General features: G+C 38.1%; 2 protein-coding genes across 4 annotated transcripts in view; both read left to right on the plus strand.

The window, feature by feature from the left end:
* Nucleotides 1–3,980, plus strand: part of LOC149800058 (uncharacterized) — a 107,751-nt gene extending 103,771 nt beyond the window's left edge. The window contains exons 8-9 of the mRNA XM_089957180.1: nt 2,160–2,286; nt 2,514–3,980. Of these exons, the coding sequence (XP_089813306.1) occupies nt 2,160–2,286; nt 2,514–2,730 (344 nt within the window). The 3' untranslated portion in view covers nt 2,731–3,980. The remainder of the gene's footprint in view (nt 1–2,159; nt 2,287–2,513) is intronic.
* Nucleotides 3,981–31,545: 27,565 nt separating this feature from the next.
* On the plus strand, nt 31,546–120,631 carry LOC149800059 (uncharacterized). Of its 3 annotated transcripts, XM_089957181.1 has the most exons (9): nt 31,546–31,670; nt 42,430–42,604; nt 84,407–84,549; nt 88,270–88,381; nt 103,131–103,246; nt 115,207–115,330; nt 115,850–115,992; nt 116,628–116,754; nt 117,542–120,631. In XM_089957181.1, the coding sequence occupies exons 1-9, from the start codon at nt 31,628–31,630 to the stop codon at nt 117,756–117,758; spliced, it is 1,200 nt and encodes a 399-aa protein (XP_089813307.1). In that variant the 5' UTR covers nt 31,546–31,627; the 3' UTR covers nt 117,759–120,631. The 3 variants fall into 3 exon arrangements, with proteins under 3 accessions (XP_089813307.1, XP_089813309.1, XP_089813308.1); XM_089957183.1 differs by lacking the exon at nt 42,430–42,604 and having other exon boundaries at nt 31,551–31,670; XM_089957182.1 differs by lacking the exons at nt 42,430–42,604; nt 84,407–84,549 and having other exon boundaries at nt 31,566–31,670.
* The last annotated feature ends 17,953 nt before the right edge of the window (nt 120,632–138,584 follow it).

Genomic DNA, 138,584 nt, shown 5'->3' on the forward strand with positions numbered 1-138,584 from the left:
TAACCTAGCATCGCTTACATAGACCACCAAAGACAATCTATTAACCTAGTATCACTTATATAGACACCCAAGGAAAATCCATTAAACAACTATCACTTATATAGACACTCAAGGACAATCCATTAACTTAGTATCACTTATATAGACCCCCAAGGACAATCCATTAAACAAGTATCACTTATATAGACAACCAAGGACAATCTATTAGTCTAATATCACATATAGAAACACAATGACAATCCATTAACTTAGTATCACTTATATAGTCACCCAAGGACAATCCATTAAACAAGTATCACTTATATAGACACCCAAGGACAATCCATTAACTTAGTATCACTTTATAGACACCCAAGGAAAATCCATTAAACAACTATCACTTATATAGACACCCAAGGACAATCCATTAACTTAGTATCACTTATATAGTCACCCAAGGACAATCGATTAACCTAGTATCACTTATATATACACACAATGACAATCCATTAACTTTGTATCACTTATATAGACACCCAAGGACAATTCATTAAACAGGTATCACTTATATAGGCACCCAATGACAATCCATTAAACAAATGACACTATTTAAACACACAATGCCAATCAATTAACCTAGTATCACTTATATAGACAACCAAGGACAATTTACTAACCTGGTATCACTTATATAGACACACAATGCCAATCCATTAACCTAGTATCACTTATATAGACACATAATGACAATCTATTAAACAAGTATCACTTATATAGACATCCAAGGACATTCCATTAACCTGGTATCACTTATATAGACACCCAAGGACAATATATTAACCTGGTATCACTATATAGACACCCAAGGACAATCCATTAACCAAGCATCACTGATATAGAGAACCAAAGACAATCCATTAACCAAGTATCACTTATATAGGTAACCAAGGACAATCTTCTAACCTAGTATCACTTATATAGACACACAATGCCAATCCATTAACCTAGTATCAATTATATAGACACCCAAGGACAATACATTGACCTAGTATCACTTATATAGACACACAATGCCAATTTATTAACCTAGTATCACTTATATAGACACCCAAGGACAATCCATTAACCAAGCATCACTGATATAGAGAACCAAAGAAAATCCATTAACCAAGTATCACTTATATAGGTAACCAAGGACAATCTTCTAACCTAGTATCACTTATATAGACACACAATGCCAATCCATTAACCTAGTATCAATTATATAGATACCCAAGGACAATACATTGACCTAGTATCACTTATATAGACAACCAAGGACAATCCATTAACATAATATCACTTATATAGATATCCAAGGACAATCTATTAATCTACTATCACTTATATAGACAACCAAGGACAATATATTAACCTAGTCTCACTTATATAGACACACAAGGCCAATCCATTAGCCTAGTAGCACTTATATAGACACCCAAGGACAATCCATTAAACAAGTATCTCTTATATAGACACCCAAGGACAATCCATTAACCAAGTATCACTTATATAGACAACCAAGGACAATATATTAACCTAGTATCACTTGTATAGACACACAAGGCCAATCCATTAACCTATAATCAATTATATAGACCCCCAAGGACAATCCATTAACTTAGTATCACTCTATAGACACCAAAGCACAATCCATTAACCTAGTATCACTGATATAGACACCCAAGGACAATCCATTAATCTAGTATCACTTATATAGACACCCAAGGACAATCCATTAACCTGGTATCACTTATATAGGCACACAATGACAAACTATTAACCTAGTATCACTTATTAAAATTCTTGACAATTTGCGGATTAGCTTAACCATAATTCTCCTCTTGTCTTTGCCTGCATGGACATTTCATCTCGCGCTATGGCATAATGAACACACAACTGCTGCGTTGTTAGTGTAAATGTTATGGATTATCGCTATGCAAGCTCAACATTTCTAGGTTATCCTTGATTGTTAAAACGTAAAAGGATTCGCCTTTGACGATGGAGAATATATATATTGTGTGTGTATATTTATATATATATATATATATATAGAGAGAGAGAGAGAGAGAGAGAGAGCAATCGATTCTGATTGATTAATTTTGCATGCATATATATATAATGCCTTTTCTCTGCTGCAGCTCTGACTTCAAACAGTTCATGTCTGATTCAACAGTTTCGAACAATTGCCTTCAGGCAATGTTATTTGCAGATGTTATATAGTGTGGGATCAGTTCCTGAGAAGCCATATGAAATCGTGTCATGCGAGTGAGTTTGCCTGTCTGTTACTTTTATTCTATTGTAGTATATTCAGTCTTTGTCACATGAAATTACAGTATAAACTTTATATGATCGCATCATTTATTCTCTTAAAGCCAGCTTGACTCATATGTCTTCAGAAACATATGTTCCTTTCAATTTCTTTATTAACTACATAAAATGATTTCCTGTACAAAATACAGCCGGTTAAATATTATTGTCTGTTCTCATTACAGAATTTTCAAAGGGACTGCTGACTGCATAAATAGCCTCATCCCTATACACTGCGGACAGGAAATCGCTGACTACTTCATCAAATGGTCGCCAGCCGTGTTCCGCTTGGCCGAGGGCTGTGGCTCTTGGAAAGTCTCCTCAGCAAGTTCCATGGAGAAGATCACAACTCTGATGTTGATTCAACTTTCTGTTGCCATGAAATTCCTCCTGAAGAACTGAATATAATGTCTACAGCTTTTTCATGCTTGCCCAACCTTAAAATTTCCTTCGTTTGTTTTACACTGTTAACTAACGTTTGACCTCATTCTTAATTGATGCTCTCTATTTTTATTCTACTCACACAATCACAACCAAACCCATCCTAAATTTCAAGACTACTTTGCTAAATGATGGCTTATGCATTTCTCTGTATTTACTAATCATTTTTCCATTGAATAATTTACTAATTATGGCACTGTACAAGAACCATTTCCTACATTTATCGTTGCAATATTTTAGACATTACTATGTTTTCCCGTTCATTTTCTGATAGGTCTGGTTTAAATTTAAACAAGTATCATAGCATGTAAAACAGGATACTGCAGGTCAAATCCAACTTTCAAACGTTTCCGTAGAAGTTTTCCACTATGCCAACTTGAATTCCTGTGAAGTATTGCTGATTGATGAGGTGGATCAATTCAGCTACCAGAATTTTCACATAGATTAAAGCAAAGAGACTTTTATTTTGAATGAATCAAATAAAAGAACTCTGCCTGAAATTTATAACAATTTTGAAATGTAGCATGAGATTTAGTGTCATCAAATTCAAATTTCAATTTCTCATAGATGGACACAAACTCAAATCTCGACTTCTGTCTCTTGATTCCTGATTTCACAGTTATCTTAGATCTGAGACCGGATTTTCCTGATTTTATACACTGTCCTAAGAACAATTAACTTTGTCTTCAGGGAATTACTTCTGAGAAATAATCCATAACTTGCATCCAATTGTGAACAACATAGATTTAGATTGCAGTGACCTAATCATCTGTTGTATGCTCTAAATCATAAGTAGAACGAAATTCACTGACCGTGATCTTCATGCCCATGATGTGACGGCAGATTTGGGTCAATCATGATATGATCCGAGTGCGTGTTATATGCACTTAGAACCTCTACAAAATGGTTTTGTCCAATTTTGCAGTCTCCATTGTGGTGTTTAAGTATAGGGTAATTTTCTTTTGCGCTGTTCTGTTTTGGTGTTGGTTGGTTTCTTTATTTCTTTCGATCTAGTTTTTTTTTTCTTGTTTGTTGGTGTGCTGTTTTTGGTTTTTCCAGTTGTTTTGTCTCTTTCTCATAATTGTAAGCAGTTTCATGTTTCCTTTCGAAGCGATACCATTTTGAAAAAGTATGTCTACTGTTGATTACAAATTGAATGTCGATGACTTTGTATATATTTTTGACATAGAATAAAATAACAGTTCGATTAACTTGATAGTTGTTTTCCTTTTCCAAAAGCAGTAATGACGAAATTAATACTTTTTATGCTGATTTATACCTTGCTATGTTTTTTAGTAATCCAGCAGTACAGTCTGACTAAAATCTGACCTCCACAGACTGACATCAAGTTAGTTACTTATTTCTTATATACTGAAGTCAATAGAGAGGATCCCTACATAGCCCCAATCGAAACAACAACAGATATTGAGGCACTAAAGGCATTGGCAAAATTTCCCACTTATGCAGATGTCACTAAGGGAGCTATCCTAAGAAAACAAAAATGAAAACTACAGAAAATCCCCAACAATCAAACCCAAGTACCCTCAAAAGCAGCTCAGCTGAACCATATATCAATGGAAGAAATATTGGGTCTCATTGAAGAAGTGTGTCTCAGTTTACTTTTACCAGAGAGAAGATCGGATCGACAGATACCGAATCCTTACCCCACCCCCCCACCCCCCAAGAAATTGAAGGGAAAGGAAAGCAACCACTCAAAGAGAAGAATAAAACCAAAAACACAACAAAGCCATTAGGGAGGAATAATGAAGTAACACCGAACCACAGAGGGAACAAAGGGAACAAAAGCCAGAAAAAGGCTCGAGTCTCAAACAAAACATTAACTCATGGAAAACACCATTTAACAATAACTTTGAGGAAACACAGAAACTAATACCACAGGTAGGAATCCGCCATTTTAATCATAAGTGGAAATCCACGTATTCAGAGTATTAGTGCCACCAGCATAATGTCAGCTCTGACGAAGATACAAGGTATCGAACTAAAAATTATCAGACCCAAATCAAGCTACATCATTAGCTGGTGTAGTACGAGTCGACAAATTAAAACATATATGGAGATAGAATTGAGCCAGTCTCAGTTACAGTAAGCAGACATAACGTAACCACAGAAAGGCGCATTACCACAGACCATAAGAATCAGACGAAAGAAAAATGAGTCATTCAATAATGCAAACCAAACAGGCAAAGTTGACACAAATGCGGACATTCAAGAAAATCCTTAACTTAAAAGGTGTCTACCGGATGATGGACAGCAACCAACTCCAGCAAGATCTTGTTCGCAACGGGGTAAACGCAGCCAAATCTACCGACTACGTAATAATAACATCCAGGAATCAAATGTAGCAATAGTGAAATTTAAAACTATTTCACCTCTACTAGTAAGACTAAGTCCATATGGTTAATCCCATCCCCTGGAAGAGTACAAAGGAATCCCATGCTCTGCAGCGAATGTAAGGGATGGGGATATTTCACAACAAAGGCGGCTTCAAACCAAAATGAAACATATGTGGAGTAAAACATCCAGGAAAATGCAATTATACTGGATAAAATGTTTGTTGAGGCCAACACTATCCAAAGTCTTGGGAATATCCTATAACACGTAGGGAAATGAAAATCGTTTATCTAATGATCACAAATCACATAACGTATAAACAACAAAGGAAACAAAGAAGACGTTACTGCCCAAGGAGGATAAAATCAATTTAGCAAGTATTATTAAGGATCACACAATACCCAATACCCGACCACTTTCAAAATAATAGTTTTAAAGGGTCTACAGGAACGCACAACCGGAGGAAAACAATTCTCTGGAAAGTGTATCCCAATGGATACAACACAAGGAATGAAACCAATAAGAACTCCGTACAAACAGGAGCAACATATATGATACAAGGATGAATCCCAAAAGCGGTAACAACAGAAAAGCTAATTATATAGACGAAAGCAATAGTAACAGGACAAAAAGCAACAGCAAATAGTAACAATACAGGGAGATAGCCTACTTAAGAACAACAATGCAGATCCACAGAGATTATGGGAAACAAAACAGACAAGAAACGGAACCAATCCTGTCCATCATTGGATGCGAAATTGGAAAGTTTCTTCCCGCTAATCAACTTTGCCCTAGACGGTTTAGCAAAGATGATAACAGAAGACAACGTTCCCATCCAACAGACCTGCCGACCATTAAGTCACCAGTTCGATAAGTATATTGTACCGACAAACTAGCGATGTTTGCCCCACCCCACCCCATTTCATTTAAACCCATGTTTAGGAATTTATATGGAACATCGCAAGAAATTTCACATTTGCAGTGAAACTTTTGGGGGCTTGTAACAAATAACCCAGAATTAATCATAACATTTTATAAGAAAATTGAAAAACCCAATATTGTATGCTTACAGGAAACCCATATAACCTCTAACACAAAATTTTTAGCAAAATTCCTAGGTTTTTCAACATTTATCAACAAATACCAGCCCAACTGGGAATGGAAGGGGGAATAGCAATATTCGTTAATGACTTATTGTTTAACGTAGTCGAAGGGAATATCCAATCAGGGATTGATAATCTAGAGAACATGGAATACCAATCATTCAAGGTCATTTTAGGAAATATGGAGATAGAAATTGTTAATGTCTATCACCCAAGTAGTAACAATATCACAACTATGAGCACATATCAATCATTAATTAACAACATAGGATCCAACTTTATTATTTGCGGGGATTGTAATGCACATAGTTACAATTGGAGCGGGACAATCACTGATAAAAAAAATGAAAGATCATTAAAATAATGTGTATTTGAGAACAACTTGGTTATCCTAAATAATGGAGAAATAACAAGACTAAGTCCAGAAAACGAAGCATTATCAGGATTCAGCAACTGACCTTACGATATACGCCCCCAAAATATCAGAAAAGACAAATTAGAAGGTAGATCAGTCCAGCACCTTAGAAAGCTACCATTACTCGATTATTACAACTATAAACTCCAATGGGGCCCCGAGTGGCCGAGTGGTCTAAAGCGCTCACCGTTATGGATCAGTGCCATCTCACCTCTGTCTGCGTGAGTTTGAGTCTCAGGCTCGGCTAATGTGGGTACGTGAGAAAACCTGTCAGTAGCTTCTCGTGGGTTGGTGGTTCTTCCCGGGGTTTTCCAGGGTTCTTCCTCCATTATACTGGCCGCCATGTATAGCCTATCTTGTGCTGAAAAATCGCGTTATACCCTACAACAACAACAACATCAACTCATATAGCCATGATAACATTCAAACCAAATCATCAAAATGGAGATATGATAAAGCCGATTGACAAACCATCTGTAATGAGCTCAGAAAATGACATATGATGAACGAAAACATATATATCTTTAACGATAACATTACTGAAGCCCTGCTCATGGCAGCAACGCATATCATACCGAAAATTGTGGGAAACTACCCAAGCAGCAGTGCGATGGTGGAACGATGTATGTAAGTAAGCAATTATAGGCAAGAAAAAAGCCCTCAATAAGTTTAAACACAGTAAGCTTGCCACGGATTTAACAATCTATTAAAAGAAAAAAGCACACCAAAAAGACCACCTTTGAAGCAAAGATTAAAAATTCAGACTTTTGCTCATTCTTAAACAACAAAAGTAATGCAAAATAGATATGGGAAAAATTAAAACAACTAAAGGAATGCCAATCAACAATATCCAAAATTTCCATGAGGCAAAAACGACCCAAGAAAAAGACAATAAACTAAGAATACACTTTGTAGGAATGAGCTGTAAAAATGACCGTACTACGAAATTTCAGCAACACCGAATAAACATTTAAACTAATTTCACTCACCTATTTATAGACAAATTGGTTCAATTAAATTACCTTAACGATGACTTTATTATCTACGAATGGCATGAAGCCATTAAACCCAAGAAATCAACCGCGCCATGGGACGACTCATTGGGGTACGACATGCACAAAAATATCCCTCCATATACTGAACTGTTGATATTAAAATTTGTCAATGAATATGAAAAAAAAAAGATGAAATCCTTAGCAATTGGAAAAAAGCAATTTTTTATCCCAATATTAAAAACAAGTAAAGATCCAGCAAATCTGAATTATTATAGACCCATATCATTAAGAAACAAGTTATGTAAAGTAAAAGAGATTGTGATTTAGAACAGATTAAAACACCATTTGAATAAAAAAAATCACCTAATATATCCTATTCAAAGTGGCTTTAGCCTCAAAAGATCCACCGTTGATCAACTTATAAGACTAGAATCTCATAAAATTGGCGTTTAATGCAAAACATATATGTGATAAACATCTCTTAGCCGTCTACCCCGACGTCTAATTGCAAAATTAAACCACTATGTAATACATGGTTGCATAAACAAGTGGATAACCAACTCCCTAACCAAACGCAAAATCAAAATCAGAATTGGCAATGATTACTCAGAAATGTATACACTAGAAAACTGAACACCTCAAGGAATTGTAATAAGCGAAAAACTCTTTAATATTATGATAGATGATCTATAACCATCATTTCCCGGAATCAAATTGATCTATCACAGTTTGCAGATGATAGCGGTGCTACCCCTCCAGCGAAACCCTTATCAGCAAATTACAAAAGGGTTAAACACTATAGGTCAGTGGTCTGATAACTGGGGATTCAAGATATTAACTAAAAAAAACATTAGGGGTTCTTTTCTCCCCAAGGCAAAAATTAGAAGACGACCCCCCCCCCCCTTTACCTCAATAACATACCCATACGTTTTGAACGGGTGGCTAAATATCTGGGTATGTTCTTTGATGAGCATCTTACATGCAAACAACACAGAAGACGAATAATTAAACAATACAACTGAGACATAACACTCCTAAATAACATCAAGGATACAAACTGGCGAGCTGACCAGGACACCTTACTTATGCTATACAGATATCTTGTCAGATCCAAACTGGACAACGGCTGTCAGGTCTATGCGTGAGCATGCACAAGCCTCTTAAGGAAACTAGATAGCTTGCAATTTAAGGCGCTAAAAGTCTGTACTAGGACACTGAAAACACATCCTTAGAAGAACTGCAAATCCTAGCAGGCGAGCCACCTCTGCAACTACGTAGAGAGGAGCTGCAATTAAAATACGCGACAGGAATATCCACGCAAGGAATATCGCACCCAACAAGGAAGATCATTGAAAGATGCAAAATTCCTTTCAGTTGGCGTCTAGTGTCTCAATTAATTGGATGAAAAAGGATCCATGACATGATAAAATATTTATATTTGGACAATAGCCAAACAGAAGAAATAGTTTATCATGAACCATGTCAATCCAAAACACACTCAAAAAATGTTAGAGCAACTACATGGGGAGAAAAATCAGAAAAGCCACAGATTTCAAAAATGGAATCATGAAAAAATAGAAGATAAATACTACTGATTTGCAAAAATACTCACAGATGGAGAAAAACCAAAAGAATCCAATAGAACAACGGGAGCAATCTTTATCCAGGAAAAGGACGTAGTAAAGGAAACAGACTACCAAACGACTGCTCAATCTATACTGCTGAATTTTGGGCGAGTATGGAAGCCCTTAAATGAATAGTCGATAAAAGACCAGAAATATCAGTCATACTTAGTGACTTGCTAAGCGTTCTAAAATCACACTGAATCAATTGACTCGCATATCAGAAATAATTTGTATTTGAACTAAACCTGATACTTAGAAAACTTGACAATAATCAGCAAGTAGTATAATTCATGTGGATGCCATCCCATATCGACATTCTAGAAAGAGCAGACCAGGAGGCCAAATTCAAGTTACATGAAATAACACCAACCGATATAAAATACAGTATACATGAAATGTACAGTCATATTAGGAGACAAATATATGCTAAATGGCATTCAGTCGGAAAACCAGCAGAAACGGGAGAACCGTGTACATGATTCAAAATCATGTGACTCATAATATATTTAAATCCGATCTCCTAAACAGTCAGAACATGAGAATCGTCAACCGTTTAAGACAGGAAAGACACTTCAGGAAGGCAGTTTCGGCAGGATTCCTGAAATAAATGCCATGCGGGGAAACGACTGTCCCCACATTTCAAAATTAGAAGACCTAAACCATAAACCGCTCTGGTGGCCTAGTGGTTAGAGCGTCCACCTCGGATGCGGGAGGTCGTGGGTTCGATCCCCAGCCGAGTCATACCAAAGACTTACAAAAATGGTACTAACAGCTGCTTCGCTTGGCGCTCAGCATTAAGAGGTTAGTGTTAGGACTGGTCGGCCCGGTGTCAGGATAATGTAACTGGGTGGGACATCATGCTACATGTCTGCGGCATGATGCCCCAGTGCTAGACATCACTATAAACTGCCACATTGCAGACATCGTAGCGATATGACTGGAAAATTGTTAAAGCTACGTTAAAAATCCAAATCACACACATCACATCACCTAAACCATATCTTCAATGAATGTCTGCACTACGCAACACAAAGGAAAAAGATCTGGGAAAAAACAGACCAAACTAGATGCCGCAAGTACATAATTTTTTTTGTTTCCACCTAAGAAAACCCCAACGTAATCTGATCATAACGTCAAATGTTAACTCTCAGATAAACAAAAGAAGAAAAAAAAATTGAATTTCACCTCCCATTAGTATTTTCCAGTTATAGCGTCCATTGAAGGTAAGTATTCACTCCCCGCCACCTATTAATAAAAAGCATGCGATCATTGGTTGGTCTATCAATAATATTAAGCAATGAAGTAGAAAATAATATACTAGGATAGAACATTATACATCAAATTATGAATGCAGCGCAGGGGCCAGGGGGCAGGACAAATGACTCAAGATTTCTAGGAAAAGCTGGATACCAACAGCATAGGGTGTGGAATAATGCCAGTGCATAAACGGTGGACCCTATACCGATAAAGACAGATGGGCCTGCCCCCTGCGCCACGCTTGGAATACAAGCACTCGACCGAGCAATGTCAATGGTAATAGGCCCCATATCAAATCAGTACCAGTAAATAAGGCAGTAACACACCCACCAACTCAAGCAATGCACTTAGTAACAAACTAGGAGATAGCACATATCCATAAATAATAATATTAATAATATTATGTAATACGGTAGAATAAAAAATAATAGGATAGAACAATACACACCAAGTTCCCAAGAACCTCTGATAGGTATTATAAACATTTAGAAAAAATAAAACTATCCGGAATTGGTATACCGTCTACAACAAGATGGGTTAATCATAAGCACTGTAAATTAACAAATCCCCAACTAAGCAATATAAATCAGTCTCAGCCTAAGTCTGACATGGCCTGCCACACAAGGCGATACCTTAAAATAGCGACAGTAATTACAAAGGGACCCAATTAATAATTATGAGGTGGTCAATTGCCCAAATCATCAGTTCCCCTGGCACAATACGGATTAAACAGGATAGGATAATATCACTTAAGCATGGCAGGATTGCTAAAGCATTAGTAAAACTGATAAAATAAATTAAGAGATAAAAGGCGGTTTAAAACACTAAACCATCAGGCCCTGTAACAACAAATGAATCAAGTTAAAACATCAGCCATGTAAATAACTATGTTCTAGTAAAACCCACTGATGGATCTCACTGTTTGATTCACACAATAATAATGTGCATTGGCACAGAGTCTATATTCAAAATTTCGTCAGGACGACAAACTTTATATTTTGGAATAGTGGATGCAAAATTTAGAATCAATAGATAAACAAGCACCATGTGTGACGCCCATGTATTTCGCCCAAGCACTAGCCTCCCTTTCTAAGCCTGGATGTGGTGGTTGACTTTATTAAAATAAGTATGTGTGCTACGATTCCCATTCATCTAATGTCCCGTGGGGTTTTTATAGCCCCGGAGTGGGACAAAACTAAAAAGCATACGGTGTATGCTTTAAAGCGAACGGGAGTGTGGCACTAATTCCCTCCCGTACGAGAACAATAAATAGCCAGCGGTGCTGGAACTAACTACACGAACGTGTTCGAATGGGCGAAAGCGTCTTTTATTGAATTGAACGAACGAACAAACATTCTGCGTTCAGTCGCATTTAGTGAAGCAGCAAAGCAAACGTCTAAGAGATGAAAGTTCGCAAAATAGAAAACCAAAGTGAGGCGCCATTCATGCTGCCAGCCGTTGACATTATGCCGACTCCAGAACTGCGAGCCATAAGAACTCTAGGAAAAGTATTGGCTATCAGGTGAAGCTTGAGAGCTAGAGTCAAACGCAAAACACCCATATTAGTGTGGAATAAAACTAGTACACAGCAATACAAAACGATACTTCTGGGCGTTGGATGCAGACCAAGTGTAGGAAAAACAAAAAGCAGAGAGGAGGAAGGCAAACCTTACACACTCATCAAGTCACTTTACGACTGCATATGTAATTCCCATACAGGCACCAACTCCGATAGCCCGTTGCCAGCCCGTTGAGAAGATGAGAAACAGTACCCCTAATAAAGTACGGATGGAAACAATACCCACAACGGCAAGTAAAGAAGCCCAGACAATAATTAGTGCTGTACATTTTTTGAGTACTACCGTTACCAATGAAGATAAACATGACGAAACTAATGACGGTCAAGAAGAGGATGCAGAGGTGGGTCAAGAAGAGGTAAAGGAAGAAGAGGAAGGGTACCAAGATAGACGGAGGTTCGGTAACCTTGGACTTCAAGAGACTATAGAAGACCCCAACAAAGCTGGCAACTTATTTAGCGCTGTCAAATAATTGGCGTGGAGGTCTCTTAGGACAAGACAAAGGCCACAACAATGGATATACAGGAGACACGTCGTCTATAATTACTACTATGAGGCATATGAGCAACAACCGATGTAGACCCTGGTGGAAGCTATTGAGTTCTTTAAAAAAAATTACATGAATTTGAGGTATTCCCTACTCAGCGATACGAAGAAACTCGGGCGGCTACATGTTGTGTGAAGAAGAGAACAACCGCAACACATTTAACCTGCCGACTTATAAAGCCGTTTAGGGCAACTATAACGAATTGCTCTAACCAAAGATTTCAACTAGTCATGAAATCTCAATTCGAGAAAAGCTTATCAACGAAATATGACCTTTTCGTCGCCGTTGAAAATGCATAACCTATTACCCTAATATGGTTGTACAACTTTTATCTAAGACCAACATTTTTTTTTAAATTCTGTCACAGAATAAAGCAAGAAATAACTTGGTTTTTGCTTTGAACGATTTGATCATTTTCGTCATATATGCGTACAACGTTACCTAGGGTGGATCATTTTTTTTCTGGGAAAGCGACTGAACTAGCATGTATCTCCTAGATCGCTCGAGGCGAGAGACACTAAAAACACGGTATGCAATGGTATTTTACCCTTACTAATACTCTTTCTCCTATAGATTAAGGGCAAGTTTCTTCTCTAATTGACACGTTGACCTTTTAGATGTTGTCAAGGGGTGTACTTTCTCCATTTTTGATCTACATCCAGATGGGTAAGAGTTACGTTTGCATTTTATTTTATATGTGAAGCATATTCAGTTTTTAATGTCGTAGCGTGAAATGTGTCCTTTACCACTACGCGGATTTGAAATGTTGTGAACTTTTGAATTGTTACACTTTGCTATTAGGAGTTTAATTTAGTAGCATGTATCTATAGATTTTAATTCCGTACCTGTTATTATAACCAGTTTAAATTTATTGTAGCTGTCTGTGCGTATGCATGTGCGGGTATATCAGGCTGTCGGTCTGGCCGTCTCCATGTCTGTATGGGGATGGAAGCTGGTGTGATCATCAAGGCCATACAAAGACGGAACCGCTGATTTGTAAACTTGAGTACATGGTGGATCAGTGAATGGTGTCTGTGGTCAATACAAGTGTGGGCCAATCAAAGGATTAAGGAGAGCTGTGTGGTTTGACAATGGACACGTAAATCAGGTCGAAATGTTTCAATTTGCCAGTATTTACAAGTATTTTTGAGTCATACTTGTTTGTGAATCATACGCACTGTATGAAATGTTGCCTTTACAAATATTTAAGTTCTACTTAAATACACGTAAAGATGTCAAATGTATCAGTATACCTTTACAATATCTTTACATAGGAAAAAGATGAAAGTACATCTTTAGTCGCTGTAAAGACTAACACAGCAGTTGATTTTTCTTTACAAAAATAAAAGACATTGAAAGTGTGGCTTTACAGATATTAAATCCAAACTAAACTGCAAGCTTTTTGCCACATGCTTACAGACTTCAAATAGTTTGTCCACTTTGCTTCATTTAACTTATGGACAGATGGTATAGTTAGGTCTACCAAAGAGATTTGTTTAATGGGACTTTTCCAGTAAAGCTACACTAAATCCAGATAAAAGTGAAAAATGATAACAATAGTAAATGGTCAAGAGTATAAAAATTGTATTGCAATCATTACATCAAAAAGTACAGTTAGCATCAGGATCACAGTATCTTAATCGATATATCTTTATACATGATAATGACCCATATTTCTAAAAGAACAACAAAGGGGTTAAATAGTTACTAAAGAAAAGCAATCATCATTTCGGAAATACATTTCATCAATTCTGATATTTCCAAAAATATCTAACAACTAGTCAATGACACATTAATCAATTCCATCTCTTGAAATCAATGAATTGTGCTCTGTAAGTTCTGAATGAGTCACTTGCTTTGTGAAAACTTCATTGAGAGAATATTTCTGTGATTCTTGGACTTATATTCCAACATAAGCACTGCCTTATCATAACCATTGTGGAATACAAATTATATGAACTTGTATATCTAATAATCTCTTATATAGCTCCATTGTTTAAATATCAATAATGGTCCTTTACTTCTACATCATTTATGCAAATTATACATAAACAGTCGTATTACGTTTTGTGTTTTATCATGTGCATAGTTTCACAAAAGTTTTTTGTTTACCAGCTTCATGTAAGTTATACATGTGCATGGTTTGTACCAGCTTCGTGTAAGTTATACACGTGTATGATTTCACACAAGCTTTGTGTGTACCAGTGTCATTAGTGATGGGAATCGGTGTGAATTTCATAGGTAATCATCAGTTTCACACAAATAATAATCGATTAAATTCAGTTGCCGAGAGCACATTTTCATTTTTGTTCTGTTATACAGCTATTTTTGTTCTCTCTATGTCAAAATATTACTAAATAAACATGAATAATCTCTTTTATCGATATACATACGATTAACCAAATAAAAATGTTACTTATTTATTGCTTTATGTTATTTGTGTTCAACAACTTTGTTTAATGAAAGTAAAAGTATATGGCTGATTGGCTTTATGAAATTGAAATACTGTTGCAACCGCAGAATTAAACAGATTCATTCATTCATTCATTCATTCATTCATTCATTCATTCATTCATATGTGGTTTGTCCATCGCTGAAAGTATATAAGAACATGCTTTGCTTGTTTAGTCAGTTTTTACTAACATTTCACTTGGAATGAAACAAAAAAAAGTTCATTAACTCAACAACAGCAACATGATAAATGCCTGATTTTAGGTTAAGTATCTGATGAAAGATAATGACATGACAATGACAGTTAGAAGAAAAAAATTTGAACTACGGCGACATACATAAAAACATATTCTTTTATTTACTGTTACATAAGATACGTCAGCAAACTAAACACATGATTTCATGAATATTAAACTTAGGATTTAAAGCTCTAGATATTGGAATTTCAAGAAACAATTGTATTATCCGAAACAACAATCACCATCTGAATGCAGTTCTACTATAGTCAGCTTCCAATCTGTACATAATATAATAAAAAAAAGATTAAAAAAAGATTTTAAAAAATACCTCTACTCAGTGTGCATGACATTTAAGATTGAAAGAATTTAGTCAATGTGGTCTTATCTCCCTTTATTTTAATTGCGTTCATATATATATATATATATATATATATATATATATATATATATATATATATATATATATATATATATATATATATATATATAAGTTGTAAGTGATTAATTAATTCTAGACTTGTGGCAGGTAAATATTTTTGGACATAGATGGCCGGGCATGATTCATAATAAACTGGAAACTGACAATAGCACTGGTTTTTTTTTTTTTCTAACCTTTCCACGTGTACTCTTTGTAGCACAATTTACACACAGCTTTAGACAAGTGCAAGTTTTCCTTGGATTCTAGACCACCTTTCACTATTTTCCTGAGCCCAAAATAGGTTCAAAATGCATGACAGGTCATTTTACTAGGATAGGAATGCAGTCGTTTTTCACCTGACCTTTTTTGGCTAGTCAGGCGGACGGAAATTTATTCATATATGCTTTCAAGACAATACATCCTGTCCAAAACAAATTCTTTCAAAAAATTTCTTAAACAAACGAAAGTATATTATCAAAAATCATTGCTTGACATAATACAAATCTACAACTCTTCAGAAAATGTTATCTTATCATAAATGGCGAATGAAGTGAATAACTGGTTTCTATAAAAACTATTTTCTGATTCTTTTTTCATTCTTGTTTCCGATTAACTGAACATTTAGTTTTGAGTTCGAGTGTTTAGTTTGTTAACGTCTTAACCACACCACAACATTTAATTTCGACCACACATCGTTTGAACTAGTCCAAACCGCACTCACACTGGAGCAAAGGTCAGTCCATATTTTCTGCCTATACCGCCCTCCTCCTAGTAGAATAAAACAAGCTGGCTGACTCTCTCTTTTTGGAGCAGTTTCCGAATCTCCTGGACTATGGAAATTGGATAGGTGGCAACCTGATTATTCTTGGAGATTTCAACTTTCACTTTGACTGTCACGGGAACCCAAATACATAAAAGCTCATAGATTCCATTAATGTTTTCAACCTCAAACAGTCAGTTAAATACCCACCCATAAGCATGGTCACATTTTAGACTGGATTCTTCATAGACCTGATGATAACATTCTACGGTCCTCCCTGGTATCCCATGACCTTGCATCAGATCACCTCTGCATTATATGAAATCTTGACGTATCAGTCCCTAACCCTCCTCCTTTATCTGCTACTAGAAGAAACCTCCGTATGATAAATAGAACCAAACTAATGCACGACATCCAAGCTAACCTAACAACTTGCTTACCTCCTACCGCAGAACAACTCGATAACTGCCTTGCGTTCATTGCTTGACAAACATGCCCCAGCTACCATATGCAAAGTATCGATTCAAAAGTGTTCTCTATGGTATATCAGTGTTAGAAACCAGTTTCACACTGCTAAATGAGACCGCCGTAAAGCTGAGAGGCTTTGGCTTTCCACCAGGCTCACAATTCATAAGCAAATCTATGAAGTCGCTAAGAAGAATGTCACAGATATAGTCCATGCAGCGAAATCAGCTCACTATACTACTAAGATCATGGAAAGTTCCAGCTGCAAAGAGCCCTTCGAGATTACTAACAAGCTAATGTCAATGAACAAATATACACCACTTCCAACTACCTTCTCTCCAGTCGTTCTTCCGGACATGTTTGCAAATTTCTTCCGTGACAAAGTACAAACCATTAGAGATAAGCTTGACACTACAATTTCAATTGACTGGTCGTCACCATACAGTTGGGATACAGAATTTGAGCGGCGACCATTAACAGCATTTGAACCTGTCTCTATGGATTTCGTACGTACAATCCTGATGAAGAGTGCACCAAAGTCATGTGAACTTGATCCAATTCCAACATCACTGCTGCTTGAGAGCTTAGATCCAGTATTGCCTTCACAAACTGATGTTATTAATACCTCTCTCTCATCTGGGGAATTCCCATCATTTTTCAAAACTGCCATTGTAAAGCCTCTGCTGAAGAAACCAACACTAGACCATAACGATTTAAAGAGCTACCGCCCAGTTTCTAATATCCCATTCATATCACAAATCTTAGAAAAGGTTGTTCTATCCCAGCATGTATCTCATCTAAATTCAAACAGTCTTTTTAGCAATGTACAATCTGCATATCGCCCTTGTCACAGTACTGAAACTACTCTTCTAAAAGTAGTTAATGACATTCTCTCTGCGTTGGATAGCGGAAAGATTACAATCCTCACTCTCCTTGATTTATCTGAAGTATTTAACACAATAGACCATGATATATTACTTCACCGTCTCCAGCATGTATTTGGCATTCATGATACAGCCTTACTGTGGTTCAAGTCCTACTTGGTCAACAGGACACAAATTGTATCTGCAAATGGAACACACTCCAGCCCAGTTGATCTATGTTGTGGTGTTCCACTGGGGTCTGTTCTTAGACCTGTTCTCTTCATTCTGTACACTCAGTCGCTCTCAAGTGTCCTAGATTATCATCCAGTGTCTAACCAGTTGTACGCTGATGACACCCAAATATACAAATCTAGCCACCCAACTGAAGTGCATTTCTGATGTGAAATCATGGATGACATGTAACAATCTGCAGATGAATGATGATAAAAATGAGGCCATTCTGATCACAACACAAAGAATTTTTCATTCACATCCTTTACCTCAGACAATAAATATCAGCAATGCCAACATTAAATTCACACAATCAGTACGAAACCTAGGTGTTACACTGGACAGTACTCTCACATTGCACCAACACGTCATGAACATATGCAAGGCTGCATATCTTGAGCTGAGACGCATCAGCTCAATTCGCAAATATCTTTCAGTTGACAGTTGATGCCACTAAAACACTTGTGAGTTCATTCGTACTTTCAAGACTGGACTATTGTAATTCAATTCTGTCTGGTTCATCTCAATATCTGCTCCAGAAACTTCAAAAAGTTCTAAAGACAGCTGCTCGAATCATACTTAAGAGTACCACGATCAGAGCACACCTCCCCGCTGCTCTGTACCCTACACTGGCTATCAATTCGATCCAGAATCAAACACAAAATTTGTTCTCTGTGCTACGTTTCACTATCGGACTCTAGTTCAACATACCTGTCCGACCTCACCTATGTGTACACACCAGCAAGATACTTACGCTCCATTTCTGACAATCGTATACTCATTATTCCCACTATGAAAACAAAGTCGTATGGACAGCGTTCTTTTGCATACCAGGGCCAGCAACGTGGAATGAATTTCCCACTGAACTTAGACACAAAGACACAGTGATCACATTCAAAAAGGCTCTCAAAACTCACTTACTTTGACTGCATGAACAAACTTAAAGACCTAATAATGTTTCTTGCCTTAAATATTCTCAGCATGTTTTTTTTAATGTTTTCAAATTTAGTGGTGTTTGGTTTCATAATCATATCATTATATGTTGTTCTTTTTATTATCTTATAGGTGTTGTATAATGTTGTAAAGCGCTTAGATCTTCTAAAGATTAGGCGCTATACAAAGTCCTCATTATTATTATTATTATTATTATTATTACTATTTTATTGCTATCAACTTTTTTGTTGTTGTTTTCGTATTCTTCAAACTAGTGAATTTGGGTTTGCATGATGTAAAGAACCTAAAGTTCAGTGAACCTCAAGGACGAGGATCAAGATGCCTGTCAGTTGATACATGTATTTACATAAGAAGAAATATGACCTCTGAAATACAAAGATACGATCACGATTAGAACGAACACAAAGACGGCAAACTGTACTAAGAAATGTACGTTTTCCTTCACGTCCACGTAACTTAGAGTTTCAATCCCTTTCAAAACAAACATGGTACCTTTTGTAGAGCTTGAAAAAAATGAACAATATTAAGCACTTTGCTATATACTTTTTCTTTCCCAGCTATAGACTAAATAACATAAATACCGTAACAAAAATGGCCTTAAATCTTCTATAAAACGAAATTAATTCTTCTATAAAAAGATGTTCACCAAATAATAGAATTAAAGATTAATATGACTAACCAACAAAAACCGAATTTAACATAGGCAATGATATGAGTAGAAATGTGTGTCACTTTAAGAAGGTATGCGAATGTAATATGCCATGTACCAACAACTTGAAAAATAATGTATATACAGAGAGTAACCTCAATTGAAAATTCTTTTTTCAAAACTGTGTCTTTAGAGAACATACCTAAACACTAATTAAGGGTGGAACAGGGAAAATACACATAAAAGCTTTGATATTTCTATATAAAAAGAGGAGATATTCCTAAAGTTCTTAATCAGCTATATATGCAGGGACGGGTCTGTGGGATGTCCACCAGTAAAGAAGTACAGATTATGGTCACGCTGCCAGTGAGTGCGTGTTTTGGAAAATGAAAAAAATTGGATAGATATTTTTTCGTGACACTTGTAAAGTGCGACAAGAACGAGATAGCCTATTCCAAATCAAAGACCAAATATCACCCGAAAAGTATCACCACATGCGAGAGACGGAAAACGCTCCTCTAGAAAATTAAGAACTATGGCCTACACATACACGGTGAAGTTTCAAGATTTCAAGTCAGACGTACCACTGAGAAAAGCAGAAGGGTTCATCACCGGACTCTTGTTTACCCGCACTGAAACGACGATGCCAATGCAAACAAGGTTAGGTCTTGAGAATTTCCGTTTATCACGACAGTTTGAAATCCCTGTTTGGATCGAGTTTAGTAGCCCAGCAGAATTAACAACTTCCAAAGTCATCGACAAGATTCAACACGTGCAACAATCCAACAAGTTTCACATCACCGATGGAAAAGCGACACTGTTCATGACCCACGTTTATCTTCCCAACCGGTCCGGACGAAAAAAGATGTTATTGGTAGATAACCTTCGTAGCATCAAGAGTAGCCTCGTCTAAATTAACAATCCTCAAGACCAGATGTGTTTAGCTCGAGCCATCATGGTGGGACTAAAGTATGCCGACAAGAACACGGTAGAATGAAAAAGAGCCTGGAAAACTATTCGACAATCGGACCGAGCCAAGCAACGAAAGAAGCGGAACTCATGTTACAGGAAGCGAGGCTATCCAAGGACACCTTGTGGCATTCCTGAAATGCAAACTTTTCTAGACGCCTTGGCTCCATGCTACACTTTGAAAGTGCATCCTCAAGAAGGGCGCGGACCTCTGTTGTTTCGAGGCAAACCTTTTAAGGATAGAAAATACATTAACGTCTATCATCACAATGAGCATTTCGATGCCATTACCAGTATCGCCGGATTACTGGGATACAGTTATTACTGTGAGAAATTTGACTATGGCTATAACAATCGAGAGCAACACAAGCATTGAAGATCGAAATATTGAGGGATGTTTGGCCTCTAAACCCTGTCCTGACAATGGACAAGAACGTGTGCATTGCCCTGCTTGTCAGCGAACTTTTGTCAACCCTGCATATTACCAACATCTAAAGACATAAGGTTCACAAAAGAAAAGTGTTTGTCAACTGTTAAGATTGGACCTTACTTGTGAACAAGGCATAGGTACCAACAGTGCCAAGGCACACGTATGTTCAGGAAATAAACGATGTCACATTTGGTCACCAAAACGTGGACTTGGAACACGAATACGACATTCAAGAATGCCAAGCCCACCAGGAAGAATATGACCACAAGAAGAAAGGGAGTTTCATCTTTTTCGATTTCGAATGCATGCAAAAGACCGGCATAGACATTCCTAATTTCTGTGTGGCTCATCGAGCGTGCGAGAAGTGCATCCAAGAGCCTAACTTTGCCCTCACTGCAGCAAGATTTCTGGAGGACGTGAGAAATCTTGCGGAGACCGAACACGCTAGTCGATTTCACCCAATGGATCTTATACCCTATCGAAGAGACCTAGAGCCAAAAGGACATCGAACGTTACGGATATTGTCATCTCCGCGCCACGGTAATGAATTATAATTTCTCGGGATACGATTGCATTTTCTTTTGAGATACTATACGGAACAAAGTACCGAGCGTCCAAAAGTGACTTTGAAAGGAGCCAAACGCATCTACATGCAAGTGGAACAAGTGCAGTTTAAAGATTCGATGAGTTACTTGGCCATGCCTTTGAGTGGAATGCCTAAAACGTATGGAATGACAGAGATAGCCAAAGGCTATTTTCCACACCTTGTCAATACTGAAGCCAATCAACACGCCGTTCTACCCCATTTATCTGAGGCTCACTACTACGTCCCCGACAACATGCGTACCGAACAACGAGAAGCTTTCTACATTTGGTACCAGACTCACGTCTTGGACCCCTTCGACTTTCAGGAAGAAATGTTAAAGTATTGTCGTTCCGACGTGGACATTCTACGGAGTTGTTGTGGAAAATTTAGAGAATTGTTCATGGAACACCGAGGGATCTATCCATTGCCAAAGCGTGTTCCTTAGTGTACCGCCAATGATTCATGCCCGAAAACACCCTGGCTCTCATCTGCCCTCAAACGACGAACTTTGTCAAACGTCAATACTTGGTCAAAGCCCTACGCTTTCTACATTACTTGTGCGACAGTGAAGACAAATGGATTGAACATGCCCGAAACGTAACAGGCAAAAAGACCATCGAAGCATATTCGGAGGATGGTTTGGACTTACGAAACCCAGACCTGCCAACACAGACGAGTCCGTCTCAGTAAGGCAGTTGCTTTCTTTCCGTAAGATTGACTAGTTTTCAGTAAGGTGTAACAAAATATCAATAACTGCTATTGTAAAGCTGGAAAATGTAATTAAACGTTTGACGCATCGACAATAAACATTATGTTCAACTGAAAAGTGTGTAAAGTACGTGTCGACAGTTGCACAAATTCTAGTTTCAGACAGTGACAGTATGCAGCTCAATGGCTTGTTGCTAGCTCTCAACGTGACATAACCCTTGGAAATTCGTGTCCATTTCACATGACGACGACAATCATATCTCCCGCCACGAGACATGCTCAATTTGGCACATGATGTCTAATAAACGTAATTTTGTCCTTCCCAGCTTTTAGTCACAAGAATCTGAATACTCCGTTTTATTCTTCTGTGTTGATTATTAACACCTTTCTAAAAGCTTATTTTGTCTTTCGTCTTAAACATCCATCACTTTCTGGATGTCATTTTCAAAAAATAATTATATAAACAACAGTTTGCTCATGCAGACGCTTCGCATGAACAAATAGGTGCAGTTTAAAGCGTCTGCGGTGCTGCCGTAAAGTTAGTCTGGTTCCCTGACTAGTTTCGCTCATTCTAAGATGAAACCTGGATCCAAATAAGGGGGCGCTCACCAGTTAATATGTACTTTTGAGAGAGTGACGTATGTAAGGTGCAGTAGTTCGCATTTAAAACATGCACAGTGGAGAGAATGTTGGCATACCTCTATGCTACATTAATGTAAAGTGGATGATATTTCTTTGGATATTGTACTTTTGGAAATTTTACATGATTTAATCACGCTGCTATCTAAAATGACTGCTCCCTTGTGTTAAAAAATCAGCCTGAGTTAGTCTAAGGTACACTATACATAGCAGCTATTAAAATAGAGAAAATGAATTTTGCCAGAATAGACAACACCAGCTTCTGAAAGTGCAATGAATGAATTACCAAATATATAAAATGTAAAAAAAAAAAGTTATCGGTTTTTTTTTATACAATTTACCTCTGAAGTGCAGGAAGTGAAAATGACCAAGTAGATCTAGCACTTTTTTGAAAGGTGCACATCTGAAGTAAGGCCAAGCTATATACTCTATAACCCATAGTACACCCATCAATCATCGTAAGAGATGGCAGGTCGGCAGAAACCCTAAGATGGTGTACGAATTTAACGGATGCTTATCTCACGGATGTCCCATCTGCTACCCTCAACGTGTCACTAAAAATCAGTTTTTACAAAGTACTATGAAAGTCTTGTAATTGTCCACTTGTCAGCGGCGCTTGAAGTTAGAACAGCAAGAATACCGACTGGTGGAAATGTGGGAGCACGAGTACGATCACCGTTTGAAAACTGATCCCGAGTTAAAACGCATCGTGGAAAGTTACAAGTTGGTGGACCCTTTGAACCCGAGGACCAGTTTGTACGGAGAATGGACAAATGGTCACCTGTTTACTGTACCAAGCCAACGAAGAGTAAGGAGAAGAAATCAAACACTTGGACGTGTGTTCGCTTTATCCTTACGCGTGCACTTATCGTCACTATACCGCAGGGCACGCGCAATTGCTGACGAAACACATCGACCTGGACAATATTCGACAATACGAAGGATTGATCAAGTGCAAATTCTTGCCTCCCACTGGTTTGTACCACCCCGTTTTACCTCACCATTGCCAAGGAAAATTGATGTTTCCCTTGTGCAGTACTTGTGCCGAAACGTGCAACCAAGACCGACATGGTCAGCACACCCAAGAAGAACGCGCCTTGACGGGAAAGTGAGTCAGCGTGGAATTGTTGAAAGCTCTGGACCTGGGATACCAACTGGTAGAAGCGTACGAAATTTACCACTTCCCCAAGACAGAACAGTGCCACAAGGGTGACGAGATTCAAAAATGCATGTTCGCAGACTGCGTGGATGCCCTTTTGAAACTGAAACAAGAATTCAGCGGCAATCTTTCCTGGTGCCACCCTCCGGAAGACCAAAAGAAATTCAAAGAGAAATACTGGGAACAGGAAGGCATAACATTAGACCAGGTGGAGCGAAACGAAGGAAGGCGATTGTTTGCCAAGGGATGTTAAATTGATTGTGGGAAAATGGCACAGCGACCGTGCTTACCCAAGACGGAGTATTTGACAGAACCTTCACGCTACTTCCAGATGATATCTTTTATCATAGAAGTCTACGTGAGACTATAAATCTTGAGGCTAAGTGCAAACGACCAAATTTAAGAGAAATGACTATCTGACGCTAGTTCGCCCCCATATACTACTGCTATTCCTTGAGACATTAGCGATTCAGCACGACATCATGGAAACTTCATTATGACTACTATTACACCTATCATAGAAGTCATGCTGTGCGTGTCAAACACTATAAATGCGAAGCGAGGCCACTCGTTATCGTGGACTCTTTATTGGTTTTCATACTCTACATGAACCCGTGCAGCTAATAAATCTGCGGAGTTCATCCATGCCTGATCAAACTACTTCATATATCACCGCCACCTCATTTAAATGAACCTGTCTGAGAAGAATACTCGCTGCATGTGCGCATGTCTGGATACTGTCACTTTAGAAGTCGATTCCAAACCTTCCAAGAAAACTGGATTAAATATCTGGGTGGATTGCCTAAGGAGTTGAGAGAATGCATTTACCGAGAGTTGGTCAAAATAAAATGGAAAAGCAAACAACAATTGCATCCTTTACCTCACCGATGTTGGAACCACTGGTACCTGAATGATATAAGAGGACTGATTTATTTCAGAGTCTTCCAATGGTCAGACATTGATGAATCATGCGAGATTCAGAAAGCTTTGGATGCTACTCGTTTTACTTACAAGGTGACCATAAATTGCCGAATTCCAAAGGAAGACTTAGACGATTACCCAAATCTTTTACAAGAGCAAATCTTGGATCTTGGTTCAAGAGGAAGCTCCTGTGCCACGTGTAGTGTGTGGGAGATATAGTGATTATATTATTTCGGTTTGGCATTGAAGTACAAGCGATTGGGTGAAAAAGGTGCATCTATTACCTCCAAAAGAAAGACATTGCTGTGAATGTCAAGTTTAGAACAGTACATTTGGAATCTACCTCTGGAACGCATTTATAAAGGGTTTGTAAAGATACAAATGAAACACAAGCTCAAAGTTATTTTTCCATTTTTAAACTATGATCTTTTCCAAAGCAAATGAAGACTGATTATGGGAGGACACTACTTCAGTTACAAATATAAACCAGGACATTGGCCAAGATCCAATGATGACAAGTTTGCTTGCCATGAAAACAGACTGGCTATGAGTCAAATGTTGGCTGCATAGGAGTCAAGTATTTCAACCTCATTTGAAAAGTAATATTCAAGGATTGCCAAGCAAATTGCAAGAGAAGATCTAGAATGAAGCTTGGCAGGGACTTGCTAGAGCAAAATCTCAATTGGTGACTGTAGAACATTTGTGACGAGAAATTCACATGAGGAAAGTAACAAGTCAAAAGGTTCATTCAATTTCTCTGGATTAAGGCTTTGTTCTTCAGACTGTGTATGTATAGACCATTTACATCACGAAATTTTATTACCATTTTTGACCATTGCCTTGAATGGAAACGGGCCGAAATTGCTCTCTACCTCAATCAAATCATCTCTCAGACACGTTTTTGAAAAACTAACCACATTCAGAAGTGGCCCAACGTGGATATAAAAACGAGCTGACATGTCACCACTTTTATCAGAATGATACAACAGATAGCGTAAAAAGAAATCAATGACCATTTTCAGACTTTGGAGGATCAAGAAACCTTTTATAAAAAACTGATTCTGTTGAGTTTTGGACACCATGTGGTGTGTGTGAGTGACTACTTTTCTAGCATTTCGTTTTCCAGCAGATTCCTTTTGGACTATTTACCAGGACCTACAAATACATTATGGTGGCTCCTTTAAATGTGCACGAGATACTCATTCTGTTAAAAGCTTTGATATTTCATCTCGACACATCTCACTCTCTAATTTATGACGAAAATATTCGTAAAACATTAGTGACTTTGGATGCTTAAGACGATGTGTGTTGCTTGTTGGTTAAACGAACGCTGAAAAGACATGATATAAACATCTACGTTGGAACACAAGTGGTAGTTGACCTGATTTTAAACAACGTGTGACGGATAAAGAGATGAACATTAATTTTGTTGTATTTGGGGGGTTGGGGTTGTGGTTTATTTTAATATTTTCTTAAAAATGAACAATTAATGTAGCTAACAAGAAAATGGCATTCTTTTATGAAATGTAAATGTAAATGTTGTATATGAAGTGATTTTTTTTCCTAAGGTATGAATGGTAATTTTTAAAAGTACTGTTGAAGGACCAAGAACTGGGTTTTTAAAATAAATATGGGATATATCTGAGTGTGAGTTTTTAGGCTTGTTTTGGTCATTGCCTGGTTAGCTTCCTTGGAATTAACATGGACTGAATTGGAGTGAAAGTTCCATTACGGGATAGGAATGTAACTAGTGATATCAAAAGCTTACCAATGGAAATACAAGATCATATCTACGAGTTTCATTATAAGTCAAGGGGAGAGAAGTCCAAGATATTCAATAAAGATAGTCTTGGCCAAGAGTTGCATAGCAGAAAGGTAGATCAAGTGAACAAGGATGTTCGATTCATATATGTTAGAACTTTCTTTTGGAGATTATACTTGTCAAGAAAGATTTGACAGCTCAACGACAGCATGATATACTCTTCAGGAATCCTATTGAATTTACTGGAGAAGTTTGTAGATATATTCTGTTCTTTGAGGATTACTTCAACGTGCGCGTAATAAAGTAGAAGCGGAATGAGGCTGAGTATTTGTTGTGTGAAGAACATGAGGAAGTAAAAGTTTGAATTTGAGGTTAATTCAGTAACTGTATTAGAGTTTAGCATTACAGTTGGTGATGTGATGAACCTCTACTTGAAGGATTTCGACTCCAACGACTCTTGAAAGTTTCTATACTTGGCTGTAACTTCAACTCTTTAAAGCATTTTCACATGGAACTTTCTTTGAGAATTGTATCACTAGTGGTATTATCGACGCTCAATAGAAGTCCTGACTAATTTCATTAATAGGAATCAGCGAAACATCTCGCAGAATACGGATACCGAGTATGAATTACACGTTGCATTCGGATCCTTTTGATCCATAATTTGTACAAACTCAACCCTTCTTAGAGGATTTTGAATTCTACCATTGCTTCACAGTTCCTAATTAGTTATCTGTTCCAGCAAGTGCTAAAGCTAATAGACATTTGTCGAGGAATTTCGAAATATTAGGTTCAATGGCGGAATAAATCTTGCATATACGCATAGGCCTTAACATCCAATCTTTAAATTGTATTGAGTTGGACCATTCTTTAAGATTTTCTGTCTATGGATATGTTTGACCCCTAAGGAAGGAATACTTTAAAGTCAGTAATAGTGCCGCTTTCGGCAAGCCGATCCCTGTGGTCCTTGTTCGTATCGAATACGAGGACAGACTCTATCACCTGGAAGCCGTTCGCGTGCAACAACGTTACTCTCCATTCAACAAAATCCCGCCTCAGTATAAACCGTTCGATCTGCACACACAGGCTGTTCTCGACCTCGCACAGCTGTTGGTGTATGACTTGTATTAGGTCTCACTGGATAGTTTCGTATTTTCACACACACACACACACACACACACACACACACGCACACACTAATTTTTAAGGTAGATGGCTTGAACCTAATCATCACAATCCTAGCATTTATAAATTCACACATAAGCGAAATCTGTAATATGGTTTACATTTATTTTGAGCTAGGCTTGAAAGTGGGTTGGCTTGCTGGTGACTGCCTGTCACAGTTAGACGAGCATTGGAGATCAAATGTGTAACTTACGCTGCGTATTTACGTGTGTTTGCTACAGAAGTAAATATCTAAAAATCTAGTTGGTTGAGGGGTGATGAAAAGTATGCTAATTTGTTATAGTACTAGTGAACTTTATTCATGCATAAGGCACATACTGATTCTTTTAGCTGCCTTGTCACGGGATAATATTCAAAATAGCTCTTTCCTGTCAAAAATGAACGCAAAAAAGAGTGGTTGGTGGTAGTGTTGGTTCAGTATAAAAGCCACCAGTTGCATAAGGAATTAACCTTTATACCTCAGTCAGAAACTTACAAGCATCCTTTAAACAAAAATCATTTGTTTTTATTTGTATCTTTATTGTAATATTATTATCATTTTTCTGCAATATGTCATCACAGGGGGAAAATATGCCCAAAAAACTGTCCAGTGAGACTTTACAACAAGGTCAATGGTCACTACATGTAAAATGCCTGCCTCCTGTATACCAACACCGACAACCTATTGATATCCTTGGAAACGCAGGATCTGTAATGGAACATGGCAAATGATGTAGGACAAGATCCACTACCAAGACGGACCCCCACCCACCTTCGCACCGGCACCAACAAGAAGGTCTTCACAGCGTTCAAGGATGAATGTAACGCCCAATTCGGTTAGGCTTTTTTAAACTCTTACTCTTCCAGAAAACCGCCATTTGGCACAAATGGGCCGTTATTATGGCGCAAAATTTATTTGCATAGGCACGTAAGAATGGATTCAAAATGGCGATACTTGGGACCCATTCCGGCTTGGAATTGTCAAAGTCTTATTCTTCATTAAACCCGCCATTTTGGGCATAATCGGGCCGTTAAGCTATATACTTTCTCATGTAAGCACCTGTCCTAAAGGGCAATATTTGGGGGACAATCCGGATCGGATTTGGCACCCTCTTATCCTTCATGAAAACCACCGCTTATTATAACCGGGCCGTGATTGTGGCCGAAAAGGTATGTTTTGACATGTAATCATAGATACTAAAGGAAAACATATGTGGCCAATTCCGCCTCGGATTTTTGGCAATCTCTTATTTTTCATGAAAGCCGCCATATGGGCATAATCGGGTCTTAATGAGGCCTAACCTTCCCGCCTTTAAAGCGTTTTACATGGATCCTTCTTTGCGAATTTTATCCCTAGTCGTATTGTCAACCCTCAGTAGAAATCTGGGCGATGTACACTATGGAAACATCTCGCAGTATACGGATACAGAGTATGAAAAACACGTTGAATTTGGATCATTTTAATCGAAATCAAACCCCTACTTAGAGGACTTTGACATCAATCCCTATTTCACAGCACCAAGTTAAGGATCCGTTCCAACAGATGCCAATCTGTCGAGCCATTTCAAAGCAATATGTTGCGAAAAATGAGGTTGAATGGCGTGCAACAAAGGTCACATGAATGAATAAAACTTCTTTGAGACATGTACCCTAATATCCCCTGTTTAAACTGTTTTGAGTTGGACCCTTCTTTGAGATTTTATATCTAGGGATATTTTCGACCCCCAAAAGAATGAATTCTTCAGACTCTGGTAAAATGGAGAGACTCTGGAAGCTGGTCCTTGTGGTCCTTCTTCTGCTCAAATACAACAGCGATACTCTCCATAAAACGAAGTTCCGCCTCAACTTTTGATCTACGCTGTTCTCGACCTTTCAACGCTGTTTGTGTATGACTTATATCACAGCCAGGTAAACGGTCACACCGTGTAAAAGGCCAGAGTCTTGCACATCAACACCGACGGCCTTTTGACATCCTGTAAAACGGAGGATCTGTACCGGAAGATGGCAAATGGCCCGATTCGGCCAAAATGACGATTTTACTAAGTTCGAGACTATAGGCACATCAACACATTCAGTGCTGCAACTTATTTGGAACACCTCTGGACTTCAATTGAAACTTTTAGGACTATTAAGGATTTAATTCACAATGCTGTAGGTTTCTTTTAAAATTTCACTTTTTATGCCATGGAAATACATTATTTATTGAATTTTACCAAACTCATCTGTTTTCGCTCTGTTTGTTACTTAGTTTAAGACCATAGAATCGTATATATATATATATATATATATATATATATATATATATATATATATATACGAAAAATTTGTAAAACGTGTTCTTAAGATAAAAATAATTCTGGTTTAAAAGAGTAAATATGGGTGTATTATTCTATCGAAATATAAATAATCTTAAGACGCAGCCCAAATACATAAAATCTGATAGTTTGAAAACGATAGAATGGTTGCTATGCGTGACTTCTTCAACAGATGAAAAGCAAAAGCATACAACCACCCAGAAAAAGAAAAAGAAAGCAATGGGCCATTTAAACATGTAATGGTTCACCGAGAAAATTTTATTGATCGAGTATCTCTCAATATTTATTGGGAACAAAACAAATTCTATGTTTCAATTGGTAATTTTGGTCTTAAGCTAACTAACAGAACGGAGCAAAAGCAGACAAGTTTTGTAAAATTTCTGCAAATAATGTATTTCCCCTATAAAATGAATTAAGTTTAACTACATCTGATACACTTTTCTTGCAAAATGATGCCACCCATTCTAGGGACGTGAATCGTCCTTACAGATTTCCTGTTTTCCAACAACAACAACAACAACAACAATAATAATAATAATAATAATAATAATAACAATAATAATAACAACAACAACAACAATGATACTACTACTACTACTACTACTACTACTACTAATAATAATAATAATAGCAACAACAACAATCAGCAATAAAATAAACCGTCCTTTTGAACATTAGAAACGGGTTTCAAGTGCCTTATTTTAGTTTTAAAAAATTGACAAAATGCTATTAGAACATTGTAGAAATACTAGATAGAGCAAGGGGAGAAAAAAAATTCAAAATAAGTTACACACGTGAAACTGCAATTTTTTCCGTAAAAAATAATTTGAAAATAGCTTATACACACACGTGAAACTGCAAATTTATATGTACAAATATAAAGCCTGACATAAAAATAAACAAGAAACGATCAACAATCGAAATCGAGATAATATTTAGGCTCGTTTGTATCTAAATCCGGATTACGCCTTACGTACAACGTTTCTAACTATAATATAGGAACGGAATCACAGAGACAAATTCTACAATTGAATATAAAGAAAAATGGAATATTTGTTTCAATAACAAAAGGAAATGTCGATTATCCCTGTTAACATATATTGGAAAACGGAGTTGATACAATGTGATACCACTATGCATTATTCTGAGCATAGTTATATCCCCTGACTTACTAAGTCTCGTGATCTATCATGCGGCTCCCGAGAGCGTGAATTTGTAATGTCGAAAGGTTTGTTCTTGTTACCTTGGCTCATCCAGTTGGCGTTTAGTTTTCTTTGGGTAGAATATTTAATACAAGAAAAATAATGACTTCGCTACACTGGGCGTACGTTTTCCTGATACTTCTGGGTGAGTAAAGTCTGTATCGTTTGCTAGTTTATTTTAATAATAATCTTGCCGTACATCAAATACTTTTGTGTGGTATGAATCCTTGGTACAAGTGAATAGGCTGACATATATTTCATCAAATGGGTATAAAAGAAAAATTGACATATTTTTACTGGAGGCTTCTTGATTTATTCCTTAAAATAATTTTGTGTGCACATAGTTGTGTGCATTGGTAAATTGACGACCTCTGTCCTGTTGTTAGTCAATAGTGTTTTTTAAATCTGTCAAATTCACTTGGGTTTTAACGTATTGGTATGAAGTAGATTGATTTACCAATACCTTTGATACGACAAATTATGATCCACCCATGGTGTATAAATACGCATTTAATTATGTTGTCAACAGTAAAGTATTGCTTTTATACACTTTTGATCAGATAAGAATTTCTGCTCATTAATGAAATAATCAAATTTATCAAATATCCCGTCCGCTCTCTCTCTCTCTCTCTCTCACACACACACACACACACACACACACGCACACACACACACACATCGCCTACGAAACAACTAGACGTTGAAATCTGGGGAGTGATAGCATAAAGAATTTGAGCTGTATGTAAACCTTAAACTTGAACTATGTGACCTAGAAAGAAAAAGAAAGAAGAAAAAAACCACAACAGAATCCTTATAATGGTATGTGCACACACTATCAATGGGATTTTACACTGTTGCACGTTACCAATGATACAACGTTACAATAGTCTGTGGAGACTAGTAGATCGAACAGTAAATGTTTTGGCATAAACCTACTATAATCTCAGTCGGAAGATCCTCGGCCTTTTCCCTCAAGCCGAACAAGAAATAAACGAATTGACCTATGTTGTGTGTGTGTGTGTGTGTGTGTGTGTGTGTGCGCGCGCGCGCGGGCGCGCGCGCGGAGGGTGTGGTGCGCATTTATGTAACTACTGAAAATGTCAATGATAAACCAATATAGAAAAAACAAATAGCATCGCTATATCCTGAAGAATTGGTAAGGCAACACAATCCTTGTCCAGTAAATTTGTACCGAAGCAACTCAGTTTATGTGCAGATTTTTCTAATCCTTGTGTTAGAAATATTTTTTCCAGAAACCAGCAAAAAACAAGCCTCACACTTTAATTGAAAAGAAAAGAAATGATGTGACAGTAGAAGCACAAGATAGTAAGATGCAAAAGATACACAACACATATCAGGAAATATGTAGAGAGAGGATGTAGAGAGAATGGTTGCCACTGATATAAAATCAGAGATATGGGATAAGTGTCTAGTCAGTGAGTGAAAAAACAGAAGCACATAAACTAGAAAGAGAGAGAGATAATGAAATGGTTGATACAACTCCTTCACTAGTAGTGTGGAACCTCAACTTACCGTGGAGAACCTATTCTTTTAAGGTAGATGGCAACAAGATTCAAAGACTGCACGCTTAAATTAATTTGTAAAATAAGACTAAGTTAACTGGGTATGATTCCTTTTGTATATCAGAACTAGATGTGTAAGATTGTTTTTCTTGCTGATGCCCACTACATAATTGTGAATTTTAATTTTGAGACCTCATGTCACCAGTCCATTACAAATTAAGTTTTGTTCTGGTCATTTGAATTGTAGTAGTAAAGTGCTACTTCGATATGAAAGTTTGTGAACTTTAAAAGTTATTTTAAGATTTCGAGAGAAAGAGGCCATTACATTTTAATTTTATCTTACCAGGAAATGTTGACGTTGTTTGGAATCGTTTAAAAGGATGCAATGATCGGTCCCAGTAATAAAAAAAGAAAGACAACTCTTAAGGCACTCCGCTGGTGAGACCCAAAATAATTAGCATCCACCATCGTACAATATCCTCGTACCTATTTTCACACAATACACTGTACTCATTAGTCTGATTATCATGTTCGTATTCCATCCGCTAAACGTCACACTATACGACTTGGCAGCCACATATTTCAATAGTTATCGGCCAATAATATTGGGTTGCCAATTTTATATCAATTCTTCCATCAAGACGTGTAAGAAAGTAATGAAACGAGAATAGCCTCTCATGTGAGTTTGATTCGGACTTTAGCTATCGGTTTAGTTCGATAAATCAACCCCACAAATCTGTGTTGATAGTGATGGACGATGTTTTGGGTCTGATGTCAATTGTTCATTAAAAAATGCAATTTTTGCTGCATGCAAATTATTCCGGAACAACCCACGTACACTTTAGACACATACTGGTAATTCGTAACAGCCACAGGTGCTCGACGCGAGGATGACGTTGAAAAGAAGAAAAAAAAACAATAATTTGAAGGGAAAAATCTTACAGAGTGACAAAAATACCTTACATTACCCCCATGACCCGTTCTGACATATGACCCTCTCTATCATAATGTGTAAGAGAGAAGGTACGGAACTTCCAAATACATCATTCCACCGATGACCCTCGATTTCCTTCTATTTCCGTCTTTAAAGATACACGACCATACTATATCATATGGCTTGCATTCCAAATCTAATTGAGAGCAGATTTTTTAAGTACGTCATGCTAAACAGAGGTTGTATTTCCTGCTTCATGTGACATTTGTCTGCATATAAAATAAATGCTGTTTATTACTGAATTGTTCAAGAATGTCTAGGATTGACCTGACGAAAATTTCAAACAAACTCAATAATAATCTTAAGCGAGACAAAGGTTAATTGGATGTGACCAATCAGAAAGCTTGGTTTTAAATATGTGACCAGTCAGAAAGCTTGGTTTTAAATATGTGACCAATCAGAAAGCTTGGTTTTAAATAAGGAAACTGGGTTGCATTGGATTTGGTGAAGGTACACCACAAATACATGAATGAGATGTCTATTTTTTAAAAAAGTTCAAATTAATAATGAACGAATCTCCGACATCATAGTTCGCACACTCACTTTCAGCTCTCAAAAACTAGTCACTAACAACAGACAACTCTACACTACGCATGATCACAACTGCCAAAAGCGAAAGAAACAAAATGGTATTGTTCTGAACTGATACGATCAAAGCAAGGAATTTCCGTAAATAATCACAAACAGGCGGGTGGGATTTTTAACGTAGCTTTAACAATTTCAGTCATATCTCTAAGATTGCTGCAGCGTGACAGATTAGAGTGATGTCTAGCACTGGGGCATCATGCCGCAGACATGTGGCATCATGTCCTACCCAGTAACATTACATTATCCTGACACCAGGCTGACCAGTCATAATACTAACTTCCTAATACTGAGCGCCAAGCGAGGTAGCTGTTAGTACCATTTATCGTATTTGGTATGACTCTGCCGGGGTTCGAACCCGTGTCCTCCCGCATCAGAGGCGTACGCTGTAACCACTGGGGCCACAGGAGCGGTCCAATATAACAATCAAAATATGGAATAATCAGAAGATGCGATCTACGTATTGAATTCTCAATATATATCAGTAATCTATTTTTTTACCAAAAGGTTTGTTGGTGCAATATGTAATAGATCGTCGTGCATATAATTACATCCACACACACACACACACACATACTGATGTTATCTCGTCGTGGCAACCAGTTCATTAGTGCGCCGCTCCGCTCTGCCTGCCGTTGTTGCAGAACGTTTGTCAGCTCACACTGAGTTAGCTACTATCGACTCTTGAGGCAACATCGTCATTGACTGCACTATCTGGGTTGCACAATTAAATACAGATTAGCGACTCCCTTTAAAAAATAAACCTAACATAACCGTTCACTATATATATATATATATATATATATATATATATATATATATATATATATATATATATATATATATATGTGTGTGTGTGTGTGTGTGTGTGTGTGTGTGTGTGAATTTATTTCTTTGATAATATCGATATTGTGGGATTACACTTATAAGAACCACAGTCGTACATGAATCTGTTTCCGGCAAGAAAAATCGCATCGGGTTATAATAAATCAAATAGTTCACATCATTTATTGCATCCAGCTTATAATCGAATCAAATTCGTCTTTTCAAATATTAAGTGTATAATTGAACAACCTATATTATTCCTGATAGGATAACGTTCGGATGATGCAGAAAGAATGAACTTCATAAGTACTGTTATCATGGTCAAATCCAAGATCAGAGAACTTGAAGGAAAGGTATTTTCCCACTGTCGGCACTTTGTAAGTGAAATAGAAATATTCAAGGTTAAAACTATACACAGTTTTGTATCAATGTAAGTGGCAACGAAACCTATCTACATTTTCGTTAACAGATAATACAAAAGAAGCTTCGTATGTACACTTCCGCTACACACTGCACAGTCTTGCAGTGATACTTTTAATTAGAAATGAACTGGTACAGTTATATGTAACAATGAGATTAAAGCATGTATAATGCAACAAAAGTAAGCTGATGTAAACAAAATATACATGAATTGAGACGAGTCTGAAGAAATCTTCAGAAAAATTAGCAAAATTATTTTATAAGCAAACAAAAACAAAACAAAAGAATAAATCAGGTACAACATTCGATATAGTACGTGTTCCATTTAAGGTAACGTTTTAAACTTTGAAGGTGGTTTTGATGCTCTCAGTGGCGTCGCTAGTGGGGTGCGGACCGCACCGGGTGACACCATCTCAGAGGGGTGACACCAAATTGAAAAATTGCAAATTTTATAGAGCACACACTGCTTGGTCTAGTTGGATTTCATAAGCGGATAATCGATCATAGTTAAATACATGACTAGCAGGCACAGCAGTGGCGTCGCTAGGGGGATGCGGGGGGTGCGGACTGCACCGGGTGACACCATCAGAGGGGTTGACACCAAAATGACATTACTAAGGATTCTGTATGGTCTGTTACGGAAGGAGGACCATGGGTGACACCAACCCAAGTGACGCCACTGGATGCTCTGTGGTTTAGACTTGTTGCATGCTATGCGATATGCCAAGTTTAACCTTTCTGACCCAGGAGAGGAAAGACAGTTATTTCATTTGTCAAGCACTGCAACAACAAAAGTGAACCAATTGGTTAAATGTCTGAAAGCGACCGAGAAATGCGAGGAAATGAACCAGTAATTCAGGGAGGTTAACTTCATCATTGAGGTTAATTTTCTTGAACACATTGCATATAGCAAGATTTTTAATAATATCACATGACTTTTTTCCCTGTGAGGTTTATTGTGAGAAACTAATCCGTTGATGATCTCTTTTTTTAAAAAACAATTGTGTTAAAAGAACAGACGTATCGGAAACAAAGACACTAGTTCATAGCTGTGCATTAAGCATTTCTTCTGTGCATTAGATTTGCTAATTTTTCAAAGTTTTTATCTGTTTTCTCTTACCATTTGATTCTTGATGTTATCAAAGTTGCAATAAATGCAAACGGCGGTAATCCTAACTCGGCTAACAAAATACTAGAAAAGTATTTGATACCATTCATGTCACTTGCTCATCTTTCAGTTGATTTTGTAAAATGTTTAAGCTTTGAACAGAATTAAATTTGCAGATTATAAATTAAAACATCTGACATTCTTTCGCAAATTTCAGTAGATCTAGCAAACAGATATTTAGTTGTCTTACGTTCCTTCCCATCCATTTTTTTAGCAGTTTTGTTTTTTAAAGGCTGCATTTACAATAGCCATTTTTAGTTGTGTGATTGCTATATTTGCTCTCGATATATTCCTTTTCTAATTAGGTGTACCTTTGCAACACGTTGTTTTCGACTCGACTTTCATCCATTCTTAGCTACTAAAATAACCGAAAAGTGCCGTTCAGCCTTGCCGCAAAACGAAACCAGGACATTATTGACGCGTTTAACGCTAAATAAATGCCAGAAGGTGGGAAGTTGTTAACAAGAATGAATTTGAAAACCTTTCCTTCTCAGGTTTAAAATATAGGAGCCTCTTGAATTCATTGAGCTGAAATACAATATGAGAAAAACAACCTCAAAGTACAAATCAAAGTGGCTTTTGTGACAAATCTTATAGTTACTTATTTCAAATTACAAGGAAATGTATTGTCCAATCAGTGTTTGCCCCCTGCACTATGGAAAGCCAGAATACAAAGTAATTGCTTTTTATACTAGACTGGAAAAAGTCATGGTGATAAATAATTGCTATCTATGAAGGAGGCTATATATACATTTTTGTTTTATTGGTTTTAACGGATATTCATTAGAAGCTACTCTTGTACAAAGACAACCAACAAAAATATTTGCGAAAATAAAATTAAAAAGAATGCACACAAATGACAATTAGACGAACATGTCGTAATTAACAGAGCCTTTAATGCACGCTTTCCAGAGACGAATTATAAGTTAAGAGAATCCACCTGCAGTAAAAGTGTTGAAAGAATTAGGTGTTGTTAAGAACTTAAAATAGATGCTCTAGAATCGGATCCTAAATACACGAAAAAAGTTACATAGCTATAAATGGATATTAGCAAGAGAAAGACCGAAACAAACAAAAATTGCATTGCGAAAACAGTTAAAAAGCGTTCAAAGCGAAAGCAAAAAGCAACATTAAGCGTACATCGAACAAAGTTGAGACAAATAATCAGACAAAGGGACATTGGAAAATCAATTTAAACGTTTTTTTTTTTTAAAAGTTATCAAGGGCATAACAACTGTTTAATGAAATGAATGTTATTTTGGCTACTGTTGCCATGGCAACAGGTATCACAGTCTCAACTATTGCACAATATGTAAATAGCATGAGGTAATGAAGTAGCTTTATCCGGAAGCAAAGATGATATCTCCTTGACAAAATTAGAAGTGTCTTAATTTCTATGTTTAATGACTTTTCTGTTTTAGCCGATGTGGCAAAAGCAATACTGGATTTATTAGCAGTGTAAAATTATGTCCTATCCACACAGCTGGACAGGATGCTTTCATCTGGTTCGCTATTTGTCTTCTTTGTACACCAAAGCATCTAGCGAAATTAGACGTTCACAAACTATTTAAAAAGTAGAGTAGCTAATAGTATCGATATAAATAGTTGTTTATATAATTTAAAATGTGTTCGAGTTCGAGTTGTAGCATTGCTCTACTAAACGAATTACTACATTAACATATTAACAGTGTCGTAAACTGTTAAATCAGACTATGCATTACATGGTATATTTTCTTTTTATCTATCTAAAACACAATAACATTAGATTTATTGATTTTGTAACCATCCGTCCGATCGTTGCCTTCTTGTAGAAATTGCGATCATTAGCTTCATCTACCAAATTGTTCTTTTAAAAAAACTATGCTGATTTAACCTTCAAATGCCATCCTTGATTTTCTTTTACTCAAGTTATTTAAACTTTTATTTGTTTTCCACCATGTATAATGATTGCTACTTCCATTCGTGGAGGTCCAGTTATCATGTGAACCATCTTCCTTTCTATTCCAAGCCAAAATATCTGGTATTTTTGCAAACATCCTTCTTTTTTTTGTAAACACGAAACCTGTACACGTATTTAAGTAACTCTGGAAACATTTGGTATGTTAAATGTTAGAAAGAAAGTCCGACAGCCTTATTCCCCCCCCCCACACACACACACACACACTGCCCACTTTAGCTGATTCTGCCAAAATCCCATGACACACTGGCCATTTTGTTTGTCTATACCATAGTTTGAAGTGTAGCTGTAAACATTTTGAATGGTTAAAACGTCAAACTCTTGGTTTCAGTTTAGTTTTAACTTCTGTCTGCTTCAGTATTTGAACAATGCCGCTTTCAGCTTAGCAATCAACCGAGTTCCTGGAAAAGTGTAATGTGCTGTGTTGGTCATTTGTGTGCAAAATCTAACGCCCATTAAGTATTTTTTTCTAAAAACTTAATTTTTTCTTTGATTTGCAGATACATTGAGAATTAATTTACTGTTTTCCACACCAGTGTATCACTCTTTATTGATTTCCCTACCTAATCGATTTTCTTCTCAATTTGTAATACTATTTTACTCTTCTTGTTTCTACACCTAGTTTAGTTATCTGTTATGTTGAAGTTCGTTTTCTCCTTTCCTCCTTCGATTTAGCTCTGTTGTTACTGTTTGACGACTGGGAATATTCATCCTTCGATTTAGCTCCGTTGTTACTGTATGACGACTGCGAATATTCCTCCTTCGATTTAGCTCTGTTGCTACTGTATGGCGACTGCGAATATTCCTCCTTCGATTTAGCTCTGTTGCTACTGTATGACGACTGCGAATATTCCTCCTTCGATTTAGCTCTGTTGCTACTGTATGACGACTGCGAATATCATTCCAAAGGCTTAATATTGCACATGAATAAATGAATCTCCAAACTCTTTTATTAACACGCTGTCAAAGAAATGTGTACGATATTTTATTTTAAGCCGAGTGGTGCCAACCCCACCCCACCCAATATAATTTCCCTTTCGTTAATGTTGTGGTAATTCAGGTTGTGTCAAGGTTAAATTGTATATAGTAAACATTATCCAGGAAAATATTCCTGGCTGGCGTATGTAATCTGTTTATCTTCTTGTATTAGATGGAGAGGAGCTTTTGTGTCCTTGTGATAAAATCAATATTAATGTGAGTTTAGTCACAATTTATTTTGCTCAAAATCATTTAGATTTGCATGTACTTATTCACGTCGTATTTGTTTTAATGTATTTTTTCAAAAAAGATATTGAATCGAGCAACTTAAAATATTTCGTCATTTTTATAAAACGATATTATATATTACCCTTCTGAATACTTACTACATCATAGTCGCCTTATCAACTTTCCGTGTGTTCAGTTGTTGTCTTTTATGCTTTGAATGTTGTTTAAAACTTTCCTCTTCTGTTTGAGAAATCTGACATTTTCTTATTAGTTCATGCTTTAATGTACAATTTTTTATAACTGTCACGCTCTAGAAGCTGAAAATTTTGAAACATTCGATGTTTCCATGCTTCTTGCCACTGCAGTTTTTATATGGTGTTTCTTCCGATCTGTGTAATTTTGATTAATGATATCCCATCTATAAATCATTCCTTATCCTTGCCATTTAACAAGTGCACATAGATGACCATCCGTCCATTTTTTTTTCTTTAAATGTTTTCATCTTTTACATGTCATCTTGTTGGTTGTATCGAGGTAACGTTGCTTCGTAAAACACAATATGTATAGCCTCGTCTTTCCAGTCTTCCAGTTAAATAGTTCATCTCCTAAAACAACTTGCCAGTTTTTAAATATTTTTATTAGCCAAGTTAGGAAAGTAGCCCTTTTCCAAAAAAAAATTACATTGAAATTCTGATTACTTCACGTGCTTTGAAGGCATAATTTCCATATGCTGAATTGTAAGGCAAAAGACTGATCCATATTTTTGATCTGCTTTCTTCTTTGCCATCTTGGACAAGGGTCATATCTATTGATCTCTGTTGAACGTAGCATATCATTCCGTCAGCTTTGGTAAACCGTTGAGCATTTCTGCTTTCCTTCAAAGTGATATCCTTCCATTTTCTTGTATTTTGGATTCTATAAGCCGTTCAATTACATACGCCTTTTCTGTTTCATTAGACTGATAAGCATATACCGTTTTTCTTTTCGTGAAAGTCCTTAACATACTGTTCTAAACAAACTTTTATCAAATTTACAAAATTGTGTCTTTACATGATTTAGCTCCTTTGTGATTTCTCAGAAGGAATCACGTATGCCAACTTGTTTTCACCTTCTGAACCAAATTGTATTTTGAGGTAGTATTTTACATATGTTATTATTTCAACAATGTATCCATGTCACTGATCTTATATAAACCACTGGTGCTAAGGATACATGCAAAATAAATTTAATATATGACGGAAACAACCATTCTCATTATTTTCCAAATTATCGTCTCTAAACGTTCATTATCTAAGCTATTTATATTAACTTTCCATGTGGATATATTTAATAAAAAGAAAAATAGTTTACTTGAGAAAACGATTGGAGAACTTTTGATCTAATGGGATTTCCAACAAGAGCCCGTATAATATCACTTCGAATTCTTTATCCTGTCATTTTTCGTGTTAAATCTCAAACAAAAACAGAAAAAACACTTACTAGGAAAATGGTTTCTAATTGCTGCTGAGAAAAGAGAAATGTTTGCTCTATTTTGTCACGTCCCTTGTAGCTCTGCAGGTCTCTTTTTAACTTTTGATTCAATAATTTTTTTTCAATACGTGAATAAACTCTGAACATGGTAGAATAGCGTAAGAGTAATACACAAGATATCAGAGCTTTCCGTTTCTTAAACTATATGTAATTTACATTTGATAGGCAACTAAGCTACCTGTAATTTCATTTGATAGGTAATACAACTTTATATAAGCTACATGTAATTTCATTTGATAGGTAATTAAACTATATGCAGTTCCATTTGATAGGCAACTAAGCTACCTGTAATTCCATTTGATAGACAATACAGCTTTATATAATTCCTTTTGATTTCAAGGCTGTTATAAGTTCATTTATTAAAATCATGAAAATTCTAAGTACGGATTGCGGCATATAACGTTTAATAACATCTTTTATGTGGATCATGGTAATCACAGTAAGCTCTATCATAGGCGTATATCCCATTAGTCGATTATGTAACAAAATCTGGTTTAATTGAGACTTTGATCTGTGTGGAAATCCAAACGTATACTGTAAATGACAAAAGGAAAACAGTCGTAAGAAACTGATACAGAGCGATGAACAAAGAGTTCTACTCTTATTCTATCAAAACTATTTGGCCTAATTAATGCGCTAATCAATGTGACATTAAATATTGCTCGTCTTTCTTTGTTTTTTTTTATATTTATTTAGGAACTATAGGTGAAGCTCAGTCGCAAACATGTACCCAGGAATACCTACAAAGAGCTAACCAGTGCATGTTGTCATTCACGGAAGTTGTCGCGAGTACGGAGAATGACACCACCTCGTCTGGGTTCAACACAGTAATAACTTCACAGTTTTTGCTTATGAAAATATTCTGTGAAAGGTAAACAAATTCATACAGCAGGGTCAACAGGTAAGGAATTTACTTCACGCAGAAAGGAAGAATTCCCTACCACACACACATAGACACACACACACACACACACACACACACACACACACACACGCTCGCGCGCGCGCGCACGCACTTTATCTTTGAAATATTCGTGCTTCTCCTTTAAAATATCATGACCATTTGCCGATAAGTTTAAGGTTTGTACTGGAGACGGGGCAAGTTCAACATACATACATACATACATACATACATATTAAATGTTATTAAAAAGTCTCGTATTCATATACTCTATTTATACTGATACTTTAATTGTCTCCTAAATAGGTTATGAATTCCTAATTATGTGTGTGTGTGTGTGTGTACACCTCTGATTGAACGTCAGCTCATTATGCTGACACTGACGTCAGGCAATACTGTGTCTTGCTTTGCTAACAGTGTGAACTGACAGCGTAAAGTTTATGCTTTGTTTATCTCTATCATCCAATTACTCAATAATACCTTTACCACCAGAGCCTGTTCTCTCAGGCAGCATACCGGCATTTAGTCTTTTATCATGTATTCGTTCACAAGCACTTGAGTATCCTTGATAACCTTTTACTAAACGTTTTACCAAATTTTGTAGAAACGGTAAGCATTATTGTATCTGGTAAGAGACTGGTGTCAAGTGTTATGCCTTATACGTAGGTTTCAGCCGTATAATATATAACAGTATATTCTTTCTCACTTTTGAATTTGATTTTTCAACATTGTCTTTTCCTTTACGCTCTAGAGCAGTGACAGTTCCACATATGTGTGCTTTTATACTTTCAACATTTTCCGAATATCCATGTATTAAATCTGTGTGTGTGTGTGTGTGTGTGTGTGTGTGTGTGTGTGTTTCGTTGGTAGTCTTTTATTCTTTTTCCTGCATTGTCACAATTTCAATGTAAAGTTTTATAGACAATATTTTTTAATGCGCAACTTCCACAGCATTTGAGTAACCATTTAATTCCGTTTCATCTTGTGCATTAATATTCTTTTTCACCTTAATTGGTACTTCTCAACTTCTATTTTCTTCCCAGTAGTATTCTTCAGTTATATTCTATGCTTCTAATACATGGTTATCAAATGATTTGTTTTTTGCGAATTGTTTGCATTTCTGTTGAGGAGGCAATTTGCATAATCTGTCTTTATATAACTATGGATTATATTGGATATTTAGGCTGTATTTCTTTGTTCTGCTATATAAAAATACATCTTCCTCCTATGTAGGGTTCTCAAATGTACATTTTTCTTTAGCATTTTTTTATATCCAGTATTTCCAGTTTTTGACGAGCCAAAAGGTCTAAAAAGTGTGTTCCATCTATTTTCATAGCTTAACAATTGGATCCTTCCAGCAGTCTAAAAACATTTTGACGACAAACTAGATTCCTTAAAATATTGTTGGATTTCGAAGAAACTGTTTACAAGGTTTCCACCGAAAAGGGTGTCCATTCCGCAATAGACAGCATTGAATACGGCAGAAAAACTGTCACTCCAATTGTTGGATATTTGTACGAGGGGACAGTTGATGGATGCAGTAATTATAGTAATCGTTGAGGTGTTGTTGAGAATGTATGAAATAAAAAGGTGATACTTTGTGTTCATATGACTCTCGTGATTCCTAAATTGATCGTGTCTGTGACGGGATATTTGCTTTTCTCTGCATAGACTAAGTATGTTCGTACTGAACGGCTCATCAAAAACAGACTCTGGTTGAAATCTCTAAACTGCTACTAGCAGAATATAAAAAGAGTGACCAAAGAGGTTGTAAAGAGATTATCACAGGTAATGAAATAGGGATTTTGATTTTTTGAACCCGAATACAGAGACAACAATAAAGTTTACACTGGAGAAAACGAGCAGAGACCACAAAGCAGTCGATGTTGAAGGAGTTTGACGTGCATTTTTTTTACACGCTAAACACCAGGCCACACAGGCACATGCTCCTGACACTGTATGTGTCAGTAAGCATTGTTGTACCTCCAATTTATTGCCAACTACTAAACGGACCCGTCCACGAGCCGGTATCCGGTGTATCCGCCTGCTCCATGACCACGCAGTGGCACAAAAATCACCCCGTCGTGAATTAATACAGCATCCAAACTTTGTCACATCCTCCAAACAGATCTGAATTTGCTCCATTTGAAGTTTGACAGCTGATTTTCTTGTAATCATCTTTAGATAAATGTCAAGTACACGCAGAAAAGCCAAGGAGAGAGTAGAATATACAACACATTCGTCAGAAAAAAATATTCGATGTTGCTACAGTCAATGAGCGAAGCATTTACATCTTGATTTGTCTAGACACAGATGAAATATGGCTGACATCAGCTTAAGATGGTATTCTCTTAGACAAATTCTAAAATAAAAATACAAGTAATTTGTAGGCATTGGCGATTCGACTGCCTGTGGCACTACATAGCAGCAATATATATATATATATATATATATATATATATATATATATATATATATATATATATATATATATATATATAAGAAATTACAGTTGTTGTCGTTCTTACTGTATATTGCGAAGTAATTTCCGAAACATTCATGACATACATACTTGGAAATGACTATTCGTTTGTTTACATTTCGCTTCTTTCCACCTCTTATTTCACCGCAAGTAGTTATGTAAATAGTATTATTATTATTATTATTATTATTAGTTCTTGGTTCCTCGTGGTTAGAGCGTCCGCCTCGGATGCGGGAGGTCGCGGATTCGAACCCCGTTTGAGAAATACTAAAGACTTTTAAAATGGTACTAACAGCTGCCTGGCTAGGCGCTCAGCATTAAGAGGTTAGTGTTAGGACTTGGATCCTAATAGGGTTTAATGATAAAGGATAGTACTTGACGCTAGCCAATTGCCATAAATAAAGCTTGTATGTATGCATACATGAGATATATGCTTAACTTGCTTGTTAGCATGAGAACTATTACTATAGCGATATATGTTTTCGCTTTTATCTGAAAAGACATTTTCCTCAAAGCAAGAGTTTGGTTTAAATTAATACAAAAACACATTTTTAAAGAAAAATTACAGACTAAAAAGGTGAGCAGTTGCATACTTTCGAAGAAGGTACTTGGTTCGGTTCTGTTGGATGTTACAATTGTCACTAATTTTAAATGATAAACTAAGTATACTGCAACATGCTTAGTTTCGATCAATCTGACATGTATAAACGTATATGTTCATGTACTTTTCTACATTGGATTATACGGTGTGTCGTATAGATAACATGTAGGGACAGAGTTGATAATTTTTGTACAATTAGTTATACAAATAACAATCGGGAATTTATTTACATTTTTCTGTAGCAATAGCTCTCATGCTTACAAGCAAATTAAACGTGTGTGTGTGTATGTGTGTGTGTGTGTGTGTGTGTATGTGTGTGTGTGATTTGGATTTTTAACGTTGCTTTAACAATTTTTCAGTCATATCGCTACGATGTCTACGGTGTGACAGTTTATAGTGATGCACAGCACTGGGGCATCATGAGTAGTGCAGGGGGATACTCTACGGACAATGGGAATTAGCATTACAGAACCCCTTGGGACACTCTACGGACAATGGAAATTTAACATGGCGAAAAATCGTGGGACACTCTACGGACAAGGGGAATTAACATGGGAATAAATCGTGGGACACTCTACGGACAAGGGGAATTTAACATGGGAATAAATCGTGGGACAATCTACGGACAAGGGGAATTTAACATGGGATTTTTTTTTTTTTTAAATTTTTTAAAAAAAGGGTAGGCAATGGAAAGGCTATCTCTTTTCGAGAAATATGGGGGCCCTGAAAAGGGCCTTTGGGTTTTCCTCTTCTAATTTCTTCTTTTTCTCCACCAAGTTCTTATTTTATCTCCTACACTCTTCTTCCCTTTCTTTTTTTTCTTCTCCTCCTCTTCTTTCTTCCTCTTCTCATTTTCTTCTTCTTTTTCAATTTTTTCGTTCCATTTTGTGACGATCGTGGATAAATACCTATGTATCTATAATCAGCTGAAATTCCTATGAAATCCCACTATCTATTTATAGCTCCAACTTGTGGGTTTTTCCTTTGGAAAATCCCACTATCTTTTTATAGCCTCAGCAGTAGTGAAAGGGGTCACCCTACGGACAATGGGAATTAGCATTACAGGGACCCCTGGGTCACTCTACGGACAATGGAAATTTAACATGGAGAAAAATCGTGGGTCACTCTACGGACAAGGGGAATTAACATGGAGAAAATCGTGGGTCACTCTACGGACAAGGGGAATTTAACATGGCAATAAATCGTGGGTCACTCTACGGACAAGGGGAATTTAACATGGGATTTTTTTTTTAAAAATTTTTTTAAAAAAGGGGTAGGCAATTCAAAGACTATCTCTTTTCGAGAAATATGGCTGGCCCTGAAAAGGGCCTTTGGGTTTTTTCTTCTTCTTCTTTTAACTTCTTAACTTCTTCCACCATCCTCTTATTTTGTCCATCATTCCTTTCTTCTTTTTCTTTTCTGTTTCCGGCAACCAGTCCGGGTGGCCCATGGCCCGGAACTTCTCTTGGATTTTCATCCAGTTTGTGTTCAGTTTTTCTAATTCATCCCTTTTTTTTCTATTTTCTTCTTCTTGTCTTTCCTTTAACCACTTTTCTTTGATCTTCTTGACCTCTTCGGTCAGCACATTCCTCATTAGTTCTTCAGCTTTCTTAAGTTTTTCTAACCCCCACTTCGCGAAACACCAATCTGTCCATTCTACAATGTCTTCTAGAAAGCACCTTGCACTCGTCACATGATCTATCGCTTCTTTTAACTTACCCACTTTGACATACGGTGGGTTAATTAAACCTCTGATTCTCTTCTCCTCATCCTGTATCATTTCTTTTACAATATTTACGGATAAGTGGAGGCTGGTTACTTGTCTTGAGACGAAGTCTTTTGTCACTCCATACCTCCATTCCTGTTCAACCCTTTCTACTACACTCAATCCATCTACCATCCAATACCAACTTCCCATAAGATTGTTATATAAAGCTGAAGCTGCTGGTATCTTCTTGTTTGCTTATTCCGTAGAATGGGTTCCAATGGCCAACACTGTTAGTTTTATACTCAAAGCGCGAACGTGAAGGAAAACATCCCCTAAAAACATAAAATTGATCTTACCTAGATCATGACCCAACAACGCGTACGTGAAGGAAAACATCCCCCCCTACTTTCTCATTTCATATAATAAAACCCTAACTTTACTCTTCACATACGTTAGAAACCCATAATCTACTATTCACACAAACATACCTGAGCTCTTACAAACACTAACACACAAACTCATACCCTCACACTATCTTAAAAAAGAGTTAGTGTTTATATACACACTACTCTACCTACACACATTGGCAAATTGATCGTTATTTCTTTTCTAGAGTATTGGGTAGCCCTTAAAAAGGCTGTTTTGTTTGGAACTTCATGGGCACCTGGTTAATGGTGGCACCTTCCAGGCCTGGCGCCACATACGCATCTTATCCCCCAGTTACTTTTTACCTTTTGGGGGGAGAGAGCAGAGGCAGGATATGTTGCTTCAGAATCCCAATTTTCGCTCTCCGGGATTTTGAAATTTCTTCTCTCCTTTTCCTCCTCCTCTTCTTTGTTTCTTCTTTCCTCTTTATATCTTCTTTCTTCTTCTTCTTCTTTGTTTCTTCTTTCCTCCTCTCTTATCCTTCCCTCCTCGACAATGGCTTCCGCGGCCAGTTCATTTAATATGCGCCTGGCATATTCCAGATGCACATGAAGCTCCAACAGTTTCTCAAGTCTCGTGTTCATTTTTTTTGGTGTTGATCAATCAACAAGGGTAGCTGGACTGCCTAACGACTTTCAATTTATACTGAAAGCGCGGACGTGAAGGAAAACATCCCCTAATAACATAAAATTGATCTTACCTAGATCATGACCAAAAAAACAACAACAACGCGCCGACCTAAAAGAAACACTCGCTCACTTTTTTATGCTACCCATCACTTCAATAAACTATCCACATACGCAAAGCAATCCAATCTAACCCCAAATATACACCTCAAACAGCCCAAAAAACTAACATCATTTTAATCTACTATCCACACCAACCTACTTTATCACTTACAAACACAAACACACCAACACATACCCTCAAAATTTTTAAGAAAGAGTTAGTGTTTATTTTCACACTACTCTACCTACTCACATTGGCAAATTAATAGTTATTTCTTTTCTAGAGTATTGGGTAGCCCTTAAAAGGGCTGTTTTTTTTTTGCTATGGCATTCTTTTTAGTTTCTAAGAATGCGATGTCCTCTGAGGATAGACTTTCTGGCGATAGGTCTGCTTCTTCGGAAAGAGAAGAAGAATTCTTTGGTGTCGATACGACAATCGACAAAGCCTCTGTCAGCTTCAGGTTGCTGCTGCTGTTGCTGCTGTTGCTGCTGTCTCTGAAGTCTGTACTTCTCTGTCCATTCTTCTTTCTCCCTGTTCATTTCTTCTCTGAAGAGCTCTTCTATCAGGTCTTCAGTGATTTTTAACATTCTCACATTCTCTATTTCTTCTGGTTTCGGTATCAGACTGTGTCTGACCCTATGCAGATTCACGTAGGCTTCGTTGAGCTTAGCTAGTTTGGAGCACATCTTCTTAGGAGGATGAGTCGACAATGGATGGCTAGACTGGGAACAACCCGGTTCTTAAAGTGAAAGCGCGGACGTGAAGGAAAACATCCCCCACACGGTTTTCGAGCCGCAACGTTCATGAGAGGGATAGTAAGAAATGAAAGAGCATCAATTCAACATTCTTATAGCTAAACAAACCACAAAGGCATTTTTTTTTAACACAACATTTTTTATTCAAAAAATCACTTAACACTAAACATCAACATTTTTAACAATAATCCAACATAATAACATCAAACAATTTTTTTCAAATTACAAACACTTTTTTTCTCAATGGACGATCTACTTTAAACAGGGCTGACAACGTTGTGAATGAAATTGTGATTTCCACTGTTGGAAATCATTAGGCCATTGATGGACACTACGTTTCCTAGCTTGAGACAAAAGATAAGCATAATGGTCACAAAACCATCGATCTACTTTCACATCGTTTCTAGCAGAAGAACGAGGATCAAAATGAGTCACTAAATGTTCTAAGGAATAGCCCAGGCTGCGATGATGCAGAAAATACACACAGTACTGTCCACACACCAAGGAATCTGTGCCTTGTAATTTCACGTTATTGAATCGGGTGGTTTGAGCATTTCTTCTCATAAAGTCGATGATATCGTCTTCCAAAGGGGGCAATCCGTACGAATCAAAATATTCCACACATCCTTCTTGAGGAAAGTAGACGGCTACCCAGTGGGTTCCTGGGAGATGACTTTCGTCCGTGTTGATCACGTAAGCTTGATGGTCTTTAGGTTTGCGATGAGGGAGTTCATCTTTAGCACAGACGACAGGATTCCAAGAAGCCGTATACGAACTATGGTTCAAAAGGTAATAAAGTTCCCAGGTATCCATTGTTTTGTGTTTTCTTCTTCACAGGTAATAATAAGTGGTCAATTCGATTCTGACTTTTTGCTTGAAAATGTCTGACGAATAAACGGTTATTCGTTCTGTTTCCTCACTCTGATTCAGGAGAGCTTCGATACGATGGATCTCTTGAGTGGTTAATGGTGGACAAGAATGTTCACGCAAGTCTTTATACCACTGGTGCAACACGTCTTTGTTCGAGATGAGACTCCAAGCTTCGTCCAGATACTCGTCCAATTTTTCTTCTTGACTTAACATCAGGCATTTATCGTGTTGAATTTGACTGGGATGATCGTTTTGACATCCATAGCAATTTTTCTTGATCAATTCCGTCATTTTGTCGACCAAGTGTTTGGCAAAACAGGAGACTAAATGGGCTTCTTGTTCTGGCCATCTCGACTTCATCATGACAATTTCTTCGTCTTGGGATTCTCCTTCCACGGTCTCCTCACATTTCATGTCCAAAGTTTCTTCACTTTGTAAAGAGGGATAACAGTCTTCCATGGCTTCTAATAATCTAGAATGACTTCTCTCAAACTGTTGATTTCTATCGTATTGTCAAATTCTGCATACAGGATGACGTTCACCGTGTTTTCTGCGCGTAAAGCTTCTGCAAACTGAATTTCCACACGAATCTGGCCAGATTTTATAGGGTGGAAATGTCCCTCGTCGCTGCCTTGGTCTGGAGTGAAATCGAAAGCCCACAAAGCATAGCCTCCGTCATAATCGTCGTACTTAATACTGTGACTGGTGTTGGTTCCTAACTGTCCGGTAGCTTCGTACAGGGACAAGTACGATCTTAAATAATTCTTCTGGGCAAAGTTAGGCTCGAAAGGTCGGGTACACAAGGTCTTGCCATCGCGACTGACTTCTATCTTGGACACATTGTAATGTTGAAACTCAAAAGGATTTTCGTGGTAGGCTCCGTTGAAGGCTGAATTCTTGACGATACCAACAATCAAACGTTTGGGTAACTGTCCTTGGAACAGATGATCTTGGATCATGGATCGTTGTCCAGCAGGAATGGTGAAGGTTTTCACTTCCACACGTCGGATCGGATACTTGGCGGTCGTTCTGCTCAACGTCTGACTGATGTCGTTACCTACTTTAGGCAACACTTCTACGCGACGCACGTAGAGTCTGGCTTCTTGGATGATGGTTTTGTAAGTGGCATCACGAGCAGCCATCAAATGGAAAGCGGCACTGCTGCGATTCAGTCTCAGGCGGACATCCACCCCGTTCAGCAAATACTTTTCTTGTAACCACATGTCCAAATGCAAGCGATCCATCAGTTCTAAACTACGACTTAGTGCAATTTTTGCTCGTCGATCTACAAATCCCTTTGAATGTGAAGCATCCGCAGCAAGTACAATAGCGTTGAACTTAGTCGCTGGGTCAGGTTTCCATACCACGCAAGCATCCAGATGACTGTCCTTGGCATTTATTCCGTACGTCAAGAGATTTTCCAGGTAGGCACGGTAAGGGTATGTATCCATGCTGCTGCTGACTAGTTTGTTATTCAAGTACAAGTCCACTTCGCTAAACAAGGAATGCATGAAATTGTTGACGGGAGCTACTGCATCATCATTGTCTATGGCACCGTTGTTCGCTTCGGTTACTTTGACTTTCAAGTACAGGTAACTGCTATTCAGATCGATGTAATCTTCGGGTTGTCCTTTGATTTCGAACTCGATGGGAGCTGATTCCGTCAATGAGGAGACGGGATGAAATTCCACCCACTGGGATTCTTGCATGGTCATCATGGTGGGGGGCATGGCAAACAGATCCAGTTCCGTCTTGGAACAAGCGCAAGACTCTCGGTGCATCATTTTTCTCTGTGTCTCAATAATCGAAAACGTCTAAGTCTCGAACGGTTTTTCTTTTCTTGGCCTTTCTAGCTTGAAGTCTGGTGAAAGGGTGTTTTCTTCGTCTTCGTCTCTTTCTACCTTGTCCTTGCTGAATGCCTGATTCGGTAGCGTGCAGGGCATTTATAGGTGTGTCTCGTCGGCCTAAAATGTCTTTGCCTGTTTGCAGCAAGACATTTTTGCCTGCCCTCATGAAGGCTTCTTTAGGGTTTTGTTTGTCGATGATGACATTTTGGAGAAATTCTTTGCCTTGCGTCAGTGCCGCATCTTTCAAGGCGTGCAATCCGCGTGTCACCATCGGTTTCAACACCGGGGCCACCGAACGAAAGGCCGATTTTAACATGTCTCCTAAACCGTGTCCTCGCTGTCGAGCCACCCCTTGGTACACTGGATACATGACTTACTTACGAATCGTGAGAAAACCGTTTTCGAAAATGGAGTTTCACCGTGACTTTTCCTTTGGTGAATGGAATATTTTGTCCCAAATCTCCTTTTATAGCAATGTTGACCGTGTCCAAATACGACTTGCTGACGGGTAAATAATGAGGATGGACAAATTCGCGGTGGACGTGGTAAGTGTTTCCACCTTCCTGGTCACTGGTCGTGGTACTATCCACTTTGAAAGGAATGACACGCAGTAATGGCACAGAGGTGTGTCCCACTACGTTGTATTCCACCACATCGGAGTACACAAACATCAAATTCAGTCCTTGGTTCAGTTCTACCGGTTTTCCAAAAGCTCTGTAAAAATCCATATTATTGTTGATCTTGGGGCTCCAATTGTTTGCGACCATTGTTGGATGTCCACCTAAAATTTCAAACAAACTACCATTGAACCTGAAGGACAACAGTTGAGTATCCTGAAATTTCATCAGTAAGCGACGAGCCACTTTATGGTACTCCATGGTGACACTTTTTTTGACTCTGTTCAGGGCTTTGCCAAAGGCGAACTCGAACCTGTCCGCAATAGTGTCCACCAAATGTTGGCCACTAAAATAAAACTCTGCCGGAATTTTCACGGTGTAGATAATGAAGGGTGGTTTGCTGGCTGGTTTTGTGTCCCCTGAAAACCCGATGTCATTCATGTAGTTTTGTAATTGTTCGTTCAGGATTTCCACCTCAAAATAGTTTTGCTTTTCGGTGATGTTTTGGATTTGTGTAGGGTGAATCATTTCTACTAAAGCCACTTCCCAATGGGCTTCGTGATCTAAGGGGATGGCTTGAGGTAATTTGGCCGTGTAACAGCACAACGTGTTGTTGGGAAACACCTCCATGGAACTGTCACTGGGTAAGGTTAAGTAAAATTGGTTTTCGTGACTCATAATTCCAGAGTTCTGTGGCTGTCCGAGGGGTTAGTGGATGTCAGAGGCGTGTCTCCGCCCAAAATGGGGTTCTGGTTGTGGTTGTTGGAGTGGTGACTGGCACTGGCACTGGACACAACGTTCCCGTTCGAGGAGAATTTCAGGGAGGGATTGGGAAGCAGGTAACCGATGCAACTGCTCAATAAAATGGTCCACAATTGTTTGTCTCCTTGTTGCAAACTCAAATTGGCGATGGCTGCCCCGATGACACAATACACCACGAAGATTTGACAGAAAAAGACGATTTGCGTTTTAGGCACACGTTCTCCACACCACACCCACAAGGGTTGTTTTTGTAAATCTTGCACAGAAGAACTAGGGGAAGAAGGAGTGGTCGACGTAGCTGCGTCTGCTGCTGTGTGAAAGGGCATGATGGTCACTTCTTCTTTTTATAGTCGATGACTTGCGAAGCGTCGATCCAAGAATCGAAACTGGGTGGATATCCTTTCCAACGTACTTTGACTTCTTTGACACGTCGTTTGCCCACTTTACGGGTTCTGCGTTCGAGAATGCTTTCGATGTCGTACACGTCGTCTTCTTTTTTGGTGACACGTTGTAACTCGGGCAAATAAAACGTTCCTTTGAGTACTTCTCCGTTCATGTCTTCCAATTTATAGACGGCAGGATGACGGCCATGTACTCGTCCAGTGACGCGAAACAATTCGGTCGTCCAGTTAGGTAAGTAACCTTTGTCGAAAGTGCGTTTGGTTTTGCCAATGCGCACCCAATCTCCTACGGTCAACTCTCCACTTTTCTTGGGGACAGCCCTCGTCGGGGACGTACCGAACAGGCGCTCAAACACCAGCACTTCGTTGTCGGGAGTCACGTCTTGCGGGGCACGTCCGATGCTTCGATGGTAAGATTGGTTGTACGCTTGCACCAGGTGTGGTAAGATGTCGATGTACTTCAGAGTGTGGTGATGCGTAAAATATTTCCACATGCGTTCTTTCAAAGTGCGTTGAAAACGTTCCACGATGCTGGCTTTGGTTTCGGGATTCTCGGTGGTAAAAAAATGAATGTCACGTTTCTTTAATTCTTTTTGGAAAGCTTGGTTCAGAAATTCGGTGCCTTTGTCCGTTTGCCATCGAAGAGGGCGACGACCGCTTTGTTTCAACACCCGTTGCAGGGCTCGCACTAACTCGCTGCTGGATTTGGAAGTCAAGGGCACGACCCAGGCAAATTTGGAAAAGACGTCGATGACACAAAACAAATATTTGTAACCACGATTGTAGCTGGCCAAATGAGAGACATCGGCTAAATCGGCTTGCCATTGATGATCGATGCCTTCCACTCGGGTGCGACTTCTGGCAAACTTGCGTCGAATGGGTTTGTGCAAAGTGTAGGTAGCTTGTTCTTGTAACCATCGTTGCACTTGAGGTAAACGGAGACTTTTCAGTCGCGTTTTGGCAGCACGATACAATTTTTGAACTCCTGCGTAACCTGCAGGATGCGAGGGATCGTAGTAAATGCTGGCTAAGACTTTTTCCATTTTTGTGTTAATAAGTCACCCACTCTTCGGTGATGCTACTTTGGGTGGGTCGAAAGGGTGGTTTGGAAACGGATTTACGTGTCCGATGGGCTACGGGAGTAGAAGTCGAAGGTAGTGGTGGTGGTGGAGGTGGCAATGGAATGGCTTTGGTTTTCTTTTCTTTTTTCGCTTCTGGTTTCTCTTCTTTCTTTTTCACTTCTGTCGAAGAAGGCGTGGACATCATCTTTTTAACCCAAGCTTTCATTTCTTCTCGTTGGGGTGTGGGGGACGGGGTCAACAAGGATCCTGCAATCTTACTCGAAATGGGAGCTGCTGACGGTGTTTGAAACACTTCGCGCGTCTCTTCTTCCTCAGGTCTTTGTGGGGTAGCATCTCTGGTGACGGTTGGGGATGACAGTAGTGGTGGTGGTGGTGGTAATGATGGTGCTGGACTTTTCATCAAGGTCTTAAAATCTTTTAGAGTGGGTAGAGTTGTTTCGTCTAAAGCTTTCTGGTGAAAGAGTTGCAGTCTTTGCAAGAGTTGACCATACTTTTGCGATTTTTCTGTTTCGGACAAATCTTGACGATCCATCAAGGACTGCAATTCGTGTTGTAACTGGGACATTTCGCTCAAATTGGGATTGGGAGGTAAATGCGGGGTGCGTTGTTCTTGCCACCGATGGTATTCCATCCATCGTTTGTAAGGCACTAAAGCTAGTTTTCGTCCTTCCATGGGGTTGTCAGGGGTGAATTCTGAGATCTTGGGACTTCCGAAGGCCTTTTTATCTTGCTCCCATCAGTCCTCCCAACATGGTTCCCAAGACTCCTTTTAGTATGGGGCCTAACAAGAGAGGTAAAATGCCTCCACGTTGGACCAACATCTTCTTTTTTTGACGAATGGGAATTTTCTTTTGAACCATTTTCCGAAGAACGTGACGATGTTTGCCTAAGCATTGTTTCTGGTGTTTGGACAAAGGGATCGTGCCTTTCAAAACGTTCAAACAACATTCGCACACGGTATCGATGACCTCTTTGGAGGCTGTTTGAATGAGTTTTTTTCGTAGGGGTGGAGAAGCTTTGGACAGGACAGATAACATGTCCCCATGTTTGGCTAAACGTGGTGGCAGTCCTTTCCTTTTTTTTCCTTGGGGTTTTCTGGAGGGTGACATTTTTTGCTTGTGGGTTCCGGGACATTCACCGAACAGACACTAACGTCGATGACTTAACGCACACCCTTTTATCTTTTTTTGGGACTATCGCTTTGTCATAAAGGTGACAATGTTTTTCCGAAAATCGCCAAGGAATCCTCCCCTTTGTTGGCGCCTCTTTTTCTTGGAACGACTGTGTCTTTTTTTAGGGTAACGTCGATGCTTGGCTAAGCGCTTTGTCGGATGACGCGTCTGCCTTTGTCTCTTTCTTTTGTGGCTTTTTGGAGGTGACATCTTTTACAAGTTCACTGATACCCCGACTTGGTCACAGGTCTTTTTATACTGGAACGCGTCGCCACTGATTGTCTTTACGTTTTATCAGTTTGAGGACAGGCATGACACGTCGTGCAGGGGTACGTAACGGACTAAATCGAGCCAGTTCTTGCTTGGACAAATCCAGTAAACTTTGTAACATGCCCGATCTTTCTTGGACTTTGATTTTGGGAGAAGGTACTTTGTGAGCAGCAGCCACTGCCGCTAAATTGGAAGGTCCTGCCACTGGGGAAGTTCTTTTGGGGGTCATCAACGGAGAAGTTCTTGGTGTAATCAACGTCTCCAAGTACTCTTCAGTTCCTGGTGACATCAACGGAGAAGTGGACAAACGTGAGGCTGCCGGAGACGCTGTGGCAGGTCGTGGCTTGCGAGTGTAAGGTTGCGTCCTGGCCGAAGTGCCTCTCTTGCGACTAGTTTTCTTCTTCTTCTGTGGACTTTTCTTTTTCTGGGGACTTTTTCTCTGTTTCTTTTTCTGGGGGCTTCTTTTCTTTTTCCGGGGTGATGGTGGTGGTGTCTGGTAAGAGGAGGGTCCTGCCACTGGAGAAGTTCTTCTTGGGGACTTGGTCTTTTTCTTCTTGGGGCTTCGTTGAACTTTTGTCTTAGGGATAACTTTGGGGGCATTAGGATCCCATCTTAAGAGTGAGCGAATGATGACCCCTCCTAGAGTACCGCTCCCTCCAGGTTTCAAAATGATTTGTTTTTTGGTTTGAGTGTCGATGCGGGGATCGGCCAGTTGGACCAAAGCGACTTTGTTTCTATCGAAAAAGCGTTGGGTTTGATGAGGAATCTGAATGATTCCTTGGAGTAATTGACGTGCCGTCACCGTGAACCATCGTAAGACTTCTTTGAGACTAGCTTCTAAGACACGAGCTCGTGTTTGTGGATCTTTTTCTCGGCTGATGCCATACAAGGCACGAATCAATTTGACGGGAAGATGCGACTGAAGGGACGTCATGTTCGCACTGTGTGAGACAGACGAAAAAGGGTCTGAGGTTTTTATAGATTTTTTTCATGGGAGGAGTGAAATGAAGTCGAGGACGGAGACGTGTACAGGACAGGCCCTCCGTCTTGGCACCAGTGGTGAAACAAGTGGGTACGAAATCGCAAATCCTCGGGGGTCGTAGGTTTCAAATCGACGAGTAAATAGGCGTGTGGAGTTTGAGTGGCATCGTCGTACGCCTGAGTCAGCCAAGGCGTTCCTAACTGTTTGGCTAAGACTTGCACTTGCGATTTATCTCGAGGGCTTTTAAACAAGACCACGTAATGCGCATTGAGACTGATGGTGCGATGGGCTTTACTTTGTTGAAACAAATTTTGGGTGATGTAAACGACACTGGCATTACGGTGATGCCCTTTGCGCGTGAACCACAATTTAATTTCTTCTTCGTCTTCTCCTAACATGTCGTCGAAAATGACCAAATGGGTTAGACGGGAGTCAGAGACGATGCCATCGTCTTCTTTAGGAATGCCTTCCACAAACACGATGGAATCGCCTTGACTTTCTCGCAAGAGGTTGTACGCCGATTGCCACTCTTTGTAACACCACACGATCCGTTGAGGGGGCCGATCGATCAAATGATGTTTATGTTCGATCAAACGTTTGACGAATTCGGTTTTGCCAGAACCGCTAGGTCCAGCAATGAGCATGTTAAAGGGATGGCGAAGATACAAAGCCTCCCAACTGGCACGATCTAAGTGTTCGTCGATGACTTTGACAGTAGAGGAAGAGGGAGCAGAGACAGCAGAGGTAGCCATGGTATGAGAAATGTCACTTGTGACACGAAAAACAAACAAGACAAGAGTTTATATACTTTTTCAGAACACGTTTATTGAATGTTTCAAATATGAACACGAAAGACAAAAATACATACAACCCAAATAGTGATGTACAGGAATATAAAACACAGCAAAGCGATCAAAGTGGAATATAAACAAGTGTCTGTACAACATGTTTTGGTTAACCAAGATGTCCTAGGGACAGTGTGTAATGTTCTTACAGTCTCTACATGAGGTATTGTCACACAAGTGTCCTCCCGGAATGACCTTTCAGGCATGTCCATGACAGTCCTGTCCTGAAGCGAGTGGTTGTTCTCGGTGACGGGTTCTTCTGGCACCGTCACTAACACGGGTTGAAAAGTAACTTTTTTCCTTGAACAACTCTTGTGCATACTGGGCCACTTCTTGGGTCCAAACCTCAAAACCCCCCTTTTTCCAATCACGAACATCTGTCCAATGAGGGTGTAAGTCACAAGCTACACACACATCGTCATACACGTCTTGGGTCGCTAAAAGTTGACGAATCTTTTTTTCCTGTTGAGGTCGAGAAGTATCCAGATGAAAACGCAAGGCTTTGAACAAAAGGAGTTTTTCGTGACCATTTAAGGCCATGGAGGTGGTAAGTACTGATCGTAAAGAGTCCACAAAGAATCGGCTGGTAAACGAAATCCCAGAAAACAAGTCACTAAGACACACACCACTTGTCGTCCAAAATTGAATGGATATAGTTCTTGTAATAATTGATGGTAATGATCCACGGTTTGAATATGGTCATTGAGTTCCTTCCACGGAATCTGTTGGATGACATGTGACATAAACCGTGGCATGGCAGCCTCTTTTTATATTCTCTTTTTTTCGGATGCAATAGACGTACTTTCTAGCCAGAGATCTTCGTTCTCCAGTAGGGAATCTAAATCTTGCATACTGTAACCGAAACGTCAGAGTTCGTTTAGGTGTTTCCTCTTCCTCTAAGTAGATTCCACGTAAAATATGTTTGTAATCCTTTAACTTGTCTTCCTCAATGCATTGCACTAGGTGAATCTCGAAGTAACCATAATTATGAACATGTCGATCATTAGCGACCTCAAAGTGTTGAACAATGTCTGACCATTGAAAGAATTTCTGACGAATCAGTTCTCTTATACCATTCAGGTACCAGTGGTTAAAGATCTGGTGACGTAACGGATGCAATTGTTCTTTACGTTTCACTTGTATTTTCACCAGCTCTCGGTAAATGCGTTCTCTCAACTCCACAGGCAAAGCACGAATGTTCTCTAGCAAAGTATCCATGAATAGGTCATACTAAATCCTCTTTGGTCTGACACAAGAAATGTACTCTTTGCACAAACATGGTTTCACTTCAGTGTCGAATTTAAATCGTTGAGTCACTAATCTACACATTACAATTCGTTCAGAAGTTTCCTCTTTCACCAAGTTGACATTGTGTTCAAGATGTTGGTAATTCGTTAACTCTTCCTCTGGAATTCGATGCAGTACGTTTACAATGTAGTAGATAGAACCGTCAATACCAAACCATTCCTTTTTATAACCAGGAGGTCGTTGATCAATGTCTGTCCAATGGAACACTTTCAATTGAATCAGTCCTTGTATAGCCTTCAGGTACCAGTGGTTCAAACACCGGTGACGTAACGGATGCAATTGTTCTTTACGTTTCACTTGTATTTTGACCAGCTCTCGATAAATGCGTTCTCTCAACTCCACAGGCAAAGCACGAATGTTCTCTTGTAAAGTATCCATGAACAGATGATTATGGTAAAAAGTTTCTTCAATGTCTCGGTCCCACTAAGGGTAAGTAATGACAATTCGGTGACCATCGAGCATGTTCAACGTAGGCCGAATCTTGCGGTTCCCAGTGGTGAAGTGACACACCGCAACTGAAGCACTTGACTTTATCTCCTTCGCCCAAGTAGAAAAATCCGGCTCTGGCTAATTCTTCGGGGGTCGGTCCTCCCAGATACTTTGGCCATTTTCCTTTGAACGATTGAAGACGATTTTCAAAGTCGCAGTATTCCGACAAACGCACAGGAAACGAATATTCGTCTTTCACAGGTTCGTTTCGATAAGGGTTGGGTGACATGAACAGGAGTTTGCTCAGGGCTGGATGACATCCGTAGGGGGGTAGACGTGAAGGTGAACATTCCCCTTTAAACCCGGTAAAATGTCTAAGAGGACGAGCGGCATCGCTTTCGCATCCCTCAGGTTTGACACGCACAGCATCACTTTCCATGACAGGGGCAGTGAAAACAAAGTTCCCATGATGCTTTACGGCATCACTCAGGTCACAACGTGCAGCATCGGTCCCATCGCAAGGCTCACAATCGCACTCGTCTGCAAACTCCGTTACGCAATTACAATGGTAACCACATGGACAATCGCAGTTTCCTTCCGGACATTTTCCGTCGCAATGCATGGGTCTTATCCATCCAGTATTAGTCACACTAGAGGAAGATACAACTTTTTTACAATCCCCAAACTGGAACGATGTCTTTTTCAAAGTATTCATCTTGTTCGCTCGGTCTTGGTAGTCACAATGAACTATCGATCTTGCCTAGGGTTCCTTTTTTATATACAGACCAATACCGACGTGACCGTACGGTAAGGTGAAATGATTGGGAAGTCGAACTCGCTTCTGGTACACGATTTGATAGACTTTTTCCAAGGGCCGACTGACGATGTGATGAGTGGGTAAACGTACAATCTTGTTCGGTTGGTGAGTGGTCACTTTAAAGTTTCCATCCTCTCCCGATTGCAAGGCTTCTTTCATTACCCCAAAGTTGACCACTCGACTGGTACGATAATTCAGAGTCAGTCCTTTCACTTTGCACGTCGTGTGCACTTCTCCTTGTTTGTCCCGGTATTCGTAGCCGTAATTTTTGGGACCGCCACTGACAAAACTTAGAATCTTGTCGTCGGGATGCTCGTCTGTCCAGGCTCCTAAACGGTCTCCTTCGATGCTAGGGTGATGTTGAATCGGGTAATGGATGTAGATGCAACTGTCCGTGTCAAAGTACAGGACGCGTTCTTCTAACAGTTCTAAAGCTTCGTACAATTTTAAGCGAGCATGGGCTGTCACGTAAGCCGCAATGATGACATTTCCAAAAGGGTCGTCTTGTACAAAGTCCAGATCTTCTTCGTAATTGACCAAGATCAAATTCTCTCGAACGACGTCCACGTGTTTCATGTATTTGGTTTTGTCGTGAATCATCTGGAAGTAGCGGGAAGGTTCTGTCAAATATTCCGTCTTGGGTAAACACGGTCGTTGTGCCATTTTACCCCACAAGCAATTTAACATCACTTTGGCAAACGATCGCCTGCCTTCGTTTTTCTCGATGTGGTCTAAAGTGATACCTTCTTGTTCGTAATATTTCTCTTTGAATTGTATTTGGTCTTCGGGAGTGTGACACCAGGAAGGATAGCCGCTAGCTTCTTGCTTCAGTTTCAAAAAGGCATCCACGTAGTCTGCGAAAATGCCTTTCTGCGTGGGGTCACCCTTGCGATACTGTTGTGTCTTGGGAAAGTGGCAAATTTCGTACACTTCTAACAGTTGGTATCCCATGTCCAGAGCTTTGAACAATTCCACGCTGACCCAGGTTCCCGTCAAGGCCCGTTCTTCCTGGCTGTGCTGACAAGGCTGGTCTTGGTTGCACGTTTCGGCACAAGTACGGCACAAGGGAAACATCAGTTTGCCTTGACAATGGTGAGGTAAGACGGGATGGTATAGGTTCGTGGGAGGCAAAACTTTGCACTTGATCAAGCCTTCGTATTGTCGAATGTTGACCAGGTCGATGTGTTCCGTCAACAATTGCGGGTGCCCTACAGGAAAGCGACAATATTTGCACACGTAGGGATACAGCGAACACACGTCCAAGTATTTGATTTCTTCTCCTTTCTCTTCGTCGGCTTGGTACAGCAAACAGGTGGCATTGGTCCTTCCTCCGTACAAACTATCCCTCGGGTTCAGCGGGTCCATCAGCTTGTAACTTTCCACGAGACGTTTAAACTCGGGATCGGTTTTCATACGGTGATCGTACTCGTGTTCCCACATTTCCACCACTTGGTATCCTTCCTGTTCTAACTTTAGGCGTCGCTGACAAGTGTCCTGGTACAAGTCTTCCATGGTTCGTTGCAAAAACTGATTTTTAGTACCACGGTCAGGGTAACAGACGGGACATCCGTGAAATAAGCAACCGTTAAACTCGTACACGATCTTGGGGTTTTCTAAGTCCCAGCCATCGACCGAATACGTTCCGATGGTCTTTTCGCCCCCTCCGTTGCGGGCATGCTGAATCCACTTGTCTTCCTTGTCGCACAAGTAATGTAACCAACGTAGGGCTTTGACCGAGTATTGACGTTTGACAAAGTGGGTCGTTTGAGGACTGATGACAGCCACGGTGTTTTCAGGCATGAATCGTTGTCGATACACTAAGGAACACGCTTTGGCAATGGTGCAAGCTTCTTTCAAAGGATCGACCCCTCCGTGTTCCATGAACAGTTCTCGAAATTTTCCACAGCAACGCCGTAAAATGTCCACGTCGGAACGACAATACTTTAGCATTTCTTCCTGAAAGTCGAAAGGGTCCGAGGCGTGAGCCTGGTACCAAGCGTAGAAAGCTTCTCGTTGTTCGGTACGCATGTTGTCGGGGTCGTAATAGTGAGCCTCAGGTAAATGGGGTAGAACGGCGTGTTGATTGGCTTCCGTATTGAAAAAGTGTGGAAAGTACCCTTTAGCCATTTCTGTCATTCCAAACGTTTTAGGCATTCGACTCAAAGGCATGGCCAAATAGCTCATCGAATCTTTAAACTGTACTTGTCCCACTTGCATGAAAATGATTTTGGCCCCGTTCAAAGTCACTTTAGGACGTTCGGTGCCTTGTTCCGTATAGTACCTCAAAAGAAACTGTCCATCGTATCCGGAAAAATTGTGAGCCATCACCGTGGCATGACGATGACAATCTCCGTAACGTTCGATGTCCTCTTGGCTCCACGTCTTGTCGACGGGGTCTAAGACCCATTGGGCAAAATCGGCTAACGTATTTGGTCCCCGAAAGATTTTTTCACGCCCTCCAGGAATCTTGCTGCAGTGAGGGCAATGACTGAAGATAGGTTCTTGAATGCACTTCTCGCACGCTCGATGAGCCACGCAGAAATTAGGGATGTGAATGCCAGTCTCTTGCATGCATTCGAAATCGAAAAAGATGAAATTGCCTTTCTTCTTGTGACCGTCCTCTTTCTCTGGTGGGGGTTGGTATTTTTGCACGTAACATTGGTGTTCCAAGTCCACGATGTGGTGACAAATGTGACATTTTTTCTTTCCTGAACATACGTGTGCCTTGGTATTATTGGTACGTATGACTTGTTCACACGTAGAGCACAATCTCAGCAGTTGACAAGCACATTTCTTCTGTGAACCTTGCGTCTTCAAATGTTGTTGGTAACATTTAGGGCTGACAAACGTGCGCAGACAAGTGGAACAAGGCACTGGTTCTTCGCTCAGACAGGGTGGAGAGGCCAAACATCCTGAGCATTTCCATCCACAATGTTTGTGTTGCTCTCGATTATTATAACCATAGTCACATTTCTCACAATAATAAACATATCTCAGGAATCCAGTGATACTGGTAATGGTATCGAAATGGTCATCGTGATGATAAAGGTGAATGTATTTTCCGTCCTTAAAGTCTTGGCCTCGAAACAACAGAGGTCCGCGCACTTCTTGAGGGTGCACTTTCAAGGTGTATCGTGGAGCTAGGGCATCTTGCAATTTTTGCATCTCTGGAATGCCACAGGGTGTGTCTTTGGGCAATCCGGCTTGTTGTAACAGGAGTTCTGCTTCATTTCGTTGTTTGGCTCGGTCGGAACGTTGAATAGTGTCCCAGGTTCTTTTCCATTCTACCGTGTCGTTCTTGTTGGCATAGGTTCGTCCCACCACGATGGCACGGGCTAAACACATCTGGTCATGAGGGTTGTTAATTCGGACGAGACTCGTTTTGGTGTTGCGAAGGTCGTCCACCAATAACATCTTTTTGCGTCCTGTCCCTTGAGGAGGAGAGACGTGGGTCATGTCCAGTGTGGCTTTACCATCGGTGATGTCAAACTGATCATTAGATTGTTGTACGTGTTGTATCTTGTCCATGACTTTGGAAGCAGTCAATTCTGCAGGGGTGCTAAACTCGATCCAAACAGGGGATTTCAAACCGTCGTGTTGTATGGAAAGTCTCAAGCGATCGTCTTCTTTGGGTTGACATTGCTGCTTGAGTGAAGTGAGCAAAGAATCCCACACCTCGGTGATGAACACTTCTGCTTTCTCTAACGGCACTTCAGCCTTGAAATCTTTAAACTTCACCGTGTATTTGTAAGCCGTGGTTCTAAATTTTCTAGAGGAGCGCTTTTCCGTCTCTCGAATGGAATAGTACTTTTCAGGGTTGACAAAGGGTGGTGAACTTGGTTTAGAGGTTTCAAATTCTGGTTCACTCATGTCCTCTTCAAAATCACTGGCATGAATTTGTGCCAAGATTTCAGCCCTGGTACGAGGCGATAGATCACGTTTCTGCCTCTTACTTTCTTCTTCTTTCTTCTCGAATGAATGGGATCGTTTCATCTTGAAAGCAAAAAGTCAAATGACTCAAGTTCAAACACCATAAACTACTTTATAGTCATAGCAGACCAGCGTATATAAAAGGGTGTGTGTCTTGTCCTTTCACTATTCATTTCACTCTCAAGCCGAACACAACGATGGAAGAGACTGACCAGATGGAACGTTTCGTCAGAGCTTTGCGAGGGGTCATTAGAAAATTCTCTTCAGACCAGCCTACGGACTACTCTCCTTCCTTTAGAGATAAAAGTCAAGATACTTGCTATATCTGTCAGAAGAAAGGGCATTGGTCTTCAGAGTGTCCAGACCGTCAAAAAAGAAAAAAAACAGGGGATAAAAAAGACAAAAGTCAAGATACCTGTTATTATTGTAAAGAAAAAGGACATTGGTCTCCAGATTGCCCAAAAAAGAAACAAGAGGAGTCAGAAGAAAAGAGGAATTCTTCAGAAGAAGAGAGGGATTCTTCAGAGGAAGAGAGGGATTCTTCTGAGGAAGAAAGAAGACAGGTGAAGAAAAAGAAACAGGAGAAAAAAAGAAGAAGGGAAGAAAGTGAGGAGGAAGAAGAGGAAAAGAGTGTGACGGTGAAGAAATTCAAAAAACAGAGAGACTAAACAAGGAGAAAAGAAGAAATCAATGAACTTTTCATTAAAGTGTTGTGTTGTGAATTGTGAATTGGATTGTAAAAAATGGAGAAAAGAATAAATGAATGATATAAGGTAAGTGTCTTTGAGTTGTGATTTTAAAATAAGAAGCTACACTCACGCACTCATAGACAGACACGTACAATAAGGGTAAAATGGGTGGGGTTTATTTTTTTTTTTTTGAGTTATTGGCAAATTGAAATTGTATTTCTTTTCGAGAAATGTGGGTGGCCCTGAAAAGGGCCTTTTTCTTCATGGTGAAAGGGTGAGTTTAAGCAATCAACTTTAACTGCCTTATGCCTTTGCCACGGCCAAGGCCTACTTCTGGACTGCGTAATGTTGATGATGATGATAATGATTGGGTTGAAATCACTAAGGGTGGTACGGTAGGCTTAGTCACAGGGTTGACGTGTTTAGCTCGGGAAGGTCGTATTCTCTTCGGTCGTGATAAAGAAGTCTGATACATTTGTTTCAGACTTCTTAACTCCGCTAAAATGTCCAACAGTACCGTGACCGTTTGATTTTCACCCTCTTGTTTCTTTGCTGCTACTTCTTCTTGCTGTTGTTTTTTTCTTACCTCTTCTTCTTGTTGCTGTTGCTGTAGGAGAAAAGCCTGTTCCGCTTCCTTTTGTCGTTGTATAAATTTCTCCAATTCTTCTTTCTGTCTCTGTCTAAAATTCTCCACTTGCGGTAATGAAGAAGGTAACGAAGGTTCCGGAACAAATTCTTGCGAGGAGAGAAAATCCACAAAATCCCAATTCACCTCTTCTGAAAGTAAGTCCGAGTTCCCTTGGGCAGTCTCCCCTGCTGGTGCACCCCAATGGATCGTTTTCTGAGTTTCCGTCATGTTGAATCACTGTCGCATAGATTGACTGCACACAAGCGCTAGCGAATCTAAATAGACTATGTGACGTCACAGACTGCTCTCTTCGGATTGGATGCGAGCTGACTGAATTCTGTAACGCGTGTTCGGATTGGTAAATGAACTCAATCCGTTTCAATCCTTCCTCCGCCTATAAATAAGCGCCGTTCAATGCATTGATTCACCTGTTCTCGTCGCTTCAAGATGTGGACTACAGTTGAGTCATCCACCCTTGTGTCTTCCATGATGTTTCGGACAGACTTGCTCATGTATGTCCGATCGAAGTGGACCGTTGTCCACAGGACCAACACCAGCCTGTGGATACGTAGGATCTACGTCGAAAGACAAGGATGCCTGAAAAGAGTGCTGATGTACGGACCAACAGTAAGACGCAGCCTAAGGACAAGAAGAAGACCAATGCGGTGCCATTTATGTTAATGAATACATTAACATAAAAATCAAAGGCCCTTTTCAGGGCCAGCCATATTTCTCGAAAAGAGATAGTCTTTGAATTGCCTACCCCTTTTTTAAAAAAATTTTAAAAAAAAAAATCCCATGTTAAATTCCCCTTGTCCGTAGAGTGACCCACGATTTATTGCCATGTTAAATTCCCCTTGTCCGTAGAGTGACCCACGATTTTCTCCATGTTAATTCCCCTTGTCCGTAGAGTGACCCACGATTTTTCTCCATGTTAAATTTCCATTGTCCGTAGAGTGACCCAGGGGTCCCTGTAATGCTAATTCCCATTGTCCGTAGGGTGACCCCTTTCACTACTCTCAGCTTGAGTGACGTTCCTGTTTATGAATTCTAGTATATATGTATAGCTACAAAATGTGGAAATCCCCAAGTCGATATTTATAGTCTCGAAATTTCCAGCGTCAGTGACGTCACTGTACTGAACACTAGGGATAAATATCAACAGTGTTGCAAGTGGCTGACCTGAATACGCGCTACTGTAGGTAGGTAGGTAGAGTGTATCTGATAGGGATAAAGTGAGTTTTATACGGACAAACAGAGACCAATAGACACACACAACGTACGCGCGCAGACACACACACACACACACACACAAACACACAAACACACACACAACGTACGCGCGCCGACATACTCACACACACACACACACTCACACACACACACACACAGAAACACACAACGTACGCGCGCAGACATACTCACACACACACATAAACACACACACTATAAAATAGATAAAATTAGTAACTACTTACAATATCAACTTCTGTGACGATCGTGGATAAATACCTATGTATCTATAATCAGCTGAAATTCCTATGAAATCCCACTATCTATTTATAGCTCCAACTTGTGGGTTTTTCCTTTGGAAAATCCCACTATCTTTTTATAGCCTCAGCTTGAGTGACGTTCCTGTTTATGAATTCTAGTATATATGTATAGCTACAAAATGTGGAAATCCCCAAGTCGATATTTATAGTCTCGAAATTTCCAGCGTCAGTGACGTCACTGTACTGAACACTAGGGATAAATATCAACAGTGTTGCAAGTGGCTGACCTGAATACGCGCTACTGTAGGTAGGTAGGTAGAGTGTATCTGATAGGGATAAAGTGAGTTTTATACGGACAAACAGAGACCAATAGACACACACAACGTACGCGCGCAGACACACACACACACACACACAAACACACAAACACACACACAACGTACGCGCGCCGACATACTCACACACACACACACACACACACATACTCACACACACACACACACACAGAAACACACAACGTACGCGCGCAGACATACTCACACACACACATAAACACACACACTATAAAATAGATAAAATTAGTAACTACTTACAATATCAACTTCTGTGACGATCGTGTATAAATACCTATGTATCTCTAATCAGCTGAAATTCCTATGAAATCCCACTATCTATTTATAGCTCCAACTTGTGGGTTTTTCCTTTGGAAAATCCCACTATCTTTTTATAGCCTCAGCTTGAGTGACGTTCCTGTTTATGAATTCTAGTATATATGTATAGCTACAAAATGTGGAAATCCCCAAGTCGATATTTATAGTCTCGAAATTTCTAGCGTCAGTGACGTCACTGTACTGAACACTAGGGATAAATATCAACAGTGTTGCAAGTGGCTGACCTGAATGCACGCTACTGCAGGTAGGTAGGTAGAGTGTATCTGATAGGGATAAAGTGAGTTTTATACGGACAAACAGAGACCAATACACACACCCACACAACGTACGCGTGCAGACATACACACACACACACACACACACACACATACACATACAGAGGGAAGAGGAAAAAACAAACCCCAAATATACTATCAACACAGAAGGGAGATGATACAAACCCCAAATAAACTATCCACACAAACGTACGCGAACGCATACAAACCCCAAATATACTATCAACACAGAAGGGAGATGATACAAACCCCAAATAAACTATCCACACAAACGTACGCGAACGCATACAAACTCCAAATATACTATCAACACAGAGTGAAGAAGTAAAAGTTTTTTGAAAGCACCTAAGCCCTCACCTGCAATGACCAACTCTGCCAAACACCTACCCACCACCCACCCCCACTCCCAACACTACAAAACCCATTTAACCCGTTATTTTATGGCATCAGTGTGTGATTTAGGAAACATCAAGACACAAAATAATGGAGGAATAGACTGACTATTGTTTACCGACTTGCATGCCTAAAGAGCGTGCGTGAAGGAAAACATCCTTCCATTTCAATTCTAACTTAAACTTGATCCAGAGGGATAGAGATAGGTGAAAGGGCACAGTTTCATAAAGTGTGAGTAGAAAACAAAACACGCCATCCTTATTATACAATGTCAAGACCAAGAGACACTTACGTGTTCTTTCTGGTCTATTCTCTTTTAGAAGGTAGTATGAAATTTCACATCAGGGCCAACGCATGGGCTCACATTGTCAATTTTTCCATTTCCATGTCTTTACTGGCACAAGTTCTTCATCATCTTCAATTTCTTCTTCTTCTGAATCCCTCTTCTCTGTTTCGTCTTGTTTTTGTTTATTCTCTTTTCTCGTAGGGCACTCTGAATTCCAGTGTCCTTTCTCCTGACAACGATATTAGGTATCTTGACTTTTGTCTCTCTTTCTTAGACGAAGCAGGTATTCTGGAGACAAATACCCATTTACCTTTGCAGATATAGCAAACTTCATTAGCACTTACACACTTTCGTATGACTCTCATCAAATCAACGACCAAAAGAGTAAGTTTTGTTGCCACTTTCGCATGTGAATTATGCTTTCGTATGACTTTTAGCAAATATTTGACCAGCAGGTCGATCTGTGCTGACTCTTCCATCTTTGATCGTTTGAGAGCGAAATTAATACTCTGACGCTAAGACACTCTCCTTATATACAGAGACCTGCTGCGTATGAAACCTAGTCAAATGTAATTTTGCAATAAGATGAAACGATTTCATTGAGGAAGTAAAAGGCAATGATGTACCGCATCGCCTCACACAAAACCTGAAGTGTTAGTTCAAATCCGTGTCAGCGATTTCGAAGACGACATAACTGGGCTTTAATCAATGCTCTCCATTTCTGCCACAAAACCACGAGTCCTGATTCACGCCAAAAGAAATTTCGTTCGGTCCATAAAAAATAGTATCACATCCGAGAAACGCAAAAACGAACTTCCAGAAAACTGAGAACGACGGCTTACACCTACAACGTGAAATGTATGAGTTCAAGTAGTGCGTAAAACTTAGTCAAATTAAATTTTTATAGTCAAGACGAAACGATCTCTTTTTGAAGAAGAAAGCACACACCAAGCGACAATATCGATCCGTGTCACACAACACTTTTCAAAATGTATATGATCAGAGGTTTGTTCTAGCGATCTGCACGGTTAAATTAAATGTTGATGTATTTTGCAATAAGACGGACAATGGTCGCCCATGGAACCATTGTTCGTGCATTAGTTTAATTTTTTAAAATATTTTTTTTATATAAATCGCCTATAGGATAGACCCAGTAAAGCATGGCCATTCTCGTCACTGTGTGAATAGCTGCTCAAGTCAATTCGAAGTGAACGCGGTAAGAAAATAAGTATAGCCAATGAAATGGCTTACAACGGGTGATGCATTGTTTTGTTCTAGGACTGTGTGGCATAATAATCCCTATGTTCTTGCGTTGTTACCATTACAGTGCAGACAGACTGAAATGTGAACTTACAAGCCCTCTTTGTGTGTGTGTGTTGTACCATTTCTTCTTACCACATCAAAAGACTAGTCGAGCGTCACAGTATTGGTTCGCGTTTTCAAGCTGACCATTTTTTTTAAATCTCACTTAAACATTTTAACATAAACACTCACACTCACATCGGTAGAGTCAGAACAGACGTGTTACAGTACTGAGGGGCTTGTTATCTTTTTTTTTCAAACTAATAAATTTGGGGTTTGTATGAAGTAAAGAACCGAAAGTACAGTGAAACTCAAGGATGATGACCCAACCTGTCTGTCTATTGATGCGTGTATTTACTTAAGAAGAAATATGACCTCTAAAACACAAAGAGATACGGCAAGCATGATTAGAATGAACATAACGATGTTTTCCTTCACGTCCGTGTAATTTAGAGTTTCAATCCTCTTTGAAAACAAACTTGGTCTCCTTTTGTAGGGCTTGAAATAATAAAAAACCTGAAAAAATCTTAAGCACTTTGCTATAGATAATTTCATCAACAGACTAAACAACATAAATGCCGTTACAACACTAGAAAGCCTTAAATCTTCTATCAAAAAGAAATGTATCAAAAAATTAAAGATTAACGATAACTAACCAATGAAACCGAATTTAACAAAGGCAGTGACATGTGAAGAAATGTCTCTCACTTTGGAAAGGTAGGCGAATGTACTCTGTCATGCACCATCAACTTGAAAAAAAATTATAAACAGAGAGAAACCTGAATTCAAAATTCAGTTGTTTTTTTTCTTCAAAATTGTTTCGTTTCTTTTTTCTTTTTTTGGAACAAATCTAAGCACTAATATAGAGTGGAAAAGGGAAAATGCACATACAAGCTTTGATATTTCTGAAAAAATGAGGGGATATTCCTAACGTTCATAACCACCTATGGACTTGGACTTGTCTGTGACTTATCCACAAAACAAGATGTACATATTTCTGGTCAAGCTGCAAGTGTGTGCGTGTTTTTGAAAATGGTAAAAATGGGATATACAATTTTCTCGTGATACTTATAAAGTGAAGAGTCTGTGCAAGTGTCAAAAGCCAAAGTCATATAAGTTTTGTATTTTGTACGGCTTGTAAAGATTTCCACTTTAGAAAATGTGAAGTATCACAAGTTATTATCACAAACAGAAGTGGAACATAGGGGCTTGCAAGAAAGAAAATAACCCAGACAGTTGGTGTCATCAAGAGTGCTAGAGACGGTACCCGAACTTGCTTGCTTGCTTACTTGAATTAAAGTGATTTTCGCCCTAATGGAGCATATATCACTGGTTTAATAACGCACCGCGTGATTTTTAATTACTCCTAGGGAAGGAAAGAGAGCCTCATCTCCCAGGCTTTTATGTACTCACAGACTACTTTTAAATTTAGCCACTCAGGTGTAGGACTAACTAGTCCTTAACAACCTGACTGAAAGGCTTTAAACATGAGTGGGAATAGTCTCACCACACACTCATATTTCTGTCCGAGCGTGGTAAAGGAGGAAAAAGGTGCTCAAAAAGACAGCCATGGGTGTTAAGTACTCAACAAAACGCTAGCCCGTACTTATTTCAAATCAAGTCCCGTTTTTGCTAATGGACAGTAAAAAGTACCAATAATGTGTTAACCACTTGTGCAATTAGTTCAAATCTAACGAGTCTGTTAAATTTCCTACTTCCTAACATATCTATCTAATATTAGTACTTAGTGTACATAAAAATAGCCATACTGATCTTATTTAAATTATTATGTCTAAGAGACATATACCAGTTTGGTCACTGTTAGGTTTAAAAAGTTAAATTTGTTGCGGTGTTCCAATGGGTCAAGTTTGTTTCGAGAATAGTTTAGTCAAGGAGGGATACCAAGCCAAATATGGTTCCCTATTTAATAAAAAGCAATCTTTTGGAGCCCTAAAACAGTTTGTTTTTTCTATTAGAAGGTAACACGTCTCTCTTTTGCTTTCACGTTCTTTCCTGCACTCCTAGTCTCATGATTCTTGATATCAGGAAATGCGTAGCCATGATGGGCGGCAATGTAAGCAGCGGCTTCTACCAGTTGACTGAGGGGGTATCCAGTGTAGGTTTGTCTGTAGAATTGGGGAAGAACTCTGACCCTAATCCCCATTGAGAAGGTCTTGGTTTAAAGGTGTCTAGAGATTTGTAGGCAACGTATTGTATGGCTCTAATAAACTGCCCTGATTTGTTGACGTCATACAATGCTTGATCTAGTCCCATTTCGGTGTACTTCTCAACGAGGGTCAGCGTCCCCCTCTTCCTCCTCAACCGCCTCAATTTCCTCTTCTGGTTCTGATACTAATTCTTTAGTTGAGGTAGATAGTTTTAAATCCGCTGCTATGGCGTCTGTCGCTGTTATTGTTGTTGTGGTTGTTCTTTCAGCTGAGATTGCCTGTAGTATCGGAGTGAGAAAAGAACGTTGTTGTTGTAGGGTTTAACGCCATTTTTCAGCACGCGATAGGCTATACATGGCGGCCAGCATTAATGGTGGAGGAAGAACCCGGGAAAAACCCGGAAAGAACCACCGACCCACGAGAAGCTACTGGCAAGTTTTCTCACATACCCACATTAGCCGAATCCGAGACTCGAACCCACGCAGACAAAGGTGAGATGACAGTGATCCGTAACGGAGAGCGCTTTAGACCACTCGGCCACTCTGGGCCCCAGAAAAGAACGTAGTGCCTCCGATAATTACATTTGAGTTTGCCATACCGTTTGTCTAACATAATTGGCCCTTTGTTTTGCCACCACTCTTTCCGGGTCAGGTTGTTTGTTAGGTATAGTCGGCTGTTGACTAGATGTTATTTGTGTTCTCGAGGTGGGTGGAGTGCTAACTGGCTAGGTCTGCATTTCTTGCTCCCGCTACTGTTGCGTATATTTCTTCCCTCCACACCGAGTTCTGGGCCTAATTCTTTTAATTTCGTTGTACCCTAACTTACATTATCCATATTATCACCAACAAAAAAAACAAAAACGCACAAACCTAAAAGAAACACTCACTCACTTTTTTACAGAACATTACTATTTTTAAAATTTTGATAAGCGACGGAAACGAAGGACTTAGAGTCGCACTTTCTAACCAAGATAAAGAAATCATGTGCTGATAGACTCACTTCTGTATTTTTTCTTCTAACTGACTAACATATCATAGGCAATGGAATGTTATTTCTTTTCGAGAGTATGGGGTAGCCCTGAAATTTTTTTTTTGGAACTTGAAGCTATGGCGATCGCTTAGGTTATAAGATGGCGGCCTCCTCTGATGAGAGGCTTTCTCATAGGATAAGGTCTGCTTCTTCGGAAAAGAGAAGAAGAACTCTTTGGTGTCGATACAACTGTTGACAAAGCCTCTGTCAGGTTCATGCTGCTGCTGTTGCTGCTCTCTCTGCTGTTCATGAAGTCTGTACTTCTCCATCCATTCTTCTTTCTCCTTCTTGAATTCCTCCTTGAAGAGCTCTTCTTTCAGGTCTTCAGTGACTTTTAGCATTCTCACATTTTCTATCTCTTCTGGCTTCGGTATCAGACTGTGTCTGACCCTATGTAAATTCACGTAGGCTTCGTTTAGCTTAGCTAGTTTGGAGCACATCTTCGTAGGAGGATGAGTTAACAATGGATGTTTAGACTGGAAACTTCCCCGGTTCTTAAAGTCAAAGCGCGGACGTGAAGGAAAACATTACTACACGGTTTTCTAGCCGGAACGTTCAAATAGTGTTATGGGAGGGATAGAGAGAAGTCAAAGAGCATGAATCAAGATTCCTATAGCCAAATAAACCACAAAGGCATTTTTTTCTTCAAAACACAACATTTTTTATTCATACTAACAAACAACTCTAACATTTTTTTAACAATAATCCAACACTATAACATCAAACATTTTTTTCAAATACCAAACATTTTTTTTCAATTCACACTCTACTTTAAACAGGGCTGACAACGTTGTGAATGAAATTGTGATTTCCACTGTCGGAAGTCATTAGGCCATTGATGGACACTACGTTTTCTAGTTAGAGACAAAAGATAAGCATACTGGTCACAAAACCATCGATGTACTTTCACATCGTTTCTAGAAGAATGACGAGCATCAAAATGAGTCACTAAATGTTCTAAAGAATAGCCCAGGCTGCAATCATGCAGAAAAAACACACACAGTACTGTCCACACACCAAGGAATATGTGCCTTGTTATTTCACATTATTGAATCGTGTGGTCTATGCATTTCTTCTCATAAAGTCAATGATATCGTCTTCCAAAGGGGGCAGTCCATAGGAATCAAAGTATTCCACACATCCTTCTTGAGGAAAGTAGACGGCTACCCAGTGGGTTCCTGGGAGATGACTGTCGTCCGTGTTGATCACATAAGCTTGATGGTTTTGAGGTGTGCAATGAGGGAGTTCATCTTTAGCACAGACGACAGCATTCCAAGAAGCAGTGTACAAACTGTGGTTCAAAAGGTAATAAAGTTCTCAGGTATCCATTTTTTTTTTTTTTTTTCTTCTTCACAGGTAATGATAAGTGGTCAATTCGATCCTGACTTTTTGCTTGAAAATGTCTGACGAATAAACGGTTATTCGTTCTGTTTCCTCACTCTGATTCAGGAGAGCTTCGATACGATGGATCTCTTGTGTGGTTAATGGTGGACAAGAATGTTCACGCAAGTCTTTATACCACTGGTGCAACACGTCTTTGTTCGAGATGAGACTCCAAGCTTCGTCCAGATACTCGTCCAATTTTTCTTCTTGACTTAACATCAGGCATTTATCGTGTTGAATTTGACTGGGATGATCGTTTTGACATCCATAACAATTTTTCTTGATCAATTCCTTAATTTTTTTCTGTCAAGACTATAGCATAACAGGAAACTAAATGTGGTTCTTGTTCTGGCCATCTAGACTTCATCATGATGACTTCTTCGTCTTTGTCTTGGGATTCTCCTTCCTCAGGGATCTTCACATTCCATGTCCAAAGAATCCCTACTATACAAACATTGATAAAAATCCTCCATGACTTCTAATAGTCTAGAATGACTTCTCTCAAACTGTTGGTTTATATCGTATTGTCCAATTCAGCATACAGGATGACGTTCACCGTATTATCTGCGCGTAGATTTTCTGCAAACTGAAATTCCACACGCATCTGGCCGGATTTTATAGGGTGGAAATGTCCCTCCTCGCTGTCTTGACTTACAATTCGTTAGAGAACCGTTTTCGAAAATGGAGTTTCACTGTAACTTTCCCTTTGGAGAATGGAATATTTTGTCCCAGATCTCTTTTTATAGCAATGTTGACAGTGTCTAAATACGACTTACTGACGGGCAAATAGTGAGGATGTACAAATTCACGGTGTACGTGATAGGTGTTTGCACCTTCCTGGTCATTGTTTGTGGTACTATCCACTTTGAAAGGAATGACACGCAGTAACGGAACAGAGGTGTGTCCCACCACGTTGTACTCCACCACATCGGAATACACAAAGATCAAATTAAGTCCTTGGTTCAGTTCTACCGGGTTTCCAAAAGCTCTGTAAAAATCCATATTACTTTTGATCTTGGGGCTCATATTGTTTGCGACCATTTCTGCATGTCCGCCCAAAATTTCAAACAAACTACCATTGAACCTGAGGGACAATGTGTCCGTATCTTGAAATTTGATCACGAGACGATGAGCCACTTTGTTGTACTCAATCTTCACACTTTTTTTGGCTCTGTTCAGTGCTTTGCCAAAGGCTAAGTTGAACCTGTCCGCAATAGTGTCCACCAAATGTTCACCACTAAAATAATAACCTGAAGGAATTTTCAAGGTGTAGATAATGAAGGCTGGATTGCTGGCTGGTCTTGTGTCCCCTAAAAACCCTATTTTGTTGATTTCTTCCTCCAATTGGGCATTCAGGATTTCCACCTCGAAAGTGTCTTGCTTTTCGGTGATGTTTTTGATTTGTGTTGGGTGAATGATTTCCACTAAAGCCACTTCCCAATGGGCTTCGTGATCTAACTGGATGGTCTGAGGTAATTTGACCGTGTAACAGCATAACGTGTCCTTGGGAAACACCTCCATGGAACTGTCACTGGGTAAGGTTAAGTAAAATTGGTTCTTATTGCTCATAATTCCAGAGTTTTGTGGCTCTCCGGGGCGATACTGGAAGTTAGAGGAGTGTCTCCGCCCAAAATGGGGTTGTTGTTGGAGTGGTGACTGGCACTGACACTGGACACAAGGTTCCCGTGGTTCCCGTTCAAGGAGAATTTCAGGGAGGGATTAGGAAGCAGGTAACCGATGTAACTGCTCAATACAATGGTCCATAAGTGTTTGTCTCCTTGTTGCAAACTCAAATTGGCAATGGCTGCTCCGATGACACAATACACCACGAAGGTTTGGCAGAAAAAGACGATTTGCGTTTTAGGCACACGTTTTCCATACCACACCCACAAGGGTTGTGTTTGTAAATCTTGCAGAGAAGAATTGGGTGAAGGAGTGATCGCAGTAGCTGAATCTGTGTGAAAGGGCATGATGGTCACTTCTTTTTATAGTGCGAAGCGTCGATGCAAGAATGAAAACTGGGTGGATATCCTTTCCAACGTACTTTGACTTCTTTGACACGTCGTTTGCCCACTTTACGGTTTCTGCGTTTGACAATGCCTTTGATGTCGTACACGTCGTCTTTTTTGGTGACACGACTTGATTTGAAATAAGTACGGGCTAGCGTTTTGTTGAGTACTTAACACCCATGGCTGTCTTTTTGAGCACCTTTTTCCTCCTTTACCACGCTCGGACAGAAATATGAGTGTGTGGTGAGACTATTCCCACTCATGTTTAAAGCCTTTCAGTCAGGTTGTTAAGGACTAGTTAGTCCTACACCTGAGTGGCTAAATTTAAAAGTAGTCTGTGAGTACATAAAAGCCTGGGAGATGAGGCTCTCTTTCCTTCCCTAGGAGTAATTAAAAATCACGCGGTGCGTTATTAAACCAGTGATATATGCTCCATTAGGGCGAAAATCACTTTAATTCAAGTAAGCAAGCAAGCAAGTTCGGGTACCGTCTCTAGCACTCTTGATGACACCAACTGTCTGGGTTATTTTCTTTCTTGCAAGCCCCTATGTTCCACTTCTGTTTGTGATAATAACTTGTGATACTTCACATTTTCTAAAGTGGAAATCTTTACAAGCCGTACAAAATACAAAACTTATATGACTTTGGCTTTTGACACTTGCACAGACTCTTCACTTTATAAGTATCACGAGAAAATTGTATATCCCATTTTTACCATTTTCAAAAACACGCACACACTTGCAGCTTGACCAGAAATATGTACATCTTGTTTTGTGGATAAGTCACAGACAAGTCCAAGTCCATAGGTGGTTATGAACGTTAGGAATATCCCCTCATTTTTTCAGAAATATCAAAGCTTGTATGTGCATTTTCCCTTTTCCACTCTATATTAGTGCTTAGATTTGTTCCAAAAAAAGAAAAAAGAAACGAAACAATTTTGAAGAAAAAAAACAACTGAATTTTGAATTCAGGTTTCTCTCTGTTTATAATTTTTTTTCAAGTTGATGGTGCATGACAGAGTACATTCGCCTACCTTTCCAAAGTGAGAGACATTTCTTCACATGACACTGCCTTTGTTAAATTCGGTTTCATTGGTTAGTTATCGTTAATCTTTAATTTTTTGATACATTTCTTTTTGATAGAAGATTTAAGGCTTTCTAGTGTTGTAACGGCATTTATGTTGTTTAGTCTGTTGATGAAATTATCTATAGCAAAGTGCTTAAGATTTTTTCAGGTTTTTTATTATTTCAAGCCCTACAAAAGGAGACCAAGTTTGTTTTCAAAGAGGATTGAAACTCTAAATTACACGGACGTGAAGGAAAACATCGTTATGTTCATTCTAATCATGCTTGCCGTATCTCTTTGTGTTTTAGAGGTCATATTTCTTCTTAAGTAAATACACGCATCAATAGACAGACAGGTTGGGTCATCATCCTTGAGTTTCACTGTACTTTCGGTTCTTTACTTCATACAAACCCCAAATTTATTAGTTTGAAAAAAAAAGATAACAAGCCCCTCAGTACTGTAACACGTCTGTTCTGACTCTACCGATGTGAGTGTGAGTGTTTATGTTAAAATGTTTAAGTGAGATTTTAAAAAAATGGTCAGCTTGAAAACGCGAACCAATACTGTGACGCTCGACTAGTCTTTTGATGTGGTAAGAAGAAATGGTACAACACACACACACAAAGAGGGCTTGTAAGTTCACATTTCAGTCTGTCTGCACTGTAATGGTAACAACGCAAGAACATAGGGATTATTATGCCACACAGTCCTAGAACAAAACAATGCATCACCCGTTGTAAGCCATTTCATTGGCTATACTTATTTTCTTACCGCGTTCACTTCGAATTGACTTGAGCAGCTATTCACACAGTGACGAGAATGGCCATGCTTTACTGGGTCTATCCTATAGGCGATTTATATAAAAAAAATATTTTAAAAAATTAAACTAATGCACGAACAATGGTTCCATGGGCGACCATTGTCCGTCTTATTGCAAAATACATCAACATTTAATTTAACCGTGCAGATCGCTAGAACAAACCTCTGATCATATACATTTTGAAAAGTGTTGTGTGACACGGATCGATATTGTCGCTTGGTGTCTACTTTCTTCTTCGAAAAGAGATCGTTTCGTCTTGACTATAAAAATTTAATTTGACTAAGTTTTACGCACTACTTGAACTCATACATTTCACGTTGTAGGTGTAAGCCGTCGTTCTCAGTTTTCTGGAAGTTCGTTTTTGCGTTTCTCGGATGTGATACTATTTTTTATGGACCGAACGAAATTTCTTTTGGCGTGAATCAGGACTCGTGGTTTTGTGGCAGAAATGGAGAGCATTGATTAAAGCCCAGTTATGTCGTCTTCGAAATCGCTGACACGGATTTGAACTAACACTTCAGGTTTTGTGTGAGGCGATACGGTACATCATTGCCTTTTACTTCCTCAATGAAATCGTTTCATCTTATTGCAAAATTACATTTGACTAGGTTTCATACGCAGCAGGTCTCTGTATATAAGGAGAGTGTCTTAGCGTCAGAGTATTAATTTCGCTCTCAAACGATCAAAAATGGAAGAGTCAGCACAGATCGACCTGCTGGTCAAATATTTGCTAAAAGTCATACGAAAGCATAATTCACATGCGAAAGTGGCAACAAAACTTACTCTTTTGGTCGTTGATTTGATGAGAGTCATACGAAAGTGTGTAAGTGCTAATGAAGTTTGCTATATCTGCAAAGGTAAATGGGTATTTGTCTCCAGAATACCTGCTTCGTCTAAGAAAGAGAGACAAAAGTCAAGATACCTAATATCGTTGTCAGGAGAAAGGACACTGGAATTCAGAGTGCCCTACGAGAAAAGAGAATAAACAAAAACAAGACGAAACAGAGAAGAGGGATTCAGAAGAAGAAGAAATTGAAGATGATGAAGAACTTGTGCCAGTAAAGACATGGAAATGGAAAAATTGACAATGTGAGCCCATGCGTTGGCCCTGATGTGAAATTTCATACTACCTTCTAAAAGAGAATAGACCAGAAAGAACACGTAAGTGTCTCTTGGTCTTGACATTGTATAATAAGGATGGCGTGTTTTGTTTTCTACTCACACTTTATGAAATTGTGCCCTTTCACCTATCTCTATCCCTCTGGATCATGTTTTAGTTAGAATTGAAATGGAAGGATGTTTTCCTTCACGCACGCTCTTTAGGCATGCAAGTCGGTAAACAATAGTCAGTCTATTCCTCCATTATTTTGTGTCTTGATGTTTCCTAAATCACACACTGATGCCATAAAATAACGGGTTAAATGGGTTTTGTAGTGTTGGGAGTGGGGGTGGGTGGGGTGTAGGTGTTTGGCAGAGTTGGTCATTGCAGGTGAGGGCTTAGGTGCTTTCAAAAAACTTTTACTTCTTCACTCTGTGTTGATAGTATATTTGGAGTTTGTATGCGTTCGCGTACGTTTGTGTGGATAGTTTATTTGGGGTTTGTATCATCTCCCTTCTGTGTTGATAGTATATTTGGGGTTTGTATGCGTTCGCGTACGTTTGTGTGGATAGTTTATTTGGGGTTTGTATCATCTCCCTTCTGTGTTGATAGTATATTTGGGGTTTGTTTTTTCCTCTTCCCTCTGTATGTTTATGTGTGTATGTGTGTGTGTGTGCGTGTGTGTGTGTGTGTGTGTGTGTGTGTGTGCGTATGTCTGCACGCGTACGTTGTGTGGGTGTGTGTATTGGTCTCTGTTTGTCCGTATAAAACTCACTTTATCCCTATCAGATACACTCTACCTACCTACCTGCAGTAGCGTGCATTCAGGTCAGCCACTTGCAACACTGTTGATATTTATCCCTAGTGTTCAGTACAGTGACGTCACTGACGCTAGAAATTTCGAGACTATAAATATCGACTTGGGGATTTCCACATTTTGTAGCTATACATATATACTAGAATTCATAAACAGGAACGTCACTCAAGCTGAGGCTATAAAAAGATAGTGGGATTTTCCAAAGGAAAAACCCACAAGTTGGAGCTATAAATAGATAGTGGGATTTCATAGGAATTTCAGCTGATTATAGATACATAGGTATTTATACACGATCGTCACAGAAGTTGATATTGTAAGTAGTTACTAATTTTATCTATTTTATAGTGTGTGTGTTTATGTGTGTGTGTGAGTATGTCTGCGCGCGTACGTTGTGTGTTTCTGTGTGTGTGTGTGTGTGTGAGTATGTGTGTGTGTGTGTGTGTGTGTGTGTGTGAGTATGTCGGCGCGCGTACGTTGTGTGTGTGTTTGTGTGTTTGTGTGTGTGTGTGTGTGTGTGTGTCTGCGCGCGTACGTTGTGTGTGTCTATTGGTCTCTGTTTGTCCGTATAAACCTCTCTTTATCCCTATCAGATACACTCTACCTACCTACAGTAGCGCGTATTCAGGTCAGCCACTTGCAACACTGTTGATATTTATCCCTAGTGTTCAGTACAGTGACGTCACTGACGCTGGAAATTTCGAGACTATAAATATCGACTTGGGGATTTCCACATTTTGTAGCTATACATATATACTAGAATTCATAAACAGGAACGTCACTGAAGCTGAGGCTATAAAAAGATAGTGGGATTTTCCAAAGGAAAAACCCACAAGTTGGAGCTATAAATAGATAGTGGGATTTCATAGGAATTTCAGCTGATTATAGATACATAGGTATTTATCCACGATCGTCACAAAATGGAACGAAAAAATTGAAAAAGAAGAAGAAAATGAGAAGAGGAAGAAAGAAGAGGAGGAGAAGAAAAAAAGAAAGGGAAGAAGAGTGTAGGAGATAAAATAAGAACTTGGTGGAGAAAAAGAAGAAATTAGAAGAAGAAGAAAACCCAAAGGCCCTTTTCAGGGCCCCCATATTTCTCGAAAAGAGATAGCCTTTCCATTGCCTACCCTTTTTTTAAAAAATTTAAAAAAAAAAAAATCCCATGTTAAACTCCCCTTGTCCGTAGATTGTCCCACGATTTATTCCCATGTTAAATTCCCCTTGTCCGTAGAGTGTCCCACGATTTATTCCCATGTTAATTCCCCTTGTCCGTAGAGTGTCCCACGATTTTTCGCCATGTTAAATTTCCATTGTCCGTAGAGTGTCCCAAGGGGTTCTGTAATGCTAATTCCCATTGTCCGTAGAGTATCCCCCTTCACTACTATCATGCCGCAGACATGTAGCATGATGTCCCACCCAGTCACGTTATCCTGACAACAGGCCGACCTGTTCTAACGCTAACATCTTAATGATGAGCGGCCAAGCGAGGCATCTGTTAAGTACCATTTTTGTAAGTCTTTGGTATGACTGGGCCGGGGATAGAACCCACGACCTCCCGCCACTAGGCCAACATATCTCTTATAGTTCTTGATAATATTGTTTTGTGTGTGACATTTGAACGCTAGGTAAATTAGGATTTTTGTTGTTGTTTGTTTTATTTTGGGTTTTTTGTGTGTTGTTGTGCGATGCAAAGACATGTGATACATTAGTAATCAAGATACAAGGGGCTGGTGTTCTACATAAAGGGGAAATCCTAGACCAAAATATTTTGCCTTTTAATCCATTCCATGGATAAGAAGAAAGTGGTTAGAGATTTAAACTGAAGACTCCTTAATTATTAAAATATAGAAAACATTTACCAATTGTGGAAGAATACATATATTGATAGATGCATTCGTGTACAGAAAGATGTGTGAGCAGATTGTATGTCAACATGATCCAGACTTCACTTTGGGGAATAGTCATAATGTGTGGACTAAAAATGATATTATCATTATCATTCTTACCAAATACATTTAGAATTTTGTCATTATCTTCATCCTAAGATACTGCTTGTAGAGGCCTCCCTACCTTTCTTTAGGAACTACTGTCCAGTTGTTCATTTTCACTGCGTACACACCCCATATTGACTGGCACTGCCTCACATTCTGTGAACAAAAAGGTATAGGTTTTTTTAATGATAAGTTAGTCATTCACAGTCATTGCTAATGTCAGAGGATACTAACAAATCGAAAGAAATGGGTAATAAGTCTTACCATAATTTTAGCCATTTGTTCAAAATCACTGATCCATCTCCCACCCACCTGTACTAAATTATGCATTACCAATAGCCCTTAGCCGTCCGATCTTCTGAATGTCTCCTATTTTTAATCAACTTGAATAATAAAAATCTGAAAGTTTGTTTCTGCTCCTTTTGTACAAAATAAATAAATTCACTATGCAACATGAAAGATTTCCATTTGACCTCTGGTCTAGATTGGTAATGTGTTTGTGAATTGGAATTTGTATTCGATCCAGAATTAATATGACCATGGCTTGTGTACACTATGTCACATTTTGAAAACCTATGGCTTGGGCACACTATATCATATTTGAAGGACTATGGCCTGTGTACACTATGTCACATTTGAAAGCATATAGCTTGGACAGACTATGTCATATTTGAAGGACTATGGCATGCGTACACTATGTCACATTTGAAGGCATATAGCTTGGACAGACTATGTCATATTTGAAGGCCTGTCGCCTGTTGACACTGTGTCACATTTGAAAGCATATGGCCTGGACACACTGTGTCACATTTGATGGCCTATAGCCTGTGTACACTAAGTCACATTTGAAGGCCTATGGCTTGTGCACACTATGTCCCATTTGAAGGACTATAACTGAGGCATACTCTTTCACATTTTGAAAGCTAATGTCTTGTGTACGTTTTGTCACTGATAACCTACTATTCGTTATTTTGGTATGCATGTACTTTTTATCACGTTTACCTAAAATTTTCCACTTGATATAGAACGAACACGTCTACTTCTGTTCTGTGCACATCCTTGTCTACCGTAATGCACTATGTTGTTAACTACATTTTGGTGTAAAACAAGTCATATCAATAATTGCAAGTGAAAAGAAAAAAACTCAGAAAGATTAATTACTGCTAAGAGTGTTAACTTCATTTCGTGGTGAGAAGCCGTTGTGGAGTTTGTGGCAGTTTTTGATATGCTTTTCTATGAAATCAAACACTAGCCACTTTTCGCCAGAAACAAAAGCGAATTCAAATGTGAAATTTATATTTCTCTATATTAGGCAAAAGCTGACACGTATAACGTCAATTTTGATAGGCTTTGTTACTGATAATCAGAGCATCCATAGGTCTAAACTATATCATTGCATGGATGGAGAAAAGTTAATGTAATATTATTTTAGTTCAGTCGCTTCCTTCTTTGACAGATATCTTTGAGATATATATGCAAACTTTCTGTGTTAAGAAATTCCCTCTAGATTCAAATACATCTACGATTTTGCCTTTCATTGTTTTCACCATCATTGTCAAAGTCATTATCACAATTGTCTTCATTATTAATACTACTTTTAATACTATTATTATTATTATTACAGCCAAGAACACCTTGACGCTTTCATCTGTGTTGTCGATGGAATAAAACTGTGCGGCGACGCATTTGATGTTCATCGAGCGATCCGGTTGGCGTTGTTAAAATATAACGAATCTCTCATAAACGAAATGTGTGGATACGTACCTGGTAAATTTTTAACCAAAAGTTATTATATAAATGCCTGATAATTTCAAAATATTTGTAATAATTATTTCATGACAACAAATCTCAATATATATATATATATATATATATATATATATATATATATATATATATATATATATATATATATATATATATATATATATATAATTTATTTATTTATTTGCTCAGCCCCAGTTCGTATGTCGTTTATAAACTAAGGTATTATTACAAGCCATGGTTTGATGTCTAAAACTTTCCACAGGCTACATTTAATCTCTTACGCAAGGTTACCGTGACCAGAGAGAAGATCCGGCATATTGAATCGGCACAGTTCTTGGATCGCGCAACTTCACACCCATGTGTTACAGCTTAGTCCTAAGATCAGAGGGACACTTGAGGGAATGGGTCGTGTTCTAAATCCGTCCCCACATGAACAGACACCGAGAAGGACATTGTCCGCTAAGTTGGATTGAAATGGATCAAAGCGAAATCCAATCGAAATTGAGATAGAGGGTGTGATAACGATTTCGATCCGAATTATAACTCCTAACTAGGAAGCGAAAATTTAGCCTCGCCTAGGAAGATTGCTGAGCAATATTGGATTACTCCGAGAAAGCCACTGGTAATTTGGCGGTAAAACTTAGAGAGGAGATTCCATTGAAAGACAATGTTTCGTAAAGGTCAGTAAGTTATTTGCTCGATTTTTGCAGAATATTACGCTATTGTAATTGTAATTATCTGTAGTATGTGTACTTAATTAATGGGATCGTTTAGAACGTAGAATTAAATCTGTGGAGTTCATTTATAGGCATAGTTGGGTATTATGTAGAGAAAGATGTAGATTGTTAGCTTGTTGCCAGATTTAATTTTGTAATTCGCTATTAGATAACTTCGTACGAAACTGGTGCATGTATTCATGTGATATGTTAGAATTTACACATGCATACAAATTGTGAACATGAAAAATGGTTGTAGTGTGTAAGATTAGTTAATGTGGATGTATGGATATATCAGAGCATGGATATTTGAATATATGTGTACTTTGTATGAGTTGTAATGTAAAGAAATGCATATGATTGTTGTAATATGGTTTAGTATAATGGGATTAGGCATATGTTCTGAGGTGACGCAATTTATTGATGCAGGTATGAGAAGTAATTGGTACCGTATTTTTTTACGACGTTGTTTTACCATACAAGAACGTCTGAGTATTTCGAAGTGAATGAATGCGTTGCCGATGAAATTTAACAGCCGTTATCTCATGATAGACTGGTTGTAGTATGAGATGATAGGGTTTAGGAAAATATTTTAACGTCCTTGTGTTTTCACAGGAAGCCTTTGGGGGGACAGAACTTCCGGTTCAGTTCAGTCCCGAGTCTCTAAGAGGGTAGACGGAAGTGATATACAAGCAGAGCAGTCGGAATAGACAAGTCCGGTCGGTGGAGAGAGTCGAGGAAGAGGAGGAAAGGAGTCGAGGAGGATAAAGTGGAGAAGGAGGAGGAGGAGAAGGAGTTGGAGGAATAGGAGAGAATACACAAATGAGTAGAATACAAAGACAGGTGGAAAGTTATTTCACACTACTAATCAAATGATGCGATAGGCTGTCACAGGGTCGAGCGGAAGGAGAGTACTTGGGAAATATGAAGGACTTGACTATTGAAATATTATTAAATTGTTATTCGTTGAATTTCACTTTTTTGTATATTCAGTCATTTAATAGTCGGCATCGCTGACTGGGGACTCGGAGCTTTACATCTGTGTTTCACTAATTTAACCTCCAACCTAAATCGAGCCTGGGACTTCTATAATAATTTAAATAGAATCTACCACAGTGGCGGCATAACAATCCGTCACGCTACACACACACACACACACACACACACACACACACACATATATATATATATATATATATATATATATATATATATATATATATATATATATATATACGTTTTATCATTGATATACCACGAGATGTGTTGATTTTTATTTAAAAGGCAACGAGGCCTGTCGAGTTTCCTTTTAATGAAAATTTATATAACTAGTGGTATATCAGAGATACAGCATACATAATATACATACAACGAGTGGTATATCAAAGATAGAGCTTACATACTATACATATATTTTATTTATATCAGTTACGCATACTTGCATTTCAAACGCAGTTAAGGCTGACTGCCAGCAACTGTGTATTGGCAGAATGGATGGATTACATGAACTCTGCACAACCCTTACAGTGTGTCCGCCACAAAACGTATTTCTGTACCTAAGTAAAAATGAGGAACCAACAAAAGGCAATACAATCATTTCAATGTATTACATTTGATCCAAGTCATTATTATGATCAGATTGACATTAATACCAAACATACTGTTATTTATATCCCCCATTTCTGTATTTACCTTTTCTGTTGATTTGCGTGACTATATTTTATCGTCATTCACAGGTCTATAGACATTATCGCACGACAGGCGAAAATCCGCCACGCTCGTTTTTTTCGAGAATTTTTACTGGCATCCTTTTACTCTGTGTGTGTGTGTGTGTGTGTGTGAGAGAGAGAGAGAGAGAGAGAGAGAGAGAGAAAGATGGGAGACTGAACCATGAAGGCATTTATTCATAGTCCATCACTATGTTTATCGTTCAGTTAGTCTGCTGCCTTCCGATCTCAGAGAGAGAGAAAAGTTGGGGTGGGGTACAGCGGCCTTCTGACATTGTAATATTAAATAATTTGTTTTCAGAGAAGTACTGATTGGTTTTATAAAATAAGAAGACAGAAATAAAAATAAACAAAACATTAGAGAGATTACAGCACGATCTTCCTCATAACCAAAAAATGTACCTTATAATCTTGACAGGTTTTAGCAACTTTGTATCATTCGTATTGCAAACACTGTATTAAAATTCCTTATTATGGTGTACACCAAACCGTTACGATCCCAGGTTCTTGTAAGTTACTTGATGCAAGTTTGGTTTCTTTTTCTCTTTCACTCCACAGACTTTCCCGTATTCTCTCTCACTTTTGCTGGTATTTCAGATTGCTTTTTACGACACTTCAAATACCACATTATTGTGGTTTTTTATTTTGTTTCATAGTAATATAATGAAAACAAGCGAAGCACCAGAAATAGAATGTAAAGGTTAACGTAAATGATAGTTGGAGATGTCTAATTATGTCTCCCGAAACGAATCAAGAAAGTGTTACACTAAATCTTGGAATATTTCTCATATCTGTATTGGAATGAATAATCGAGCTAGAATCATCAAAATGGTTTATAAAAACAAAATCGAACATTATATCGCTTTAGATCCATATGTGAAAATTAAGAAAATATTCCAAATTTGGTTTCATTGGTTGCATACATTCGGTAAGCAGTTTGTATTTACATAATATATTTATGAATTAGGTTACTACAGAACAATGTGAATCTTACCGTCTCCATAAGATCTCGTACAGGGTTGTTAACAAGCTACAGGACTTATAGAAATGGACTATTTGATAAAGATTACGATAGTTTTACTGTCATTGGTTGTATAAATTCGGTATAGTTTTACTGTCTTAATTTTTAGTTATATTACCTCCTCTGACATGTTTTCGATGAAACTCGGCATATGGTATGAACTCCACCTCTTTATTGTTAAACATTCTTGAATCCTCGTTGGACATTTAGAATACATCTGGATTTTAACTTTTGACATGTTATTTCATGTTCTTAGTCTTGGAGCAGAACCTATCCTGCCTCAATGAGCTGGAAAATTCCACCACATTCTCTCTATGTCTCACACCAGCCTACTACGGTTCTCAGGGCGGAATGGAGTCATCCTGCAGGTATGTACAACAGTTTCACATACATTATATCGTATCATCGTAGTAAAGACTGAATGACAGACAGACAGACAGACAGACAGGTAGATAGATAGTAGATAGATAGATAGATTGATAGTTTCCATGATCTGGGGATCAATTCCTATCTAATTTTGCAGTTACTATGGGAAGCAGTTATTAACTAGACATAGCATCTAAAACTACTATATCATACATCTCCCCTCTTTTGAAATCAAACCAGAATCACATTTTGCTTATGCCTAGATAGAGAAGAAGAAGAAGAAAAAACGAATCAATTCTACCAACATAAAAAATATAAAAGGATTAAGTAAAAATTTACTGTCCTTGAGTCTTCATTAGCCAATGAAGAATCTGACGGAACTGAACTCTCTACAAAACAACTTTAAAGTCCCATTCTAATGATCTAATTCCAAAATAGTTCTAAACTATCTAAGCATTAGCATATTTACGAAAGTCGATATTTAAGACAAAATCACTGAATCTAGTGGTTTTCGGATCATTCTCTGTCACGTTTGCTCAGCCCCAGTTCGTTAGTAAGGTATTATTACAAGCCATGTTTTTGAAGTCCAAACATATCCGCATGCTACAGTTAATCTCTTACGCAAGGTTACTGTGACCCGAGAGACGACCCGGTATCTTGAATCGGCACAGGCGTAAGATCGAGCGAATTCCCGCCTTTGTGTTACAGTGGTTAGAGGAACAGCGAGGGAGAAACGGGGTGTTCTAATTCCGTCCCAACGTGGACAGCGAGCGAGAAGAACATTGTCCATAAAGTTTGATTAGATCGAGTCAAAGCGACATCCAATCGGAATTGAAACTGAGGGTGTTATAACAATTTCGATCCGAATTAGAACTTCTAATAGCAAGCGAAAATTTAGTCCCGCCTAAGAAGATTGCTGAGCAGTATAGGGTTACTGCGAGAGAGCCACTATTAATTTGGCGATAAAACTTAGAGAGGAAATTCCAAGGAAAGACAAAGCTTCGTAAAGGTCAGTAAGTTATTTACTCTATTTTTGCAGAATGTTAGGAATTGTAATTTTAATTATATGTAGTATGTATACTTAATTACTAGGATCGTTTAGTAGATAGAATTAGCTTTGTAGCGCTTAATTTACATGCGTATTTGAGAAATGAGTTTGAGATTTATGTAGAGAACTATGTAGATTGTTAGCTTTAGGTCAGAATTAATTGTGTAATTCACTATTAAGTTACTTTGTAGTAAACTAGTGCATGTATACATGTGATACGTTAGATTTTACACATGCTTGAATTATGAATTTGGAAAATGGTTGAAGTGTGTAAGATTACATAATATGGATGTATGAATATGTCAGAGCATGGATATTTGAATATTTGCGTACTTTGTTTGAGTTGTAATGTAAAGAAATGCGTCTGATAGTTGTGATATTGTTCAGTATAATGGGATTAGGAATATGTACTAATGTGATGCAATTTATTGATGTATGTATGAGAAGTAATTGATACCGTGCATTTATTACAACATTATTTTACCACACAAGAACGTATGAGTATTTCGATATGTATGAATGCGTGACCGAAGAAATTTAATAGCCGTTATTTCATGATAGGCTGGGTGTAGTGTGAGATGAGAAGGTTAAGAAGATATTGTACCGTCCTTGTGTTTTCACAGGAAGCTTTTCGGGGGACAGAACTTCCGGTTCAGTTAAGTCCCGAGTCTCTTAGAGGGGAGACGGAACTGAGACTAGCAGAGGAGTCGAAATTGACAAGTCTAGTCGGTGGAGAGAGTCGAGGAGGAGGGGGAAAGGATTCGATGAGGAGAAAGTTGAGAAGGAGGAGGATTATAGAGAAGCTGAGGAAAAGAAGGAATTGGGAAAGAAGTCGGGATGAATATGAGAAGGAATTGGAGGAATAGGAGAGAAGAACAATCATCAGAGTAGAATAATAGGGCAGGTGGGAAGCTATCTCGCACTCCCAATCAAATGATGCAATAGGCTATCACAGGGTCGAGCGGAAGGAGAGTAATTGTGAAATTTTAATCATTTAACTATTGAATTGTCATTAAATTGTTATTCGTTGAATTTCACTTTTTGTATATTCAATTGTTTAACCGTCGGCATTGCTGACTGGTGGCTCAGAGTTTTACGTCTATTTTACACTAATTTAACTTCCAGCCAAAACTAAGCCTGGGTGGGACTTCAATAATATTTTTTTTTTAAAATAGGAATCACCCCACCCCACACCTACTACAATGACGGCATAACAAACCGTCACGCCACACTCTCCAACTCAAAGTCCGCACTGGAGTGTTGGATCCAATGGGTAAAGCTGATTTGCTGGGGTCGGGCTGCATAAGACCAATGCTTGATGATTGTATCCTCATGTAGCAGTTGTGAGACATTGTGCAGGACTCTGAATAGGTCCTGACGGGACAGTGTGGAGATTTTGTGTCTGTAGATGATTTTGTATTAAGTGAAAGTGAAAGTGGATTCTTAGGGCTTTTCATCTGCTATACATGGATGCGATTACGCCTGTAGATTCCTTGGGAAGCTTTTGCCAAGTAACTTCTACGGTCTTCGTCGGCTTGAATAAATCTGCCGGGTGTTGACCACTTCTTATCATCGCCATGCTGTTTGATTCTGATACCGTATCGCTCAGTAATATCTTGTAAATTATGTGCAGAATGGCAACTGATGTAATAGAATTCATATTTCCGTTTTTTCTTAATGACTCTTTGCCTCACAAGTTTGAGGTTTGGCCACTTGGGATTTAGTTTCCTTGAATAGTGGGCAAGGTGGTCCTCGTCGGTCGTCCCATCGTCGATTGAACTGGACTGGCCCCTGTCGCGGCTGTTGCTGTGGCCCTATAAGCCACCAGATATCTTTCTTGTTTGATTTCACAAATATCGATAGCAATTTTCTGACAGGGTCTGTCTGGTAGAGAGATTGTCTTCAGTGGTTCTTGCCTCTGCGCTGGATTACTAATTTGACAGAACTCACATGTCTCTATTTTGTCTTGATTTGGCTTGTAATTCTCGGCCACCGGTTCTTTCACAGAACTGGGCTAATCCCGGATTACTCTCGTGGATGTTATCGAGAATTTCTTACCATAAGACTGTAGGTGTGATAACTCTGTTGCTGAAGAGAAACATGTTCTTCTGAACGAGGAGTTCACTGCATACAGTAAAGTATGGACGTACATCTAGGGGACAACCATTTATCTTATCTGGCAATCCATTTCTGACGAACATATTGCAGTTTGCAGACTGTAGTTACTCTTGTAACCTTCTTTTATTTGTTCTAACTTCCTATGGGAAATTATTCTGCATGCCTCCATCGACTCTATAAAGACTTCAACTTCCTATTCGCACGTGTATTCATGACCTTGTAGAGGGCCCTATGAAAGAGTGTCTGGACCCACCAAGAGCTTCCCAGCTACGTACTCTGCCTTTGCATTGAAGCGTCTCAAGCGCATTAGCAGTAATTGACACATCAAAGGAGCTTTTTTAAATCATATGTTTTGATCAATGGCACTAAAGTTTTGTGGTCGGTATGCAATTTGAGCAAGTTCAGTCCAGTAAGATATTGTGAAAACTTTTCACAGGCACACATACACGTAAAACACTCTTTCTGTCTGTGCATATCTAACCACATCAGATGTTAGTGTTCTCGAACAAATGACAGTCGGTTTGCGCTTCTCTCCGTATTGCTGTAATAATGCACTACAAATACCATAAAGGCTGGGACCAGTTCTAACTGTTAACTTTCCATGGTCATAGAATGCTAGAACTGGCATAGATGTCAGCATTTCCTCGATTTTAGTGAAGGCAGACTCTTGGTCTGGGCCCCAGCACCATGCAATATCTGATTTCAACAGGTCCAAAATTGGTCGCATTAGTGTACACAAATCTTGGAGAAATCTACCAAGGTAGTTAATAATAAGCATGCCCATGGTGCGATGCAGCTTGCTGATATTTCATGGAGCAAGAGGCTCTTTCATTGCGAACCTTTGCTGGACTGGGGTGTATGCCATATAAGCTGATCATGTGACCAAAGAATTCCAGTTTGCTCTTCCTAAATTCACATGTTTCTTTGTTGAGTTTGAGACCACTCCTGTTGAGTACCAAATTAAGGCGTTGGTCATCCTCCTCCATCTTATTGCCATATATGTGTATATCATCCATAATGGCTTCTACCCCTTTATAGTCAGTCAGCGGCTCTGTCATTTTTCTTTGGAAAATCTCTGGTGCTGATGTGATACCAAATATGACTCGTTTGAAGCAGAAGCGACCTTGCAACGTTATAAAGGTAACCTGCTTTGCACTTTCTGAATGTATGGGTATTTGAAAAAATCCGCTTTCTGCATCAAGTTTGGGGAAGACGGGCAGCCTGCCAGCTTTGATGGTATATCATCTAGAGTGGAACCAAAATCTTTCCATATTTGACAGCCTTGTTAATCTTCTTTAAGTAAACACAAATTCTGACTTTGCCTTTCTCTTTGGGACTGGTACCATTGGTGCACACCATTCCTCAATAATGCCTTCCTGCTGTGTATGGAGTGATTCTTCTTTCACCTTGGACAGCAAAGGGATTGGTACGCGCCTGGGCGCAGCTATACTATATGGACTCACGTTATCCTTGAGTACGATTATTACTGGCTCACACTTCAACAGGCCAAAGTGCCCAAAAGGCTGTTTTGTTGATCTCTTCAACTCTATTCACATGACCCATTGCATGAGCAAATGTACGTCCAAGGAGATTGTTGGCACGTGGTCCCTTGATGACAAATGCCATAAGCTGGTATGATACTTCCTGAAATGTACATGTAGTATGTGCCGTAAACTCTCCTCTTAAATCCAGAATCCCTCCACGGCTACGCAAAGTGGATTCCGACTTTCTCAGCTTTGGTTTTGTTGGAATAGAGCTTTAGGTTGCTTCTGACATTACTGTTTCGTCTGCTTCAGTGTCTATCTTGAAGTGAACTGCTGCTTCTCAAATGTTCAACAGCATACGCCTAACTGTCATCGCTGCACATAGTTACTGAGCTAAGGAAGAATGCTCTTTGGTGTTCTACATAATCTCTAGCAGCTGATTCACTGATTGTAACCTCGTTTACCTTTTCTGCGGGACAGATAATTGCAGAGTGGTACAGTCTGTTACAATTTCCTTTAGCGGGTCATGTTTGACCTCTTCCCTGCCTCCTATTGCATTTGCGGCGTTTTTGTTGTAATGTTACTTGATCTTTAGTGAATTATGTTGCTCTTGGGGACGAAGTACTCATCAACTTTTGGTAAAACTGGGGCGAACTTGTTTGTGACTTCATCATCAACAAACTCAAAAGATTTAAATATTTGCTCTGCTTCTTTCCCCATTGCATATATAAGTGACCTTACACAAACTGCCTCATCTTCCTTATCTAGTTTGGTGGCGATCCTAACGCGTGCAAAACGATGATTCCAATCCAGCAACTCCACTGGCACCCCAAAGGTATGGCTCTCGGGTGCCTGGAATTTTGCCATTTTCAATGACAACAAAACGTTTTTATTATCTTTTAGAGTCACTTCTGACACCATGTTATGAAAATGAGAGAGTCTCAAGCTGTTAAACTAACAGTATTTGTTCACACACGTTCTGAGTACACATCAACTTTATTCCATGATGGATCGCAGTGTCCCCTGTATGTGGAGGAGTTCCTATCTAGTATTGCAGTTACTATGGGGAGCAGTTATTAACTAGAAATATCGTCTAAAACTAACATACCACACAGAGAGACATACAGAAAGACAGACAGACATACAGATGGATAGATAGATTGTGTAGTTGTCGTTATCATGGAGATGATTGGCCACGGTGTTATTGCCCGGATCGAGTAAACTAAATAAAATATGAGATTAATGGATGGAATAACATAGATTTTAGCAGAGATATAGAATAGACTAACTCAAGCATCTTATGCAAAATACAAAAGTTTAGTCAAACAAAATAAAATCGAACATGACATTTGAATGACTCACTTTCTCTCAGAAATATAGAAATCAGGCGAAATTCAATTTTATTACACTGATAGAACAAATTTCATCATATGATTGAGTGACTGATCGAGTTCATATTACCGGGAGACAACATTATCTGCTGCTTAAGGTCTTTCCCAAATCTCCGCTGGTGACCGATCAGCGTTACGGTATCGTTTCTCTCTCTCTCTCTCTCTTAAACTTCGGTTCATCTCCATCTTATAAGTCTCGGGTCATCAATCTCTTGATTGCAGACTGTGTTCTTTTCCCGCTGTACAATGCATGTTTATATAACTATTTTCTTTAATTCAGAACAAAATTATAGTACCCGACCTAAATACATGTCACGTCTGTGCGTCTCCTTGGATCAACAAATATTCCCACTCTCTTGCGTCAGATATCGTCTTTGCAACTCAAAAGAACTAGTTAATTTTGCACGTAATACACACCCACTATCCTATTATCATAAATCAATGTCATGTTAGCGGGCTACCGGATTTGAAATGGCCGTGACATAATTAGACCTATTTAGATAAAACTTCACACTCCGCTGTGGATATAAACTTACCGGCATTAGGCCGGTCGACTCACAACACTCGATTTCCTGCTGAAGAGAATTCCCAAATTAATTACACACGAATTAATGGACTTGACTACCTGTCTTAATACGTTACTTGTGCTAATTTTTGCTATTCGTTGACATACGTTTACAGACATATCAATTATCTGTATACGTTATACAAAGCATGACATATATATGATACAAATCATTTCAAGATAATTTGCATCTCACAATTTGTCAAAGAAGGAATACATGCAATCTTACACTAAATGATTTATGTTGCATACAATACAACTGAATCGGAACGCATTCATATAACAAAATATTACATGATATTCGTACAATACATGCATCATAAAACATGCACGATTATTTCTGAGCTCAACGAAAAATTGAAGTACGAATTTAGAACGAATACATTCAACAATAATTAAAGACTTACATCAATGAATATACATTGCATGCACTCGAGACTAACATTATGCTTTATTCGAGATTATCTCTTACTATGCAGCTGAATCCTTCTCCTTTTCGTATTCCTCGTTTTCAGACACGCATCAGTTAGACACTTTTTTAACGAGAAAAGGTACTTGTTATTATTCTTCAGTAAAATTCTTGACTTCCCACAGATATTTAGACTGCTTAATTTTACGATGGGAACTATTTGAAAACCCTGAATTCCGTCTGGGAACAAACACACACACACGCACGCACACACACACACACACACACACACACACACGTTTAGCTTAGCCAATCGGGATTACTACTTTGCCCACCGAAATGCTTATCATTCCCATAGAAGTCAGAATAATCCTCTCTAGTTCACCTTTATTAATAATAATTCTGGAAAAAAATGGTTTCATGACACTTGTTTCAAATCCTCCCCCCCCCCCTCCCCCGCGACATCTCTGGTTCTTACGAAACTCTGGTCATTTTACCGCTAGGACCTTGCGTTACCATTACACTCTATTTCTAAAGGTTAATTTAGCGAGTCCTAATTAAAATTCAATTAATTGCCCAAGCCAAAGATGTTAATTATCGCTAGCTACCAAGTCTATCGGCAGGCTAAACCATACGTCAATCTTAATGTGTACGGTACGTGACACGCTGACCAAAACGGAAAGCAGTGTAAAGTTATACTACAGAAATTATTCGAAACAATTTTGCACCATTGCCTGAGGATATCGCCGGAAATAAACAGAGAATTAAGTCACAATTTTAAGTACGCTGGCACTAAAGAAGCATTATTACGGACAGCATTATGACACCTTTACGGAATGATTCATATATGTTCAGTCAAAGAATGTTCTCTAGTAAATTCATACTTTAAAGACCAAAACTGTGAATGTTTTAGCCCAATCATCTCAGTCGAGACGCCGTAATGAATTGATTGGTGTGATGTTTGCATGACTTAGTTTGGTATGCAATGTTTATACAAGTCTAAATATTGAATGCAGAATAGCATTTCGTATGTGATTTTCAGATCACTTGAACAAAGACCTGATTGCATTAAGTTTTGTGTTCAAGTATTTATAAGTCAGGTATAGAGAATATATTAACACCCGAACCAGGATGAGATCCCGGGTTCTAGTTATCTTAGGTGCAGTACAAGTCAGTGTTGTACATTTTATGTAATGTGAGACATTTCCAGCGAATGATAACTATACTCGCTTCTAAAGATTTGATGTGCTTAGAATAAAAGGTGTAAGAATAGCTATGTCGTATTTCCAAGGAATTTATAGATATGGAACGTGTACAAGGCGTTAAAAACTATTTATATTTTCAGTCGAAATTTGCAAAATGAATAAAATAATAATACAGGGTCAAAAGTTACACTTAATGGGAATGTAACATTCAGCCGCCCTATCGGAAGTACAACATTCTAATGGGAATTCCAGTTTAAAAAAAAATAAACTGGTTAACATTAGGATGACCCAATAGCATCTGATGTGAAATATAATATTTAAACTACACCTACATCAATTTATATACTGGCCGGACAAGGTAGGATGTAAAAGATGGGGTACACAATAACACTGGACAACAAATTTTGACAAAAGTCATGTTACTGAAATAAAATTAGTCAATTCTTATCAATTTTTATGTGCTGAACACGAATATGACAGTCAAATTGCAAAATTGGCTCTAGTTTTTTTGTAATCTGCAAGAAATTAATGTTTACATAACGAAATGCATTCCAATAGTAAAAGGTCAACTGTAATAGCCTACCTATAAAAAATCAAGTCATTGACTACATCTTAGATTTCTTCGCCTGTCTCTTGTACAGCTGTTCGGGAGCATCTCTGAGGAGTGTCCAGCAGTAGTCAGCCAGCATTGTAGTGGACCATTTTCCCTGGTATCTTTGTTCCATTGTTGCGATATCTTGATGAAAACGTTCGCCGTGTTCATCACTAACAATACCACAGTTGCTAGGAAAGAAATCCAAATGGGAATGAAGGAAGTGAATCTTTAGAGACATATTGCAGCCAAGTTTCTTATACTTCATCAACATGTCTTCTACTAGTTCCTTATAGTTTTCTGCCCTAACATTTCCGAGGAAGTTTGTAGAAACTAGGCGAAAAGCATTCCATGCTTGTTTCGCGTCACCTTCCAGCAAGTTGTTGAACCGGTCATCTTTGAAAAGCTCTCGAATCGGAGGACCCACAAAAACTCCCTCTTTAATCTTTGCTTCGCTGAGTCGAGGGAATTTTTCATGCAGGTATCGGAATGCTGGCAAAGTCCGGTCAATGGCTTTCACGAAGTTCTTCATCAAACCTAGTTTGATGTGAAGGGGTGGTAGCAAGATTTTCTGAGCCTCAACCAGAGCTGGGTGTTGGATATTCTTCTCTCCAATGGCTACATTCTGCCTGTGAGTCCATTCCTTCCTCATGTAGTGCATTTCCCTTGCTCGGCTATCCCACTCGCATAAGAAACACATGTATTTTGTATATCCTTGCTGCAGTCCCATTAAAAGGGCAACTACCTTCAAATCACCACAGAGGTGCCAGCTGTACTTGTTATACTCAATGGAATTCAGTAGCTGCCTTAAGTTATCGTATGTCTCTTTCATGTGGACAGCATACGCTACTGGAATAGATGGAAGAATGTTTCCATTGTGCAAAAGCACAGCCTTGAGACTCAGTTTCGAAGAGTCCACAAATAGTCTCCATTCTTGTGGGTCATGAGTGATTTTTAAAGCATTCATGAGGCCCTCAATATCGGAACAGAATATCAGATTACTTTCCTTTCTGAAGAAAGGCTCCAATTGCTGGTGGCGCTTTCGATATGCAGTAATTGTGACATCTTCTTCTAGAAGATTCCATTGTTGGAGTCTTGATCCTAGCAATTCTGCCTTGTTCTTTGATAAGTCCAAATCACGAATCAGGTCATTTAGTTCTTCCTGTGTTATTCTGTGTGGGGTTGATGATGCACCACAGTGAAAATCTGGATCACTGCATGCTGATGGACCAGGAGAAGAACAGGTCGACTCACCTTTGTCTTCGTCAGATGAATCAAGAGAATATTCTGCTGGAGGTTCTGGAATAGGAAGTCCCTCACCATGTGGAACTGGTCTCAATGCAGACGGAATGTTTGGGTAGACTATTCTCGACTTCTTTCGCTTCGTTATTCCGCCGGAAAGAGGAGGAACCAAGCAGAAGTAACAGTCATTTAGGTGGTTGCTTGGCTCTCTCCACACCATTGGGACTGCAAACGGCATTGATGACCTTTTGCAATTCAACCACTGTGAAAGCTGTGTTGTACATGTAGCACAGCATATATGCGGAGCCCAAGGCTTGTCTTGGTCACCAACCTTGCATCCGAAGTAAAGATGATATGCCTTCTTCACTTGAGAATTGATACTTTTCTTCTGGTTGGCAAATGTCACTTCCCCACAAATATAGCAAAAATTGTCCGCGGTATTAACACACTTTCGAGGCATTACTGTTCTTTATTGTACGTAAATGGATAAAATAATAAGTTTTATGTAACAGTAGCTTGAACTGTCTCGCACAACGTCTAAAATATTTTAAATGCTGAACCTATCTGATTGGGCTTTATATAGTACACTGCTTACGTCAGCTTCAGCAGCCGCCTGGCATTAGTATAATAGGCCTACACATGTATAGTACACTGCTGACGTCAACTTACTTCAGCAGCCGCATGGCATTAGTATTGCATTGCATCAGAAAATGATGCAATCAACTGTGGATGATGTGAGCATGATGGTATTATGCAATGTTACATCATTATTCCGGATGTTGCTGCAGTCCTACTGGAGAAATTTACACAGTGAAACATAGAAAATGAGGTATATGAATATCTTCAAAACGAGAGCCAATACAAATTTTTCACGGTTATATTCGTGTTCGGCACACCAAAATACTACAGATTAGGGCCTTTTCAAGTCAGTAATGATTTCACTGTTGACCAGTGTAATCCAAATAATCTTTATATCACCCATAAATAAAACTAACTATCCTAACACCCTACAATTATGCCCTTTATTCCATTAAGACACAACTAATGCATGCTAACATCCTTAAAATCACTATAACCCTACCAGTGAAGTGATAGTAGGGAACAAAAGGGTATGAATATGCATTCACGTTCAGAAACATATTTATATAATATCATTAATGCAGTGAAATAATATAAAAGATTGGACTTATGTAGACATTTAAAATAATGGAGAGGAGAACAAAAACACGAACTTAAGGGCAGTCAAGATGAGATATCCTATTATTATAATTGGATGGTCATAAACTAAGCAACATAAAGAAGCAAAACAACAAGTTTTGTAAAACTTAACAAACAATTTAATTATGAAAGTTATAAACGAAAATACGAGAGGCGTTTACAGTGAATCTAAAACAATCCTGAAAAAGTTATATTAAAAACAAAAAAGAATGAAAAGTTCCGAACAAACTTCAGATCCGGAAATGTACTGGTCCACCAAGAAGCGTGACGTTGTAAGAATGCCATTGTCTAGAAGTCCTTTGTAGACTTCACAATAGTTTCAGAATAATAATATAGCCCAAAAAATCTGCACTTTCTTTTTCCACTGACCAGTCCAAAAAGGATGTTTTTCCGCTCAAAAAATATCTAAGTACAACATAACACACGTTTGCAGAACTCGTGTTACAGGAGGAACACAACAAATAAGAATGATTCCCTAAAATAGGAAAGAAATTGGATTGCTCAGTTCTCTCCTTATATGCACTTACTATTACGACAATATTTCACGTCATATCCCCAAGTGGCAGTTGATACTGCTCAATCCAATGTTTCAAAATACCTATTCATGTGACCTAAATCATGCAATAAGAATTCACCTAATAAGGGTAACCTGTACAATTTACAGCCATGAATAAATGTTTTTTAAAAAATGAGATAAAAATCATGTACCAGGAGTTACACACAACAATATAGATACACATATCTCTATGCTAAAAATTTCATAGAATTTAATATTACGGAACTCTTTGAAGAAAAGTTGAGAATCTTAGGTTATAAAAAAGTACAATAATGTAACATGCGTCGGTCGTTACGGTTCAAAATGAGAAAAGTAATGTTAAAACTTCATTTTTATTTGAAAATGATTGATCCAATTCATCATCAGGAGCATTTAAACACATCACCGTGTGAGCTAAAGCGAACGAACCACCGTTATCGCATCGTAGACAAATGCTTTCCGCACAGTATGCTCTCAAATTAAAATCAAACCCTCTGAATCCTGCTTTTTCGGCTGTTTTTCAACCCAAATACAAAACCTTGTACGAAATTAAACCAAACGCCATACCTTTCGCATTAGAATATCATCCAGCCTTGACAGTACAAAAATAGATCTTTCTAAAATTCAGAAAACGTCCATCTCCGAAACTCCACCCTGGCTACTTAAACAACCAAAAGTACTTTTTACGTTACATGATGGAAAAAAATCCGAGACAAGTCCTTCTGTCTTCCACAGCTCTTACCACGAACTCCTCACCGACTTTAAAAACTACACAAGAATTTACACGGATGGATCATATGATGAGGAAAAAGCTGATGCAGCCTTCGTTTGTGGAAATCACACAACGCAAGCTCGCTTACCAAATGGAACATCAATTTTTTCAGCCGAAATCAGAGCAATAGACCTTGCTCTGCAACATATAGAAAACTAACGTATTTTAAACAGCATCATCTTCTCGGACTCACTATCAGTACTTCAGTCACTACACAGCAGAAAACTGGAGAATCCAGTATTGAAAAACATACTCGTCAAAAATACCGAGCTAAGTGTCTCCCACAATATAATATACTGTTGGTTATCTAGCCATATTGGTATTAAAGATAACGAAAAAGCGGTTCACGCTGCTAAAATGGCCCTTACTCAAGAACCATCAGATTTTAAAATACCATATACTGATTTTAAACCTAGTGTCAGAAAGTCCTTACGTCAGAAGTGGCAGGCATCATGGAATGATGCATTGAATAACAAACTTCATGCAATCAAGCCAACTCTTGAAGAATGGACTCCTTCGTACAGAACCATGCGTAGAGAGGAGGTAGTTATTGCAAGAATCCGAATTGGTCATACTTATATCACCCACTCCCACATACTAAAAGGTTAAGACCCACCAGAGTGAGTTTCTTGCAATGAACCATTCACTGTCAAGCACTTTATGATAGAGTGTTTCGACCTGCAACCTACGCGCGATCAGTATTACAATGTGCATGACATGAAGGAACTTTCTGATACTATAAACATCACTCGTATTAAAAAGTTCCTGAAAGCAGTGAATATTTACTCTAAGCTCTGACTTCTTGCTATCACCTTGTGCAGTTTTATGCAATATATATACCGTCCCTTTTTAATACCTTTTCATCATTTTTCATTAACATACAACATTTACATCAGCCGTTGATCGGGAAGCTTTATTTTGCACCGTTACCATCTTACCGTTTTAATTTGAACTATTCGTTTTTTATATCGCTGGTCGATATGAGACTTTTCATAATATTAAAAGATTATACATATAACATTTTGTTTGGCGCTAAATAGCCTAACAGTGCTGATGCGCCGTTAAAACTAAATCAATCAATCAATCAAAACTACATTTACTATCCCACATTTGGTTTTAAGTTACCAAAACTCGGCTATCTACTGTCCAACATGCTGCTTGCTGCTACCATCATCTGTCCAACATCCAGTCAAACCTACTATCAACGCATTGTTTGACATGACCAGTACATGCTTATCTACTATCCAGTACCCAATTATATGCAATCTAGCATGCCTCTGCGGTGACAAATACGCAGTTGTCTACTATCCATCACCCTACACCTATTATCCAACACGTCATTTGTAGTAGCCAATACCTAGCTATATATATTCCAACACCCTATTAGACATTTTTGGGCGCAATCGATTGTTCTTTTTCAGCATAATGTTTCTTCACAAACTCTGCCTGGCGATAAGGAATAATCACAAAATTACAGGAACGATTTTGAAACTGTGTTCAGTAATTACAACCCCGAACGTGGAATTTTATCGAAGTGATTTCTTTTGTACGATTGAAGAGAGGGCAACTGTATTATCAATACCTCGAAATATCTGATAGAATTATTTAAACATATAGCTGATATGTATTATTTTATCATGAAATAAAATGTCCGCCTCACCCGAACGTTTTGGTACGGAATAGGCCTACCAAAAGAAGGGACGGCGGTGAGGTGATACTTGGATGCAGTTTCATGCATATAAGTTTGCTTAACGTATCCCAATGTAAAAATTATAAATTTCCCCTAGTTCAGTTTGTGAAATTTCTCACATAATTTGCATGGCTGATCTCTTATGTAATATTTTTTATGGATCTTACTCTCACTTAGTGTATGTATACTATTTGCATGTGTGTGTGTGCTCTTTCTGTCTGTTTTCACACATGAATAATTCTTGCTTAGGTTTGTCTTTCGTAGGAACACGTACGATGTTTTTGTTGTACGCCTTTTTCGTACGTGTGCGTTTTTGTTTTGTTTTGTTTTGGTTTGGGGATTTTTTGCGCCTGTTTTCCTCCTACCACAGCCCACCATCACCCCCGTCCAAAAGAAGAGATTGTCGCCGCTCCGTTATCAACTTTCATTTTTCTGTGTCTGCATGTATGTATAAATAACCTCCCTGTTATATTCTGTTACAGATTTGAATTTGCATCTGCAGCTTGTTCTTTGAATGAGGTGGAAACCATGTGCCCAGCGGTCATCAATGCCTACCGAGGCGCTTTGCAAATATATCCTGATCCATACTGTCATATAGGTACTTAGTCTAATTCTTTGTCGTTCAGTTCATTTAACCGTAACAGTCAGATTTAACCGTCATTGACCAAGGATTAATTGTACTAATAATAATACTTGTAGTGGTAATGGTGGTGGTGGTAGTAAATCGTATGATGTGTTTGAATAGTAGAAGTAGTGGTAATAGTACTGATATAAATTGTCTTTTCTTCCATTTGCTGGTCAAGTACTGTTGATTTAGATATGCGAACTTTATACTTGCGAATCGAATTCGCCACAAAAATTATATAACAAAGACAGCTACACATCCCTACGACTATCAACAACAACGGCAATAACAACAACTACAAGTACTGCTATAGTTATAAAAAAACAAATTTAAAAAAAATTTGCGTCGGATTCGTAATTTAAGGGTTACTAATTTTGATACCAGCTCATGTTATCTCGTGTCGATTGTTGTCTTTGGCAAAGGCATTTAACTCCATGCTTCCTTGGCAATATAGCCAGTAATGTGTCCAAAGTGTCAGTTAAATAGCCAATAGCTTTGTTCCTCGGACCGTTGTATGGTTTAAGCCACTTTCATTTTGCCCCGGGGTGGCTTTACCGATCATTGTCATCTCACTAACCACATGAGTGGAGTCTCAGGCTCGGCCAACATGGGCATGTTAGAAGACTTGCCAGTAGCCCATCATGGGACAATGGTTCTTACAGGGGGTTTTCCGGGTTCTTCCTCTACTATTTATACTAACCGCCATGTATGTCCTATCTTGTTCAGAAACAGCGTTAAACCCAAAACATCAACAACTACATGCAGTGTCATTTTGGTTTATATACCTAGTTGCTGTAGATTTACTATAGTTTCAATATCCAAGTTTACATAGATCTGTTAAGTGTATATTTTGCATGCAAAATCTTCTGATTCGCAAACTTCATAACAGCAAATAATTGATTATCTATTTTAAATTAATATTTTAACAGCATTTCCTTTGAAATATCAGAAAAGAGTTATTAGAAATATACCTTTTCTTTTTTTTTAAAAAAAAAAACTGATAATATCCATCATCACTGTCAAATTAAAATAGTTTCCTTAGGTTAATATTTTTACCTAAACCTTGTCTTGCCTGATTTAGCTAAGACGAGAGAGGGCCAAAAGTCATTCCAACAGGTGCAACTGAGGCACCAAAGAATGTCCAGTTTTTTGGGTGGTATCTAGTTAATAAATCTATGAGGGATAGCTACAACATTTACTCCATAGAATCAGTAAGAATTTCCACCTTCTGTTCAAACATTATCATAGTTTCTTATTCGTGAACAGTACTATTTCAAAATCGTTATAAAGTTTTGAATAGAAGACTTTTATCCTGGAAGGCATTGCTCTCAAGCAGTTATGGAATTGATTTCATAACATTTTGAGAAATGAAGTGTTCATCATACTTGTACTAATGTTACTGAGTCTAAATTTGCTGACTTAGAATATAAAAAGAAACGCGTTATTGAATGTTATGGGATTTTACAATTCCCAAATAAAAACCAATTCAAGCTATAGTTGTAATAAATGGACCTTCATCCTGGATGCAGTTCTTCCCTAGCAGTAGTTGTAATAAATGGACGTTCATCCTGGATGCAGTTCTTCTCTAGCAGTAGTTGTAATAAATGGACATTCATCCTGGATGCAGTTCTTCTCTAGCAGTAGTTGTAATAAATGGACGTTCATCCTGGATGCAGTTCTTCCCTAGCAGTAGTTGTAATAAATGGACGTTCATCCTGGATGCAGTTCTTCTCTAGCAGTAGTTGTAATAAATGGACGTTCATCCTGGATGCAGTTCTTCTCTAGCAGTAGTTGTAATAAATGGACGTTCATCCTGGATGCAGTTCTTCCCTAGCAGTAGTTGTAATAAATGGACGTTCATCCTGGATGCAGTTCTTCTCTAGCAGTAGTTGTAATAAATGGACATTCATCCTGGATGCAGTTCTTCTCCAGCAGTAGTTGTAATAAATGGACATTCATCCTGGATGCAGTTCTTCTCTAGCAGTAGTTGTAATAAATGGACATTCATCCTGGATGCAGTTCTTCTCTAGCAGTAGTTGTAATAAATGGACATTCATCCTGGATGCAGTTCTTCTTTAGCAGTAGTTGTAATAAATGGACCTTCATCCTGGATGCAGTTCTTCCCTAGCAGTAGTTGTAATAAATGGACGTTCATCCTGGATGCAGTTCTTCTCTAGCAGTAGTTGTAATAAATGGACCTTCATCCTGGATGCAGTTCTTCTCTAGCAGTAGTTGTAATAAATGGACATTCATCCTGGATGCAGTTCTTCTCTAGCAGTAGTTGTAATAAATGGACATTCATCCTGGATGCAGTTCTTCTCCAGCAGTAGTTGTAATAAATGGACATTCATCCTGGATGCAGTTCTTCTCTAGCAGTAGTTGTAATAAATGGACATTCATCCTGGATGCAGTTCTTCTCTAGCAGTAGTTGTAATAAATGGACCTTCATCCTGGATGCAGTTCTTCCCTAGCAGTAGTTGTAATAAATGGACCTTCATCCTGGATGCAGTTCTTCTCTAGCAGTAGTTGTAATAAATGGACCTTCATCCTGGATGCAGTTCTTCTCTAGCAGTAGTTGTAATAAATGGACATTCATCCTGGATGCAGTTCTTCTCTAGCAGTAGTTGTAATAAATGGACATTCATCCTGGATGCAGTTCTTCTCTAGCAGTAGTTGTAATAAATGGACCTTCATCCTGGATGCAGTTCTTCTCTAGCAGTAGTTGTAATAAATGGACCTTCATCCTGGATGCAGTTCTTCCCTAGCAGTAGTTGTAATAAATGGACATTCATCCTGGATGCAGTTCTTCTCTAGCAGTAGTTGTAATAAATGGACCTTCATCCTGGATGCAGTTCTTCTCTAGCAGTAGTTGTAATAAATGGACATTCATCCTGGATGCAGTTCTTTTCAAGCTATAGTTGTAATACTTGGAATCTAAGTTAAGTAAAAATTGTCTTTCTCCATTCTTCACTTTTTTCACTGATATTTTGTTTTTAATTTTGGTCATATTTTTAAAAAAATATCTTCTGTATGGTTTCAAGCTGTTATACCCTAATGTTTTGAAATCAACGCTGACATACTTACAATCATCTTTTCTCTCCGTGGTCTCCAGCTCTCACACAGTCCATGAGAAATGATTATGGTCATTTTAAAGTCTTGAAGATTAAGAATGTTTTAAAATGCTAATAAGCAATTTGTCATATAACCGTTGACTGTCATTTTAGACATATAGCACTTGTATAGATCGACCAGTCATAATCACGTATACTAATTCTACTTCTTTCCTATGACAGAGTAAAAGTCATTCGTATTGTTCTCTCTCTCTCTCTCTCTCGGACCCATGTTGACGTCACTTGGAAATGTTATTCCAGCTTTTAAGATGTTTATTTAAAATGTACAATGGTAACAGTTTGCATCTGATTACTGAGTCTAGATTTTATACCGCTATAAGCTACATCTAAAAAATTATTTTGTTAGGAAATTATTATTTATAACACTCATACTTCAGTGACTACATCCTAATTGCAAATTACCATTAGCACATAACTACGACATTTAAAACCATTCAGACAAATCAGGCGATACACATTTTGTCAGAATTATTTTTAGTTCATTAACTATCCTAATTCGACTGGTAAACTGTTTTACTATATTAAAACAACCTGAAAAATATTAAGTTGTATTTACAACTTGCATGGCCTGCTTCGGAAAAATATTTGAACACAAGATATACGCTCTATTTAAAAGCATCTCCACGGAGTAACATTGCGTCATTATTTGGTCAATTACATAAAATAATCCTACAGATTTAGATGACATGTATGCGTTCCGAATAATTTATATAACCAAAATAATAATAACATTTTACGTCTAGAAACAATTCACCATGCTTACATCCACTAAATATCCAGGTGCCAAATTGATCGCAGCTTGCTGAGTCAACGAAGATTTAAGAAGGATGTAATGAAAATACAATAAATGAACACCAGATCCATCCGCGAAATCTTCCGTTGATGCTAACAGTTTTCTTTACGAAGGAATGCTATTCTTGTGACGCTAGAACAATATCAACTACAGACTGCAGCTTTGAGAGTGTGACGATTCCAGAAAGCTTCAGATTAATAATTGCAAAAAATCCTGAACGCGAGATTTTATTTATACTCTAAATTCACTATTTTCGATTTTAAGTAAATTTAGTCCAAATAACATTGACTAGCAAAAACATAGTGTTTAGGTGAGTAGGCTTGATTTAAAACTTTTAGAAATTATTGTTCTGTCGGTGTTTTCTGTATGTATAGTTTAAAATAGCGTGTACAAGCAGCTATTCGCATACCATCTTTAATTTAAGAACGAATTCAGATATCAGTTGAAAAGAGGACCGCTGCTCCATTTTTCAAGATACTGATAATTGTCAACAATAGAATGATGAGATATGCAACAGCAGCCTGCTGGATAACGAACCATTCTCATATTTAAAATTTACCGATTCGAGAGTTAAACATCCTCACAAATGTATAGCCATTATTGTATTGGTAGCGAATATCGATGTTCATATATTGAATATGCTTGGTCTATTTACAGTACTGTAAATACGAAGAATTTCCTTGTTTAGCCTTCATCAGATCGCACTGTTGTGGTCGTCGGTGGCAGCTGCATCAATACTAAATTAAGTTTTTCGTGTGACCTTATAACTCTAGCACTATTTTGTGTTATATACGTGTTAATTACCTTGGAGTCTATATAGGGAATATGCGGTGCCAAAGGCCAGCACATATTTTCTGATGACTCAAAGCTATATTGTGATAGATTCAATAGTTTTCAAATAGTTGGTTAAATATTTCGTGAGCTTAAACTAGATGCATTAATTTAAGTATCGTGAGATAACGTGCATTTATTTGCACGTTTTGGGTAATACCAGGGTCAAAATAACATGCAGGAGAATACAATGTTGATTCATTTATTTCAAACATCAAAAGATGTATTCCATTGTTTTAGAGGACACGAGGATTTAAAGAGTCTGTTCAGTTATGATAACATCCAAACATAAATCATAAAGCGTGACAGCGAGAATATTAGAACAGTGCGGTACGACAATGGGATAAATTACGTATTTGATGAGGGTGAAGACACCAATTTGTGCTCAGCTACAACACATTTCAAAGATCTCGTAAATGCACAAGGTCGTTAAACATATATTCGACAAATACAGATACTGAATTTATGGAAAACAATGTTCCATTTTTTTTTTAAACAGCACATAAATGGTGACTCGATATCTGAAGTCTGTGCTTCAAAACGAACCATGGAATGGCAGAATTTGACATAACTCTGAAATGTTTAAAAGGTATTGAAGAAACGTTGCAAACTGCTGAAAATAATAGTTGTTGATTTGTGTCCTGTTTAGCTTTTCGTGACATCTAAATTCAGTTTATAAAACGCAAATCATTCTATGCGACGTTTTCTTCTGTGTTAAATAGCTCACAACAAGCACTTTTTAAGATATCTTGACACTAATGCTGACAGTAGGGTTATTTAAACAAATGTCAACTATCATGGCAACGAAAGACAAAATGAAATGAACATACGATATATTGACAGAATAAATTATTTCACTACAGAAAGGTATGTTTGAGTCAATTGGATGACCAGGCACAGCTTGATATTTCTGAGATACACCCTGACAGTGGTAAGCCTCTTCTAAATATACTCTTTGAGAAAGTAAAATCAAACTTTTTTATGACATAAACATTGCTATCAGAGAAATATTCAAAGATCGAAAGCCAAAAAAGGTATAAATTCACGAGAGAAACTTCTTACAGCTGACCAAATACATAAGGAACACATTCAGTACTTTTCAACCTAGTCAGGCACACTCGTACTTGCAATGAAACATTTCAACCTAGTCAGGCACAATCGCACCTGTAATGAAACATTTCAACCTAGTCAGACACAATCGCACCAGTAATGAAACATGTCAACCTTAGTCTGATAATATAAACCCGTTTGTTTTGTACACCCCTACCGATTTAAATAACGGAAATCTTTAATGTGATAAAAAGTGCAAGGAACTTAGTCAATTCATTCATTGATTTATAGTTTCTAACCTGACTCTGAGTAGAGTGGCCCAAACACCGTCATCTTATGCGCGTTTCATGCTTAACGGAAGTTTTCAGTCCAATAGACGGACATGCTCGGATCCATTTCCAGTTTCTGGACAAGTCCATTTTTAGCAATAGGGTGTATCACGACTACATATGTACATACATAAGTCGTCTGCTTCCGATATTTACAACGTCGAATCAAGCTAAGAAAATGACAACTACGCTTTTCGTGTGGATTTAAAAAGCGGTTTAATTTATATGTTCATGTACGCAAAGGGTTATAATTCCAAATTCTCCACGTTTTGTAATTTACGCAGTTATTCAGCATTTGCCGAATAGGATGAACTACGTCATTATGTTGTCTGATGGAAATAAACTTGCACATAATGTACGCAATATGGCGTCGTGTTTGCATGGAAAGTCCGTTAAGCATGAAGTGGTGCAGGGGAGGCCAGCATTAGTGTCATTTTAGTCAAGTCAGGTTCGAAATTATAAATCAGTGATTCAACTGACTTAGTTCTGTGCACTTTTTATCACATTAAACCATCTCGTTTTTGAAATCGGTAGGGGGTACAACAAACGGGGATGTAGAGTCAGACTATAGTCAGGCACAATCGCACCTGTAATGAAACATTTCAACCTAGTCAGGCACAATCGCACCTGTAATGAAGCATTTCAACCTAGTCAGGCACAATCGCACCTATAATGAAACATTGTAAGTCCTTGTGACTAAACATGGATCACTTTATCTCTAAATGCAATCATAAAATGAGTCGACTTTCTGCCCAAATTAATTTATGATAAAATGATACTTAGAATCAACAAACTTGACTACAGTTGATGAGAGAGAGGAAAATAAGTATATCAGTAGGATGGATAGAGCTATTCATTTATTTGGCAACTGATAAATTTGGAGATCCTGGAATGAGAATCTATGAAATAGTCCGAATTTCAAAATACTAAACAGTATGTTCATTTGGGGTATCTTCCTAACTTTACAGAGATGATGTTCACAATCATGCAAGTAATCTGAGATGATCCGGGAGTTTGTAAACATGAAATTTCCAAGACAGAAGAACTTACATTTCGTATTAAATGAAACGAAGCTACTCGCATAAATGACACAGTCATATTGTCATATTCAGTGGATATTGATGCTGAAGAAACAATAGTAGTTGTTAAATGCAACAAAATAATTGAGGAAATAGGAAAACGAATACAAAATAACAGAGATGCATATAATGTGTAATGGAAACCATATTAATCTGATATTACAGTCGAGAACGTGAATAGATATGGAGTAAATTCAACACGGAATTACATGAAAATGCGGAAACCAGTAAATATACGAGGTTCCTTTTGATAACTGTGTCAGGTAAAACTGGACAGTGGTGAAGAGTTGTGTTTTTTTTTTATCGAAATGTCAAGGTTTGAAACAAAAACTGCGTTCGTATTATTAGAATCGTAAAAGAATGAAAACTTTTCCAAACCCTGTTAATAATGGTGATTAGATAAACCTGAGTTCAATCTGAATAAGTTAACATTTGCGGGGTGTTTCTCATGCGATGTTTCGTGTTTAATAAATGTATTACACCGCAAAAGAAGGCAGTCTAACCTTTTGCGCGAGGCGAAAGGTTTTGAGTCCGGGGTAAGGCCAAAAAATTTCCGAGGAACATTTAGTTGATACATAACTGGGCATGTAAGGAGACCGTACTGCTAAGGAAATAAAGAGCAAATCTCAAAGCGAGGTAATGTGTCTTGATTTGATAAATAATTTTACTTGATATGAGTATTTGGATAATTGTGTTCATGAACTTGTCTTCAATTATATAGGAATCATTAATGTAAAGACTTGATTATTATTAGGATTGCTGACGCTTTATGACAATGAATTGTTAATAAGCATTAGGAAGTATAAGATTAGACATGAAATTTTGTTTTATCTACTTTTTTTTTAATTACGATGAAAATTAGTTATCCTATGAATTGGATTGAATTAACTTTTCAGCTGCATGGTGGATTAGACATGAATTTTTATTACATCTATTTCATTAACTATGATGTTAATTGTTCAAATATGAACTGGATTGTTTGAGCAGTGTGGTGGGATATACGGTCATCTATTGAAAAGCCGTATATTTGCATGTGTCCGACATTTAGTCAAGATAGTGATTAGCAGGGACTTAATTAGTAATCAAGTTGGAGCATGCTATGCTGTCGATCAGTTAGTAATGCTTATTAGCACTGTTGGAGGAATAAATTACTTATCCTGTACGTGGTTAACTGTCTATGGAAAGAGAGAAACCGCGTGTATAAATGCGGAACTATTGTATCGAATGGAAGGTTATGACATGAGGCCAACTAGAAGTAGATTTCTGTTGTGGGTCGGAAAGGGAATGTAAACTCCGTTTCAGGATGTGAGCTATGATCAAAGGATTATGCCGCACTGTTTATTTTAAAAAGGAAAATAGCTTCCACGGTCGAACGCAGGGTGAACGAAATGTTTAATAGTCCGGACGACCGCGAGAGAGGGAGAGGGGGCAGTGAGTGGACCACTAAAGGATGTCGGTGACGCAAGAGTGGGACAGAGGGAACAATGTTAATGTGCAAATCGACACCAACCAGCAAGCTATATTGATCCTGGACAGTGACCAACAACTAGTCATTATGTTATGCAGATATGCCGGACAATTTAAGATCGAAATGCTCACTCAATTCTTGTATCAAATTTTGCCGTATCTTTGTAAATGGAACTGCTTATTGCATTTTTAAACCTTGTGTTAATTTATTTTTCTGGTAGGTGTGCATCCTAAAATTTGTCTTGTACAATTTTATTGGGTTTAGTTAATTAAATTATTATATTCCGTATACGGGGGCTCGTGTCTTTTTGTATTCGTTATCTCTTCTCCAGAGGTTATTGAAATAGGTTAACGCCATTTACGAGCGCATGAAGGCGGCTATATGGCTAATATAACTGGTGGAGGAAGAACCAGGGGAAAAAAATCCGGTAAGAACCACCGATCCACGGTAAGCTACTGGACAGTTTTCTCACATTGGCCCGGCCTGAAATTCGAACTCACGCGGACAGATGCTAGATGGCAGTGAGCGGTAAATGTCAGGACTTTACACTAATCGGCCTCCCGGCGCCCCTCCTAGAGAAGAAACGCAAAGTGCTAATACATGTGTTCCAGTGTATATTGGGCAATAACTGAGGAAGGTTATATATTTGTTATCTCCGCATAATATGTCACTTCATTTTATATTACAATTTGTGTGTTTGAGTGTGCGCGTGCGTGTGTGTGTGTGTGAACACAATTTTAAATATATGCATATTATGCTGAATCGTTTCCTCATCTATCGTTTGTTTGTTTTTTTTTTCTTTCTTTTTTCACAAATGATACAGAAGGAATTGTTTTGGTATAGCGCATGCATATACAGACGTGTCTCACATAACCCTGGCATTTCGGCACATGTGGGCCATGATGGTACTTTCGTTTGGCCGGCTATGTAAAATTTTGCCCTCATGTGAAGCAATGCCATTGCAATGATCTGAAATGGCAATATATTATGCCTTGTTCAGATGTATGGAGACGCATGTTATATCTTAGGCAGTGACGTCTGCTGCACCACTATTATGCGTAGAAGGCAGCAAAGTGACAAAGTTATCTTTCCAATGGTATTATTCTTGCATTGCTATTGTCAAGTTATTACTATCAGTAATGTCATACTCGTCGTTATCAATAGCCTCATTATCACTATTTTCATGTTTATTATCAAATCATATTATTATTATTATTATTATTATTAACAGTATTATTGTTGTTGTTGTTGTTACTGTTACTATTCATTTTTCATTTGTTTTTTATTGATACTTAAGCTCGTTTAATGTATGTCATTGATACTTTGTAATATACTTAATTTTTTAACTGCTATGTTTAGAACTAAGCTAATGAATACCATTATTTCGCCAGTTTCCAGGCGGTATATGAGTTTCTTGTTGAATCATATTAGAGGTTTTAAAAATTTGCATCGTTGCTTCTTTTCCCATTTTATATTTGTGTCTTCACCTAGTGGGTGTATTTATCCGCTACATTTGCTCTTTTCATTTCTTTTTTTTTTTTTTTTTTTTTGTTCTAGGGTTTAACGCCATTTTTCAGCACAAGATAGGCTATACATGGCGGCCAGTATAACTGGTGGAGGAAGAACCCTGGAAAACCCAGGGAAGAACCACCGACCCACGAGAAGCTACTGGCAGGCTTTCCCACGTACCCGCGCTAGCCGAGCCTTGGACTCGAACCCACGCAGACAGAGGTGAGATGGCAGTGATCCGGAACGGTGAGCGCTTTAGACCACTCGGCCACTCGAGACCCCTTTCATTTCTTATAAGAGCCACCTGGAACTCTCATGTCCTCCTTTAGGCATCAGTGCAGAAGTCTTGTTGAATTCGGTTGATCGAAACGCACCGTGTCACAAGAAATCCAAACTGCAGTCAGATCAGACATCAGTACCATCAACCAGCAAGCATATTCGTGTTTGTATAAGACTGGAGGGCTTACACTGCACGTTTGTTATGAATATATAAGTATTACCCTTTAGTGCTAAACCTCCTCTGTACATTGCACGAACATTCCAAAATTTCATAATGTTCAACTCAGAAAAGAACCCACACTGAAAAGGATTAGAAAGATTTTTGTAATATTTTTAATGAGCGGAAAGAGAACCATCACCCATCCATTTTCCATGAAAATTACTAACTTCGAACATTTTTTTTGAAAATGAGCATAGGTATGACAGGGAAAATATGGGCGGATGGTCACTCATACTATAGCCGACAATGTAATCAACAAGCATTTGTCGCAAAAATGATTTTGTCTGATACATGTCATCTTGTGCATACAGTCATATATCAATCATTCTTAATATCGTTATGAATAACAAAAGAGATAAGAAGATAAAGAGTGGGTATCTCTATAATAAAAAAATTTACTTCTTAGACTGTGTAAAGAAAATATAGAAAGCTCCCTTAGTTCATTCATATAATGCTCCCAGTGGACCCCTCCTCCATCAGTCGGGTCACCTCTTGCACAATATATTGGCGTTGAAGAAAAGCTATTTTATCTGCTGTTCCTAACTATGTTTACACACCATTCGATCATGCCGCTGGCTTGTGCATGTGACTTATAAAATATTAACCATCTCTAAAAAAAATTTTGGGAACAAAGAAAGTCTACCTGTGTCCCCTGGCGAGGCCTTTTCTTTGAAACAGATTGGCCTGTTTTTCAGTGTCTCATTTGCCTGTTTCATTTCTGAATCGATGAGTGTATTTGTAGGATGCTTATGGCGGCTTTTACCGAGTTCTCTACGATATATTGTTTTCTTCCTTTCTCCTTGTCTGCACATCTTGTTTCATTTTCGTCTAGGTAGAGTTATTCCATTCATTTTCTTTCCATGTCTTTTCCTAAGCTCAACGATTGTGATATCGTTTTTGTATATTTCCAGAGTGCCACCGACGCTAAGTGTTCTTGCCAAAGTTTATATATGTATTAGCTCTGACCGTATTGCTAAGAGCTGTTATCAGCTGGTCCACTGGCTAAGTTCTTGTTCTCACACTTCCAGAAAAGTAGAAACACATTTTTATATGGTTTACTTGCTTTTATATTGGCTATATTTGTACAAGCAATCGTTATCTTTCAGTTAAATTAGTAATGAGATATGTTATATGTACCCACTTGTGTTTTGTCGACCCCAGTATACTTTCCAAGCATTGACCTTCCTCGATATTCGGATAAGCTTTCATGACTGAATATGTGGCATTATTTGTATTTTTTACAGAGTTGTGCTTACTTGAGTACGGTAACTGTGGAGGAAAGTTTCGTCGTGACATGCCCATGGAAGCGATCCAGAGTAAAGGGGCCGATTTTGTTGCCTATAGCCATGGAATCCAATACATTTGTGGGTACGCACGGTATAAACATATTTTTTAAAATGTATTTTTTATCAAATGTCTCTTCTGTTTAATGAAGTTGGTTAATATAGTAATACATTATGTCTTCTGCCGATTGCAGCCTTGAAGAAAGTATAGCTAGCTATGTGCAAACAATGTACATATGGTCAAATCTTTTAAATAATTGTGAAGTTTGTATCATATCGTACACGAGTTATTATTCTGTAGTAGAAAAAGAAACTGAAAAACAAACAAAATGGAACCTTCGTTACTGAATATTTAACCAAGATTATGTATATCCAAAAAGAAAACTGAGAGAACTTAGGGAAAAGAATAAAAAAAAAGATTTTATTTTGAACAAGTTGAAATTAGACAAATACTCAGACTGGGTGGGATAGCATGAGTCAGCGATGTACCGTCTCATACCGGCAATTCCATCAAAAGCTAATTACTCTACTGTTCTTTTTGTGACGAAACATTTTACTTAGTCACCAGTTAATCGTAATTTTTATATTAACCCCGCCGGATCAGATTAGGAAAGCCCAACGTCGAGTGCATGATGAATGGCAGCTCCTGTGCAGGCTTCATTTCTCTGATGACCTTTCCCGATATGTTTGGAATCCAGTTGGAGCATGCAAGCTACCTAATGAATTACGGATGTAAAGACATAGACTGTAAGTCTTCGTTATGAAAAGCCTTAAAACTGGCGCCTGTTTCTTGAATTGTATGGGCTCTGTGTTTATTGTGTATCATGTTCAGACAAATACTTTGCTGATGGTGTAGGCCTTCATGAATCGCCTTAGAGATTATTGAGTTAGCCCTTTGTAAGAAAGGGAATTGCATTGAATAATGTAAAAAGAGTGCAATAAACATAAAACTTAATTTTTAAAAAGGTACAGACGGGTTTTTTAACGAAAGTAAAGAAATCTGTGCTTTTTAAATCATCCAATCATATTTTACTGTGATAGTGGGAGGTATTTTGTTAGCCCGAAGCCACATGAAATAAAGTTGAACAAACACGATACTATCTGCTTAAAAGAAATGTGCACCATTTGTGTTTAGACTTCTTAATAGTGTGTGTGTGTGTTTAGTGTTTTATAAATATCAGGTATCATAGTAACCAAACGTTCCAAGTATAGATGTTTCAACGATAGCTGAGTAAATTGAACTCTCATTGAAAATAAATATTTCCTTGTCCAAATATATTCCTTCTATTAAATATATTATAAAAAGCCTAAGTATATCGGAAACATGTGATCAGTATATATATATATACGTATCGGTTCTCTCTGATTCTTATCTACTACAGCTCTGACTTCGAACATTTGGTGTCTGAATGATCAGTTTACATCAAGTATCTTCCAGACATGCATTGACCATGTGTTTGCTAAGTCGAGTTCAGTTCCTGAGACGCCATATGACGTCATGTCATGCGGGTGAGTTTACCTCTCTTACTGTTATAACATTGTAGTAAATTTAGTCATTGTCGCTGATAAAATTTTTGTATAAACTTGATATGATCACCTCATTTATACTCTCTTATAGTACAAGTCACATGGGTCTTGTATTTGCATTTACTCATCTTAAATTAAATATAAATTGTTCTTTGAAAATTTAACACTGATTTTCTTTAACCAAAGTCTAATCAGTCGTGACTATTGAATGCTCTGTACCTTAACTGTCACCAAGAAACTTCGAAATGAAACGTATATGTCGCTGTGGACTTTCACAGTGGTGGTCATGTACTAAACTCGGGTCAAAATAAGAGCGCGTCGAGTGCAATTGTCACAATCGAGGGTAGTACGAATTTGTTTTACAATATGCGTAGCTTTCATTGTGACATTCAATCCGGATTGTACTGGATCACACCTTTGGTTTCATTTTGTCCAAAATTGTCTGCGTGCTTTAACGTTAATTTTGCTGTATGCGCCTCTCGAGGCGTCTAAATGACGACCTTCCACTGAAGTATGGATGCATACGAATCCAAATGAAGTGAATACTTGCCACTTAAAGGAGTGTAGAAACAAATTCTAGAAATTGACACACATTACTGAAATAGTCGGTGTTGAATGCCTACATGACCCGTGTGACTTGTAATATAGCTGGCTTGAGTCATATACCATCAAAAAAGGATTTTATATCTTCAATTTCTAAATAAATACATACAATTATTTACTTTACAAACTGCAGCCGGTTAAATAGTAATATCTGTTCTCATTACAGAACGTACCATGAGACTGCCAACTGCATAAATAGTATCATCGCAAAAAAATGCGGGCAGGAAGTTGTTGACTACTACATTAAGTGGTCTCCAGCGGTGTTCCGGTTGGCCCAGGGATGTGGTTCATGGAAAGTCTCTTCCGCAATTCCCGTCAAAAAGAACACGACGCTAATGTTCATTCAGCTTTCTGTTGCCTTGCTTTTCCTTCTCAAGAACTGAGCACCATGTCAGTGGCTCTTTCGTGTTCACCCGATCAACTATTGTTTTACTTACTCTATTTCATTTACATTATTATTTATCTGTTTACTTCACTCTTTGTTGTTGGATATGCTCTATATTTTACTTTCCTGATATCCCGGATATATAAATATCACGAGTTTTTTTAGTTATGCTGCACAACATTTGGAGTACAGTAATAGTTAAAAAACGAGTTCATATTTCCCATACAAATGCAGTAACCTTATTATTATACACTCATTTCATTTTCCTACCTACGGTTTAATACTAAAATAATACACTAAAAGAAACAGAGTAATTGAATGTATGCTGTATTTCAAAATAAATACACAACCGTATATTCATTAATATACAGTAACAATATTGATGTGCACATAGCAACGCCAAAATCCCTTGAACTTCGTCGCGCTCTTCATATTAGTTTTACAAAATACTTGTATTGCTCTACTTAAAATTGACAGTTAGAGCCATATTTTGAATGAATGTTCATTAAAACAACTTTTCCATTTGGAATATATGGATTTTGTATTTCTGTTGATCCAACTTAATTTCTCTTTTCTTTTGGTGATGGACTGGATTTATTAGCTGAGTCATTTCCATACTATGTACATGTGATTTGAGCAGTGAACTGTCATTGAATCAATCGCACCTCTGTTTCTTCATTGATTGCTTGGAATCATAATGTACAAACAATATTAATTTTTTTATTGAAATTATCAAAAGACCGTGTGGAATATCACATTTATTTCTTTTTGAGTGCAGAAGTGAGGATGTGATTTTTGTTGGAAGTGTAGTTTAAATTACAGTAAAACTTTCCTGTGTGCATCAAGTTTTGGAACCTTGACAAGGAACATCAGCATTCGGATTTGCAGATCCAAGAAAATACATTCTGGGGAAATTCAAGATGCAAACATGTAAATATATTTTATTGCCATTCTTATTACTAGCTGAAGAAGACATATGTTTATGCTGTTTCACTTGGATGCTCTCTGTAGAAGGGCCCCAGTCATGTACATGAAATGTATGACTATATCGCTACTCTAATTCCAAACATTGTATCACTACACTTAAACAGGTAAATGTGCAAAGCAGCTACTGTGTAACACCTACCAGAAATAAAACTTACTCCTCGTCTTGGGTTTTTGACTACTGTGTGGCAGCTACCAAAAATAAGACTTACTCCTCATCTTGGCGTTTTGACTACTGTGTGGCAGCTACCAGAAATAAGACTTAGTCATCATCTTGGATTTTTGACTACTGTGTGGCAGCTACCAGAAATAAGACTTACTCCTTATCTTGGCTTTTTGACTACTGTGTGGCAGCTACCAGAAATAAGACTTACTCCTCTTCTTGGCTTTTTCACTATGAGGCTCTTACATTTCTACTAGAACCTTACAGTTCATATTTTCTCCAATTCAGTATGTGATAGCCCATGGCCTCAATATGCGTTCCTAAGTTATCTTTTTTAAGACATTAGAGAGCTCTGATCATAGTCTGAGCCATTCTGTGTGCGAAACGTTACAAACATTTCTTCCAAATAAATCTTTAAATGATCAGAATGGTAGTTTCAATGCTGCGTCTCTCACTTTTATTGTGGATATTGCGAACATCACGTTCATTTGTTTGCTTGTTTGAAAGTTTCATTTTTGACTCGGCTAACTTATTCACGTCGTTAACTTTAACGTATCTAATTTCAAATGGACGAAAGAACTTCTTACTTCATACACAAACAAATATAATAAACCAAAAGCTAAACCTCGGCTACAAGAGCGTACATTGTTTACAACTAAAGACGTTCATAATACACGATCCATTTTCAGACACGTTTTGTGCTATATGAAGCCTTTCAGTATGGAAAATACTGCACAATTCTGATGATGTAAAGTGAAAAGAGAAAAAAGCATGCATACATACGTACGTACGAATGTGCGTGCGTGCGTACATACATACATACATAGATACATACATAGTATGTAGCATACATACATACATACCAGCATACATACATACATACATACATACATACACACACACACACATATACATACATACATACATACATACATACATACATACATACATTTCATGAGAAATTAATATCCAGTTTCTGCACATTGTACTTCAGAATCGAAATTAACATTTTGCTTCTTTGTAAGAGAAGCCTTGAAGGCTATTATCATCAAAGTTCGATAATCACCATCAAGCCCTTATTACATTTCAAGACTCCTTTGATAAAGTATGGCTTATTTAGTTCATTATATTGACTAATCATGGCACTGAACATGAACCATTTCCATCGTTTATCGTTGCCATATTTTCGACATTAATATCTCATACTTTTGCCGTTCTGTCTTTATGATCTGAATTATATCTGTATAAAAATAATTTATTTAATATTCGTGAAACTACTTTCATATCCTCATGGTAAAAAAATTCGGTTAATTCCTGTGAGTTAGTGATGCTGACTAATGAGATGGAGCAAGAGAGAGCCACCAGAATTTTAGCATGGAGAGAAAGCCAAGAGACCTTTGTATAAAATGAATCAAATAAAAGAACTCGGCATGAAGAGTGTAACAATTTTGAAGCTTAGTTTGAGATCATCTAGTCACCAAATTTAAAGGAGAAAATAGTATGTGTAAAGAAATATATTTGGATTGTTTGCTTTGTTTTTGTTTTGTTTTGTTCTTAGTTTGTGTGTTGTTTTGTCATTTTTTTCCTAATTTTGGCTCCTTATTGTAATTGTGAGCTATTACGTCCTTTCGTAACCACATCACTTGGAATAAATATGTTTATTGCTGTATAAATAAAAAAAATCATGTCCATTATTTTTGTACTACATTCTTTTGACATGCAATTAAAATATTAGTTCGATTAGCTTTATGTCTCATTCCTTTTTGCCAAAGCCGAATATCACATATATTACTCGTTCTGCTCGATTTATTTCTTCGCACAGTTGTTCTAGCCATCCTGACACGATACAGTTTCAAGTTTTGATGACAGTTGGAATCCCCCATCCACTTAGTTCTAGTAGCCTAACAGATAACGCATTGCAAATTCCCGTTAGAGTGAGTTATCGTTAGTAACAATATGTACTGAATGACGTGTGTCACTTTGCGAAATTTGACAGTTGTAACGAACTACAACGTCGACAAATCCTTGTCTCTTTTTGGTGTGTATCACATGTCCATCAAATCTCCACAGAGGAATGTGGATATGTGATTTAATCTTATTTTTAACTGTACATCTAGTAGCCTCGTTCAAGCAGACTGTCGCATGAAATATTCAAAATAAGGCGTCTTGGTGATGTTTTACGAAAAAGGTATCTCTATACATAAAACAAGATGACGTATACAAAGTTGAAAATATTTTGAAACTGATAAGAATCAACAATAAAAGGTAGTTAATTGTTAAACAGTCCAACAGATGGAACCATCAGAAAACATTATTTTGGCATATATATATATATATATATATATATATATAAAGAAAAAGACACAGAGAGTGAATTTTGAGCTTTTCAGAGATTTAACTCTCTAGAGAAAAGCATATGTTGAAAACATACAGAATTTTAAACATTTAGGAGATAACATTTGCACGTCCTTCGGGTTTGCATTGATCACCAAAACCAGATGAGAAAATATTAAATAACAAAATATCGCAGTTGAATTAAAAAAATTGTACACATGAAAATGTGATAATTTGATTGCAATAAACAATGTCATACCATGGTAGTAAATTACACGACAGAAGAAACAAATAATAGAACACTCAAATATATGAAGCTGATTCCAACTCAAAAGAGTTTAGAAACAAAAACAGAGTTTAAAAGACTGCATCGGGTGTACGAGATTTTGAACAATACGAAAGTGAAAATCACATAGATATCAGTGCAATCTTGAAGACATTTGACCTTTCAAATTTCATTCAACGAATATTTAGCAGCAGTTCCAGCGAATGTTTAATTGAATTGTGGATTTTTCCTGGACAAAATTTGTATGTGTACAAATATATATATAATGGTTTGGGTATTGTATTATAAAAAATATGATTCTGTAGTTTAGATACTTTAATTTAAAATACTTTTGGCATTTTATTTGTCATGGATGCAATCACTTTTCACGTACACAAATAAGGTCTATTCCTTGAAACTTTAATCTGAATTGTCTTTCAGCGAACAATGCAAATGCAATTTCTTTTTTTCTTTTAAATTTGATTATTTTTTCAGTGTTCTCGTTTTCTCTACTAAATAGTCATACATAGTAATAATTCTGATAAAATTTCAATTCTTATAAAAAGAAATTAAATCTTTAGTCCAATGAGCGATTTCGGAGAGCCATAACAATTTGTGAAACGTTGGGTGTCAACATCACAATGAACACATATTATTTTAACTGTGATGCATCCTTTTTCCTGCAGATTAGGGCGTAGGTGCACGATACTAGGTTGACCGTTTGACCTCTGTCACTATCGATGTTCAGATCTAAGATTTATTTTAATTGTTTCAAGGTTAAATAAGGTAAATCCTCAAGGTTATAATATTCATATTCTGACGTTTTGACTGTTTATAATTCTCCCAGCAGTGAGCGCCTCGTTTTGAATCCAAAAAATAACTTCTTCATCCATATAAGTCACAAGGAAAGCCGTTTTGTTTAAGTACACGAGTTCAACATGATAGTGTATCTCTGTTCATTGTTATTTTGCAGATACGTCTTTATTTCATTATAAATGCCTTAATACAATAATTACTGCCCTGGAGGGACCAAGGGTGATCAAGTTACTCGCTTTACAGTTCACTGACATATCACCTCTATCTGTGAGTTTTGGTTTTAGTCCCGGGCTCGACCAATGAGGTTTTGTGAGAAATCTTGTCAGTAGCTTCCGGTTGTTCAGTGGTTCTTCCAAGGATTTTCCTGGGTTCTTCCCCCTTCCAGATATACTACTCGCCATGATTATCCAATCGTATGCTGAAAACAAAAAGTGCCCAGTTACGTCGGATATAATTAATCATGCTATTTTAAGTTTTTGATAAGGACCTTTTATAAAATAGTGGTGTACCTATTCTATGTTTTCTTACGCATAGAAAGCTATCTTTTCGAGGTTGTCAATTCCCTCGTGAGTCACTAGAGTATGGTACGGTTCCATTCATAGATGCTTTCTCTCCAATGTCTGAAGCTGTAGGCCTATAAACTGTCTCATCTTGAACATGAAACCAAATGACTAGTCTCTTGGGATTAATGGGTCTGCAGACTGAATCTAAAGGAAATATGGCATTGTTTGGTGCTTGCGTTTTGTCTTGCCTATTACCTGCGAGTGGTCTCTCTGACTCGTTGGGTGGTGTCTGTGACACGTGAGGTGGTCATTCTAACTCATTGTGAGTGTGTCTCGAGTTCACGTGCGGTTGGTTTGTTTGTAAAACCAATGAATTTTAGTCATGCATTTGTTATCAGATTTTGTTGGTCCAATAACATTCCACGATATACCAGGTAGCACTCTTCTTTATGAATCAGGTATTTCTTGGAGATTATCAACTAGTTTATCTGTAGCTCATTTCATGCAGACTTCGGTGAACTTCGTAATTTGCTCGGAATTTTGATCACGTGGCGGGTGGTCAGCTTAATTAATTTTATTTCTGAAATATTTCTAAACAACAATGGACGCCATTTTGTTATGTGCATGTACCCACCAGCGTTGGATTGGCTGGAGTATAAAGTAACTCGGGAGGTTATTCGGATAATTACGGAGCAACTCGGTTAAATTCGGTATGAAATGAGCCCATTTCATGCAGACTTCGGTGAACTTCGTAATTTGCTCGGAATTTTGATCACGTGGCGGGTGGTCAGCTGACCGTAATAGGTGGTGGGCAAAATATGGCTAACGCTTCAGCATCAGCATCAACTTCTGTAATTACTTCAACATCGTTTATCGAGTTGAAAAATGCATATTCAACAACGATGCTGCCGCAGCTATTGACGAAATTTAATATTGGAACCATCCTGTCTTATTTTCTGGAAACCAGGGCGGTTTTCAAACCCATACGAGAGAGTAGCTTAGCAGCAGAGGAGGCGAACAGACCACTTAAGGGAAGGGTCACCCTTGTTATACAAAAAAAATAGTGACCCTTCATAGAGGTCAAATACCATGTCTACAATTGTTTGTCCCCAAAATAATTGTAGACGAGCCTCCTCTGCTGCTATGTTATTCTGAATCTTCGGAATCCTGGGATTTTGTTTTATGTTTCGAGTAATATTCAAGTTCTGATGGTGGTTTTTCTATTTTTGGATTTATGTTTTTTCTTTTTCTGTAATATATCATCAAACTTCTGAATCGATCTCCACCGCAATTTTTGCAAATCTGATATAATCCTCTAACGCCGTTGTTACATCCAACACATCTTCGTGGACCGGCATGAGGGGTTTTCTTTACAAGATAATTATGTTTTTTGCAATATTCTCCACGACATTTTTTATCACATTTGTTAGTGGTTCCTTGACGCAGCCACGTACAATTGTTCATTATATTAATGATATCAGTTTAATTTTATCATCACCCCTTCTGCTGTTATAATAATTAAATCATTATGTTATAATAAAATGGTACATCCGGAATCTCATACTGCAAGGATAGCTCGAGAACGATTAGAAGCAATTAAAAAATTTCTTCCTGTTAGAGATTCATTTAGAAAAAAATCTACAAGCGCAGCAAGAAGCACAAGTTGAGTACGAAGAAGAAACTAAAAAACTGTTTAAGCCCGTCACTGCAGCTACTGAACAGGTTGCAACAGTCATCAAAGAAGATCTTCTTCCGGTATCAGAAAAAATAGCAAGAAGAACTAAAAAAATAGCAAGAAGAACTAAACAGGCAAAGAAGATTTTACAAGACCTTCCACCTGGCATAGCCAGGGAAATAGCTGCAGCTCAACCTCCATATGTCGGTGAAGAAATACTTGAAGGTATTGGAAAACTTCGTACTGAGATAGGTGATATGAAAGATCGTGAATTAATAAAACCAGAAGAAGAGGTACACGATGAAAGGGAAATGATTATGCTGAATAATAAATTTACCAGTTCGGGTGTCAGATTCATAAGAGAAATTAGGGATGTTGATGCGTTATCAAAACTTGCAGCAGAAAGTAAGGATAAAAAAGAACAACTTTTAAAGCCTGAATATAGTTCCGCTCGTATTAGTAATCCCGAAATCTGGTATAAATGGATATATCGTATATATTTTAATAAAGATAAAGTTTATTCCAATGATGAAGTATATAATGATTATCGCAGAAACATAGACATGTATCTTGCACAAAAAGAATCAAAAGTATCATCACAATCTCTCAAAACAATAAGTGAGAAAGAAGAAGAAGTATCACCCTCAAGATTATTTAAGAAAAAATCTCCCTTAAGACTATTTAAGAAAACAACAGAAGAAGGAGCAACGGGCAGTGGTCTGGGAGATGATTTTGTTTGTCCTGATAATATCATCAATGACGTGTCACGGTTAGAAGTTCTCATAGGAGGAAAACGAGCCGGAAATAATTCACCAGAATTAATTAATGAAGCATCTGATATTTGCCGGCGACTATTTCAAGGTGGTATCATGGATATCGGCGTTTACCGAGAACTTATTGATGAGCTCGTTGATGATTAGTCACCGCGATTAGATAAATGGTAAATAAAATAAGATGATCGTACACAATAATCATCGTAAACCCGTATCGGTCAGAGCGGTAAACTCACGATTACCAATCTATAGGGTTATTTACGGAGATGGACTTGGTGATGTCATTCGGGGATTATTCACAAGGATAGCTCCAAAAGCAGCACCTATTGTAAAACAATTAGGTATGAAGGCTATCGATATTGTTCGTGAAAAAGCTCCTGGAGCAATTGTCAATGTTGCTGGTAAGGTGTTCTCGGCGATCAAAGACAGACTATCACGATTATTGCGACGAAAACGACAACCACCAGTGAAACTGGCAAGTACTGATATTATGCCCGCAGACGTAAGTAAAATAATAAATCAAGCTGCAAATCAAAAACTAGCAGCGTTAGCAGATCAGGGACTCGGTGAATCGGGAAATAATGTCTCAAGTTTGATATCCAGAAGTGGAACTTCCCGAAGTTGAATTTTCCGAACGCGGTAATCAACGTGTTAGACGAAATAATTATAATAAAATGTTCAAGCGCGTATCCGACACAGCATTTGACATGGAAGCACCTGTCCTTAAGGATGAATCGGTACGTGATTATCAGTTTTATTCTTATGAAGCACGAGTACCAGATCAACGTGGAAGAATTGAACTACAAGCTCATGACACAAGTAGATACTTTTTACCCGCTGAGGCGTTTACTGAGGTAGAAGGTACAATTATAAAAACGGATGATACTAATTACGCAGGTGCAGTAAAAGTTGGTTTTGTCAACAACGGGATCATGGCATTATTTGATAGTGCCACGTATATGATTGATGGAAAAAATATTGAATCGATTGAGAAAGATGTAGACGTTGCTACAACAATAATTGGTCTAGCAAGATATTCTGATGATTATACAAGATCAGCAGGTCCCACAATGATGTTTGTGAAAGATAACTCCAATAACCCTGAAAGCGATCCGTATAATATAAGACGACCAAGAAACGAAACCAATACCGCTGATGCTCCTGTGTGGCCGGTGGTTCATGGTGCTAATGAAAATTTCAACTTGGGATTTGCAACGCGTAGAAATATGTTATCAGGAGACAACAGAAGTTTTTCATGTACAATTCCACTATCGCACATTTTTGGATTTTGTAGGAATGTTAAAAGGGCTATTTTTGGAGCTAGACACACGGTTGCTCTTGTAAGAAAAATTAATGATGACGACGCTCTGTGGAGACCTGGTGATGCTGGTAAAGTAATATTATCGAAACTTTCACTGTGGATGCCGGTAATGACTCCAACGATCGCAGAAGAACAAAAATTGATTTCTTTCATGGACACAGGTGGTAAATCCTTGTTGTCATGGTTGATAACAAGCACAGATAGTATGCAAACTAACGTTAACGGTCAGTTTACATGGCATATAGCATCACAACAAGGTGTTTCTGCACCACGGCATATTTTTATTGCGTTTCAGAACCATGATCGATTAAACTCACAAACTCACTCTCATATGATATTTAACCAACTAGGTCTCACAAATATTTCCTTACGGATAAACGGACAACAAGAACCAACAGAGAATATACAACTAAATTATGCACAAAATTATGTAGGACGTGTATATCATCGTTTGATGTCATTTATGGGACATGATCAAAATGTAGATACTGGGTTGCAAATATCACAATATGATTTCAGAACCTTGTATCCGATTTATTATTTCTCACTGGAGCATCTTGATCTATCAAAACAATCTGTCGTTGATATACATCTTAAAGCAACATTAGATACAGGTAATGTTAATTATAGAGCAATCGCGGTTATACTTAGCGATAAAGCCATGTTACTTGAAGGTGGTAGTGGTCGAATGAGAGTCGTTGATGCACCAGTGGAAAATCTTTAATCGTGTTATTTAAAAACACGAGTATTATCATAAAATGCCATATCAACACGTTAGTGTCAGTCTGACTCACGGTCAGATTAAAAACCTTCAATCAAATTCAGCAAAAAACTGCGGAATGAAAATATCACTAAAGCGAGATCAGATCACGGGTGGTCAAAATAAGCTATCATTATCAGAACGCCAGCTTAAACATTTCAACGACGCTAAACAATCAAAAACAGGCGTCAAACTCAATCTCTCTGCGGGTGCGGTTAAAGACTCAATTAAAACAGGCGGTATATTTCCACTTCTTGCGGCTATTCCAGCGTTAATAGCTGCTGCCGCGCCAGCCGTAGCAAAGGCAGCCGCGTTAGGTGCTGTTGGAACAGCTGCTGGCATGGCTCTAAAGAAAGCAACAGGGCAAGGATACAAAAAAAAGGGACGCGGCTTAAGATTGCCAGGATCTCGTTGGGGAAGAGGCCTAAGGCTTCCACGTTAGACGTTCCAGCATCAAATTTTGATTTACTTGATGCCGCTAAACGATTAAAAATATCTACCTTTAGAGGTGTTTTCATGCGAGATCAATTACCAAAACAACCAAACAAACTCGAAACAGGTATTATTAATCTCGACGAACGTTCCGGACCTGGTACTCATTGGGTATCATACGCGGTTGATCCACGTGGAATCGTTTATTTTGATTCATACGGGTTAGCTCCGCCTGTTGAATTTATCAAGTATGTTGCACCACTTCACGCAACAACCAAAGTTTGGTATTCAACGCTACCCACACAAACAATGACAGATCCGCCAATATGCGGCCGTGAAGTAATTAATGTACTCGATGCTATATCAAAATCATCCAGGCCGCCACATAAAGTCGTGCATGATTATACAAGCAACCGATTCGTTTTAAACAACAGGTCTTATTATAATGGTTGATATTTACGGAAGATCTTCCTCACGTGTTAAGAAAAAGCCCGGCGACGTTGATCTATCGAAGTCCGCGACTAAGGATGACCTCGCTGATATTATGAACCTGGCTGGAGTTGACCCAGATGAGGTTGTTATTTTTCAGGATCGACATGGTAAACTAAAAAGCAGCAATATCAAATGGAATGATATAGTTCGACGAGTATTTGGTGCAGTTACGGATAATATACCCGTGTTTACTGACAGCGGCAAAATCAGGGATTCAAGTATTTCGTTTACAACCATTAGAAATGAAATTGGAAGAAGCGTTGCTAATCGCGTAAAAAACACCGGTGACACAATGACGGGTGAACTTAGCATGAACGGAAACAAAATAGTAGTTTTAAGAGATCCAACGTCCGACGAAGATGCTGCAACGAAAAGGTATGTTGACACCATAGATGGTAAATTATCCACGCTGAGAGCCGAGTATGATGTTCACGTAGGCGCTTTTGGAAGATTTCGAAGAAATTTTCAAAAAACCGACGAATCCATAGATAAATTCTTCGGTACTCCGCACGCCGTTGACATAAATCTCGTTGATATCAAAACTAACCTAGACACGATCAAACGAACACAGCAAGACATCGTAGCTGGAATTCCTGAAATCGTTAATAAAACCAGTCTGATTAAAATCCCAGCCGGAATAACTTCCGGGCATATTACCAACATCGTATGCACGGTATCATCGGGATTTGCAACATGGTCGCAGCAAAATAATACTATCAAATATACTGCAACAGTCACTGGCGTGTACAGGCTGTCTGTGTTTAGTGCTGCAAAATTTGAAATATTTACAACGTTTCCATGGCGTCATTCCACCGACAGGTTTTCCGGGGTTGTATCTGTTATATTAAATAGCGGAACCGAAGAAATATTTATTCTGGAAGCAGCTGATAAGAAATTAACCGCAACATCCTTCTGGTGGTGTTTGGAATTTGTAGCTGGAACACCTCAATTGGTTACGGCATAAAATATAATGAGTGCTATCGACGTTCAAGGATTTAGGTACAATCAAGCGCGTGAATGGCAGGCAGCGTTGAAAGATCGAGTCGAACAATATACAGTAAAAATAAAAAAATATCAACGACGATTAGTTATCATCGACGTTGTTGTTTATTCGGTATCCGCTGTTGTTGCTGGAAGCGGAATAATATTATCCGCGGTAACAATGATGGCACCAGTAGCTGTGACTATTTGTGTTTGTGCAACTACGACAATTGCAGGTGTGCTTAATATCGTTGCAAAAAAAATATGTACTTGCACGAACGAAAAATTATCCGATTACAAGATAAAATTACACATAGCAACTGTCGCATACACAAGGTTATCCTCGTTGTTATCAGCGAGTCTCAATGATGGAATTATATCCGATTTTGAGTTTTCAATGATGATCAGCGTATACAATTGCGCTGGTATTAAAGGTACGAGTATCAATAATGACGAAATTACTGCAGCAGATCGTGACAAACACAACTCCGCACAAAACCACGATGATCTCGCTAAGTTCGATTAATCCTGAATTTAACATCAATTTTCCAACAGCAATTCGCGCGAATGAAATTGCACTAGCACAATTACGAGTATATTACAGCTGGCCAAACATCAGATCGAGATCATTTAATGGTACACCAGCAAATAATTCGCTTGTATTTGCTGATAAAAACAAACCCGATGGAACACCTGACTGGGTTGTTGTTGGAATACCAACTGGTAGTTATGAGGTCGAACAAATCAATGATGAATTTGCTCGTAGAATAAAATCAATAACAGGAAAAGAAGCAAAAATATCAATTAATGTTCATGAGCCGACGCTGTCCTCGACGATTGAAATAAACTCGCCTGATTATGCCGTTGATATTTATCAATCCACGATAAGATCCGTGCTAGGCTGGCCTGATATTGTGTCAGTGCATGAAGGACCACCAGAACCAAAATTAATTGATTTTATCGCTGGCAGTGCCGGGTTTATAACAACTCCAGAATACCGAAATTTGTATCCATGGACTGGTAGGGATTTTCGTATTATTAATGATGGAAAATATTATCCTATGACACCGTTTTCTATCATTGATTTTGATGCAAAAACATCAACTAATATTGTTTATGAAAGAGAATTCAGATCAAGGGCTAGCGAAATTAGAACTGAATACACAACTACATTAACGACACTAGCACAGTTGTTTAAAAACTATATCCTGGAATATCCTAATGACGATCTAAGACATCAGATCATTGCAACGATGCAACATTTAAATCAAATTGTATTAGATCTTAAATATTTTAATCAGACCATTATTGAGGTAATAAATGCTAATAATTATATAGATTCAGGAAGAAAAAGTATCAAACAAGCATACATTGATCATTATAAAATAACTGAAGCAGATTTATTAAATTTTACACTACCAGGATTTGAAACTGGCGAATTGATAAGATCACTCAATGATCTTGTCGCGTAAAACTTTTCTGAAATACTAGCTGTGTGGACAAAAATAACCCCACCAGCAACTGTTCTCAGACATAATAATGATCCACTCGGCGGCGGGAGACACATATCACCGGGAATCGTTAATATAACATCGACGATCGCGGTTAACCTAGTTTGTGACGTAATCGAAGGCAGTTATCAAATAGATCTTGGAAAATCAAATCAGGCTCAACAAGGATACATCCTATACACGTTCACACCACAAGTCCCCCCTGGCGATTTGATCGTGCAAGTACCAACCAACCCTGTCTATCTACGCACACATAATCAGTATTTGTCACGAATAAATTTCAAACTCACGGACCACCTTAATCGCTTAATTGACCTACGTGGAGAAGAGCTTGTAATAAATCTGTATGTAAAGTCGTAGAAAGATCCAGCACGTGAGGGTTTTTATACACCTGAAAACGCGCGTTTTCACAAAACATAGAACAATTTAGCCACGGAAACGAGGATTTCTTATTAACACAAGAACAGTTAGATGAACTCCGGCGCACTCCTGCATCAAAGTCGAATAAATATATCTGATGAGGTAATTCATCTTTTTTAAAATGTTTTATTTTTTTCTGAAAATTTGATCATTTTCACATAAATAAGAATCTTCGATTCTAAGTACCAACTCACCCCATCAGAGTTATAAATTGCATAAATAAGAATCTTCGATTCTAAGTACCAACTCACCCATCAGAGTTATAAATAAATAATAATTCAGAAATAAAATAATAATTCAGAAATAAATAATTTGTAAAATTAAGAAATTTGTACAATTTTATGTTTTTGATGGGGCAAATGGTACTCAAATTAAGAAATTTGTACAATTTTATGTTTTTGATGGGGTAAATGGTAGTCAAAATTAAGAAATTTGTACAATTTTATGTTTTTGATGGGGTAAATGGTAGTCAAAATTAAGAAATTTGTACAATTTTATGTTTTTGATGGGGTAAATGGTACTCAAATTAAGAAATTTGTACAATTTTGTTAAATTTCAGTAAAAAAAAAAACAAATTAATTCAGTAAATAAATAAGTTAATTCAGAAATAAATAAATTAATTCAGAAATAAATAATTTGTAAAATTAAGAAATTTGTACAATTTTGTAAATTTGATGGGGTAAATGGTAGTCAAAATTAAGAAATTTGTACAATTTTATGTTTTTGATGGGGTAAATGGTACTCAAATTAAGAAATTTGTACAATTTTGTAAATTTGATGGGGTAAATGGTAGTCAAAATTAAGAAATTTGTACAATTTTGTTAAATTTCAGTAAAAAAACAAATTAATTCAGAAATAAATAATAAATAAGAATCTTTGATTCTAAGTACCAACTAGCCAATTAGAGTTATAAATTGCATAAATAAGAATCTTCGATTCTAAGTACCAACTAACCCATCAAATTCAGAAATAATATTTCTGATCAAAGATCTCAGTCATCTTCATCGGAATTACTACTCTGGATCGTTTCACCAGTAACGAAGTTACTCTCTAACATAATTTTTCTTAATAGTCTTATGCGAGCACTAATCGTTTTCTTTGCCTCATACTCGTGGGATAATAACGATTTAATTCTTTCTACGGCGGCAGAGAGAGGAACGAACTCCTTCACATGATCATCTTCTACGGTAGCTAGCGACTGAAACATTGCCGCCTGAATCCGTTTCATGAGCCTGTATTCAGATGATAGTGTGTGTGTCCCCTGGGTTTTACGTTCTTGTAAAATCTCAAAGTCAGAAACTATTTTTTCAGGATTTAGTTCATCAGATATATTAATTCCATCTTTTTCAATTTTTTAATAGCAACAATTACATCATTGATATTTTCATGGTTCATTATATAATATATAAATCTTTAAAATAAAAAAAAATATCCCTAGAACACCTATCGAGTGTTTGGCGAGTTCGTCGGGATGTTTCAGGGACAGCACAACATATACAATGAATGAAGAGCTCCTATCGAGTGTATTAGCGAGCTCAGATTATGAATGAAGAGCCCCTATCGAGTGTATTAGCGAGCTCAGATTATGCTTGGACGGCACAAACATATAACTTAACTAAGGAAATGTATATATACAATGAAATGGATATATACAATGAAATGGTTATATACAATGAAATGGATATATACAATGAAATGGTTATATACAATGAATGAAGAGCCCCTATCGAGTGTATTAGCGAGCTCAGATTATGCATTGGACGGCACAAACATATAACTAACTAAGGAAATGGATATATACAATGAAATGGATATATACAATGAAATGGTTATATACAATGAAATGGATATATACAATGAAATGGTTATATACAATGAAATGGATATATACAATGAAATGGTTATATACAATGAAATGGATATATACAATGAAATGGATATATACAATGAATGAAGAGCCCCTATCGAGTGTATTAGCGAGCTCAGATTATGCATTGGACGGCACAAACATATAACTAACTAAGGACAGTACAAACATACACGCTCAGCAAAATCCCACCCACAATAATTAATCCAGTGGGTGATACGAAAATATGTATCACCCACAAGTCAATATTGTGGGTGGGAATTTTGCTGAGCGGGGGGATTTTTGCGGTTCCCCCCACTATTATAAAAATCGCAATTATGCGTACACCACCGACAAATTGTCAGCCATGGGGGTTTGATCCTGGACCGCGAGCGTCACAGTCCAATACCATACTGATTGAGCTATCAAACCTTGTTACGAACATATGTTTTGGAAGTTAATATATAGTTAGCTATATAGCTAAGGAACCAATATTTACACTAAAACAGCGGTTTCTGAATAATAACAGTTTCTGTATTTAACAACAGTTTCTGAATAATAACAGTTTCTGAATAATAACAGTTTCTGTATTTATAACAGCAGTTTCTGAATATAAAACAGCATTTTTCCTAAGCAGACTGCGAATCAATAATAACAGTGGCATGAACACACCTGCAGATCGATTACCATGACAACGGTTTCTGTTCTACACACAGCTTCCTGCGGATCAATAACATTATCATGATTTCTCGTAATGTTGTATAATGGGAAATATTTAAAAACCATAAATAATACTTCTACGAGTAATTAATTACGATGTAATTAGTTAAACTGACTAATTATGATCATAAAAAATAAAAAATCTACGAAGAAAACTATATATTACAAAGTAATCTCCCCCTTATATAATCAAAAATTCAGTAGTGTATGGAGGACCTACTGTGACACAAATTAAAAAAATTAATTCAATGTGGTGATGATAGTTAATAATGTGGTGATGATAATTATTGATACTGAAAGATGATTTTCACACAGATGGTGCATCTCATGTCTGGTCAACGTTCAAGATTATACGCAACGGCGCCATTAACGCTATGATGAACGACAAACGAGCAGCAATTATCATTAACTACCTCTTTGATATTCATCAAGGTAATCGCAAGTATCTTTTCAAAATAAAATTTGTCGTGTTGACAAAAACAAATGATTGGATTATCCGTGACAAATATGATCCTGTCCACGGTAATAAAAAAACTGTCGTACTAAGTAAAGATTCCAAACCAGGTCTATTGACAGGTATTGACAAACCGTATTATGAACGAGCATATCCTGTGACCGCGGTTATTTATGGAATCTATGTGATAAATGAAAAACCTAGCGTTGATAAACTAGCGCCGATGAAATTTTCAAAAATAAATTGTGTAGCTGAACGAGTAACAGAACATTTTACCGTTTTGACTCGTGGAAACGGTCTAATGGATAAGAGACGTAAAATAATAAACACGTGGGGAGAATGGGTTAAAGATACTGGTGCGTCTATGAAAGATGTCGCTGAGTTAGGAAAAAGATTAAAATTTCCAATAACCGTAGCGACGATAACTGGAGAAATTTTGTATGAATCAAAATATAGATCAAAAGGAGCTTCGATCGAAATTATTGATCATAACTCACACGCGTGGACTAACGCAGTAACAATATTTCCACGAGATTGAACTGTTAAATGTTATCCCATAGATAATTCTGATGGAGGCATGTTTGATTTTATTAACGAAATAAGTAAAAACGATCCTGTGTCAGTATGGTTATTTCATTCTTGCGTGGAAGAAAATAATCAATTTGATCAGTTTGTACGACCAAATGGTGTTATTTATCGAACAAATCATCTTCACGAGAAAATGAAAAATCTTGCACTGCAATACACTGATGACACTGATGAATTATTGACCAACTGCTTTACTGTTCCATCCGTTGCGGCTCATTTTGCTAGAAAGAAAAATTCGTGGAAACCAGCTCGGTTTGATTTTCTCAATGACATAGTATCCAGTTGTGTCGAATATGGACACGGCGGACTATGGAATACTAAATACGATCATAGAGATGTTATTTCAGTTGATATGGTTGCGTGTTATCCGGGAAGTTTTCTTGGATACGGAGATTGTTCTGTGTATTTTGAGCGATTCGGTCATCCCACGCACGAAATGACGCGAGTATCGATAAATGGACCATTACCGGATTTTGATCTGACTGGATTTGCTCGTATCGAGTCATTCGAAATGTCTAAAGGACTCCATGCAATTTGTTATGTTTGGTTTGGAAAACATTTTTCGGAAAAAATGTGGACACCAATAGTACTATTACGGTATATGCTTGATTGCACGATGTTAATATCGCTGACGATCAGCGAAGCAATTATATCATATCGAAAACAAACCGAAGTTTGGTTACCACATTCGGATGAAACCGATTCGAAGGATCTTGGTAGAAAAATAATTGGCAAATTTACCCAAGGAGCAGCGTATGATCACAGACAACATTGTACAAGATTGATCATGGACGACGCTGAGTTAGATTTTATAATCGCTGATACAACGAACAAGAACACGTTTGTAAGTCGAGAAACAGCTTTCTTGTCAAATGGAAATAAACTAGGTACAATTGTGAACTACATGGACGGTGAGTCGCCTCAGTATACTCATTTAAGATCATCGATGCTCGCGTATGTTTCAATAAATCTATTATCGATGATAAATAAAGTTTCTACGCATGCCGTCAGAGTTGCTACCGATTCGTTTTATATAAGCAAAAAACATTCAATGCTGTTAGAAGGATTAAATATAGACACTTATGCATCGTGGGGTTCGTGGAGAATAAAAAATGAATATATGCTCGATTATTCCGAATCCGCTGATGTTGCGGTTAAAGATATTTACTGTAAAAAATATCAAACGTTGACAAATTCGTTGTTACCATCGGTATACGATCCAATAACTAGACACAAAACGGTTTATCTAAACGGACCTGGCGGCAGTGGTAAAACCACTCGAGCTATCGAACTATTTCAGAACTCGGATATGATCGTGCTAACACCCACACATAGACTCGCGCGAGAGATGAAACAACGCGGTGTTAATTCCTGTACTTATCACAGCTTTTTTCGATGGAAGGGTGATACATGGACATCTTCAAGGATGGGCGAGAAATACATTCCAAGGATTATAATATGGGATGAAATATGCACTGTACCGCAAGAAACATTAAAAACATTTCTTGATTGGTTGTTAACAAGAAATACTGCTGTGATAATGTGCGGCGATCACGGTCAACCACCACCTGTAGCTGGACCATCTCCACATGATTGGCTAAAGAACTTTGTCGACCACTACGAAGAAATAACTGATGATCATAGAGCACTTGATGCAGCGTTGAAGGAATTTAAAAAATTAATCAGACTGCAACCGAATAAAATACAGTGTGAAATAATGCGCGAGATAATTTCAGAAACACCCATGAAAGACTTTATGCAAACGTGGCGACCAAACGATTTGATAGTTGCAAGTAGAAAGATAGTTCGTGATACACTTCAGCGGGAGTTGTTTCAGTTGCAACGAGAAAAGTTTCCAACGTTGTCAGTTCCACTATGTTATCGACCAGCAGATACGCGACGGCAAAATATCGACGTTGATATACCAGGAGAGTCAAAGAGGAAACAGAATCTTGTATTGAATGATATTGTTGCCGTCGACGTTGATGTTGTTGAAGATGCTCTACGTGCTGATAAATCCCCGTGGACGCTCGGATACGCGATGACGATTCATTCATCTCAGGGATTAACTATTACTGATACAGTTGTTTGGATCGTTGATGATCACATCGAATGGTCGAACTTGGTTTATCTCGCAGTGTCTCGAGTTAGAAAAATATCTCAATTGAGACGAATCGTCATGGACTCGTCAGTGATCAATGATGATGTTGACGGTGATATAATAAGAAAAAAATTATCTGGTTATAAACAGTGTGATAAAAAAAATAAACGCAAGTTTGATCTTGATGTTGATTTTATTGATGCGCTAAAACAACAACAGAATAATCATTGTGCAAGTTGTAATTGTATAATGTTATGGCGGTATCTGAAAAATGATCCAAGACAATTTACCGTAGATAGAAAAAATAACAATCTTGGTCATACACGAGAAAATATCATGTTGACCTGTCTTGAATGTAATCGACGCCGAGGCGCCAGCGCCTTGGGTGCTAGTTAAGTGATTTTGCTGGTAATTGTGTATCTGTAGGGATTACTTGTAATTGTTCACGCACAAATCCGCGTTGAGGAGCAGCCGAATCTAGTCTGTAGATTGCGGGTCTACCTGGCGATCTTGTCACGGTGGATATCTTATGCGTGGTAACACTCCAAATAGGATCAGTCGCTCTTTTTTACCGCCTTCAAGTTCGCCGGGCTCATATAAATATCTAACTGTAACATCACCCAATATTTTTCGTTTTTCAATATCTTTTCGTTGTGTTGGTATATTTGTTTTGGTAATTGCATTAATGGGTTTCATGTTGGTTGTTCGTGTAATCTCATTATTTAATGCAGCTATCACGATTGGTAATCTTGCCACCCATTCACGAGATCTTTTATCCTGAATCAATTCCTTCGCGTATTGATATCCAAATAACCGCTCAGCGAGTGTTCGATTAAATCGCTCGACAATCGCCTGATCACGATGAATTGCAGTATGCCCTCGTCGTATTTTGGTATTATGTTGTTTCATCAACGATGATACTGGACCAAGAAATTCCTTGCCAGGATCAACCTGTAGCAGCTGTGGCCATCGCAGACCACCTCGTTGATAAATTCGTTTAAATGCGTCGGCTACTTCAGCAGCTGTTTTAGTCGTCAACATATCTGCTTCTTTATATCTGCTTGCAACGTCAATGACAGTTAGCGCGTATTTGTACGTTTTTCTACGTACAGTATCATATGGTAAAAATAAAATATCAGCTTGATGAACTTCATTAGGAACACTGACACTGAAATACGCGTACTGAATTTGTTTAGGACGTGGTAGATAAATTTGCCATATTGCCTGCCTGGACAACCACGCGCTAGCGGCAGAATGTTTAACCGCTGCTGCATCAGCGAGTTTACTAATTGCTGATTTACCCTTCCAGTATCCAATTGGTGAATAATAAATCGATTCCATTATATATTACCAGCCCCTAGCGCTAATTTACTTTTCATCGCGGATCTTACTAACCAATTAGCTAATGATTCTCTGATATTTTTATTTTTTATGGAATTTAATGAATGAATTAATTTCACATCTGCAATATGCCTATCTTGTAGATTTTTACTCTTATAAGCTACATCATGAACATGACAAGCTCGATCAATGGCGTTTACTGGTTCCTCGCCTGGTTTTGGTTGATCCTGATTATCAAGCCTGATATCGAGTCGAGTACCAGGACCGCAATAATTATATCCTGGTAGATGTTTTTCTCTGCTGTATTTAGCCCATGGAGAACCTGGAAACTTTGACATCAAATT

The sequence above is a fragment of the Sinohyriopsis cumingii genome, chromosome 5 (assembly GCF_028554795.1).
Source record: "Sinohyriopsis cumingii isolate HCF-2022 chromosome 5, ASM2855479v2, whole genome shotgun sequence".
In the NCBI taxonomy this organism is placed as follows: Eukaryota; Metazoa; Mollusca; class Bivalvia; order Unionida; family Unionidae; genus Sinohyriopsis; species Sinohyriopsis cumingii.

Bases quoted from the DNA above. Each gene is read 5' to 3' on its own strand.
- LOC149800059 (XM_089957181.1), top strand. From the start codon at position 31,628: ATGACTTCGCTACACTGGGCGTACGTTTTCCTGATACTTCTGG. The intron at 31,671-42,429 runs GTGAGTAAAGTC...ATATTTATTTAG, and splicing joins CGTTTTCCTGATACTTCTGG to GAACTATAGGTGAAGCTCAG. The intron at 115,993-116,627 runs GTAAGTCTTCGT...TATCTACTACAG, and splicing joins CGGATGTAAAGACATAGACT to CTCTGACTTCGAACATTTGG.